Raw genomic sequence first — 135,269 nt, 5'->3', positions numbered from 1 at the left:
ACCTGTTTCTAATTTCGATTGGTTCAAACAAACGTACAGTAAACATTTAATAGTACTGCTCTACAATGTCGTTCCTTTTATTGGAAATACATTTCCTTGCCATAAGTCAACAGCACCAAAGAATATTTGCTTTAGCAGCAGAGCTTCCCAGCGATCCTGAGTACTGTCCATCTGTAGCATCGATTGTGTTCTCTTCTCGATTCGAAGTGATTGTGTTTCATCCAAGAAACTACGACACACAAAAAATAATACAAATCGTATTTCATATGCATGGAGGTTTTTCCTTTTTGCGCATAAAGAAATATTTGCTCTCGTTGTTCGGAAATATGGAAATGCATGACTTGAACGCAAATGTAACGAAAAAATATTGTAAACCAAACATGTGTTGTAGCCTCTGTCAAATCGAAATATCGTGAGTGTATCGAAGAACGTTATAACACAGACAACTGTTGTAAAATTTGTAAACATTACTCTCGTGTGTAGATTTTTTTTTTTTTCTAAAATCAATTTTCCAGATTGTATTGTTTTCATTGGCATTTTTGCATCAAAATCTTTAAGTGTAGGTGCATTACCATTATACCACTGGCTACTCCAAATAGCCACCGATCATTCTGCAATTAAACAGTGTCATTGCTTTCCATTGAAACACACCCCTTTAATGATTTCAAATCGTACGAAACACCATTTTAATAGTAGATTAGATTTAATTGAATCAAATTGAACGTTGTTGATGCATGAAATTAAACGCACCATCTTAACTGGTATGTCGCTTTCAGGCAAACCATGGCGCTGAAAATCGCATTGAAAAAGGAAAGCTAACGTACGCTAACGAGGGTCATTTGTATGGTTCACGTGTTATGATAGTGTTGCAATTCCACTTTGATCGGCTGTGCAAACAAATATTAATAGCTTTAGGGAACATGTTGGGAAAGGAGATTTAGTGGTGTTTTTTTTTTTTGTTTGTCACACAACTGGCAACACTAATCGTTGGCCGACATTTTCACGTTCAATGCATCCATCAATGCCTGGGGTCAGATGCAGGATTGAGAGAGATTCCAATTTTGTTGAAACCAAATATTTAAGGATATTTGCCAATGTTCTCTTTGTTCTAGTGCTGCATCAATTTACGAATAGTTTACATTTAAAATTAGCATTCAAATGAGGACGGCTGGGCGTCTCCATCTGTAGAACGATAACATTAACTAACATATGATTTTATTCAAAACCTTATTCAAATCTCGTATTAATGCTAATTAGCATCGAATTCCATATGAATACAGTAAGAAACATCCGGCATCGTGGAATAAATTGCATATCTACAAACGTTTTACTTATATTCATGAATGGTTGCATTAAATAGACCTATTTTGCGCTTTAATATTCCACTTAAAGACTTTAGCTGACGAATCCGAGTCGTTCGAGGTAGTAAAGTTTACAGCTTTAGATCAAAAGGAAGCAACCAACCCTATTGACTTTGCACTGTGCCGGAGTGGTGATATGCTCTATGTTTACTTTCCGACAGGCAAAGATACCACAAACCGATACCACCAAGTAAATAGCGAACCTCATCAGATTTTACCAATCGTATCAAATCCACCCACCGGTACGGTAGAAGGACAATTCGGCTTGAGCGATTGATTGCTTTAATTTTCATCAATCAATAAATGAATACATGTAACAGCGAGTATAGCATGTAGCACATCCTGTAAGTTTGTCCGTAATATTGGTTAGTGCCGTGACTAGGATTCAGAATTATTATTGTGCTGTAAAATGTTCCATACTAACAAATGACACATTTGAAATAATTTGCACATAAGGTACTGTAGCGGATTTGTCTCCGATGTCATCTCAGAAGGGAACTCAATGTATAGAGAATGTGTACAATTTTAGACTTCGTATTTTGTTATGAAAGGACTTGGGTTTTGAACTATGACTGACTTAAATTGAACTGCGAATAGCTTAATTTACTGTCCCTTTCTAACGCGTGTATTACGCGTACGTGATTTTTCACAGATGCGTTTTTACATATTTTAATGTTGGTAACAATTTCTATTGTCTTGCTGCGCAATTGGATGAACTCTCTCTAAATTTATTGTTTACATAAACGAATGTGTTATAAAAAATATTATCTTCTTGTGTCTAAAATTCCTGCCCATGTTTCGGTGGTATGTTGTATTGTAATAACTTCCGATATAAGCTTTAATTTGCTGAAAAAAAACTTTACATGTATGTACTGGGGACACCATTTCTCATGCTACCTCATTATCTATCTCGTTCAAATCCTAACTGCTTTAATTCACTTTGATGCTAAATGGTTCGTGTTCGTGTTATCTAAAATTCGTGTGGCTTATTGTAAGATGTTTTACTAATCAATGTGCCTTGGCTACTTTGACCTGATGAACTTACGTCTATACAAATATGAGCTAAATATGTACTAATAAGAATAAGATACCTTACTATTCTCTGATTTTTTTTCAGTAGAAGCTGGAAAAATTATATGCAACTTTAAATGCAACCGAAGCATAATTTTATGATCTCCTTTCAAACGAAGTTGAGCGATGCACTCTAAGCTATTAATCGTTTGATTTATCCTTTGATCTCTTTTACAAACTGCACTTCTGCGTTTTAATTGTAGTTATCCCAGAACAATGAGTACATTTAGCTCACGATGTTTCCTGAAAACGTGTTCATTATTGCATTATGTCATTCATTTGATGTTCCATTAGTTCTACTGCGCTGAAATATGACGGTACGGCGTACTTTACAGCTTCATCATTCGTCGCGAATCTATTGTACCATATTTCAAACGTTCCATTGAACATTGCAAATGCCAAACATTTCTCATAACGTTATCAATACGTTTTATGATAATCCTCCTCCCCCATTCCGGATGCACAACGGATTTCGAAATGCTAGTACTGGCTGGAAAATTACACAGCTTTAAGGGAAATGATATCGTCCACGGTGCCATTTAATCGTCCGTGCCTTAAACTCTTCACTTTCGGTCCACAGACACAGGGATCGAGAACATTCGCCCAGCCGGAAATAGACAAATGCCGGAAACAGCCTTGCCTGATATCAATGCCACACGAGCGTGACCGTGCCATAAAAAGAAACTGAAAACCCAAATAAATAAAAAAAAACATGGCGCGAACGTAGAACTCCAGCGGAACAGTCCGCTGCCTTCTTTCTTTCTGTTTCGAGCAACCGCAAAAGAAGCAAATAAAAGTGAATGACCCTTGAACACATGCTAAAGTTCTGATAACGGATATGCATGTTCGTTTAGCCATGTGAAAATGAAACACAATCTCACATGAAGTACAGAAACACACATTTTAAACACATCATAATGCACATTATGTTTTGTTATTATTGTTCGTTTCGTTCGTCCTGTGTGTCTGTGTTATTTGTAATTAAAACTACAAGAATTTTTCACCTCTCTCTCTCTCTCTCTCTTTCTCTCTCTCTTTATCACACTCTCTATTGTATGAGTTATGCAAGATATTTCTTTTTCATTGTATTCAATAATAAGCCCAACACAATCTAAACATTACAAAATAAATGTCAATTTACGTTAAACTTGATACACGACATAACAAATTGCTATTTTGTTGGTTCACTTAAAATTAAAAATGTAGAGCGTAATGAGGAAAACAATTTTGCTCCCAATTGTCGGTGTTAGTGAGAATTGAAATTACGCTTTCTGGCCCATGATACGGAGTGCGTTACCCATACATCGTACAGGACTCAACATAGCTTACCGTACCACGATAATGGCACATCGTTTTCTTATTTTCTCAAACTACTGCTGATAGCAAGATCCATACCACATTTCATTTCATCCCGACGACCTACACCTTTCACGTATGAAGAACAAAAGGCCTAAGGTTAGGTGCTCGAATAACGAACGAAATTAATCACACCTTAAGCTGTGGGCTTCAAAAGCCACACCATGCCACACCGTAACATCATCGGTGATTAATGACTTTGAAAGTACTGGAGACAAATTGGCTTTTAGATTCGTTTCTGCCGGATGAAAGAATTCCAGATGGGAAGCGGAAGAAAGAGACCGTTTGGGGCGGAATGTAAACATGCGTAGATGCAGAAGCGGAACAAATAGGTTTTCTTGCATTTTTTTTTTATTTTCGTTGTTGTCTTACGCTGCATCTTTAAAAATAATAAAGATTGATGTAAATATACAGGGTTACCCAAGCAAGATGCTATCATCCTGCGCAGAAATAGCAACACGTTCATGTCATCCATGCTGGCAAATTGGTTTTTAATGTGAAATAGTGCAGAAATACTGTCAGAAATTATTCCAAACTTAGGTTGGTTTTCAAAACCAGTAATACAAATCATAGGAACGTCTAAATTGTTATTTAGAAATCATGCTTTTATATTGTTTTACACAACACTTTGTTGTGTGTATGCAATAATCTGTTTAATTATTTAAAATACACCATCATAAATGTAAACCTGATATCCGCACAACTTAATTCACTTCAATTTTACCAAAATTTACTCTAAATGTGAAATAATAAAACTTTACTGAATATAAACTACTAATCAAACAAAATGAACAACTCTTATAGTGACAACATACAGACAGCAATTAGTGACTAAATTGTAACACTGATAAGAAAAAAAGGCAAAAAACCCGTAATACGGAGACATATTAGATTTCCTAATTGCTTCGATTAAATCCCGCAAAGAATGCCACCCAGTACGAAAGGAAAGTATCCGTTTATTGCCACTTCGCTTTACTGCCCGGAACGCTCGTAACCCATTTTCTGCCCACCTTGCATCTGGGTCAAGAACGAACCTTTAATATTACGCTTAAGAAAATCGTTCTAATCCCATAGGCAACGGAAGAAATGGGCAAAGGCTTTCGAGATAATCCTTGCAAACGAGTTCGGTGAATTGGCCGGCTGCTGGGGGAAGGGGGTCCTCAAATGACTTTCTTCTTCCCACTGGATGTGATACTTAAGCGAGGAGCGTTAAATTGTCTTTAAAAATTTAATTTCAACTTCCGGTTTGCTTTCGTTTCACATTTTTTGCCTTCATTTTAAGACTTTTTCATTTCATGTTTTAATTTGGAGAAGATTGTCCCATTTGTACTCTCAAGAACCGTAGAAACAGCGGATAAAAACTGAAAATAATAACTTGAAGCCCCCCTTTTCAACACAGGCCAATATCAACAGTTGAGAACATTTTCTTGCTGTGACAAAACGAGCTGTTAAGAGATCCTTCGTTTTCCTACTTGACGCTACCGAGCAGTTTAGCGGCATTTTTGATACCGGGTGTATATCGGTCTGCCACTAAAATTGTCCATTAAAATATGTGAAAACCGTGTCATTTTCAGTAAGCTTTGCGATCTTCATATAAGACTTTAGCATTTCTCATTCTACTTTACTTTATACGCGATTTTTCAGCAACTACATGATGTTTGCACAGAAGATATTCAACAAGTGTCACATCGAACACTGCAGGGGGATGAAAATGTGTCAATATAAAGATTGTTTCCAGCAAACCCAAAAAGCGTTTCACACATTGTGAATTAACTTTAAAGGAGGTTGAAAAAATATTTCCTATTGCAAAAGTTCCTGTAAATCAGTAGATGCCTTATGCTTCAAAGACGCCATGACTTTAGTGACTACGACTTTAAAGAGCTGGTAAATTTATTTTAAATGTATTATTTGTTTATGAAAATATTCTTTAAAATCAGAGTATAACACTTAAAATTACTTAAAATTACCCTTTTTTATGAGGTTCACTTCCATCACTGCCAGATCAATTTTAACCGACCAGTTCGATGCAAACGGAAAGCATTTTAGACCCGTACCCGTTCTCACATAATAAACGCCCTTTATCATCTCATCGCGTTAGGGCAAACTTCCCCGGCGAGAAATTAACAGCTATCACGGTACTCTTCTTCAAAACTTTCAACGCGAAAGGAAAGGAAAGTTTTCAACGTGATTTGCATTTTCACTTCGTAGTGAGTGGTATCACCACTTTCTATTGTTATTGTAAGAATAAACACTTTTAGTTGGACGGCTTAGAGCAAGATTCAAACGGATGCATTTCTTCTAATGACTTTTGAATGAGTGAAAGTGAGCAGGACTCGACAAAGATATAGTTTTAAACCAAGTGCAGCTATGCAGATCTAGCCGTTTTTTTTCTTTCATTGACGAGTAATTTCCATTTAAATGTTGTTTGCCTTGCTCAGTACATCAGTATTTCGTTACACTCAAACCGATACGAAAAACACTTACAACAGTTCATGCCAACCAGCGCTATTTGTTCGTTACACAGACTCCAGTTTAATCGATGGGTTTGCATTGATTGGCTGCAAAATGCAAACACAACATCACACATCAAGCGAGCAACCAGTTTAGCAAACCAGCTGCCAGCGGGAAAGCATGATCAATTATTTATTTTGCCATCATTTACTATGCAAATGAAAGTCCCCTTTTACCGTACCGAAGGATCCACAGTCACTCGATGGAGCTTGATGCTAGCCACCGGAAATGGATATTCAATGTTTGAACGTAATCACCGTAATTATTGCCAATGAGCTATGTGGTTCTCTTTCTCCTATCGGATCGGAACAGTCAAATTCATTCTAATAACAAGTGTTTAAATGCTAAATTGCCAGGAATATTGATTATCCTAGCACAAAATCGGCACTTCAATGGGAGCTACTAGGCGCCTCCATGAAATGGTGGAGATAAAATTATTTCGTTAAATATGAGTTTCTATTATTGTCACTAGGAAAAAAAAACCTTATCTGAACTTCCGAATCTGTACTGGTTAATGTTATTATTGTAAAAATTATTAATTTTATTATTAATTAATTTGTTAATCTCACCCTAGTGACTCAACATACAAACTTCCTTTTAACTTAAAATTAAGATTAGAACACGGTGAAGACGTTTGTGGAAGGTGCTAGTAATTAAAGAAAGAATCGTATTGAGGAACGGAATACAAGAAGTGAAACGGGAAAATTAAACAAATGAGACGAGGAATCAAACGAGCATGATGTACGCAGCAAAGTATCATTGCGATCAACTGAAGTACGGCTTAACGGGATAAATCAAGGGGCGATTACGAAGGGTTCGGTTGAGAACATTACATACGTATAGAAAATGTTATATTCTATACTTTATCCCAACCAGCTCCTAATCAAACATTAATGTAGGAATAATATGAGAAATCGCAATGCAGTTTTGCTTTCCAAACCCGACTGGCTTCGCGCACCTTGTAGGCGTTATTACCATTATACCGTTACCATTATACCTTTGTCGCTATTCTTGTTTTGCTATTGTATTAATTTTTATATTACCCTTTTACTAATATTCTTACGTACTCTAATCATATTCAACGTTTATACGCCGCCTTCACACAGGCCACGGCCTCCGTCTTACCGCGGAAAACGCGTATAACTTGTATGCCACCACGACGCGCTCGGCTGTCAAATCATCCGCGGAAAGCGCTGCCGCAGGACCACGGTCTTGTTCAAGATGGACAACTCTGTGTGCGGAAGATTTGACAGTCGACCCAAACCGAGCCGAAATTTTGATTGACAACACAAGTTATAGGTGTTCCGCTGCTCGCGTGGAAGCATTCTAACTGATTGCTTAAGGCTTGTAGATCAACAGAAATATCATTGTCAGTGTACCGTATAATTCATTCTCAATCGTAGGGGGCATTTTCAACGTCGTAGGATGATACAATCGCATCAACATCCTTCGGACTTCCCACCATAATGAGCAAAGTTCGCAAGAATAGTTCTTAAAGCACTTTAATTAACCCGATATTGATTACAATTTCTATGAACGTCTTGTCTCTTACCAATCAATATGCAAATTTCTCACATGGACAGTATTTGCCTGCTTACCACAAATTTTAACTTCATAATTTCATGTTCCCATAGTAAAGCAATTACAGTTTAATTTTAAAAACAGATTGTCATTTGAAAACAGACCTGTGCTTGCGGGCTCTGTTATGTGCCATTGCCATCATTTTAGTAAGGATCGTTCGTCGTTTGTTTCATTAACAACAATTCTTTCACGTGCATTTCTAGAATCATTGAAGTATGCCTTAAATCAATGCTAAAAACAACAATAAACACCAACCAACCATCCCAACAGAAACCGTGCTGTAAAGCCCAAACAATCGTAACCGATGACAATACTGTGATAAAAAAAAGCGCGAACATCATTGCTACAAACATGCTGGCATACACAACGGCACACAGCGCAGCCCACCAAAGGTAAGAAAAATGCGATTCTAAACTAAAAACTTACGATACCGCGCCTCATCACAATCTGCGCATAGCAGTCATGCACGATTAACACGAAAAGTTGGCGTTTCTCGCTTTCCCAGAACGGCGCTATAAACCTACCTTGTCGAAACGAAATCTTGAAAAAGAACAGCATATAAAGCACACTCTGGTGCTTTTTTTTTGGGGCAGCTCCACTCCAGCAAAGTCAAAATACGTTGGTTTTATTATTTTATTCTCGCTTCTGCAATATTCCACCAAACCCCGGAAGCTTGTGGATACGAGCGTGGCCACGTGAAAAAGCGCTCGAAATGGGGAGGAAATCAAGTTTCCCTGCCGCTAGTCGGCAAAGTTTTGCTTCGATGAAAATAAGTACCCAATAACGGAGGGAAACTTTTGCCGAAGAAAACGGTAGCCGTGAATCTTCCGCAACACATTCCCGTTCGCACACTCGGTAAGGAAGGAACGCTGTGGTCTACAGACGACCACGGTGAGTATGGGAAAGTTTTTTAGTCTCTACCGTGTTTCAGCATCCTTACCTGCGGGACCGTTCTGTTTGATTGAAGCTGTAGGATGTCCATCCAACCGGAGGGTTTCGTCTGATCTGATTCTTGAATAACAAAAAAAAAACACCTCCAACTGATAGATAGCACGTTCCCGTGAATGGCTGCTCTTTTATTTATAATTTTTAATGAGGTTGAAAAAAAAAATATGTCGCTGACATCTTCCTTTTTGCAATTGCAACCGATGGTAAAGTCTTACTCCATCGTCATTCCCAGTAAACATCAATTATCGTACGGTGCACTCTTGCATTACCTTCTTATCCACCGCAGCAACAAACAAAAAAACCTAAACGATGCCGTTGGTACATTCTTCTCGTTTTATCGTTTAACGAGAACCAGAAGGTTTAATTAAATGTTTCACGAAACTATTCGCTAACAACGATAAATCAGATAAATTGGTGAAAACTTTACCTCATCGCTTGAGCTAGAACCACTTAACGGTGAGCAAGACCGTCGTCCAGCGTCTTGTTACCGTACAGTTCACGATAAAAAATAAGAAGCCGTTTCTTCGATCCACAGTATTTGAGAGACAAATAACCTGAAGCTACCTTACCACCATCACACAGCTTGTAAAGGAAAAATGCAAATTAAAGTAAGTAGTAACATTGTAGTTGTGCAATGTTTAAACAAGACAAACTCTTTTGTAACATTGCATTTCCTTATAACACGATCAGAAGATGATCATCACCAATCGGACGAAGCAGACCTCTACAAGACGCAACCAATTTTTGCGCCGCAAAGCATTGAAACCTAACCTAACAAGTTAAGTATGAAAAATCCGATAAAAAACTTTTGACCCCCTGTGTCGATTAAAGTTTCCTTCCAGTTTCGCTTCTTTTTTTTTGCTTTGGAATGAAATCATACGAAAAGGAAAAATCAACCACACGTAAAAAATGTACGTGAGCGACCCATTTTCCCTAGGCGTTCGTACAAGGCGACGAACGTTTTCGGAGTCTTGCTTCCCATACCGAGCACGGTGAAACTTTCCCTTGAGGAGAACAAAATTATTCACTTGCACACACAAAAACGACAAAAATGAAGAAATTCAAAGTTTTGCGCCAAATGGAATGCTTCGGCAGTGTCAGTAAAATTGGCCCGAAGTGAACGCGGCTTCCATGGGACGCGTATGCTACGAGAGCGCGAGAGCCTACCAAGGAAGATAAGGTGCGAAACCATTACTTTGCCACTTCAATAACTAATAATGAGAGGCGGAAGAACTCTTCAAAGTAAAACTGTTTCTCCGTGAATGGTTAATTGAAATTTAAACGCTCAGCTACAACAGGTTCAAATACATCGTTCGAATGAACTTTCCACATGGGTTTGGTACATGTGTTGGGCGGGAGTGCTTAAAAGACGTTATTTCGCAGTAATAAAAAAAACCCTCCATTTAACTCAGCTTCTTTCTATTGAATGCGATGTGCAAGAGCAGACATGTTCCCAAGAACTCCGTCGAAATTTCCGGAAAGATATGCTTCGCCTAAATAGACTTCGCCGAGTCGGGCACGTATCACAATTATTGCGGAACAGAAATTAAAACCACATTGGCTGTTTGCACACGCGGTGGAGTACAGCATAATTTTCACACAACCGCACTTTTAGCTTTATATGTTGCCCAAGATGATCATTTTTTTCTATGCACAGTACAATTAATTATTATTGTTAAGCATTTTTTGTTTTCATTGACATTTCATTAACTTTGAATGTTGCGTGTAATTCCTTTCCTATAAGACGAGGATCTTAAATATTGCAGAGCATTCTTGGGATATGTTTGTCAAACTTGGAGTTTAACCGAATTTTGATGATATTTTGCTTATTGGTGAGCTGATTTCATCGTATATACTTCGACGTAATATTGAACGCTAACCACCCATAGTGCCGCTTAAATGCATTACCGAAAGGCCAAACCGTCCATACAGCACGTTCAACACGTAGTCACCACGCCCGGTAAATGCACCGTGAATGTTTTCATTTAATTTAAAGGTTTGCTTTTAATGAACCAACAATTTTGTAGATCCTTCGTTCTTGAGCACGTCCCACTGCTAATTACCTAATTTTCTAATTGCCGCGTATGTTTCTAATGTGTGTATTGTAGCTATGTTTCCACGAGTTGCTCCCAGTGTTGCCGACGTGCCAGCAACGGTAGAAAGGAAATGGTGCTCATTATACTTTGCAGCAAAGCGAACGAACCACCGGCACAGGTAGCCGGTTCGAGAATTATGCTTATGCATTCAAGCATTTGCTTTCTTATTCGCTTTCGAAGAAGCTTTTTCTCTGGTAAGCTGTTCTTCGTACGTTGTGCCTTGTGCTTCATTTGACTTGCTTTTCCTTCATTTCGTCTTTAATAAACAAGATTTTCCTTCTGCTTTGCCTTTTTTTGTTTTTGTTTGCCAATCATTTTCTTTGTCCACTAAGGGTGTCTTTCCGACGTTTCGCTTAAGATGATCAGTTTTCGTTTTTCACAACCAAAACAAGTCGGAGCTGCGATGTGACCATGGTTACTGAACTATTGACAACTTCATAAATTCGTTCGTGTCGTTATGGAAACACAGTACTTTCCCGACCAACCGTGTTTTCATTCCTTTTCCAGTCTTTTTATTCCACAGTAAACGAACAAACCCTTATGTGCCATTACGAAAAACAACTTTTTTTCCTACTCAAATAAGCGACTACTTTTTTTCAATAATAATATTTGTTTTAGACAGAAAATGTGATGTAAATTATTTCAGCAGCATTTCTGAAAGCAAAGCTTAAAATCATCTTCACAAAAGCTTCAAGACAACATGTTTAATTACACAAAATAGCCTTCAATACCTATTTCCAAATCACACTCCTTTATTGCTATTGTTCTAACAAACATAACACACATCAACACATCTTTCGGTTCGAACATTGTTCTATTCTGTGAACCAGAACGTGGGCAGCTTTAATGGAAAGCTGTTTCCCACAAATGTTACCTTTAATCGACTCATCTTCTTAACCCGTTCTGGATGTAACCCCCCTTTTCTGCGGCTTGAAACGCATTAAGCGGAAATGGAAAAATGCCGGAAACATCCCGCTAATACATATGCTACTACACCAGCCCGTGACCGTGCGATAAAAATAAACTGATTTCCTAGCCAGGGAAGACACACACACGAACAATTCGCTCCGAAAAACGGATTCGCCCCCCACACACACACACACAATCATCGGTCACGGATTCCACAAAAGCAGCTAATAAAAATGAATGACCCTTGAACAGATGCTAAAATTGTGATAACGGCGGCGGGATGAACGCGCTCGACCATTTTACGTAGAGCGCACACACAAAAAAAAATCCCAAAACGCATTCATCCTCCGTTGAAGCTCTGAGTGGAAGCGAAAATCGCGATTTCAGCTCAGTTCGTTGGTGGATGCTTTCCATTCTCGCTTGTTCGTTTCAGGACTTTCAGGTACTTTCTTAATTTCAATATCATTTTGTAAGAGCCATTTTCAAGCATTCGAACGCTTTCGTACTGTGCTGCAACCACAATGGAAATGTAGATTTTTCTGCCATTTCATTACGCCCGGTACGTTAAAGTATGATAGCTATATTTTTAATGTGGACACATTAAAGTTCTGTCCTTTACAACTATCTCATTACCTATTCAAGCCATATATTTTACGATTTACCAAAAACGCATTACGCAGTTACTTGTTATTTTTTTTACTTGTTCAGATCACCATAATATTTTTCCATTGCAGGAATATTTAATATTGGTGGCAATTCACATTATAATTTAGATTGCTCATGCGAAGCAGCATAGTTGGTTTACGTGTCAATATTCAAACCATTTGTATAGGTCAAAATAGCCTCTGAAATACACAATGAGTGGTATAACAACAAATCAAAGCGGAAGAAGTTCATAAGACGTCTACGGGATACCTTTGTTTTCATCATGTTTCCGGTTCCAGCTGGCTGTTCTCAGATTTTTTAAGCTTATTTTTATCCCGAACATCCTTTGGCAGATCCAGGTCAATCTATATCTTTTTTTACAGATGACTAGTGAATGGTTAGTTCGTACTGCACATGACAGACATTAAGAGGGCACGTTACAACAACCGTTTCGCGGGATTTTTCCTGCTATAGGAGCCCTCTACACTGCTCACGGTCGAGCGCCGTCGTCTAGCGACGCATCAACGCCATCACTCCATCTCAATTTGGGCCTACCTCTGTCCTCCTCTATCCATGTTTTTGGCCTGAAAGGACTTCACGGGTTGGGTCGTCCGGTGTCATTCTCATGACGTTATCAGAACACTGAAGAGCGGCGAGTCTAATCCGCTGTACGACAGCGAGTTCGCCGTATAGCTCATAGAGCTCGTCACTGTAGCGGCTCCTCCAATATCCTTCCAAACATTCCGGGCCAAAAATTCTTCCGAGCATCGAACGCGGCTAAGAGGATTTAGTCAGTTTTAGACATAGTCCGTGTCTCAGATGCGTGAGTGACTTATTCGTGGCGGGACATGTTACCGTCACCGATAACTGTCTCTATGGCCACAACTCATGTCTAATCAAATTCATTTGAATGAAAACCTTCACCGTATCGGTCTTAAAACGTCCTATGTATGTGATCGCGTAGTAGAATTCAACGAAGAATACCGTCTTCTGTAGTCCTGTGTGGTTTAATTTGAAACCTCTTCATTTCCTTAATGAGGCGCAATTTATCGAGAGGTTCCCGTTCACACCAATGCGGATCTTACTGGGATATAGAGACCTAAAGTTCATGAGTCTCATTTATTTATTGTTTAAAATTGTCTTCAAGAGGCATCCGATTATACAGCCTAAGCTTGGATACTTTGTGCTGCATTGTTGCAATGTGCTGACTCCAAGTTTTAGCTGAAAGGCACCAAAAAATACTTACGTTTTCTAAGCCTGACGGGGCAAGTCGCGGAATTCTTTGAAGTCTCTCAGAGCTTTTAGAATAAAAAAAAGTTTGGCATCAAAGCTGTAAAATTCTGCAACTTATTGATATCAAACACCAACTGACTATTGTCTACTAAGTACGTTCTGACACTGGAACTAACATATTCAAGTCCTTACAATACTTTAATTCTCTTCAACACAACCGAAAGATCATCCAGTCTCGTAGGGACATTTACATTCCAACGGTTAAAATATCCTCCACACATCATCACGGACCACCATTCGTCCTCAGTTAAACCACCCCAAACAATACATTCCAAATGAGAGCGTTGCTCCCAGTGCCAGTTGTTTCACCGCCGATCCGCGCCTACAACGCTGATGATTCACAAAACGCACGAATGCAGACATGCCGTTTTACATCCGGCTAGCTGCTTCTCTGGCTACATTTTCACCCAGCACTGCCCAAAAAGGCAACCACAAGGCACTAAATCAAACTGAGCTCAGCAAGAACGAAACAGCACCGCTTGATTTACGGTCGGTCACTGTCGCATTTTGATGAGCGATCCAGCACCATCGGTACGGTTCGTAGTTAAACTTGCTCAAATGTGCGTGTCAGAGCTGAAGTGTCTACTGTGCGTTAAATGTTTCGATACGTTTCACACAAAAAAAAAATGCTTTCGCTACAGTCAAAATTCTTCTATCCTCGTTGCCTAAAATCTCTCGGTAAGTTTTTGTTTGGACATACAAAAAAAAACACTTTTGCACATCTTAAAACCAGATTTCACGCACTTTGCCATAAGCTTTAGCATCATGCTTTACCGAAAGGTTGAATTTTGTGGTGTTACAAGTTACAAGTTACAATCCAAACCCTCCACATTGCACGAAAAACCAGAAGTAAAACACATAAAACAGTGACAAAAATCGGTAAACGAAACTTTCGCATCGTTTCGGTTAAATATAAGTCACGGAGGTTTCCTGCTTTTTGCAGGCGAGATTCAGTGCTTGAGATTTCCGACAAGTTTTCGCCGAACAAAAAGCAACCAAATTGAAGATAGCAATCGGTAAAAAAAGGGATTGTACCTTCGAACTGGTGTTTTACTACGCCATTGTGGCAACTGCCGGAAACAACCATTCGACCGGCAGAAGAGCAGAACCCGTGCTAAAAACTGTGTGTTGGTGCTGATTGGTATTTTGTAGTATTCCATCTGCAGTTGTCTGATTTTCTAGGTTCTTTTTTGTGGTTTGATTTAAATTGTGAACATAGTTTATTCAACTTTGTAGAAAGTTGTAGAAAAATGAAAATATAAGATTTTTAACATTTGTTAAACTTAAATTGAACAAATCACATTCTAGGCAAATACTATTTAATATTTTCCCTTCTTTAACTACACGAGCATCATCATATGAAGATCAAACAATCAACAACAGTTTACAATCTGAACAATACCTAAATGTATTTTTCGAAAATTTTAGTTCTCAACATTTCATTTATTCTCAATCGATATCAAGATTAAAGAGCCTTAAAGCAGTGTCTGGCCTGCTAATGAAGAATTGACTCGATCATTTCTCTATAAGTTGTCTTTGCCCAATAGTACTCACTAAATCCATTTATAACACTCTCAATCGAACTCTTCAGAAGATGCTTGCTTAACATTAATCGCAAAAGGAAGCGCCAAAGCGTTTGCAAAACTTCCAAGCTCCTGTCATTGCGTGCTATCTACAGCCTCACTTGCCTCATCCTACACCTACTTAATTAGCTGTATTATTCACCACTCAATAAGCGCACAAAAGAATCGAACGTTCATTATCAGCCTACTTCGGAAGCCGACCGAGTTCGCGGAACTGTTTGATTGGCATTTACATGTACGCCGCCAGAATGTGGCATGTCTTGCAGACGCTATGACGCAACCACACGAATCGGTTCCCAGAAAACTAAAGGAAAAACCGAGCTTCGAGGTATAGTTTGACTTGCAAACTAGCACCATTTAACATGGAACTCAATCGGATTGATGGATCGTACCAAATCGATGTTAAGCACATACGTCCCGATTGTTCAAATTGGACATTTGGTGCTTGGCCTTGTTGCGGAAAACGTCGAGATGTTTTCTGCAACTGGTTATCATTTACACAGCATAGCCTTGTACAACAACAAAATTATTCTACACGCAACGAAAGTTGCAAGGTTAAGGCGGGAAACCTCGCAATAAACGTATTCATCATCGCTCAGTTTTTAAAGGCATGTTTTAAACATGTTTGAGCAGATAACATTATAAAGACGCTCACCCTTCGCGATACCCGATCAATGACGGGAGTGAAGTCAATTTTACGTTAACAACACCAACGAGCATACGCACTGGTCGTTAATATTCCATTCGGGTTTTCAGTAGAACCGTATCTTTTTCGTAGCTTGTTCAACCAACCGAATCTATCGGAGGAATAGCAATAAAATTATAATATTTACCCTTTAAGGTTTTCCGGCGGGATCTTACTGATACATTTCTCCGAACATCAACAAAAGCAGCAGTAAGGGAACATTTTCAAAACACATGAGGTAAATAAGTTTCCACAGGCTTCTATTTATCGATCAACATAATAATCTTCCTAAAGGAACTCGCATTCAGGAAAGGATTTATTCACCATTAAAGAACTCATTCCTGACGTTATCAAACCAATCGCTTGATACGAAGAGTAATTCTGGCATCTGGCTATCAGTATCAGAAGTTAAACAACAAAAATGTTCATATTTCATATCAGCCCAACAAAGCTTTTGATTTGATGCAATCCATTTTCAACTTTCAGACTTTACACAAATAAGTCGATGACGACGTTTCGAATCCCAAATTCAATTTTCCACACTATTGATTCCACACTGCTACTAGGACAGAGCAAAACCGGCTTGAAATTGAAACCAAACTTATGTTTCGAAAAATTGCATCCATTCATTGTGAAGTTTGGGCGACCGAGGTCGACTAGCGATGAAGTTGGCGGATATTGCTGATGGCCAAAACTTCGACGTCATTGCCGAGCGGTGGACAATACACGTGTTTGTTCGATTTTGGGTAATTGAAATTTCAACTGAAATTTCTAGTAATTGTAAGAAAAGCTGATAAATTTGCTTTCTCAAAACCACTGCTCGAAGAGGCTACCGTGGTGCAGCATCAATCATCTTTCATATTACATCTCCTTTATAGGCTAACGATTTTACAATTTGAAAATCCTTAAGCTATTCACTATTTCAACCACTACAAGGAAAGGCAACATTACTGGAAATAGGACACTGAATTTATAGTTTACATAATTTGTGTGCCTTTCCATTTATTTCTCAACGTCGTAGCCCATTTTTACCAGCAACAATGCTTAAATCCCACGAGCTGAAAGTTCACCAGCTTCCGAAAGCAATCGATGAGGAATATATTTTTGTGCTGACCCTTCCAGTGCACTTACATTTGTTGTCTTCATTTTGTAACGAATGCAACCAGCGACTTTGAAACTCGGCTCAAGTCTGACCAAGCTTTCTCCGTTTTCTTTCAGCATTCTTTATGATTTTTTGTCGGAGAGGAAGTGGAAATTTATTAAAGTGCTCCTTTCGGCATTGATCGGCGATGGTCAGACATCCGAACCCTTTGGGAGAATCGATAGTATGAAATATGAATTTTAAATGTCCAAATGGTAAGGTAGGAATAAATTGCATACTCGTTAGATGCTTTTGACCTGTAAAAAAAAGGCACAACTACAGCGGCATTGGAATCGGATTTGATTTATAACACATTACTGGCTCCAGGTACGCAATGGCACATTCATATTTATGATTCATGATTGCATCCACGAACGAGACTAGTTGGTAGTGCTAAACTAATATGTCCGCTTTAAGACGCTCCTGAATTTCCCTTTTTTAACCGATGTCACCATTACTGTGGACATTTTTGTTTACGCTCAATTAAACAAATCGCAGTAAACAAAACACAAAAGGTACATATTTTTAAAATATATGTTTATATACGTATCAATGACCAGGCCATATTGGGTTTTTTATCTCCTCCGGCAATAATGATTTGTTGGTTTCCATTCACGCCACACTCATTCCATCGAGTCGTCCAATGTGGACAGTGCTCTTTTTCACGTTGGGTCTACAAACAATATTCTTTCATTTGTATATGCCATTTCGATGGACGTATGCAACAAAAATAGGTTGTTTTGGCTCTCATCACATACAACGTAATTTATATGAAATAAATCTATCTTACTATTCTTCACTAAAAAAATCCTTTACTGCTAATGTTTCTTTTCCTCGCAATCTTACCCTAAAGATGGTCATTTTATCATCTGCTAAGAAAAGAAGAAAATGACGTCAAAATCCTCATGTTCTATTGCAAGGCCCTTAAATGGACCAAAAATAAGTGGCATAAGGGTGGAAAAATCCATAACCACTGCTCCAACACGGCCGTGTACTGTCTAGGTCAAACGCCAACAATACACATTGTTACTATCGACCTTTGTTTCCGACCCAAAAGAAAGCAATTCAAGTGCTACTTTCACCGTCATTGGTGGCTTTCCACAACTTTTATTAGTTCGTTCAAGAGTCACTAATTGCAACACCTTCACCCAACCATGAAACATACCCTACAGATCGTAAATCACTTGGAAAAGACACCAGGAAATGCCAAGAGAGAGGCGCGATAAAGACCATCGAAATATTCGCCAAATACTGGGGAGATAAAAATATTTCTTTGACATCATCTGGCTGTTGAAAAGATAACATTACATACAAGTCTACTTCTAGATCGAATTCTGCCGTACGGTTGTTCAATATGCACACTGGTTATTGTTTAAATTAGAATACAAAATCGTTTCAATGCTGTAATGAACCAAACAATACAACCACAGCTGCTTCGTCTAATTAAATGGGTAATTCATCAAGATACATAAGGGCCATTAATTATTCATACATTGGTTAAAACAAAACGAAACATAATTAAATGTTTCTACCGAAATTTTCACTCACTATTATCATCTCCTATCACCAATACTATCCAAATTAAAGTACTCACGCAGGCTGGCTTACAAAAAATCGATTGTGTTTCCAGCCAATAAATAAACATTTCCTCGATGCTCTGTAACGCACTCGCACAAGACGAATGTCAAATCAATAAATCAATCGAGCTTTTCCATCCGGATGTTATTTGCAACAGAACAGCAAATCACAACCAATCTTCATCGATTTTCAATTCGAAGATTACCATACTTAAGTCTACGTAAACAGCTTTAGCAGCGCCGGTTCTTTGCCGGTTCCCACGGATGTAGCTAGCGATGTAGCTCATTCCGTATCGCCCGCTCGTGTTGGTTCATTTCCATTTCAGAACCTTTTGCTTTAGAAATAACGCTGCCCTAAACGGTAGGCAGAGAATAAATAAATTTTCCTCGAAACAATAAATAGAATGCATTGCCGTTAACAAATACGAATGGAAGTCGATCAAACAGGGAAGCATTTTCGGTGTTTGGCTAGTCAACACCGTCCGCTTTCACTTAGACAAACACTAATTTTCATGCGAATCAGCATCAATTGCTTTAAGACTTCGATGCTTCACTTCTGCATAAGTTTTATTGCGCTAAGGCTGCACACCTTCATCAGTTTAAATAATGCAGCTGAATTTAGTCTCCATATTTAACTTTCCATTTCAAATAACTGCAGATTGTTCTGTTTGTCGTTTCCACAGTCAAACCTCAAACATCCCACCATGCATTCAAAACTGTTGTGCCTTGAACAACAAATGGAAAATATGCTATGCTTCATTTCTCTTATACCAACCCAAAGCTTTGCGAAAGATTTCAAACGTTACCGATGTTGCCCAAAACAGCTCCACAACACAAACAAACCAAAAACCATCTGCGTGGTCGCTGATTCCACCGGTAGCAGCATGATAAAATTCATTATCACACTGTGTGTAGTTGAGTGTAAAAAATAAGAATAACAACAGTTTTATTATAACAAGAAACGTAAAGAAGAATCGTGTGCTAAAGTTGTCCTTTGCTACTAATACCACCTTTATACCACAAATAGTAACATATTTAAGTGGTTCAGTATACTAGCGTTCTCTTTGTGAAAATGACAAATGCAGATAAATGTACAGTTTCATGCCTGATTTATAATAAGTATACGAATCAGTTATTAAAACCGCGTCGCGTCAGACGATAAAATTACACTGACCACACCTGCATCTGACATTCTGCGACCGAAAAGGAAACTTTTTTTTTTGTTCGTTTCCAAGTGCCACTTTTTACGCGTTACACTTATTTTTTTCCCCGTCACTATGGTGACCATTGCCACACTTCGCTAAAGCTACCACGAGCTATTTCAATATTAAGCACACAGCAATGTTTCGTCTGCCGCTCGGTGGCTGCAGCGTGCGGGAAACACACAGAAAACACATTCAACTGCAAACATTCGTCATCGAGAGAAAGTCACCAGTGTGGCCATTTGAATGTAAATTTTAAAAAACTTTACACGTACCGTCAAAAAGCTACTTCTTGCCAGAACACACTAGTGCAAAAACTACAAAAAAAAAAGAAACAAAACCACATTCACACATTCGCACACAACTACGCTAAAATAAACAACTCGCCGGCGGTGTGGCTAATTTTCAGCCCAGACGGACGATGGAACCAACAAGCAAAAAAAAAAATCGCAGCATAAAGCTATAAAAATAATTTATCGTTTAATTAAATTTAGCTTTTCTCATACTCGGCTGGCTGATGTTACCGTCAGTGGCCTTTTCCGGTTTTACTCCATACTGTCTTTCACGCAAACGGTTACGTTGCTCAGAAGAAAAGAAAACGTATGGTTTGTTGGAGGCATTCCCGCATGAGTAGAGAAAATGCATCTAACTTTGCTGTGCACCTAAAATTTTTATTCGAGTCTTAAATTAAGCTTCAAAATAACGTTTCTTAACTTAAGTTTAGACAGACAACTTTTCAAGGAAAAGTAGTATAACCTGCCCCAAATAAATATACAACAACCATAAAAAATAATAAATAAGCTAAAACAAACCATAACAAACAATTTATATTCATAAACAATGTTGTGTAAAACACATTCTTTGCTGCGTCCATTGGTGGTACTGTCGCCGTACAATAAAACCTCGCAGCAAAAAATATACGGTCACTCAGGTATTTCATTTATTCTTTCATCATTTTCACACCAGATGACAGCAATGCTTTACCATCACGACACCATTTTATGACGCAAAATAGTTGCTTACATTTTTTACGCTACCCTCAACACATTAGGTAAAACCAAAATAATTTATTTTGAAGTTGTCTGTAGAGACAAAAAAAAGATGTGCCGTGAAACGTTGTAGGTTGAAAACCTCCTATTGAAAATGCTTAAGTTGCTGAAACTGACATTTGATGACTGTCATAATAGCAACAGTTTGATTCGTTTATTCTACTTTTGAATCATCATTTCATTTTTTTTTTGTGGCTGTCGCTTCGCTTTCAAGTCCGTTCTTCATTATCAAATCCCTTGGTCATAGAATATTTTTAATCGCTTATAGAGACAGATTATAGGAGCAATATCATTAATATCTATAATGATTATGTTGCCCTACAAGTCATCTTAGCGCCCCACAAGCAGTAAAACATACTGCCCTTTCTGAGTGCTACAGTTCCATTGCTAGTACAGACTCCTCGTTGCGTGAGGACGTCAAGATCATTTCACATGATCTTGGCCCAAGGATTGTACCCGGCATTTTTGTGAACAAGTACGGCCATAATGACAAAATTGATCGATATTACATTGAAGGATCATCCTCTGAGGAGGGCTTCGGTTTTGGTGCTTTTAGTGAGACCACCGAATACTTTTTCTAATTGCGGAAGCCATGTCCCGTATTCACGGCTGAGCTCGTAGCTAGATAGTCAGTTCGGCGTAAGAGACATTGATCCGGATTGGATTTCGTACCGGTCTTTTCGTGTGGAACCGGCGCCGCTCAACAAAATCGCACCGTAGACCCTCCGTTCGGTTTGTTCGTCTTTTCAAACAACGTTTCACGAAAGATTTTAATGCAGTTACCGGGCAAAAGAAAACTCATGATAGACATCCAGTAACGACCTATCGACCCATTTCAATCACGTCTAATCGTCCGTTACCAAAACGACTAGCATGACATCGTGGGGCGGCCAGAATTGATTCGTAAATTGACTTTCACCCGTGGTTGATGTTGCCATCAACCTTTATTTTATTAACTGTTTTGTACGACCACCAATAGCTCCTGTCCAGACGGTACGTTTAATTGGGATTCCGTAGCGGAATCTTGGCATTGCTCTAAGGCAATTGATTTATAGCAGCCGTTGTTGACATTGATATATTAATGATGATCCGCGCATAATGTGTTCATAATTGATTTATTATCTTCAAACCCTAGACAGTTTTATTGTGATGCGAAGAATAGAAAAAAGGCCTTGTTTTTTTGTCTACAACCTACGGTATATAATGTCAAGTATTCATTTAAGACCACATTAATGTACAACTGTTTATTATCGAACAGTTGTCTGAACGTAAACAATACTCATACTTCAATTTGTTTACGTATTTATGGTACGAATTCTGACCCAAGGAAATGGAGTAGAAGTTGTCCATAACATACTGAATTGTTTTTTTGTGACAAAAAGCTAACGCTTTTGTGACAAACGCGCGCGCTATTTCCTATTGAATTAATACAAGAATAAAAGGTTCTTAGTCAATAAAGATCAAAGGACATTACAGACAATGTTAGCATAATGATTATTCAAGTGGCAAACGCAATGGCAAAAGGGCATATTCTCCAGAACTAGAATGTCTCGTGTAGCTGAAGTAAACAACTGCGCTAGATGGAAACAGCATCGACGTACCTTAGATTTTCCGGTGAATAATTTAAATGTCCTACCAAACCTTTGACGTCAACACACGGAGCCTTTGTGGATGAACCAAAACCCGGACGAGCTCGTCACATCAATGGACTGGTTCCTATTGTACCTTGACCACCGTGCGTTTGTTTACTGTATCTACAGTTTGGAATAGTCTAAACTCCTGTTCTGAAAGGATTGGTCTTTTAGATCGAAACAATCCAATTTGCTCATCTCTGCCAAAAAAAACCTTTTGGGACGTGTTGTTATCTATAGCCCAAAACCGACTTCATCTGATTCTCTTCAGTGTGAAGCATTATTTTAAATAATACTAAGACATATATTCTCCAGTAAACTTATATTTTTGCATTCCGCAAAACAACAAAAATCCTACTGATATTAAATTAAACAAATAAAAATTCTCACTTACAATGTAAAAGTAAAAAGAAAATGATCAAGTGCTTGAACTGTTATAGAAAAAAAAACTTCTACGCTTTTTAACGAAAACCTACGCATCAATTAATTATTTGAATTTGTGACAGTGCATCAAAACCAAACGGTGTATCAAACCTCAAACTGTTTTCATGTGGTCAATCAAGCTCGTTCTCTTTCAACAGCAAATCGAAGTACAATTTACTGCTCCAATTGAACACAGAAGTCAGACAAATGCAACTAACCACCAGCACCACACAGCTTCACCGACAAGTCATAAGTAAGACACAACCAAAACGAAGCAGATAAATCGGATGCCACAGCAAACCCACAAATAAACCCTCATCCTTTGTGACCGAGGCGTAGAAAGACTTCTCTTTCTCCCACTTGACTACTTTCCCTCGAAGAATACTAACCCACGATGACTGCCAGCTTACACCGACAAACTGTTGCTACCATTGGGTGTGAGTTACAGGAAACGGGACAGTAGTTTGGAGAAAACTCATAATAACAAACTACCGCTTCCGCTCCAGTACAAAACTTTACCACTTTTGCTTGCCTTTCACCATTCCGGGTATTACGAATGTTTGTCCACATCATCTCACTCAACCCCTTACCCACCAACCATACGTGACCTTCTTTTGCAACGTTCCGAGATTACAGCTGTTTGACATTTGCTTCCCCGTACCCAGCGCCTTTCTTCCGTTCAGCTGCTGCATCGTTTGCGAAAGCAGGTTAATATGTTTGAACTTCAATCTGTCATCCTTCCTGTCCTAGCTGTTTTGTTGAGGATTTTACAGAGCTTATTACTCGCATCCTGATCTCTAGTTGGTGCTTAGTGGTTTAGAATTGAAAACCCGCTCGTATCATTAAGCCACGAGCTCGGACATTCATGTCATCGGAAATCCTATCGTAAACTTCAACATTTCCTGCACAACGGAAACTTTTGCTATCAAACCAAGTTTGATTTTGGTGCAGAGTTGTCAAAATCATCGAAGTAATATTCAAATGTCACATTCTCTGTGTATCTCTTCCAGTGAAATATGGGGCACGGTTCCACTTTCTTGAAGTTTTATATGAAGAATATTCCCAACGCAGCACTACATAACTCTTATTCCATCTAAAATAATGAACTTTTTCGGGTTTGCTTTCCAAATTATAGTTGTTTATCACAGTTTTATGCTATTCCCATGTGGTATTCTTGGCTGAACGTTTTTTTTTCTTGTTTCAACTCATACGGCGGGCCGGGTTTTCTGAGCTACTTGCCATAAGCATGCGACACATGTGCATTTCAAAGACCGCGTAACACGTCTTCAAAATACGATGCAGTTTTAATGAGTTTTTCTCCCGTGATAGATGCCTTGCGTACAAACTAATTAAGGAAACTTCTAATAACTTCCTGAAGATATTGCACTCGACAAATCTTTGCAAACCTGTCATATGTCTCTATCAACCAAGATACATGAAAATGCAGTTTTTGTAACGAATCTTTCACTGTAGTTGATTCACAACGAACCTATGTTTTAGTACTTTTTTGCCTATCGAATAATTAATTACAAATTCATAAGCAATTATATTTACATTCTTTTGACGGTGTTTTACACAATCAAGAATTTAACAAAATCAACTGATTTAAGCTATCGTATCGGGTTTTGCTACAACTGTGGTGCTTTAAACAAAAAGTTAATGTAGAAGCAACGCTAGATAATACGCCAAATAGTTTCTCAAACATAGGTAATGTACACTGTTTTGCTATGCACTCTGAATTTGAAGAAATTTCCCATTCGCTTTGTGAGAAAATCTCACTAAAATACTGGTTGTCATAAAGGGGTCTCCGATAACGAATGTAACCATGTAAGAAGAGTTGGTTTTGCATAGTTGCTTCTTGCTCTAGATCGATTGTCAATATTTAGCTCCATTCCCGTTTTGTACTTGAAATATTTCATGAAACGAAACCTATCAAGCTTCCCATTCCATGAATCTTTCCTGTATTCTTCGATTTATGGAAACAGTCTTTTTTAAATTTACTGAAACATACCAACTTAAGATAGACAACTTCCAATGCACAGTTCACGGCCGAACAACTCTTAAACTCTGGGATTGAATCCCTGAGCCCTATGACAAACACAACATCACGGAAAACCATCATTCGCTACGAAGCCTATAATGGAGACGCCCAGTAGCTTACACAAATTAAAGACTGTTTTTACAATAACAAAAGGAAATTCGCAAATTCGAGCAGCTTCGAGATTTCTTTCACAAAAGAGAGAAGAAAGATAAGACTATAACACCCTGAAAATGGCGGTTCGCAGTTTTGTGAAGCTTTCAAATTACATCATGTCAAGAACGGTACGATGCAAAATTAACAATTTTATACCTATGTAAAGAGACATCTTCGGAACAAATACATCTCTCTATTTCCCAGTAAAGCGAGAAACAAATTTATTTTATTAAAATGAATTCCGATGGAACAAATTGTTTATTTTTTCCTGTTAGGAACTAAAAATTGTTATACGCCTGAAAGGTATGCAATTCAATTGCATCACGACCTGGAATCGTTGACCCGATTACAAGAGTTCAAGTAATCGAGCGATGAAAAATGTCTTACTGTCCTGTACATTACATGGATCAGTAGTGAAAAGACGAATAAGAATAGAAAACAGCGAAACGTTATAAAATAACCTAACAAATGTATTAACCTTTAACCTCCCTCTTCTAGCAATGCCGTTTTGGTAGATATGCACGATGCAGCAAAACTAAGGTTTCCTGCTGAATGATCACTGATTCCGTATTACGTTTGACCTCCTGCTCCGAAAGTCAAGCATTTGTTTTTCAAGCGATCCGTTGCATTAAAATGTAACGGGTGAATTATTCTAAACACTAGTCGAATATCTCAAAAATGTTTATGAAGTTAATCAAAAAAAAAAATTACAAGTAATGGAAAGATTAGTTTAGCTGACAATCTGAGGGTCATTTGTCATGTTTGTCACATTTGTCATTCAATTCATCTGATCCTTATCAAATGATTCCATTTCCTATCACGAACCAACAATCTATCGTTCGTATTACTCATTTCAATTTGCCAAGACAGGGCCTTGAATACTATGTTGAATATTTATGTTATCAGCCAACTTCCGGAAACTTTCAAACATGAATCAAGCGGTACACCAGTGTACCCATGACACATAAACAAGCTGTTACCATGCCAGAGGGGAAAACCCAGATTGACATAAAAGTTCTCACACACGATCAATTCGAACACTAACCACACAGACAGGGCGGAACGATAATACAAATGACCCATGAACAAATGTTAAAATTGTGATAACGAGTGTGGTATGGGTTTTATGTATGGACGTGGTTTGTGCGTCCAAACGAATGGAAAAAAGTCGTTATCCAGAAGGGAAGATGAAACCAAAAGCAAATCGTGAGCAGAGCTGGGCTTTAAACATATTCTGCCTACCGATTTTCTCTTCATGCTTTAATAAGTGCTGCTAATTTCAGTGCGACTTGTTAATCTTAAACAAAATTGTATTTCTATTTCCATTTTGTTTCGGGTTCTGTTGAAATTATCTCGACGACTTTGTTGCTTTCAAGTGAACGTTATGATCGATACGGTCAAGATAGGCTTTTATATATATTTATTATTCACTTTTCTTTTAACATAACCTGCCTCCAATGCATTATTCAATGGTCATTTTTGCTTTTATTGAAATGATTTATCATCGCTCATAAATATTTTGAAACTTGATTCATAGATAAAGAGGCCATGTTTTCCTCTACAAGCATAGACGAAATCTCTGCATTGCTAAAAGTGATACATATCTGCCTCCCCTGGACGGATTGTCCCTTTTCCAAAGGTACGTGCAGTGGTGTTTATATTGAATAATGTACAGCAAACGGTTCAAATGTTCTATAAGGAACCTGCTTTTGTAAAACCGCCATCTGATGTCGACCTATCGCTCGTTCCACCTACACACAATTTCGTTACCCATATCGAGATCTTGCCACTTTCTTTCTCCCTTGAAAGCCTTTTCTTTTCTTTTTTTTTCCTTGCACAAATTCCAACATTTTATTTAGCCGGTATCGTTTCTCTTCCGCGTAGCATTCAGGCACATCTCTTCCTAAAAAACGCCCCGTCTGGATGTCGTATTGCGTTTCGTCAAAATCAAACATCTGCCATTTTTAGGCATGAACCAAAGTATCTTATCATGCTCACCAGGGTGCACACAAAACATGGAATATCAAATAGGAACACATCCACTCGCTGCGTCATTCACCAAGAATCAAGTCCACCAAAAATTTGCCCACAATCATGCCACTTAGCTCGATTGCCATCATCCGTCTTGTGCCCATCATGTGAATAGCACGTTTTTTTTTACTTCTAAATGAACTTGCCTTCTTTTCTCCCCCCTTTTTTTTTTGAATGGGTTTCTCACGTGTCGTGTCTGATCCCATAACCGATGACATTGAGGGCTTTTATGTATACTTTTTTCATATTCTCTCTCTCAAATGTAATACGTCTCACAACACTTCACACAAAGCAAGTACTCGAATTTCGATTCTACTTTCAAAAACTGACTCGCTTCGTTCCGATGCTATGTACAAATATACTTCCCATCTCTTTCTCCGCTGCCTCCTGAAATATTACTGAAACCTTTTTTTTCCCAATTCGCAAAAATAAAACATGATGATTTCAGACCAATCTCTTGGCATGTCTTCATTTTTTTCCTGCGGAGCACGAGTAACCGCAACTACGATCAAAGCAGATACAAGTCGTTAAAATGGAATGAGATGCAAAGATTTCATATGCAAATCGACTTCAACATCATTCAAAGACGCATTCCAATCATGATTTTGTCACAGGTAAATACGTAAACGCTGCAGGGTCATGTCGTCATAAAGTTGAAGACAGTGCTAGGGTTGAATTTCAAACGGCAAGGTTTATTTATTTTCTCATAAAAAGGCCACTATAAGTTTAAAGTTAAATTAAGAACACATTGTGCTAATTAGGTTTGAAAATCGCAAAATCACACACACGCAATGATGAATTTCATTTCCGATGGTATGTCTTAACCTTGTTACTCTTCTCTCTTAAGGCCGCGGCACCTGTAACAACCTGGTGAGGCGACGGGCTTGTAGATTACGATCACCACGGTTACTATGTTAGCTAATGAGGCTCATCTGCTCTGATAACTCTAGACTCCACTATTCCTTGCATAGCTACACTATATAGGAGTACATAGGAGTTGGCCAGCTTCAGTAGCGCTTCTTTCGACGTGACTGGGACACCATGATGGACTTGACCGTTTCACCAATACTTCACAAGTTTGTTACGACTGTAAAGCATCAGTTTCTTCTGCGTCAACCTACTCTAACATGTGCGTTGTTGTCTCTCGAACATCCCGACACCTGAACAGGTTCATGTCCGCGAAGTGACACTGGAAGAAGTAGCGTCTCCCGTCAACAGCAGCGTTGTGTAAAACTCGACCTTCTCGAAACTTTGTAAAGTCTACGCGAACTCACATTGTGTACCTTAAATAATTCTTTATGTTGCGACCTACATTATCGCTCCTTAATACCTTTAAGCAAACAATATGAAGTCTAAAGAATTTATATTTGCAATGGAACATTTATTTAAATTCGTGTTCATAAGCATTCGTGAAAGGTGTGGGTGCATGTAGAAAGCTTTGAGACTGTGTTGATATAAAACTAAGTAACGTTTTTTGTTTAATCACCTATACCATTTGTACCAGTTGTACATAGCTTTAATTGCCCTAAATGTCCTTCATTGCTTCTAGGGACAATAAATCTTACCCAATCCACGCCCCCAGTGTCCCGAAGGTGTCAAAGATGGGTACTAAATTATTCATCGCCCAAATATGATAAGCCTCCGGGAATGATCCGTTTCGACGCGCAACTAACCTACAGCAAGCAAAGCCCAGAAAAGGTTCTCGTACGCGAAAGATTACTTTCTGAAACATGCAAATTTTGCCACGCGATGGTGACCTTCCAGGAATGGACAGAGCAGGTGACGACTTTTTCGACCATCGGCAGATAAGCGAACCGCTGAGGGCAGTGGGGAAGGTTCTTATCACACTTAGTGCGCCGAACAATGGAACCTTCAACTGGAACACCTTCCTACCCGACTTTGCCATTTGTCGTCACGGATGTTTCATCTTGCAAATGTTTGCTTTGTTTTCATTCCATCCTTTCGAGCATGTTTTGAAAGGTCGGTTGCAACAATTCATCCTTTTCTTTATGAAGAATAAAGAATCCGTACTATACCTTTCTGTTGCTAAAAAACATGTGTTTTATTTTTTTTTATAAAAGTGTTGCCCCCATTTCATCATGTACTGGTAAAAATGGGTACATATTGGTCACATACAGAGCTTCCCGAATCTTGGCGGGATCACACGGTGCTAATGTAATGAAAATTTTAAAGCTTTTCTCCGACTTACCACAATCCATGAATCCTTTCCAAGCATTATTGAAGTAATAATTTGAAGTGCCATGAATCTTGCCCATCTGGATAGTAAAATTATGTTGGATAATCTGTTTTGATCAGATTGCATCGAAGATAATGTAATTGAAATTGTAGACCAGTCATAGCATCCCTCAAAACAACAAGTACTGAGCGAAAACTCTGCTTAGCACTAAAAGAATCTTGGTTGTTAAAATGCCTTCTACGGGGGTTAGTCAAAATGACTGGTCATGTTTGAATATGTTAAGCGTTATTTTTTAGATTTTCTTTACTCTCCTCACTGTTTACATTGTTTGCCATACATTTGAGGCTTTTAGAATACCGTACCACATCTGCAACTTTCGACGAATAACTTTATGGATCACGGTTAAAAACTTACCTTAGATACCAAAAAGAAAAACACCCTACACCATTCATGCGGCGCAAACGAAATAAAAACAGCAAAGAAACCAAAGTAAATATCCAACATCACCGTCAGACGTGCGAGTGAACATCCTCGCTTTCCCGTAGGCATGCAAACTGCATCCGCAACTAATACAACGGCTGCAGAAATGCAAAACGACCCTAACTAGATCGTTACCATCTCGTGCGTGTAAAATTCAATTACTCTCACACTTAACCGCACCGACAACGCTGACAACGGTACTTCACGGCAAACGCGATATTCACGAAAGCCTTCCGTATCTTACCGTATCAAGCGGATATAGCACCGCCCATCACCGGACGGAAGCTGTAAATATGGGGGGTGTGTGGTTTTTTTTTTTTGCGGGTTAAATTACAAATTAATACCTCAACAGGCATCGTCAGACGGGAACCGGATGTCTCCGGTACGGTGCTATGTTTGGTTTTGCCACACTGCAGCTCACGGTCGGAAAGTGGCAAACTTGACGGTCGGCAAAAATGTACCACCACCACCACCACCACCACCACCAAAAGCGGTAGTGGCGCGAAACGCCAACCAGACGGTACACAGTTTCATAAGTTTCGTAATTTAATCATCTTTGCACCAGCCACCGTATCATCTTCGCCTGCCATAGCTGTCTAGTTCGCGTCGGCACGTCGTAAGTGAGCAGACGTAAACGAAGCAGAAGCGCGGGTAAACAGTGTTGGTGTCATATTCACCGGTTTATTTATTGTGTTTTATTTCACCCTCGCATCTCGGGGATAAATATTTGCTATCTGCGTTTTTAAGCAACACCTCTCCGACAGCGCGTAACAGCGCGAGCTGGATGAAATAGTTTACTACAACTGTCTGTGCACTGTTCTGGTCGCGCTTCGTAGTGGATATCCTGCGGGAAACAGCCAAAGCCAACGGGACTAAGCACACATTAAACCATTTTATGTTTCGGCGAGATTTTGCCTCGAAAACTCGGAATTTATTTGTTTAAAACATAGTAACGCACAGAAGAGAACACGCCCTGTTCGGGGCTTGAGTAACCTTAGCAAGACGATTTTCCACTATCAACACGCAACTTTTGCTGATAAATTAATGCTGACTAAAGTGCTAAAAATAGTCCCAGAAAACCACATTTCCAGTTTTTGGTATTAATTTCAAAGTGGTAGTGCTTCGAACTACACGAGACATGAATTCTTAGCAAAGATGGTGAACGCGTTCGAATTACTGAGGAAAAGTGAAGAGTTCTGTGATTTTGAAGAATTTTCATCCTCTTTATTGCTGTTACACATCAACAATAATAGAGTGGAGGAAATATCAAGACAAAAACTCTTCATGAAATGCTCATAGTGCCTTAAAGACAACTCCAGACAATTAGAATTTGAACAATTCTACATCATTGAGAATCTTCTAAGATTAATCCGAAATTCTCCGATCTCTCCGATATTCTGATATTAATATTCTTATATTCTGATAAATTCTGATTGCAATTATGCAACCAAACAATAGACAAACAAGTTCATTACATCGAGTACTCCAAACCAGCCAAACGGACACCCGAACAGCTGTCATGGCAACACGACAAATGCTGTCAAAAATGTAAAATAAAACAACAAAAGCATTGTAGGAAGATGTGCAACTCGATATCGTTAAACAAATATATGGGTAGAGCGTGAAAATAGTCCACGTAGATAAAAATACTGTTTAAAATATTGATGTCCAGAAATGAGCTTTAAGGCACTGTAAAAGTGGAAAGCATGTAATGGTAAAGTCATAAGATATCAATACTCTGTACGATATCATGCTAATCACTCAACTTCAACAATAACAGAACATAACCCCCGAAGTTCAAGCAGCTTTTATGAAAATTTAATTCAAATCAATGCCACTTCCCCTGCACGCGTTGATCGATACCTCCATCATAAATCTATCCCGCTGCAAATCCTAGACGTTGTTTGTCGCAAGCTTGTGAATGAAATAAGCTGATTCTGTGTCTATGTAAATCTCCGATTACAACCCGAAAGCTTCCCACGATTGACTGTGCGCCCATGACAAACCAATGTTGTTTCGAGCTTAACATTCCAAGTCAAACGATATCGATCATCCAGTCACTTCCAGTAACCATGAGTCGAAGGATACGATGTCAACTCACCGTATGACGGTGCGGGTACGGATTCAGGCGTTGGAATTACGAACCTTTGATTTTCAGGAACCTGCCACGACACCTGCACGGAACCACACGTACAGGCAGACGAAAGGTACCAGGTGCGAAAATTCCCCTTTCCCCGGATTTCACTGGAATCACATAACGAGACCCACCTCCATCCATCCATTCAGTGGATCCATCCAATGACAAAATGGAGTAAAGCCGGATATGCTGAGTGTTGGGGATGTAAGGGTTTTGGGGGGGGGGGGGGGGGGCAAATGGAATGCCGAACGATGGATCCTCACATCCATCTGCCAAAAGCAAAAGGGAGACGAAACAGAAGCTAGGATATCATAGCTTGAGCGTGGAGCTTACCTCACGGGAACAAATGTCAAATTCTTCCCGTGAATTGCCTCAACAATCCGATACATTCGCCCCGTGCAAAGGAAAGGTAAGCAAAACTGAACAACCGTACAATTCTTCATGTTTTCCATTCTTCGCTCACCCTTTTCAGCGCCGGGGATATATCGTAAACCGTATTCAAGCACTTTCAATCTTTCTTCAAAAATTTAGCTTCCTTCAGGGTGCGCTTTGCCATGGCAGGTAACCAGCTTCCATCGTTGAGGCTCTTGGCCACATACAGGAGACATCTGTACGCTCCGGTATCTATCCCACCCAACCGATCTGACACTATCGCTTCCAGGCAGTACCAATCCATTTCCGGCTTGTTGTCTACCCCTACCCGTCTGACAGGGGCGTCTGTCCGCGGGTTGAATTCGATGCTATGAAACATCAATTCTCGATGCATATGCAACTTCCTGCCACGACGACATAAATCCCTTGTCACTCGGATCGTCGACAGTGGAAAGATCCTACGACGGAAAGGCATCTTGTCGACCAATAAAATGATGCATACGACGAATTGCACCCGGATTATGGGCTGCACACCCAGGCCGGTTCTGTGCGGAATTGACACTCTCATGGCTTGTCGCAAAATCGTACGAAGCCAGCTCCATCCGGACGCTGGTGCAGGGTGTGTATGGCTTTCTAGCATTCACCAGACACAACGTCAATGTCATGTGTCGAACCAAGGCGTTCCTTCACATCGGATGCATGTGTCTCGTCTTGTTTACGTTCAGCATCCCTACGCAACCCACCGACTGCTTCTGCCGGCCGGCATTAACGTCCTGCATCCTGCTGGACACGGAATATTTGTGCATTTATTTATCGAACATTTCGCCGCACGTTCCAAACCAAACCCATGGGACATTGAGAGACAAGGTTTGTTTTTTTTTTCGTTGTAGTATGCAACCGGATGATATTTCCAGCCAGCCTCAGTTGTCGACATTTTTCACATATTTTTGCTAGATTTATCGATGAATGTGATTTGATTTGGTTTTATTAAATTGTGTTTACTATTCTCGATTTAATTTACGAATCTAGCCATGTTTGTCTTGATTTGGTCTTTTTAATTACGTCGTCTAAAGCTTTTTCTCTTTACCGTTTTAATTACTGTTGGACTCATAGTTGTATAAACTTTTATGTTAAAAAAGAAACATAAAAGAGATGAAATTAACTCTAAAACGCTACATAAATTAGATTCTTAAACTAAAACATATATGTATCAATAAACAATAACAAACTGTAGATGGAAATGAATAAGAATATAGCGTTGATAACAATCCTAAAACCATGTATTTAACACATAAAAACTACAAAACCCAACATGATACCAACATTGATCGAAACTTTATACTCTAGAAAAAATGTATTTAAAACAATATTATAAATTGATAAATGTTCTAAACTTGTTTTTTGAAAACCATTTTAATCCCTTTGTTACCAAATAACACGATTATGTTGATGAAAAACAAAGAAAATTAAATAACAATATATGTGTGTGTGTGTTTTTTTTTTAATTAAATTGTTTAAAACGATATTTTTGCAATCGCATGCATTTTGCTTAGGTTTAACACTTATTTACGTCACACTTGTGGGCCTTTTCCATGCCTTGGCAACGTGTAACAAAATCAATTATTTATGTACCAAACCACCACTTTGTATAAAGGTGGTTACGCACGGTTGTTTCTTTTATCCTTCCATCCACAGCAGCGAGCGGCAAATATTCACTGTCCACCATTGAACCTTTGTTATTTCTAGGTTTTGCATATTTATAATTGAAATTTTTGTCCAAATTCTTCGCGTGACACCGGTACGTATACAAAAGTTTCAAAAAAAGAATTGCACCATCACCAGCATGGTGATACTGGCAGTATTTGGCATTTCGGCCCTACTGGCAGTATTTGGCATTTCGGCATATCTGATCGTTCCGTAAAATCCTAAATAAAAACAACTACAATCTGAAACCAACAGCACACAAAAACCGATCGCTGATATCGAATAGTTTGATCGAAAGAAAGAAAAACAACTCCACTTGATTTAACGCTCACCAGTGCAAATCCACAAATTGACTAGAGGTTCCATATTTTTTTTGTGTGTTTGCATCGTTCAATGACGCAGATTGTTGCCATCCTTTCAATATAGCTCAATTTACGCGCAACATACTTTACGCGGTTCGGTTTTGCCAGTGCGTTCCTTCATTAACTAACAAACAAACGAACTAAATCGGCAGTGTGCAACGTTGCGGTCGGTCATCGGTGTGTTGTCATGACTCATTTATCCTTTCCCATGTCTACTTTGTTTCAGTTTTTCATTGAACTGTGTGTTGATAGATTATTCATTCCTGTAAATCGAAGCAACGCACTGTCGAGCGCACCGGCAATAATTTAATACTTTTTGTGAGGTGCAATGCACTACGAAAAATAAAAACACCCATGAATTGTGTATTAAATTACATGTTGGGAAAAAGTCCCTGAACGGTTTGTGGTTTTAGAAAAAAAAAGTAATAACACTCTGGCACGCCAATTCGTTAATGTTCGGTGGAAAATAATGTATTCCACAACATTTGTTTTATGAATAGCAAAAAATTTAACTGTTATCTGTTTTCATCCAAATTTTTAATCGGAAATTGTTTGTACAATTTGCAATTGGTTACTGACGTGATGCCAATATCAGTAGCAGCAGGAGCAGGTATTTTTTTTAGCCAATACATAATAAAGTCTCCGTGGCACATCCGTGGTCTGATCATTCTATTCCTTCCATTTCTAGATTTGTTTACTATATTTGTAATAAAACATATAATAATAACCAGTGGTACTCAACCATCTCTTTATTCCTTGAAGATTCAGATCAGATCGGAAGATTCGGAGTTCCGTTTGGTAGAGCATTGCATTGCAAGCTCGATTTTTCTAACTAACTCTTGTCTTTCTGGCAGTTAAGCAGGGTTGTGTGGTACAGGTATAATTTAACACTACTTTACATGTAGTGTAATTGTACCTACCTTTAAACACATTATATTTTAACCATTAATTATATTTTTCGGTCCCGTGTGTGACGATCCGCTACAATGACCAGCTCTATGAGCTCCAAAATCCCATCCGGACCAATACCCGAATGCAGAACTGACTATCCGGCCTATGTCGTTCTTTGACTTTATTTACCCGTAGCTGGAGAGTCAGTACTGCGTACGGGTGATTGGTACGGATGCGATTTTCGACCAGTCCTGTCTTGTGAAGACCAACCCCGCTACCAAATACACCACCGGGTGATCTCTGAGTGTTGTAGTACCAACAGTAAAAGAGAAAAGAAAAAATCGTTGATAGCACAATAATATTTCTTCTAAAGATACTGTATTCTGTAAGATACAAGCTCAAATCAATCAATTTGCATCCCAAGTGTATTGATTTGTTATGCACTCTCAAAAATGATTGTGAGCGAATATTCCAGAGCGGTCCAGAAGTTTCAATAGTCATAAAATTTTGCAACTTGAAAAATGAAATACATTTGCCTTCCATATTTCTACTTTCTTTCCGTTGATGATAGGATGATTTTCGTTAGTATAGGATAAACGTCCATTATTAACCTTTAGTTTTTCTTACTTTCTTATATTTTGTTAAATAAACTTTCTGAGCAGTCCAATCGCTAAATCCCGGTATCTACGTGCAAAAATGGTTAGAACTTGGAAATTGGTCAACCGATTGGTATACCGATTTTTTACCGATTTTTTTACCGAACCTCCATTTCTTACAATCGGTTATTGAACACACAGGGACACATTTTGTGGAACTTTTGAACCCCAAGCACTAACTTCGGTAGCACATTTCCCACTACAAGCCTTGACTGCAACATTTATGCAAAACATGCGGATTTGATGAAGTGCGCACGCTACGATAAGCTGGTAATTGAATCAATCAATCCCATCCCACCGTGAGGCTGACTTTGTTTCTTCGCTGGTGTTATGAAGATGTACTTCCCGGAAACAGATGGCATTAGGCCAGCTGTTATCCCTGCGATGGTCCGGAATAATGATGATCCGTTCACCCATCTGAACGCAATCGTCTGACTCGGGGAAGGTTCTGCAAACTGATATTTAATTAGCATCATTCCATCACTTTAACTAGAATCGGGTAGCACGGCAGAAAAAAGTTCCTGCGTGCGTTCTGATAACATCCTCCCTGAGGGACCGAAGTTTAATTTCATTTCATTGACTTGGGAAATTAATCTAACCAATAATACAAATGATCCATCAATCGACCCGATCTCCGGTCAAGTTTCCCTTTCTAATCTACTCTTTAACGGGTAACTTCGGCCTAATAACGTGTTTGGATTAATCGATAGCCTACTGAGCAGAAAACGTGCGGAGAATTAAAGAGAGAAGCTTTTCCTTCCTGGCACTGCTTGCTACTCCTGCTATAATTTTTCGAATGTAAATCCACGATGAAGTGACGGACTATCGACAGTGGCACTGTACGCAAGTGAATCAATTTCCATATTATCGGGTTAACACGTTAGGGTTTTACGTTACCTTTTGTTTTGTTCTTCTTCAGTTTTATTTTATTCATCACGTGATGACAACTTTTGGCAATTAACGCTAATTGTTTCACAAAGCCTGCCCAAAGTAACGAACAAGATTGGAAAACATAATGCAAAGAAGATTAATGTGAGAATTTTGCTATTTTGAGAATTGCTGAAATTGCTAGATTTCATTACTTGAAGAATTTCTCGAATGTAATCGATTTTTAATACACCGGACAAGGCATTTCATTCCATTTCGTTGTCTGGTTGATTGAATTGTTAATTCAATTTCTTTTCCCATGGCCTAGTTCCAGGTTTTAAAATAACACGTTCGTTCAAACACCGAATGGAATGATTGTGCTTTCAACGTCCACACTAACAGGAGGAAGCGATATAAAAAAAATGCCTTTTCGACCCGAATGTTGCACAACATTTTTGTCCCCAATTTGTTCATCACTTTCCATTAGGAATCATACGGTAACTTAATTAAACCATTGTTCCACTTTAAGTAAAATTTTAGCTGACAGCTGACAATTAGTGCATAAAACACATTCAGCGCAGCTTCTGTTTGTGCATATTCGATACATTAGCATACTTTCCAGCCATAGAGCGTTTCTAGCACCAAGCAAAAAATAAAAGTAAACGTATTAGTATACTTTCTTTTAACACGCAACAGGTTAGTAAACACGTTTTATGAACAAAAGAATTTCAATCCGCAATCGTCTGCGTGTAAATATCAATTCTAGGTAAATGAACGTTCGCACAAAAATGAATGCTCGGCATGAACACGGATGAACTAACCTTTGCACCATGGTAAATTGCCTACGAAAAGTGGACCTTCACATGTTGGGAAGTTACACTTGAATTAAATTGGGAGTAGCATTTGATTACCGAGCAGATTGCTGAAGCTGAAATTGTTTAGCTAATTTAAGGTAAATCAAGCTCAGAAATAAACCAAAGTGTTCATAAGTTATCCATTAACCAATTACATCCCAGCATATGAAATTTCAAACAAAAACAATCTTTGCTAACAAGTTTTCGAACTAAAGTGTTTAGTTTGTTTCATTTTTTAATACCAGATGATAATTAACAGTTCTACAGTTCGACTTCTGAAGATGGCCTTATGAAAATAATGTCTTAGCTCCGCCATTTTGAATCATGCCTAGATGGATTACAAACTTTCATGCCATTTCGATTAAGATTTTGTCCCGCGGGGATGCAACCGGTTAAACTAAATGGATAAAAATACAGATACGAGTGCTTTCCTACTTTAATAACTGGTTGCTTTTCGTATAAAAGCTTATTTTTCACACCTCAAATTCAGGAGGTTTTATCGTGCATTTACGAGTGCTTTCTTAACATAGCCCGTATTGCATTCGGTAACCATGTCCGGAATCCCAGCAGACCGTCACTTTTGAAGATATCGCATAAATTAACTTCCCAAAATCGTCTATGTCCAACAAGCACTACCATTCAGCCAACCAAAATCAACCTTTCCGGTCGGTTAATTGATTCGTTACTTTTGTTGCAAATCAATTTCCCGCCAATTGAATGCACTCGGTGCTGCTTGAATACTGTGAAAATTGTGCCCTTTTTGCTACAGTTGTTATCCATTCATAACATTCCTCACCGCTCATCGGCTCATGAATGAAGCACTTGAATGCGATTGTTTTTTGTTTTTTTTTGACTGGCTGTGTAAACAAACGATTAGCGCACTCCAACCTACCATGAATGCATTCGCCCCGGCACACGTGAAAGTCCACGTGGGCACTTGCTGGGGGCACCGTTTTTCGGATTTTTTTTAACAGTAAACAATCGTTTTTTTTTTCTTCATTAAATATTTTCATGCCGTACGGTGGAGAATGATTTTATTTACTGTATTATTACATCACTTACGCTGAAAACTTATTCTTGTAACTAATATTCAATTCCACCTGTCACAGAGCAAATGATTGATGATTACACATTTAGATGTTAATTTTTAGCTGATTACTGCACACGAATCGTACACTAACGTAATGTCTATCCACGTGCTGCTTTAACCGCTGCCGCACATATATAATTAAGCGTTCCTCTCGTCAGACACACCTTCACGCTGGACGGCGTGAAACCATTATGTCCCCGGCCCAGCAGCTTACCGTACGCGCCCTTGTTGTGAAAAATGAGACAATCGCCAATCTCATGCTCGGGCAGGAAAATTTCCTCACGAATTACATCATGCTCGCACATGGTACGACCGTAGATCACCGATCGTACGCACGCCGCGCCACGTTTATCCTCCGGTACCACCGGCGTATTGGTATGCGCGTCACACCAATCGAACGAGTCGTACAGCCCATCGTCCACGTAGTATCTCACGCGCAGCAAACCTCCCGCGGTGTCCTTGTCGTACGATTTCGCCACCACATTCACCAGTGCAGTGACGGCAGACTCTACGTAATATCTGCCCGGTTCGGCTATTACTGTGATCGGTCCGGTTCGCGAGCGGACAAACTCGTCTAGCGCTTTGTTAATGTGGTGTGTGCACTGCAGAAAATGCTCCCCATCCGCACCGGGATAACCTCCACCAATGTCCAGCAGGTGCAGCTCCATCCCGATCGATCTGCCCATGTCGACGATTTCCATGGCCTTCCTTATGCCGCCGTAAAAACACTCAGCGTCCATGCTGCCCGACCCGACATGGAAGCTGACACCAACCACACGCAATCCCCGCGCTTTGGCATGGTGCAGCAATGATCGTGCGTCTCGATCGGGATCACAGCCAAACTTTCGTCCCAGCGACAGCTGTGCCACGCGTGCATCGTGCCGTATCCGTAGTATGAGCTCTGCTTCTGGGAAGTACTGCGCTATCTTGTCCAACTCATCAGCACCATCGAACGTCATCCGTTTCACGGCGGTCTGCTTTGCGTACAGGATGGAGCCGATGGATTTGTTGGGATTGGCGTACACGATACGATCCGGTGTAACACCCAACCCGAGAACGGTTTCCAGCTCCACCCTCGAGGCACAATCAAATCCACAACCGAGCGCCACAAGCAGTCGTAAGATGGCCGGATGGCTGTTACATTTTACCGCGTAGAACGGGGCTACGGTCGGTAGAAGTTGCTGCCAGTTGCGATGCTTGCTCACGATATCATCCAGGTTGAGCACGTTCAGCGGTTCGCTGGTCATTGCCCGTTTCGAGATGTGCCGGATCAGCTCCTCCACCGAGCTGTGTTCGTCGATTAGTACATAGCCGGGATCCATCACACTTACCGAACCGGCACGCAGGGTCGATCGACGCAAACTGTCGAACCGGCCGGCATTTCTGCCCACTCGACACCGTGCGGTGAGATTTCCGAGTATCTTACCCGCGGATTACGAAGACCAGATCGGACTTACCGTAGCTCAAAACACTTTCCCAACGTTTCACGTGAGAAAAGTGTAATATTTCTCACGGACGGGTCTCACAAGCGGCCTACTCGACCGACATACCGACAGCCGATTCCCATTAATTACCTCGGTTAACAACCTCGGACCTAGCTCCACTCTAGGCCCACACATGTTGCTAGGCGTTTTGGATGGAAACTTGAGCGTGTAACGTTTACACTCATCACTGCACGCATCTTATCGATCGATCTCATCTTCAACCGATCGATGTCTGATAGAAGGCTTGAGGTACGTGCAATGCAGCTGTTCTACCAACTCTCTACCTGTACCTGTATAAAACAGGCGAAGTAACTGTCTGAGGATTTAGTCTAATGTGCAGTGCTTGTCTCGATGGAGTCACCTCCAGAAATTTCCGGTGCGCTTGCCTCATCAACAACCGAATGGGTGCAACGTTTTGTCCGCTCAGGGGACGCCGAATCTCCCGTGAACATACTGGATCTAGACGAGATCGTTCACAGCTACGACCGATGGAAGGACAGCCATCCGTACGCGGGCGCTTACTATTTACCCAGTGTCAACAACCATCCCACCGTACTGACCCTGCTCGGTAAACTTGGGCTCGGTTTCAGCTGTGCCTCCGTAATAGAGATGCGCTCCGTCCTAAAGAATGGAGTCACTCCCGATCGCATTGTTCTAGCCCACCCTGCCAAAGCACCAGAAACGATACTGTACGCAAAGCAGAAAGATATTCGGCGAATCGTTTGTGACAGTGTGCAGGAGATCGGCAAAGTACACCGCCTATATCCCACCGCACACATTATTCTCCGCATCAGAGTGCTCGCTGGGCAAAAGTTTGGTTGCTGCCCAACCGATGGCGTTCGCGAAATATTCAACTACGCGGCATCTGCTGGAGTCACCATCGCAGGTATTCATGTTGCTGTACCACAAAACGGTGCGCTTGATGAGGTAGCAACACTGCGACGTGCTCTGCAGATTGTCAAAGATTCGATTGATCAAGCCAGCAAGGCTGGGTTAAGTGACATACGGCAATTAATACTCTCCGGCACAGAATCCGTGTCAGCGGAACAACTGCAGCACACACTAGCCGAGTTTGACGTTGCTGCCACCTTGCACATCATCATCGAAACGGAGCGACAGCTGGTCCAGTCCGCCGTTACGCTCATCACTTCCGTCCAGTCGAAACGGGTAATCCGTCAAGCCGGAACATCGGGACCGGTGCAAGAGATAATGTATTTCATCAATGACGGCCGATATGGGTCATTCGAGTGGTGGAACGCTGTTGATAAGCATCCAGTCATATTTCGCGCCAACAGTACAGTGTCAACTGCAGCTTCGACACACCCCTCGTCGCTGTGGGGCCCGTCCTGTGACTCAGCTGATATTGTTTGCGAGCGGCTTGAGCTGCCGGAGCTTGAGATCGGGGATTACTTGGTTTTCCCAGCGATGGGAGCTTACGGGGTAACGCTTGCTTCGTGCTTCAATGGGTTCCCAATCCCGAAAACCGTCGCCTGCGCAAGACTAGAAACAACAAGGGCACTTGTTGAAGGCTCGTTGAGCGATGTCTAATCTTACGTTCTTAACAGTACAATCTTATGAATGTGGAGCAAAAATGTTCGTACTGCAAACAAATCGTCTTAGTTCTTCATACCATGCAGTGCGGAATCCCATCACGCTGATAGAAATAATGCTCATTGAAAGAACTAACAATTTAAGGTATTTCTCATAGCATTTTCTTGGACTTACAAATAAAACCTTTTCTAATGATTCTCTTTAATTTTGTGCAAAATGTATATATTGATGTACAAAACAGCCTTCAAAATGTATGATCCTTGGAATACAAATGAATGCGATAGCAGGACCCACTGAGGAACGGATGTTGTTCATCAGTAGCTCGTTGTCTATCGTCTGCATCATCGGTTATGGATTTTACAGAACCACCCGACAAGGTTTGTAATTTTTTCCTGAAAAAATATTAAATATGAAGCCTTAACTTTATTTTGTTCTCATACGAATAAGTTCTAACGATCTTACCAAGTACCTTCTCGAAGATACCCAATGACCTTGGGAAGGGCGAATCCGTTGAACTCGTTTGCCAGCACCACTCCGTATGCTCCCACATTTTCGAACACCACACTGTCCCCAACGTCTAGCTCGGGCAATTTATCCTGCGCTATTTGATCCAATACATGGCACGTCGGTCCCCACAGTATCGATTCATACATCTGTACGTTCAACTTAACCTCCACTACCAGGGGGACTACCTTTTGACCTTCCAAAGCAGTACAGTAGAACGTACCGAACACACCGTCATTCAGATAGTAATACATTCTCGTTTTCTCCGTCCCGTCCTGCTGCTTCTCCTTCATCACACGCTTCGAATCTACGAACGAAACCAGCGTTACAGCGGACGCCACGTAATACCGTCCCGGTTCGGCAATGATGCGAATGTTCGACTCTGCCGGGAAGTAGTGATCAATTGCCACATTGACCGCTTTCGCGTAACGATCGATCGGTTTGTTATTGTCACCCGGGAATCCGCCTCCGATGTCCAGCAAACTGAACTCGTACCCGAGCGTCTTGGCGTAGTCAAACAGATCCTTTGCAATCTTCACCGCATCGTAGTACACCTGGTGCTCGTCACAGTCGGATCCCACGTGGAAGCTGATACCGATCACGTTCATGCGAAGCCTGGCCGCATAGCGCAACAGCTCCGGAGCCTCCGCAACCGGATCACATCCAAACTTCTTGCCCAACGAGCATCGGACCTTCTGTGAGTCGTGCCGCATACGCAACACCAACCGTGCCTCCGGATAGTACTGGTGAATCTTTTCCAGCTCGACCGCTCCATCGAACGTCATCACGGACACCTGTTTCGAGCGGGCATACAGCAGCGACGCTATCGATTTGGCCGGTTGCGCAAAGATAATGTTCTCCGGCTTCACACCGTACCCGATCATGCGTTCCATCTCACCCTTGGACGCGCAATCGAAGCCCGTCCCGAGCGTCATCAGCGTCTGCAGTATGCGCGGATCGTCATTGCACTTGACCGCGTAGAACGGCTTCACCCTGGGCATCTTCGCACACCAGCCGTAGTGCTTCCGGACCACATCGTCCAAGTCGAGCACATGGAGCGGATCTTCATGCGGACCCATCCGAACGATGTCCTGTATAACGTCTCCGATGGGCATTTCATCGCTGATGAGCGTCAGATCGAACGGCGAACTGAATATCTTCATCTGTACGGCCTTATGAGAGCACAAATACGGAGAACCACTCTAATGGAAAGAAACACTGCAATAAACTTTTGGAACTGCACATCATCCGATAGAATGACTACTGTTAGACTCTGGTACTTATTGTCTAAGCTTTAAACACGCTCAAAACGGAACAGTTTAAAAAGCGCAAAAAAGCAGTAATAAAACATAAAACAATGGAATTTGTTGACAGTGTGCCTCAGACATTCAGAGACTCTTTTTTTACAGAAAAATTTATAATACATCTTTTCTAATAAAACCTAAAATAATACAACCTACGACGACCTGATCTGTCATTGCTATCATTCATTCATTTTTATGGCTAAATAGTCACTCCAGCTTGATACGGATACAACATCAACCAGTTGTTGTGTGATACACTGTACATTCCGTTAAAAGTATTGCATAAATCTAATCTGTCAAGCAAGCCCTGACAAAGGTTGAATGGAATTCGAAAGTACTTAACTTTATTACACAAAATGACAGACCAACAAACACACCCATTTTGGCTATTTTTAGCCTAATGGAACAAATTGCAATAGATCTACAGCCAAGCTACACCATATTCCTGAACAAAACATCTTGAAACTTTCGTGGAAAACTTTCAAACCACAATGGAAAGAGACTTTAATTGATAAAATAAGTGATGGAAACATTAAAATTAGATTATAAAAATGTAACAGGTTAACCTAATTAAAAATACAGAAAACAGCTTCACTTACACGCAATTCACAATTAATTCGTGTTGCTTTATTTTCAATGTCTCGATAAGAAAGAAGACCTTCAATCTATTATTATCATCAGGGAGATTCCTGATTTTATTTCAACATACATCGACAATCTCTCATCCCACCGCTGATGCTTATCAAAGCTTGAATTGTAACAATCGTTTGTCGCTTTTGAATATAAATGTCATGCTGCACAGGTCAGCAAACTGAAATGACACATTAACTTATTTAGCCTTCAGTTGTATGACAATCTGCATCGTCCTTCGGATAAACAATGTAATTTAAAAATCGCGATTCTCCATTAAGATTTAAAGATAACAAAACCAGTTGTCAATTTAGACGAAACGCATGGCATCATATTTTCCTTTGAGCAGATATTCGTTCCAGTTTGAAGCAACCCGTTGATGATTCAGTCTCTCGGGACTGTCTCAAAATGCTGCTCATGATCATAACATTCGATATTTTATTATGTTATGTTAACATCCATTTAAAACTAATCTTGACTAATAAAATGGATCTCGATAAAAAGTCCAATTTAAAGGCATATTTAAAGTAACTTAATTACATTTAGAACTTATTAGTCCAAGCAATACTGGGCCAGCTTTATGTTTAAAATATGGCCTACTTTGATCGAGCACGTGAGATCGTAACATTCTATCCTATTTGGAACTATTTAAACTATTTAAAAAACTATTTGAACTCTGATCATATAATCTGCTATAAAAAACGCCTCATTTCGTAATCAACAACTTACTTAGTCAAAACATGAAATCGGAAGTTAAGTTTTAAACGCTGACTAGCTACAGCAATTTAAGTTCATGCGCACTATATCTATACCTTGAACTTATTATACCTAGTTCAATATTTGGTGGACCGTCGTGATCTCATAAATTGGTGGGTAAAAGTAGCTGATAGAACTGACTAATCGACTAGCATTGCGAAAATCAACTTCAATATATACATTCAGGTTTGGTAGACTCGCTGATTCAATGAGATAAAGATGTGATTGTTGGGGTATCTAACAATTTACATAAATGTTTTAATATTTCTCTTAGTTTTAACAAAATATCTGTTTGCAGAGCGTTGGGAGATCAAATGTTATCAATTTCCGATGTTATGGCGTGCCATTATTGTGTCAAGTTAATTGAAAATATCAGTGTTGCTTGAAGTTTCAAAAGCTCTTGAGATTAGATCAGATTATACCTTTTCAGTAGTAAAATCACGCCAAGTGGGATTAAGATGGGATTAAGTGTAGTTCATTTATAAGCTATTAATAAATAAGAAATTTTGCCATCCATATGTTATTTAGTTTGGCGCATGTCACATCGAAAATCTATGGTATTAATTACCCGTGGGTCACTAAACAGTTCTGTGTATGGCGAGTGCAAAATAGTGCATAAATTAGTATAATGAATATGAATTGAGAAAACTATTTTGAATCTACTTAAAAATACCTCAAATGTCTCGCAAATAGCTAAATATCTCTTCGGAAGACTTGTCTGAAATTACAATTCCTATCGTCCACTCGTGATGAAAAACTACACTAAAACAACAAAAAAAAAGACAATGTGCAGCTGCTTCGGTAGGGTAACATAACATAATATATATTTCATTGGTACATAATTTAAGCGCTCTAAAACTATCCTATCAAACCAAGTACGTCGCCTCAGCGATGGGTGTGTAGCTTTCATGAGTGACAAGCAGCTTGCCATCCGAACTATCGATGGAACGGGTCGAGATGGCGGTTGATGCAGCATTCAACTCTTGCAGTATTTTCCTATTGAATCGAGAGAAAACGGTACTATTAATATACTGATAAACTTTTTAGGCAAATCCAACAGATTCAACTACTCACCAGGTACCTTCGCGCAAGTATGCAACAACCTTGGGTAGGGCGAATCCATTGAAACGGCACGAAAGCACCTGCCCGTAGGCTCCTACATTTTCGAACACCACACTATCGCCAATGTCCAGCTCGGGCAGAACCACATCGGGTAAAATCAGATCCATCACATCACACGTTGGTCCCCAAACCGATGTGTTGTACTGCTTCGCTCCAACCTTTCGCTCCACGATCGGTATCGCTGGCTGTGCCTCATGTGCGGTGCAGTAGAACGTACCGAACACACCGTCATTCAGATAGTAATACATTCTCGTTTTCTCCGTCCCGTCCTGCTGCTTCTCCTTCATCACACGCTTCGAATCTACGAACGAAACCAGCGTTACAGCGGACGCCACGTAATACCGTCCCGGTTCGGCAATGATGCGAATGTTCGACTCTGCCGGGAAGTAGTGATCAATTGCCACATTGACCGCTTTCGCGTAACGATCGATCGGTTTGTTATTGTCACCCGGGAATCCGCCTCCGATGTCCAGCAAACTGAACTCGTACCCGAGCGTCTTGGCGTAGTCAAACAGATCCTTTGCAATCTTCACCGCATCGTAGTACACCTGGTGCTCGTCACAGTCGGATCCCACGTGGAAGCTGATACCGATCACGTTCATGCGAAGCCTGGCCGCATAGCGCAACAGCTCCGGAGCCTCCGCAACCGGATCACATCCAAACTTCTTGCCCAACGAGCATCGGACCTTCTGTGAGTCGTGCCGCATACGCAACACCAACCGTGCCTCCGGATAGTACTGGTGAATCTTTTCCAGCTCGACCGCTCCATCGAACGTCATCACGGACACCTGTTTCGAGCGGGCATACAGCAGCGACGCTATCGATTTGGCCGGTTGCGCAAAGATAATGTTCTCCGGCTTCACACCGTACCCGATCATGCGTTCCATCTCACCCTTGGACGCGCAATCGAAGCCCGTCCCGAGCGTCATCAGCGTCTGCAGTATGCGCGGATCGTCATTGCACTTGACCGCGTAGAACGGCTTCACCCTGGGCATCTTCGCACACCAGCCGTAGTGCTTCCGGACCACATCGTCCAAGTCCAGCACATGGAGCGGATCTTCATGCGGACCCATCCGAACGATGTCCTGTATAACGTCTCCGATGGGCATTTCATCGCTGATGAGCGTCAGATCGAACGGCGAACTGAATATCTTCATCTGTACGGCCTTATGAGAGCACAAATACGGAGAACCACTCTAATGGAAAGAAACACTGCAATAAACTTTTGGAACTGCACATCATCCGATAGAATGACTACTGTTAGACTCTGGTACTTATTGTCTAAGCTTTAAACACGCTCAAAACGGAACAGTTTAAAAAGAGCAAAAAAGCAGTAATAAAACATAAAACAATGGAATTTGTTGACAGTGTGCCTCAGACATTCAGAGACTCTTTTTTTACAGAAAAATTAATAATACATCTTTTCTAATAAAACCTAAAATAATACAACCTACGACGTCCTGATCTGCCATTGCTATCATTCATTCATTTTTATGGCTAAATAGTCACTCCAGCTTGATACGGATACAACATCAACCAGTTGTTGTGTGATAGACTGTACATTCCGTTAAAAGTATTCCATAAATCTGCTCTGTCAAGCAAGCCCTGACAAAGGTTGAATGGAATTCGAAAGTACTTAACTGTATTACAGAAAATGACAGACCAACAAACACACCCATTTTCGCTATTTTTAGCCTAAAGAACTAATGGAATAATATGCAATAGTTCTACAGCCAAGCTACACCTTATTCCAGAACAAAACATCTTGGAACTTTCGTGGAAAACTTTCAAACCACATGGAAAGAGACTTTCATTGATAAGAGAAGTGATGGAAACATTAAAATTAGATTATAAAAATGTAACAGATTAACCTAATAAAAAATATAGATAACAGCTCCACTTACACGCAATTCACAATTAATTCGTGTTGCTTTCAATTTTCAATGTCTCGATAAGAAAGAAGACCTTCAATCTATTATTATCCTCAGGGAGATTCCTGATTTTATTTCAACATACATCGACAATCTCTCATCCCACCGCTGATGCTTATCAAAGCTTGAATTGTAACAATCGTTTGTCGCTTTTGAATATAAATGTCATGCTGTACAGGTCAGCAAACTGAAATGACACATTAACTTATTTAGCCTTCAGTTGTATGACAATCTGCATCGTCCTTCGGATAAACAATGTAATTTAAAAATCGCGATTCTCCATTAAGATTTAAAGATAACAAAACCAGCTGTCAATTTAGACGAAACGCATGCACCATATTTTCCCTTGAGCAGATATTCGATCCAGTTTGAAGCAACCCGTTGATGATTCAGTCTCTCGGAGCTCATAACATTCGATATTTTATTATGTTATGTTAACATCCATTTAAAACTAATCTTGACCAATCAAATGGATCTCGATAAAAAGTCCAATTTAAAGGTATATTTAAAGTAACTTAATTACATTTAGAACTTGTTAGTCCAAGCGATACTGGGCCAGCTTTATGTTTAAAATATGGCCTACTTTGATCGAGCACGTGAGATCGTAACATTCTATCCTATTTGGAACTATTTAAACTATTTAAAAAAACTATTTGAACTCTGATTATATAATCTGCAATAAAAACGTTTCATTTCGTAATCAACAACTTACTTAGTCAAAAAAAGAACTCGAAAGTTAAGTTTTAAATGTAGACTAACTACAGCAATTTAAGTTCATGCGCACTATATCTATACCTTGAACTTATTATACCTAGTTCAAGATTTGGTGGACCGTCGTGATCTCATAAATTGATGGGTAAAAGTAGCTGATAGAACTGACTAATCGACTAGCATTGCGAAAATCAACTTCATTATATACATTCAGGTTTGGTAGACTCGCTGATTCAATGAGATAAAGATGTGATTGTTGGGGTATCTAACAATTTACATAAATGTTTTAATATTTCTCTTAGTTTTAACAAAATATCTGTTTGCAGAGCGTTGGGAGATCAAATGTTATCAATTTCTGATGTTATGGCGTGCCATTATTGTGTCAAGTTAATTGAAAATATCAGTGTTGCTTGAAGTTTCAAAAGCTCTTGAGATTAGATCAGATTATACCTTTTCAGTAGTAAAATCACGCCAAGTGTTATTATGGGATTAAGTGTAGTTCATTTATAAGCTATTTAAAAAATAAGAAATTTTCCCATCCATATGTTATTTAGTTTGGCGCATGTCACATCGAAAATCTATGGGGTTAATTACCCGTGGGTCACTAAACAGTTCTGTGTATGGCAAGCGCAAAATAGTGCATAAATTAGTATAATGAATATGAATTGAGAAAACTATTTTGAATCTACTTAAAAATACCTCAAATGTCTCGCAAATATCTAAATATCTCTTCGGAAGACTTGTCTGAAATTACAATTCCTATCGTCCACTCGTGATGAAAAACTACACTAAAACAACAAAAAAATAAGACAATGTGCAGCTGCTTCGGTAGGGTAACATAACATAATATATATTTCATTGGTACATAATTTAAGCGCTCTAAAACTATCCTATCAAACCAAGTACGTCGCCTCAGCGATGGGTGTGTAGCTTTCATGAGTGACAAGCAGCTTGCCATCCGAACTATCGATGGAACGGGTCGAGATGGCGGTTGATGCAGCATTCAACTCTTGCAGTATTTTCCTATTGAATCGAGAGAAAACGGTACTATTAATATACTGATAAACTTTTTAGGCAAATCCAACAGATTCAACTACTCACCAGGTACCTTCGCGCAAGTATGCAACAACCTTGGGTAGGGCGAATCCATTGAAACGGCACGAAAGCACCTGCCCGTAGGCTCCTACATTTTCGAACACCACACTATCGCCAATGTCCAGCTCGGGCAGAACCACATCGGGTAAAATCAGATCCATCACATCACACGTTGGTCCCCAAACCGATGTGTTGTACTGCTTCGCTCCAACCTTTCGCTCCACGATCGGTATCGCTGGCTGTGCCTCATGTGCGGTGCAGTAGAACGTACCGAACACACCGTCATTCAGATAGTAATACATTCTCGTTTTCTCCGTCCCGTCCTGCTGCTTCTCCTTCATCACACGCTTCGAATCTACGAACGAAACCAGCGTTACAGCGGACGCCACGTAATACCGTCCCGGTTCGGCAATGATGCGAATGTTCGACTCTGCCGGGAAGTAGTGATCAATTGCCACATTGACCGCTTTCGCGTAACGATCGATCGGTTTGTTATTGTCACCCGGGAATCCGCCTCCGATGTCCAGCAAACTGAACTCGTACCCGAGCGTCTTGGCGTAGTCAAACAGATCCTTTGCAATCTTCACCGCATCGTAGTACACCTGGTGCTCGTCACAGTCGGAACCCACGTGGAAGCTGATACCGATCACGTTCATGCGAAGCCTGGCCGCATAGCGCAACAGCTCCGGAGCCTCCGCAACCGGATCACATCCAAACTTCTTGCCCAACGAGCATCGGACCTTCTGTGAGTCGTGCCGCATACGCAACACCAACCGTGCCTCCGGATAGTACTGGTGAATCTTTTCCAGCTCGACCGCTCCATCGAACGTCATCACGGACACCTGTTTCGAGCGGGCATACAGCAGCGACGCTATCGATTTGGCCGGTTGCGCAAAGATAATGTTCTCCGGCTTCACACCGTACCCGATCATGCGTTCCATCTCACCCTTGGACGCGCAATCGAAGCCCGTCCCGAGCGTCATCAGCGTCTGCAGTATGCGCGGATCGTCATTGCACTTGACCGCGTAGAACGGCTTCACCCTGGGCATCTTCGCACACCAGCCGTAGTGCTTCCGGACCACATCGTCCAAGTCGAGCACATGGAGCGGATCTTCATGCGGACCCATCCGAACGATGTCCTGTATAACGTCTCCGATGGACATTTCATCGCTGATGAGCGTCAGATCGGACATGCACTCTAATACACTCATTTTTGATAACTTCCCGATGTATGAATGAAATGGAGACGAATTCTTGACGGAGTCTTGATTTACTACTGCTGTACTGCGTTCAATACACGGTCCACACAATGGCTACGTTCGCAATGAGTACGGTAAGGAGTGATGCTACTCGCTGATGCTGTCTGTACGACACTGATAAACGAGAATGTTTGAAAAAGGGTTCTTATACTCGCCACTCGTAATCGGCCGTACCATGCCCAATGGCTGTGCGGTTGCTATGATAGATTCCCCCCCACTCCACCGTACCGTGATGCCATCGATCGATCATGATACTGTCCACTCGGTGCCGCCGATGCTCATCATTCGCTCTTCACGTTTGGTATTTCAAACCCTCACGTTTAATTGTCCCACGATACTGAACCGGACACTTTCTCCGTCTTAATTTGCGTTCCGTGACCATTTCGGGGGAACTCAGAGAGCCACATAGGGGAAGATAATTGTGTGAGCACTGTATTGTTTGTTGCGTCCACCTGCTACCCCTAAATCTCTCCACTGATTTCATCCCCTTATCACTTTCAGAAGACACATCCAAACACCACTGGCGATAAATCTTACTACCTGCACTATCTACTTCGAGCGTCTTTCATACAGAACCGCCGCAGATAACGAACCTTTGCTAGCGATGCAGAGTCCTTGGAGGGGTCAGTTGCTTCCTCACCCGAAAATAATATGCCATTACGATAACATCTAATCTCGTTCACTGTAACGCCCCTGAACCTGAACTTATCTATTTTTCGTCAATTCGTTTATCAGCATCAGCAGCATTCGCGTTGGTGCATCGTTTCGGGTGAACTGAAGATGTGTGAACTTTCCCGGATCTGTACCAATCTACTCTTAGCGGCATTGATCGATACACTTTCAGCCCAATGGAGTCGCCCAGTCGGCCGTGTATTCCGGTTAGAAGAGGTTTTGATTTACTTTTTTTTGTTTGCTGCCCATGCCGGCTGATGTCAAACTTTTGAACGATCACTATTGTTGTACATGTCTCTAATTCGGGATGGTTCCACCAACATTCACGTTATATTCCAAGAAACAGATAGCATAATCAGCGATCAGGGATGCGTTGATCGGTGGTAGCATTTTCTTCTGGAATAGAAAATAAATTGGAAGGAATTAGAAATTTGACACGTGATGGATGAGTTGCATAGCAAGCTTATCTTCAAAAATAGGGGAGAAAATAACCAGCTTATCGTTTTTGTTGACCAGCGATCAAAGAGTATAATATTTATGAAAAAAAACATTAATTTTGTGAATGTTGCATTTGGATAATGTCAAGAAGTAACCATCAAACTATATTTCTTAAATTGAAAAAGCGAAAAATCTTGGAGCCTCGACAAACCTAGCAGACTAGTACGAATGACAATGACCAACATCACATAACAGGTGATGATGGATCGAAAACTTCCAGAACTCATAGCTACCACCAAGGGTCTTCGCAATAGAAATGGGCTAGCTTGTCTACTCTTCAGCCTAGCGCTAGAGAGGGCCATCCGCAACTCGGTAGTGGAAACTTTGGAGACCATCTTCTATAAGTCAATCCAGATCTTGGCATACGAGGAAGACATAGGCATCATGATCAGGTTTACGCCTCTCCTATATAGCGTAGGAGACCAAAGGATTGGAAAACCTTGGTTTGACGATTAACGAGGCAAAAACCAAGTTGATAGTGACACCACCAGCGGCCCTGCCAACGAATTCTTACTTACCCAAGAGGGCTTTGAGTCAAAGTTCAGCACCAACAACACTCATGTTGAGATACGCGCTAGGGTGCTGGCTGAAAGCAGTCTTTCAACAGTCTGAGGAAACTTCTCTACTCAAAATACCTGTCGCGACTAATGAACCTGGGACTATATAGAGGTTCTATAGCTCCAGTACTCATATACATCTCTGGGGAGTAAATCTTGTTCAAAACTGACGAAAATCTCCTACCTTAGAAGGAATTATGAGTCCGTCTGTGTGGAAGGACAATGGAACTACCGCTGCAATGAAGAGCTCTATGAACTGTACGGCGATCTTACGTCGTACAGCGGATTAGACTCGCCAGACTCCGGTAGATAGGTCATGTCATGAGAATGACACCGGACGACCCAGCCTATAACGTCCTCTTTAGGTCGCTCACATGGACAGAGGAGGCGTGGTAGGTCCAAATTACGATGGAGTGATGGCGTTGATGCATCCACCGTAAAGACCGGGATAATGGATTAGCAAACGATGGCACTCGACCGTGAGCGGTGTAGAGGACTTCTGCAGCAGGCCGCGAAGCGATTATAACACATGATGAGTAAGTAAGTAACACATGAATCATCATAGCAATGGGAATCCGCCTGGAGGTATGCAACCGGCACGACACCCCAATGGGCACTGAGATAATTTTACACATATTGCAACAAATGTAACGAAACTATACCTGCGACCCTTAACGGGCGAGAGAAAATTTATTCGTCATAAATCAATGAGTGCCATTTTTAGCATCATTAGCTACCGGGTAGCTTTCGCTTTAAGCTGCACCAGTGTACCCTTAACATTTCAAGTACCGCGCATGCATGGATGACACAGCTCATCGCATAGTACCAAATGGCGGGGGGGGGGGGGGGCGATGAAGACTTACAGTCGTCCATCTGCTCGTCCCCGAGTACTCACGCGCACTTGGGCGCGTGTGGTTTTTCCGCCGGATGTTTGTTACCATCAGCTTCAAATGCCTCTAGCAAAGCCGTATCGCCTGAACCGACATACGGCACGCTAGACACCAAATCCGACCCACTAAATAGCTGATGTAATCCCAGGCCCCCGCTGGTACGGGCCACTTCACCCAACGATACGGAGTACCGAGTGTCCCATGTTGTTGTCGTGAAGAGTAACCTTGCCTTACTGGAAGAGAGAGAAAAAATCAAATCATGTTTCCTCGTGATGACACCGTAACACTAGATAACTCCTTGCAGCGGAAGCGCGCCGGTTATCGCCACGGGTGCGTGCAACGGCTGGACAAAAAACGCTGACTAATGTAACGCATCTACCGCTTTCGTGATTGCTGTGTGACCGAGAACAACGATTCCAGCTGGAACATTCGGATGTTTCCTTCTGGTTTCTTCATTCTCAATTGTTCGTTAACGGCAGCATCACCGCACAACAACCATGTACGTCAACAATGTGGTACAGAACTTGACAACAGGAAACGATTTTATTTAGGCGAATAGTTGATTGTGTTGTTTAGGCTATCTGTTCGGCATCTGATCGATCGAATGGTTCGAAACTGCTGCAAATATCTGATCCAACCGTATCATGCCACCTTTCATGGTTGCGGACCGAACCATGAACCAACCGTGTGGACAAAAAATTAACAATCATCAACAACCCCCAGATATGGAAAGTCATATGGAAATGGAGCCGTATTGATAAGAAAATGTATGGTAACGCATCTAACAACAATGTTAACACGCAGTGGAAAGAAGCTCGGAATTTCCACGAACTTGCTATCTGTAGCTAAGGGCCGTTTTGCGTTTGCTTCACCGTGGTATGATTACTACAGGCCGGCAGTAACAACAAATAAACCGCAATAATGAAAACCGCTTATAAATATGACGTGTAAACGCTGCGTAACCTATTATAAACGTTTCTATGCCGACAAATGATTGCCCACTGGAAGATACACTTAGATACATAGTTATGTTTTGGATTTTTCTAGAAGAAACCCCTCGTCCAGGCTTTGGAACCTTACACTTAATGACAAAATGGAGCACGTTTAAAGGATAAAAAGAGTTTTTTGTAGGAAAAGTTGGTACTATTTTGCCCAAAACCCCAAGTTTAAACATTTGAAAATAATAACGTACGAAAAATACTTGTCTTTATAAAAATTATATGAAAAATATCTGAAAACTTCTCAATTCGATTTCACTATTTGTCACGGAAAATCAATCCTGGAACGCAGCGGAACGGCATCGCCTTACCCGAACCATTTGAGCCTACAAATTACAGGGTTTACGATTTTATCTGGCAAAGTCGAAGCATTTTTTAAAATTCGGTTCAAATAGACTTAGACTGAACCAAGGTAGATCCTTATGAAACCTTCCCAAAACGAAGCAAATACCGCAAGGAACCTTTTCGACCGACACAGTGAAAGTTTTGCATTCACGCACGCACATAACTTCCATTGCGTCAGTCGCGAAAGCTCCAACCCATAGAATTGAATCAGTATCTTTTTTAGAAGACTATAGAAACCGTGACTTACTCTAAATCCAGTTTAAGCTCCGAATTCACCACATACAATCCTGAAACCCCTGTGTTGGATCGGACCACAACTTTAGCGGTTGAATTGGATCATAACAACACTTCCACCATCATCTTCCCATCTCTAGGGTTTTGAAAAGTAGAACATCTACGTCTTTGCATGGCGACGCGTTTGTTCTTGGGCTTCGTTATTTGTCGGTAGTTTGCTAATTTGATTCGATGGTTTTATATTAGTTCATGGGGAGGATCTATTTAGAAGCGGCGTCGATCTTCACACGACGGCCAGTCCAAACGGGCAAATTCTATCCGGAACAATACTCCGGAACGTACTCAGGACTGACTATGCAGATACGAGTTAATGAAATCAAAGAAAGCCATAAATGTAAGGTCTAGACCCTTTTTAGGTTGCTGTGCCAATAAAGAAGAAGTCTTTAATCTTACCATCTAGATCTCCATGAGTGTCGATCAGTCGTTCAGTGTGTTGATCGAGAAAGCGTAAAATAGGATCAGCAGGTTGTTGTGCTGGGCTCAAAGAGTGCGAATGATCCCAAATAAACCTCGTCACAGTCTAATTCTTTTTGAACAAAAATACAGAAAAATCCAACTTTGCCCGATAAAATGGAAAACCCTGCAAAATTCAATGTTTCACGCTTTGCGTTAAACGCCTGTTCCATTTTGAGTTGAGAGCTTGATCGTATTACAAAGTTTTCGTGTTCAAGTATTAAAATAGAAACAATATTTAATTTTTTTCTTAGTTGCCTAGTAGAAATACAAGTATTTTACAAACCCCCGTGCGGAAAAAATGGAATAAAGATGTAGCAATGGTTTAAACCGTAGCATTTTGCCGTAAAATTCCTGCATGAAGGAATGCTCAGTATACCACAAATTTAATAATTTATTGCAATTAATAAAACTAAATTAGTAGCCGATTTACGCATACCAATATCAAATCCAATTCAGTATATAATTAAACTGTATTAATTTTGAACGTTTAATGAAATCAAATATCAAGTGATGTCCTTTTTGAATTGCAATTCATTTTCAAGAATCCTAAGCAGCTTTCACATTTGTATTTAACATACGTCAAGTATTCATATATTCAATGTAAAATATATTTAAAAACATAAATTCCTACACGCAGCCCATTGTACATGCACGGGTTAAAGGGTATTGGGACTTTGCCGCATCGTAAAGCCTTCGCGCACATTGGGCTCGGTACGGCAGGGCTGCGAGTCTTTACAGCTGGCTGTGTAACAAGTGGTTCCCGGAGCATAAGCACGCGCATAACATAAACAAACAGCCCAACCAACCAGCTCTGATCTGCAGTTTAAGCCGGTTTACCCGTACAAGAGCGCACCCAAAATGAGCGGCGGGAAACGCGCGCATAAGAAAAAAAAGAGCACACGTGTTGTTATGTTGGAGAGTCACGGCGGTTCGCTCTCGCTCTTACGTTGTTGGAGAGCTGTGGCAGCTCGTTCCTCCCACTGCGGTTATCGTACTACGCCACGTTTCTAGTTTGATCCTGTTTCATGGAAAGGCGAGCGAGAAATTAGCTGCCACCGAAATAACAACAATGCAACATCATGTCGTCAATCATGAGCCATCAATTTTACAATTATCTGGTGCATTCATCTTAGCGCGGGATTGTGATAAATCTGGAAACAATTCACGTTACAGTAGCGTGACTCTTGGACTTTAGCAAACGCTAGATCAAATTATTCGTTAATTATCCAAATTCGATCAATTATCAAATTAGTTTTCAAAATTTACCGAATCTTTTTATCTACACAAAGCGATCAAACCATCGATTGGTACTCAAATTTAAGCAAATATAAGGAAAAAAAACTTACATTGCTACAAGTCCTTGCAACAAAATCCGTTGGTTAAGTAGGTTAAATTTCAAACAATTTGACCCATGTACAAATTTTCCCCACCGTTCGCCCACTATTGGTGAAAGCGAGAGCGAAAAACATGCGCTCGTCACGCGCGCGCGTATTTTTACTCTCACGCTCTCGCAGTTTGCTGTTTCGCTCTCACCGCTTCGGGACGGTATATAAATCGATTGCCGTGCATTCTTTGCTCAGCCAAACTAGCCGAACCGTGCCGCGTGTGTCTGGTGTAGCGTCTGCCACCAAAGTGTCCTTTTTTTTCTTTAAATCCTATCCGGTGTGAGTGTGTGTTTGTGGCTTTGCGCGTTGTGACTCATCATCCACATCAAGGTTTTTCCCCCGGTTTCGGCCAGTTACGGCTGCTGCAAAGTGTGCATTACCCATAAGGCAATACGACGTCAGCATTTATTTGCTGATCGCTACAACGATTGGTTGTTTGAAGGCGAGAACGGAGCAGGTTCTCGGCTCCGTTGTGAAAACCAAACCCAACTGCATGTGCATCGTATAACAGGCAACGGTAGCCCAACCACATCCGTGCCCTTATTTTACACCTTTGCTGGAAAATTTCGAGAATTTCACAACAGGTAAGTGTGAACCGTGACGCACACCCTCTTGCAGTCGCCATTACAGCAGGTGCAAATCGAAAACTGTTACTGTGCGTTCTGCTGCATCATGTGTGTGGTAATAATTGTTCGACAATGGTGGAAGTTCGTCGACACCTACAAAACATTTGAAACGCGTGCCCTACAGTTAATTCTTCCCGCCGTGCCGTGCATGCAACTCCCAAGTAACACTAACCAGAGAGACGGCATAAAAATAGCCAAAATTCAGCATCGCAACACAAGCGCGGTTTTGTTATTTTGTCCCTGCCACGCTATCTTTTTTTTTTTTATCTCACCTCGGAAAGATGCCTTCTAGATGAAAGTGGAAACAAATATACCACACAATCGTTTTATTTTCTTCATAGCTGTGTCACAATATGTGCGCGGGTTCGAGTAGAACAGTAGTTGCTACACAACACCAAGAAGGAAAAATACAACATCAGCAGCTTTTGATCCAAGGTGCTCAATCGGTTTTGCTTAGGAAGCGGCTCCAAGCCTACTTTCTGGGGCGCATTGTGTAATCGTCGTGGGGCACTCCGAACCTACTTCTCCCCAACACACTGTCAAAAAAAGGTTACACACATGATCGATCGATCATGACGTCCGATTTGGTTCACATAGCATTGCACATCTTCCTCTATGCCACGCATACCGGGAACGAACGGACCGCGTGCCTAGAATGTGCCGCTCACAAATCTACTTGCACACATACTATCACCTCATCTGCTCTAATCAATACATTCGGGCTCGGCAACAGAGTGCCCGTGGGCCTTGAATATAAAATTTTAGGTCATTTCGCCTGTAATGCGGATGCACAAAACTCATCTGGAACAGTGCGGAACAGCCCAGCGGGTAGTTTATGGTGAAATTATGTCTTCACGAGCATTAGAACAGTATGCTTTCTTTCCGTTTCTTATCAAGACATAGATAAGGTTCCCAAAATTTGTTTTTTGCCCCTTACTGCCAGTTCCGGAACAGGGCAAAACACGCGGCAATTGGTACAGAGATTGGGGAAACAGTCAGTTCGATTGTCCGAATGTTCGCCGAGGCCGAGCGATAACCTTTTTGAAGTGGGAGGCGTGAAGAAAAAAAATAAATCTCACGGTCATTACTTTAATGAACAATTTGGTATAGGTTAGGATTCGAAGTTCCGCCTGATTAGAACCGCATCCATTAGTGACAAAATAGTGACTCACATCTGTTAAAACATTGATTCGCGTGCTCGTGGTCATTCCACCCGCTAGAAAGCCCACTCAAAACTTAATTAAGATGATCGATCGGGAGATCTTTTTTCGTGACCATTCGAGATGCCTTCACTGTTACGGCACCAGATGATGTGATAGTATTGTAAACATATTGAGCGATAGCGGGCTCAATTGAGTTCGGGAATTTGCTGGCCATGTTAGTTACCCTTTGTTCACGCTAAGCGTGTCTGTCGGTGAAGTATTAGACCATTAGTCATGTAATCTTTTCAAGCACTAGGCTAATCTTGGCCCCAATCACCACCACCACTCTTCAATATGGATGTCTTGAACTGTGTAATATACGTGGACGATCGAGTTTTTCATTAAAAAAAAGCTTAACATCCGTGTTCTTTATCCGTTTTTCCTTCACAGGACGTTACTAGCGGTCAGTTAGCCCAGCTGTCGGGCACTGACCATAACCATCGACACCTGCTGGTACTGACAGATACCAACGGCAAACCACCCTGGTGACATTTGCCTCGCGACGGCTTCCATCACCATTCTTACCCCCTTCTAAAGGCTGCCTCGTAAGTAATCATCAGCTAGAATTGCTGTACAGTCATTTAATAATTTGTCTTCTTTTGTTATTTTCTTATTTTAGTTTGTTTGAGTGAAGTTGCGATTCGCGAAAGCCTTCCTGCAGGTGTGGACAAATCACTCACTGACACATTCCAATCGGACGGTAGCGTGTCTTCATTAGCCAAACATCTAGAGCTACAAAAAACTATCCAAAATCCCATAAAAAAACGATGAAGTTCCTCGAGAATGAATCGGACAAGATTGAGATCGTGGACGGTACGGTGGATGTACCGGCGATCATCAACTCGATGGTCGAACAGTTGCCCACCGACAATCCGTTCTACGTGATGGACATTGGCGATATCGTGCGCAAGCACCAGCAATGGATCGAAAAGATGCCACGCGTGGTGCCGCACTACGCGGTCAAGTGTAACGATACGGACATCGTGTGCGCGACGCTGGCCGCACTCGGTGCATCGTTCGACTGTGCGTCGAAGGGTGAGATAGCGAAGGTGCTTTCGCTTGGCGTCGCCCCGGAACGTATCATCTTTGCGAACCCGATGAAACCGGCGTCACATCTGCGCTACGCCAACAGCAACGCGGTCAAAACGATGACCTACGATAGCGATACCGAGCTGCACAAGATCAAGCAGTACTGTCCGGATGCCAAGTGCGTACACTCGTATTTGTTACTCGAATTCATCGTTATATTAATGACGATTTTCTTCTCCTGTACTTCTCGCTCTATCTCTAGGCTTGTTATTCGCATCCGGTGCGAAGCGGAAAAAGCTCAATGTCCGCTGGGGAAGAAGTTCGGTTGCGATCCGGTAGAGGAAGCACCGCGTTTGATCAAGATCGCCCGCAGTCTTGGGCTGGAAGTGGTCGGTGTTAGCTTCCACGTTGGTTCCGGGTGTGCAGATTTCCCGATCTACTATAAGGCCATTTCGTATGCTCGCGATCTGTTTGACTATGCTGCCCAGCTCGGGTATACGTTCAATCTGCTGGACATTGGCGGTGGTTTCCCGGGCGATATCGGTACCTCCATCGATGAGGTGGCGATGATCGTTAATACCGCGCTCGATACGTTCTTCCCGGATAAGGCGGTGCGTGTCATTTCCGAACCGGGCCGGTACTACGTATCGTCGGCATTCACACTAGTCACCAACGTGCAGTCAAAGCGTATTTGTCTCAACGCCAAAACCGGTAGCATCGATCGGATGATGTACTATCTGAACGATGGTGTGTACGCTTCGTTCAACTGCGTGCTGTACGATCATCAGGTACCACGGCCGAAGCTTATCGGGGGCCAAACCGGCAAGCAGTACAAAAGCACGATCTGGGGCCCGACGTGCGATGCGCTCGATCAGCTGATCGAAACAATCGCACTGCCCGAGCTACAGATCGATGATTGGGTCGTGTTTGAGAACATGGGCGCTTACACCATTCCCGTCGCCAGTCCGTTCAATGGCTTCGAACTACCCAAAATCTACTGTTACATCAGCAAAAGTCATTGGTAGGTCACGCGTGCTTCGCATGAAGGTTTTGATTTGCAATTTTACTAATTATCGCCTCTCTTTTCGACCGTAGGGAAATGCTGGAAACACTGTTCCCGCTGCAGAACGAATGTTCCAGCTGCACCGAACGCTTGCCGAACAGCTACGAAACTGTTGCCTGCGCTTGAGGCTCCCGGAACTGGAAGCCACGTGGTACGGTCGTGCTCATCCCGACACCAGTCGCTTATTCCACCGGTCATGGGACCCGCTTTTATTATTTGATGATATTCAACGGAAAGTCTACAAATTTAACATTGCAAACGCTATTTACAACGTTGCCTTTCCTTTCATTGTTACTTCCAAGACATACTTCAATAAACGAAGAGGCAGCCTTTTTTATACAACCTAGCAAAAATGGAAACCAACACCAACGTGTTTGTCTATCATTTGTGCGGCTTTACTTATTTATTACACATTTAAACGGTTTGCTTACGTGTCGCCAAACTGGTTCACTGCACTCCGACCACCTTTTTAACCTTCTCGTACAGCAGCTCTAACCGGCCCTGCATTACCGGCTGTCCTTTGCGCGTTTTCTGCGTCATCATTTTGTGCTTCTGCTGGCGATCTTGCTTCTTTCGCTCGAACTGCTGCTCTCGTTCTTGCCGCTCGAAATGTTTTATCGCTCGTGATTGAGCTTCCACACGTTCCGGTGCCAGACAATAGTTTACCTTTTCCGGCTTGCTATCATACCGGATTTCAGTTGCGGCAGTCTGCTTTGCCGGTACGGATGGGCGTTGGTTTTTGTGTCGATCCTGCTGCTTGCCAGTTTGCGGTCGACCATTATTTTTGTGCCCACTCATCGGGTGTTTGCCTTCCTTTCCATGACGATTATTATGCTTTGGTTTGAATGCTACAGTTTTGTGCACTCCTTGGCCATGCTTTCCGGATGGTCGTCCACCACCACCAGATTGTTTGTGCTTACTGTGCCGTTGAGACGCGTTAGTTTCCGTCCTGGAAACTTCTCGAAAAAAGCTGTCCTTTCGTTTTCCTTGACCACGGTTATTTTTATCCCGTTGACCACCCGGTGTACCACCTTTGGTTGGATGAAAATGCGATTTATTATTCGTTTTCATTTTCTGTTTTCCAACTGTTATTCACACATTGACACAAAACAACAAACACTGGCTTTTGACAGTTGTTGGGATCAAATTGTGCGGGCTTGCATCACGAACATGTGTGTTTGTGGGCTTACTTCACGCTACTATTTATTTTCGAAAAGGTCGTTAACTTCCACTTTCTTTCATTATTTTCAAGCAATTCTGATTGCTACTGGTCCAACATTATTCATTTTATTATTTCGTGACACGTCCAGTACGATCCGGAAGATTATTTTACCTCTTTTAGACTTATTTTTTCTTTTTCTTTTTCTGTTCCTTGGCAAACTCCAATCCCGTTATGCAGGCTTTCGGAACCTGGTACGTGGTGGTGAGCAGCTCGAATACAAACTTTACATGATTGCCCTGTACCATCAGCTGCTCACCCTTCGATCCGGGCACTTCCGTCATTGTCGTACTGGCGGCTGCACCCAGCTTTACCGCTTTCGCAAAATCATTCACATTTATGCCATAATCCGCGAGGTTGCTAATTAAAGTCACCTTCTTGTTTCCGCTTCGTGTCGCGGTGGTCAAGTGTATGACGGCTCGTTTGCCTCCCTTCGTGACGGCCCCTTTCTGGCTGCGCATCTCGAACGTGCTGGTCATGGTGTTGAGCACCGTCTCGGTAAGATCCGGCAGGGCAACAAGCTGTTCACTGGCACCACATATTCCCTGCAACGTTTCATCCAGCGTGACCAATTTAGTGACGGGATTGATCAGTTTGTTCCGCCCCACGTAGTCTCGCATGTAATTGCGCACTTGCGTTAAGTCTAGCGCCGTACCGAGTGCCACATTGAAGCAACCGAACAGCTTCGCCGTCCGTTCATTTACCGCGTACATGGCGGTCATTTGAGTCAGTAGCAAGGGGTTCGATGTGGCACCAGTTGAAACCGTACCGCACGCATCCTGTTCGACCGAAGGCTTTGTCACCTTGTACGGATAAAACGATAATACGGCCGGATGTTCCAGGTTAATGGCTGTCACCTTCTCGATACCCTTTTTCTCTTCCTTTATCTCGATGATTCCTTCTTCGGCCATTCGCTTCAAAAAGGTGCCTACCTTCTTGAACGAGCTTTTCTTCATTTCGATTCCGTCCGGTATTTCCGGCTGAACGTACTGCGGGTAGAACGTACTCGTCAGCAGTGGAAGCGTTATTTTCTTGCCATGAAGTTTCAGAGCGTTCAAAAATGCGCCCTTTATTAGATCGTCCGGATTAGGAGGTTTTTCCTCCTCATCCGGTTCTTGGGTTTCTTCGTCCGTTTCGTCTCCTTCGCTGCCGGACTCTTCATTACCAGAGACAGCAGTTTTTGCCAGCGATTTTGTGACCTAAAATAAGTAGAGGAAATTGAAAGAAACAGCTTCCAAATAACTATCCAATCTCCGAAATCGTACTTCTTTCACACAATCTTCGGCCGGTTTCACTTTTTCGCTGCCAAGCGGCGGAAAATCGGAATCCGTCGGTACGGATACAACCGTTCCTTGCAGTGGGACCTGCTGACACACCGAAGGTTCCATACCCCACAGCTTATCACCGAACACGTGCATCATTCGCACGCAAACACCGTGGCCACCGCACATGTACAGATCGCTGCTAGAGTGTGCCAGCAACCCAACACCAACTGCGGCCCGATTGGACGTCAGGTTCACCGCCACAACGTCATCCTTCTGATGCCGGCCCCAGGACGCAAGATTAGTGCCCTGTTTCACCACACCCGGTATCATCAGATCGGCACCGTTTGCCAGTTTGGGCAGTACTGTGGCATGGGTAGTGAATGCTGGGACCAGATCCGGACAGCTCCACAACGTATAGACAGTCGGCAGAAGCTTCCCACTAAGCTCAAAAAATATGGGCCGTTTATCGCTGGTGTACACAGTGATCGGTTCCTCGTGGTAGGTAATAATCTTGACCGTGCAGACTTTAGCACGATTCCCGAACAGTTCAGCTAGCGGTGATGTTGCCGACTCTTCATCCACTCGATTAAACTGTGCCATTACGCGCTGCCTTAACCGTTTCTTCTCGGACCCCGTCACGAGAATGTTAGACTTGATCTTAAAAGGTTTGATAAACATATTGAATCGTTTTACGGGCAGACAGCAACAAATCCGTACAAAAACTTATGCACAAATGTGCGCACGTAGCGCGTAAATATTGCGATCGGAGGAGTAATTGTTTACAGAACAATTTTGACAGCTTTGCGAAAAGTCAGTACGCCGGATTCAACCGTCGAAAGTGTCCAAAATTTCAAAAACGGAAACAGAAATATTGGTGCGATTGTGGATTTTTTCCGTTTGCCTAATTTTCAAACAGCAAGTGTTCCCTTTAATTATGGAGTTAATTTGGCCATGAAATCCATTGTTCGTGAGCATCTTTTCTTAGTTCACTTGTTACATGTTCAGTCCCGAAAGCAGAATCTCAACTATTGTTCTCTCACCAACCACTGATCAGTTCGTCACTGAGCAGCAGACCCTGGAGATGATGGAGTAGCAACAGCTCCATTCTGTCCGCAAGCGATAGTATAGTCGACTTCAAGGTCGCATGCGATAGTATAGCTAGGATAAGCGACTTTACGACGCAATGAACTCCTTTGGAATCCTAGCCAAACTTACTTGACTAGTACGAATGTCAATCACCAACGTCACATGCCAGGTGTTGGTGGATGGGTAACTCTCAGGAGCTTTTGCTACCACCTAGGAGCCTGCATCAAGGAGACTGGCTAGCTTGTTCTATTCAACCTAATGCCAGAGAGACCCATTCGCGGCTCGGAGGTAATCAAGGAGTTACTTATCCTAAGTCAATCCAGATTCTGGCATACACTGACGACTTAAAATCATCAAAAGCTTGCGATAGGAATATTATGATAAAGATTTTTGGTCCCGTATGTGTGGAGCGATAGTTGAGGAGCCACTACATAGGCAAAACTATGAACTCACTAGCGTACAGCGAAATAACACTCTGCAGGCTACGGCAGGCTGGTCTTCAGAATGACATCAGAAGTCCCAATCCGTCATCCAAATGACTTTCAAAGTCGTCCGCATGAACTGCATTGATGTGCTAAGGTTCGAACTGAGCGATCGGCAGACAACGACGTTCGATCGTGAGCGCTTTAGATGACTCCTGCAGCCGGCCAACACCACAAAGTGGTTCTAGCGTCGGATAAGTAAGTATTCTTTCAATCATTTTGTGAACGTATCTGCTTAATTTGTTTCTATCCACTTTTATCAATACACTATACGTTACATTTGCGACCCGGTTTCAACACGGAATTAATTACGCTGCCGGACTTCTGGCGGAACGTAGTCCACATCAACAGTGCGTGGCTTCTTTTTCTTGCCAAACCACCGTTTCGGATAGTACACCCGTTTGCTGTCAATCTGAAGATCAATCTTGTCCTCGTTTTCAAAGAACCAAAGCTTTTGCTCTTCCTTCTCCATATCTATTGCCAACTGTTCCACATCCTTCAGTCGCTTCGCTCGCTGCATGCGGTTCAGTTCCTCGTCTAGCCGTTGCTGTCGAAGATTGCACCAGTCCGTGTATAGCTAAAAATATAACGCATTGTAAGCAACCGTTGGACCGGTGATGTATCGTATATTATGCTCACCTTCGCCTGTGCCTCTATTTGTTGTTTTTCCAGCGCTCCAACACTCTTGTTCACTTGCTCAAGAATCAATTTCTCGAAACTGACCTTGTTGAGCTTCATTCTAGCCTCTATTTTGTCAACCATCTCACAAAAGGCCGCATACTTTTCGTCCTCCTTGTTCGATTCCTTCTCCAGTGTATTTCGTATCGTTTGAAGGACTTCCTCGTTTAATTCTTTGCCTTCGTGCTGCTTTGCAAATGCCATCGCTTGGTCATACTTTTTGTACATAGTAAGACCCAACAGCTCACAACTCGAGCCAATTAAATCACCGGCACCACTGTAACTACGACCAAGCTCCACGAGCGTTTTACCAAGCAACAACTGGCTATCGGTAAGGTCAAAATGATCGTCGAAAAATTCATTTCGCAAGAACTTTACCCTCACTTTGATCTCTTCTTTCTTTTTCTTCTTTTGTCCTTCCACCTCAGTTGCCTGCGGTTCCACTGGGGTAAGGTCTTCGAAATGTTCCGCATCCGGTGCTTTAGCGTATCGATAGCAACTGTACAGGGCAAGTGCTCTGGTGATGGGATTTGAAAAGTCCTCCTGCAACGCTAGCAGGGTGGCGACACGTGCCGCGTACCGGAACTCTTTCTCCTTGATCAATTGATCGAGCGTTAGATTGGCGCTGTAATCATCCAAATAAACACCGTACCCGATACGATTGTTCAGCACTTCGATTAGCTGTCCATAGCACTTGCTGTCGAGATAGTTTCGCACCAGGGCATGGTGCGTTGAGTCCAGCATGTTGGATGTTTCCTCCGTGAGCCGAAATTTGTACAGAAAATCGGCCACCTCCTCGATGTGCGTATCGTCCTCAAGCTTGTTGGCGTAGATATCGATATCGATGGCCGAAACCTTCTGTTTCTGCTGGAACCGCTGCTCCAAATCGTAGTACAGCGTGTCTAGATTGATCCTCTCCAGGATTGGAGTGGCCAAACGTGCATTCCAAGCATCCCGACACTGGTACGCGTCGGACAGGAACGTTCGCCTAGCCAACGAAAGTCCACTCGCAACGTACCGGTTATGGTGTGTGAAAATTTTCCACATTTTGCTGGCAAATTACTCAACCAGCGCCGCTATCCGCACAACACCGGGAGAATGAAAAATGCAAACAAATCCTTTATTATGACATCATTGCATGACAGCCGTGACAGGCATGCGTTTCTTGGCAAACGCAAATTTAGTTGTGCGTTTATAGCGAAGAGTCGAACCTGCGGTCGTTCGCTTCCGACAAGCTGACGGTCTCTTTTCCGTCATTGGTCTCGAAGTAGACACACTTGATCGAAATGGTAAGTTGTAATTTTACTGAAAATAGCGCAAAAACGATTCAAAGCTCCATAAAACCGACGAATAATCAACCCTATCTCATTCTTTTCGTTTACAGGCGTCTCATAAAACGTTCCGCATCAAGCAAAAGCTTGCCAAGAAGCTGAAGCAAAATAGACCCATCCCGCAATGGATTCGTATGCGCACGGGTAACACCATCAGGTAAGTGCCGGCATGAACTATTCTCCCAAACACTGCAAAGATGCAATTCGCATGCTGCGAAAGTGAGCGACTAACAAACTGGTATAAATCTCTCGTCGTACTTTTAGGTACAACGCCAAGCGCCGTCACTGGAGACGCACCAAGCTGAAGCTGTAAGCGGCTCGCATATCCCGGTATTGTTTACCTTCGAGTTCTGGTGCGGGCCTGTTTATTGTGAAGTTACACTGCTATGCCGTTTCAACTTCTTGTGACCGCGTTAGAGTTTGATGGCTTTTTCAATATTACCACGAATGGTGGATGTTGAGTGTAAGAATGAATAAATAATTCATTTCAAGCAAAACACCTCCACCAAAAACCTGCCGTAAAGTGTGATTTAGTGCCACGGGTACAACGAATGGTCGAAGTGTAACCAACACAACACATTACAGTGTTAATCCTGCTTGAGGAATATATCACATTTTATTTTCCCTAGGTTCGTACAATCGCCTTTAGTCGAAACGACACACGGTGCGTTTGAACCTTACTTCGTCCCGTTCGATGCCGTGGACATTTCCAGCTGGAGTATGGCTTCCTCCAGCCGACGGCTTTCCTGTTGCATTTCCTCCAAATCTTGCTCGATCTGAGACAAATTCGCTGCTACGTTTCGATCCTTTTCGTGCTCGATCTGATCTTCTAGCTCGCGTACTTCCCGCTTCACGGTGCCGGTGTCCTGTACCAGTGCGATCAGTTCGCTACACTCGGTATGCAGAGCAACGAGTAAAATGTAGGCACGCTTGCAGTACTCATCCCGCTTTGCATTCCGAAAGATCAGATCATCCGTTACGGTAAACTGACGGTCGAGTTGTCCAGTGATTGAGTTGATTTCCTTCTGCAGACTGCGCGTATCGTGTAGAATTTTGTCAATGTCCGTCTTCTGCTTACGAATATTGCCGACAATCTCCAGAATACGGCTCGTGTATGCGGTGCGACTGACGGTTTTACCCATCCGCTCATACTCTTGCACCAGTCGCGCGTGTAGAGCGCTCTTCGTTTGCAGATCCACGATAACTTCCTCCGATTTGTGCCGCGCGGATTCAATCTGATCAACTACTTTTTGAGATTTACTCTACAAAAGAGAACAGAATCGAAAACGGTTAAATCAAAACACACGCACACAAGGGCTTATTCCTGCACGTACGACTTGATCCGAATTTTTGGCTTGATGTTCCTGCAACGTGGCCATTAACGGTGCACGATGCGATTCCCATTGGCTTTGCAACTTTTTCATCTTCTCACCGGCGGCGGAAATAATTAACTCCAGCTTGGCCACATTCACCTCCGGATTCTCCAACAGAATGTGCGTTCGTTCTTTAATCTTTTTTTCCTCTTTCAACTTTTCGGTTAGCGTTTCCAAGGCTTTTCCGCTCTCACCGGCAACCGCGCATTTCGACTGGAGTTCTCGCTGTTCGCGCTTAGTCTCTTCAATGGCCGTTTTAATTTTAGCGATTTCTCGCTGGAGAGTATCAAGCTGATCGAAACTGCTGGGCGATTCTTGTTGTTCCAGCTCTTCCGTCAACGGAGATTTCGATTTATGTTCCGCGTAGTAGGCTTGTAACTTTAAAATAGATTCCTCTGAACTTATGGCAGCTTCAGGTAGCTGTCGATCTACTTCATTTTTGTCCTCCTCCCAAAATCCACTGCGACGTAACCAGTATTCCTTAATTTCTGTAAGAAGACCAACATAAAACTGTAATGGACATCTATACCAACTACCTTATCACAACTTACCGGCCGTAACGTCGCTTTGCGTTACGAAGGGAATGTTAGTACGGCTACGGCTTGGCCAACCCAGTGACGAATTTCGGAGATCTAATGGGGACGGATCGGTACGCCAACAACCCCGCAACTGCTGGCGCATGTTTTCCAAGATACGATTTTCCAAATCCGTTACCCGATCGAAGGGTGCCTCCGGATCCGCCGCGTCGGTTGTGTCTTTGGGCAGTTGTTCGATGAGAAACATGAACACACGGCGCACTTCGGCCACATTCGGGTACAGGAACGTTTGGTAGCCAATATCTCGCCGATATCCCACGGTCTGCAAGGAGAATGGAGAATGGGACCACTAGTGGAACACGCTCGGGTAGGCAAATACATACCGAGCAAGCTTCCGCTAGCTGTGCAGTAACGGTGAACCTTTGTGCCATTCCGGGCGGAAGTGTATGCGGCAGATCCAGGGAAGGATCGATTAGCAGCAAACATTTTGACACGGTTCGAACTAAAATAGAAGGCGTAAACTGTTCCAATCCCTGTATTTCTTCGTCGAGATCACTGTAAAACAATTAATATTCGTTAATCGCCTCTTTTAACACACAGTTTTTTTTTTATTAACAGACACTTACCAATCGATCTGACGCAATGAGTGCAGAATAATATTGTCGATGTCATCCATAGCGGTCCGGGAAACACCTCAAAGCGATCGTTAGTTCCGATGCAATGCACAAGAAATGTTGAGAATAGGCCCTTAATTCTTCTTATCAAAATGTACCAATTCCTCCCCACACTCTTCTCCCGGACAATCAGCACCAATTCGGATGATTGTTCAGCGATGACGACGACGGCAGTGATAATGTACGGTTGACCGTCCAGTGCAGTCTCATTTCACCAGGAATACATCTTTCACGCAAACGGATCAAACTAAACGACTACGGCACGGTGCATGGACCACTTTTGAGTTACCGCACGCAAAACACCAGATGTCCCGTATCAGTACACCCCCATAAATTAATTTCCCCGTCGCGAAGTCCTACAAAAGCCCAGCAACCTTTCGTTTTGACGGCTTACGTTTGTAAACATTCACACCAACACACCGACAGCCGACTTTTGACAGCTATGCACGCAATTGCAATCGCGACTGGCGGAAAAGTATGAATTTTGAATTTTTTTGGAGATTGAATTAATTCCACATTTTTTTTCATTTTTATTCCCGTCAAAAAGTACACGATTATTTGTGGGATTCATTTTATTTGTTCCTTTTATCTCACTCTACCTTCTGGGGAAAAGCATGTAAATTTATGCTGTGTTCATTCTCATTCGAGGGCTTGTTCGCCTTCACCTGTCCGTTCAACCATCGTCCCTTCCAGCTTTATTCTATCTTTGCGTAAATACTTCAAACTGCGACACTGGACACTTCCCACACAAACACACGTACACGAAAGTACGAGCAGTATTTTATGCTATTACCATTCTTATCGCTTGTGCTGGTTGAAGTTGTGTTGTGATTGTAGGGTGTATTGTTCCACAAAATTATCATCAGTACCTCCTCCGTTTGGCACCATTTTGTAGACAGTTCCTGTGGGAGATCTCAGCAGATTCAGTGAAGCTGCACGCTTCGCGTCACCGTCCAGAAACCTCTGTAAAAGATTTGATGGAGACACTCGCTCTTAACGTTCATGTTGGGTATGTTATATGTAAAACCATTAACTCCTTTCATCAGTTCATCTGCTTGTTAGAATTTCTTCTTAATTCAGAGATCCTCAGTGTCTGAACGTTTAATTTTATTGGACTACGCCACAGTTGTCTGGTCGTGAGACTCATTGGCAGTGAACGAATTGGGGAGTGTGTTAGGCTCTATAGAAGCTCTACTTTCCCACCTTTCCAACAGTTTGGATGTTCTTTTTCTTATATCGGTTATCCCTCTTTATATGAAATCCCGTCGTCCACGCGATAAGCTGGAGCGCTAACTCTTGGGTGGATTAGATAGCGCAAAATGCAAGTGTGTGCGATTCCATGGCTTGCACAGTAAAAAAAAAAGTAACCTTTCAGGCTCGTCATCGGCGACACGCTTCACCGGCCTTTCATTGCCGAAAGCGAACGGAAGGAACCGTACTTACTTCGGACGTATCGTTACGCGACCCACCAACCTTCGCCCCCTCGCACCAACCCTTGCGGCCCGGTACATCGTACGCAATCAAGCGCCTTCAGCTTCCAGTTGTTTGCCCGATTTCGTGTCTAACCACGCCAGTAGACAATGAGCAGTGCTGAGCCGCAGACGAAGAAAACGAAAATGGCTTCAAGTTTGGAACAACTGAAACAGCTCACCACGATCGTGGCCGACACCGGTGACTTCGAGGGTACGTAGCGTAGTGTTAAAAGCACATGAGCGGAAAGCATTTTGGAACACATCAGCTACCAGAAATGTCGTTCGATATACGGTGAAAAATGTGTTTCTTCAATTAAAAGCAATGGCAGCTTGATGATGTGCGTTTTTTTTTGCATTGTTCTTTGCCATGAGAGACGATCAAGGTGACCGCTTAAAGGTGATACTCTCCAGTTTCAGGGCTTGCTTAGAGCCTTACGTACACAATCGCGCTACTGCTGGAGTCGCCTGTCTCCTCAAACAACAAGCATTTGAAACGACCAACGATGAGTTGTCATTGCATTATCTCTAGCGTGGTCAACAAATGCAACAACGACAAAAAAATAAACTGCTTGATAATTGGTTCCGCACTGCACAACATGGTTGTCCCGATAGTTGTTATTTGGAGAAAGCTTCAAACATCAAAAGGCAGTGTGATTTAGTTGCTCCATTTAGCCAGTGGGTCACATGAGCATAGCCACGATCCCTCCGCTCGAACTGTGGCGATCGCGCTGTAGAGGTCAAACGGTTATTTCCTTTCACCCGCGTGCGCGAGCTTTTAGCGTGAACCACACGGCGAGGGCAATGAAACGCGAACCCTCGAAGGACGTGATTCGATTTGGAGGACGGTTGTGTTTTGCTCTCATTATTTATTTATTACGGATCGATTTAACATTCCCAATTCCATTTTCAGCGATGAAAACGTACAAGCCCACCGATGCGACGACGAATCCGTCGCTGATTTTGTCCGCGGCCGGCATGGAACAGTATCAGCATCTGATCGATAAAGCCATCAAGCATGGACAAAAGGCGGGAACGTGAGTTGATAAAGCCACCACGATAAATTGGAACCCACACTTAACGATAAATAGATTGGCATTTCTTTGCAGCTCAATGGAGGAGAAGGTTTCCGAAGCTGCGGACATGCTGTTCGTGCTGTTTGGCTGCGAAATTCTGAAGCTGGTACCGGGTCGTGTATCGACCGAGATTGATGCACGGCTTTCCTTCAACAAGGAAGCCTCCATTGCAAAGGCACTGAAGCTGATCGCACTGTACGAAGAGCTCGGTGTAAAGCGTGATCGGGTGCTGATCAAGTTGGCCTCCACCTGGGAGGGTATACAGGCGGCGAGCGTACTGGAGAAGGAGCACAACATTCACTGCAACCTGACACTGCTGTTCTCGTTTGCCCAGGCCGTTGCCTGTGCGGAAGCGGGCGTCACATTGATTTCTCCGTTCGTGGGCCGCATACTGGACTGGTACGTGTCCAACACCGACCAGAAAGCGTTTGAGCCCGAGCAGGACCCGGGCGTCGTCTCGGTGACAAAGATCTACAATTACTACAAGAAGTTCGGATACAAAACCGTCGTGATGGGTGCTTCGTTCCGGAATGTGGGCGAAATTATGGCACTGGCTGGGTGCGATCTGCTCACGATTAGCCCGAAACTGCTGGGCGATCTGGAGAAGAGTGCCGAACCAGTCAAACCCTATCTCGACGCGGACAAAGCCAAATCGGTGGCGCTGGAAAAGATCCACATGGATGAGGCAACGTTCCGTTGGATGTTGAATGAGGATCAAATGTCTACCGATAAGCTGTCGGACGGTATTCGTAAGTTTGCTGCCGATGGTCGCAAGCTGGAAACGATGCTGCGCGGCTTATTGCAGGCTGCTGAGTGAGAAAAGACGGCTAGCGTACGGTGGTGAAAAAAACCACAAAAAGGGGAAATTTGTTAAAATTAAACATACATGTGTGCTTCTTTGTAAAGTCTAACGGTTTCTTTATTTTGCGTGTTGTTCTTTTTTTGGAATAAATTCAAGTTGTTCAAATATTTTCATAAATAACATGTATTACATTTAAAATTGTATTACCTTTTCACTATCGCGCTAACGTATCGTGCGAAACTGTGAAAATTCTAACGTGCTAAACTTTCCGTGATGTTCCAGCGGGTACTGTGAGCCTTCGGTTGGCGAGTGGATCCGTATCTGGCGCATATGCGTATCCCTACCGTTCTGATGATTGCTAATCACCGCTATCTGTATCATGAATGTGCACATAGGCATGTCCTCATACTCCTTGATCGGTATGCAAACCCAACCGGATGGTTCGCAGAGATCAACCACCTCCACTTCCTGCAGATCGTTAAAGTGCATACCACAGCGGATCGATATCCGGCTCGGTGTGTAACTTTCGTCCAGTTTGTAATCGGAGTAGATGTAAATCTGGCTAACCGTTGTTTTTCGGTGAAATTGAATGTTAACCAGATGCGGTAACTGTCCGTCCGATTGCCAGTACGTTTCCATCGAATTGTCCCGCAGCTGATCGACGCCAAATCCTGTGCGTGGAAACAAACGTGAGTGCGTGAGTGTCGAAAAAAAATCGTGACTAACCGTGGGTGCGAAATACCTGGTTTACACGAGGAAAGGCTCCAGACGGCTTGACCACCAACTTCGCGCACTGTGCCCGACCGTTCCTCGGTAATCGGGCACACATTAGCTCCCATTTTAACACTCATTATGGCTTCTGGCGAAATAATTGAGCAAACCGATACTATTCCACAAAACCGGCCAGCGCACAAAACGGCGCTCTCGCTTTGTTTACGCTGTTTGTTGTTGTAACCGGCAAGTTGCGTCCGAATCATCAGCTGTCACTGCACGCAGCCCATTGTCAGCTGTCAGTTGCAGTCGCAGCCTAAAATCATCGATTGAGAAGCACTGCCCAATAATTGATCGTGGGTGAAGATCGTACAAATTTGCAAAGTGAAAATTAATTTTTAGCAAAACGATTAAAACTAAGGCGATTGCAGTTTGAGTGAACGGTACGGTAACGGCGAGGGAGACCAGATGTAGCTGCTGTTAAAGTTGTCTTAATTATTGGTAGTTCGAAAAGAAATCAAAGGGAAACACGTATGTTTTCGATCATATGTTTTTTGTTTGCGAAAAGTGCACTTCCGAAGATGCACCGAAAGTCTTGTTTATGTGATAGAAAGTGCAACCGTTTCTAGGCAACGGCATTTATCTTCATTAAAGTTCATTTATCTTTGGTGCATTTGTGGTACCAAAACGGAACGGTGCAATAAAAGTGCGTGGCTCGCGGAGGTGCAAAGTCCCGTCGCCACGGTCTATTATCTGATAAGGCAGGGTATGTTGGGGTTAAAGCGGAAAGAGATAGCATACTTCACGAACCACCGATTGCCCTATTAGGAGGGGGGCCTGGTTCGCATAAACCAGTCGCGCAATTTTTAGTTTACGGAAGAACGTCAACCAACGTGGACGCGTATCGGTCAACCGGTCTCCGAACGCGTTTTATTCATACGCCCTATCACGCAGGGTCATTGGCATACGTTAACGCGATCAAGTGTTGCATCGAGCAGGGTGCGTACGCTTAAGCGTATGTAATTATTCTTTGCGCGTCTCCGTGGTTCTAGAAGTAAATTAACACCAACCGTTTGCAAAGATGCCGGCATCCACGGTGAACAAGGATCTAGCGGCCGAACGGGATAAGGGTAGCTTCGACAAGGACGAATTCACCCTCTGGTGGGTTGGTGGCAAGGAAAAGCTGAAGGAAAAGCAAGATCTAGGTAAATATGCAACCAGTCGCCAGCACTTGGGACGGTTCAATTACTATTAGGCACATGAAGCAGAATTAATCCTCCAAAAACACAATGCGCAGCAGGACCCGTGCGTTTTCAAGATTGTTCGAACGCTTGGGACGTTGTTTTGCTTATCTTGTCAGGCCCCAAAGTACGATTGCTGGTGGAGATAGGCCCGCTCAAATAATGTTATCGGTTTCTTGAGCCTAGCCTCCAGTTGAGTTATGGTAACCCGAAGACAGTGTAAATTTCATCTCAAAATTTGACGACTCATTACGTAGATAAAGCGAACAAAAAAAATATTCGCATATACCTTTGTGAAGGTCATCCAAATTCAAGGTTCTGGAAGCAGCAACAAGGTGACCGATCATTATGTATCTCGCATTTGGATCAAAATTTTCAAGATTTAAATCAACTTTAATATTTGGTTGGGGAAATAGATATCCATTATTTTTGCGAGAAATGCGTCTGACTTTCTCATAGAAGTCTTGGTAATTCTGACCTCAGGAATGTAATGTTTCCTGTAAGGAAAACACCTGGATTATTAAACTCCCTGAGTTTCTAGCGAGTCACTAAAGACGTGCCTGCCCTGAAACACAATATTGGGGAATTCTATGCATTTTTGCAATTCTTATTAATCGCTATCTTAAACCGGACCCACTAGATGACAGTAGAGGTCTGAATTTAGTGTTCGATATAGTAAGCATCTCGTAACGAACGACTTTTTTCCAGTCCAACTAAATCTTTGGACTGGACCAAGTCCACCTTTGGTCCTGCTTTACCCATACTTATTACCTAATATATATCTTCATTCGCCTTTCCAGAAACGTTTCTCGCGAACGATCCGGACTTTCATAACGAAACACCGATCCACTTCCTTTCCCATAAGGAGCTGTACGAGGAAACGATAAGACAAGCAACGGCCATTTTCCGCAAGGTGCGCAAATTCCATGAAGATCGTGGAAATGGTGATCCATCCAACTACATGTAAGGGGATGCAAGTTACGACTCGGTTGGCAGTAACCATTATTTGAACTAATGAAACCCTTCTTTTTTTATTTTAAGGCAAAATCTCAGTGGACTGCTGGGCAATGGAATCATTCGGCAGGGCAATCCGTTGGGCATTCATTTTGCAATGTTTATCCCAGCTTTGCTCGGTCACGGTTCACCGGAACAGCAAGCCGAATGGTTACCCCGTGCCCTGCGATGCCAAATGCTGGGAACGTACGCACAAACCGAGCTCGGCCACGGTACGTTTTTGCGAGGGCTAGAAACGACTGCTACGTACGACGAGCGTACGCAAGAATATGTCCTGGAAAGTCCAACGCTGAGCTCGTACAAATGGTGGCCAGGAGGATGTGAGTAAAAGAAACATGCAGCTATGTTGGGCTACGTTTATAGTTGAATTTCACCTATCTTTCAGTGGCACACACGGTCAACTACTGCGTGGTGATGGCGCAACTCTTCTCCCAAGGGAAATGTCACGGCATTCAACCGTTCATCGTGCAACTGCGCGATGAGGAAACGCACATGCCAATGAAAGGCATCATAATCGGTGAAATCGGCAACAAGCTTGGCATGAACGGCGTTAACAATGGTTATTTGGGATTTGAAAAGGTACGCATCCCGCGCAAGAACATGCTGATGAAGAACGCCAAGTTGCTGGCGGACGGTACGTTCGTGAAGCCACCGTCGCAGGCACTCACCTACGGCACGATGATGTTCGTGCGTGTAATAATTGTGCGCGATACTGCCTTCCATCTGGCGAAGGTGGCCACAATAGCCGTACGGTATTCGTGCGTCCGTCGCCAAAGTCACATTAACCCGGAGTACGTAAGCGTTGATACAGCCAGTTGGGGGGACGTTTGTCGCTAAATTATGTTCTACTGAATTGATCACTTTCAGCCAACCGGAAGTGCAGGTGATCGATCACTTGACGCAACAGTACAAGCTGTTCCCGGCCGTTGCTAGAAGTATTGTATTTAAGCTCACCTCCGATAACCTGTGGGACATGTACAATCAGGTGACGTCCGAGTTGGATCAGGGTAACCTTGAGCGTCTTCCGGAATTGCATGCAATCGCCTGCTGTTTGAAGGCGGTCACCACGGCCGATGCAGCCAAAGCCGTAGAAACGCTTCGTATGGCCTGCGGTGGTCATGGATACATGACTTGTGCCAACTTCTACAATACGTACGGATTTGTAACAGCGGCATGTACGTATGAGGGCGAAAATACGGTTCTGTTGTTACAGACTGCCAGGTAAACTGTACAGATTCGCTTATTCTAGATGGTACAGTAAAGCTATATGACTTTGTCTTATATTGCAGATATCTTATCAAGGTCTGGAACCAGGCGCTCAAAGGACAACCGCTTGGACCAACGGTGCAATATTTAAACAGCTTCATCCAAAACCGAAACAATCGCCATCCCTGGCTAGACACTGTTCCCGGCATTGTGAAGGCATTACAAACCGTGGCAGCTGGGTGAATATTGCGAACTTTATTGCTAAACTACTAATAATAACTGTCCTTGATTGTTTATTTTGTAAAGCAAACTTCGCCTCGCAAACGAGCATATTGAGCAGCGCAAAAAGGCTGGCTACACGCATGAGGAAGCGGTCAATCTTACATCTCTCGAGCTGGCACACGCCGCCGAAGCACACTGCCGTGCCTTTTTGGTACAGTCCGGGTACGAGATGATCGAAAAGCTCTGCCAAAAGGTTTCACCTGCACTAGCAAAGGTGATGCGCACGATCGGCGAACTGTACGCGTACAACGAGGCACTTGATTCGATTGGTAGTCTTGTCCGGGTAGGTCTATTTCCCCATATTGTTATCCCATTTCAGCAATCTTATATTTTATTCTTTCGACACGAATCGTTTTAGTTCACGTCGATCAGCGAGAGTGACATTAACCGGCTGCAGGCAAAGCTGGAAACGGCACTATTGGCCATCCGACCGAATGCGGTCAACCTTGTTGATGGATTTGCTATACCGGACGTTTTGCTCGGTTCGCCACTTGGCGCTTACGATGGTAACGTTTACGAGCGTCTCTACGAAGAGGCACAAAAAAGTCCGCTGAATAAGGTAAGTAAAGCCGAACGAAGTTCATTGCGAAATTATTAACCGCCCTGTACCGTTTCAGGAACCGGTAAATAAATCGTTTCATCTGTACCTGAAACCATTCATGCGCTCGAGCTTGTAAGAAGCGATCTAAAGAGACGACAGTGTCTTTATGGTGCTATGAATTATAATTTTACGCTGGGGTTATGGGAATTGTTATTCAGTTTGGTACAATAAACAAGTTTATTTAAAATTGAAGTAGTTGCCCCATTACTGCTCACATTTATGCAATAAACCGTATTTTAACACCATTGTTAACACCAAAATGGAAAGAAGAGTTTTTTGTTTGTCTTCGAAACCATCCGGAGTGCAATATGATCTTGAGTGACTCTATAAAATTGAATGAAATTGCAAAATATAAAAACCGGAACGCCACGTGCTGCTATTCTAACTCGAGTACACAGCGCATCAGTATAAACGATGCACCACATCGATTTTGACGTTTACTGACGAATGGAGCCAATATTGTAAATAAACAACAAGGGGTGAAACAAAAACACGCAATGCTGCAAACTGATTACGCATTACTTAACGGCCAGAAAGCTGCGCTGGGGGGAGGGATGCTCAGTCCGTTGTGTTTGTGAAGCATAAGCGCTCGGAAAGCTGTGAGCATCATCGATAGGTTAAGCTCCCCACCAGAGAATGATTAGTTAGTTTTCCTAGCTAGGTGCTAGCGAATGTTCGGACGTGGCTTTCGGTTCGCGGGAGAGCTTGCGAAGAGTATCGAGATAACGGGCTTATCTGTATCCTTTACCCTGAAAACATTCATCCAGTACCGATAAATACGTCCGTTGGTAAGCTGATAACTCGTGGATTGCGATCGAACGTAAGGGTGTGAAAAGGTAAAAGAAGTGCGCTACCTTCATCGGTCCGAGTTTCGGTCGTCTTTTTTCTCGCGATGAATTAGCGCTCCAAAAGCAGGACGTGATACGTTGCAGGACATCAAAGTAACTACGATCCAAAGGTCAGTCAACGATTCAAACGTAACGCTATCTCGTTGAACGCGTACGCGCGCAAGCCCTAATCGCAAGAAGGCACGAGACACCACCCATCGGAACACGTTCCCACTCGGTCTGTGTGGCGCAGTTTCAGTTCATCGATAGCACTCACTGAACTCGGCCATCCGTTTCATTAAACGAACGCTCTAAACGAATCTTTGCAGCCCTTTTGTGCGGAAGGAACCTCAGCTTCGTACGCAAGTGAAGTAGAAAGTGCTCGCCACATACACGGCTACATTACGCCACAACGGTTTGAACTTTCGGCATCGCGCTAACGAAAAGGCCCCCCCAAAATGCCTTCGAACGGTGGAACCATCAACAAAGACTTACGGGCGGAGCGGGACAAGTGTACGTTCAACAATGAAGAGTTTACCCTGTGGTGGGTCGGTGGAGAAACAAAGCTGAAAGAGAAGCGATTCCGAGGTAAGACGTAGGTAAGGGGATGCGTGGCATTGTGCGGGGTGGAGGGGCATCCAAGAGAGGGAGGCACATCGCTCCTTTATGAAGGCCATCATCGGAAAGTGGAACAAGAGGGCAATTTTGCAGCTTCGACACATAAGCATAGGCACTGTTGGACTGCTGTATGTTGATGTTTTCTTCGCGCATCTCGCGGAACCGGTCTCGGATGATGCAAGTACATGGCGTGCAAGGTACACTGCTATGACGCACTGTAAACTAAAGCGTGTAAATGGACGGTTCTCGAGAGAAATTAATTAAGGAGTAGTACACGTTCCAACCTGGAACAACGATAGCTTGTTGGCCTCTCGAGATTACACCAAATCCACAATTAAACTGCAAAGACTACAATCGAGATTGTAGTCAAAACATTCAAGCGTACAAACTTTTTGTCACTGCTCATGAATAAGATATAAGATAGAAGCTTAAAAATTTGTTAGATAAAGTCGGTCAATAGCTTTTACTTCCGCGTGCGCTTTTAAGCAGCACTAAATCAGTGTAGAATGATTGGTGTAAACCACAAATATCATCCTTATAATCTAAATTTCAATCAAAAAATATTGTACTTGTCGAAATGCACATCTACGCCGATTTGTTTTGTATCTTTCCAAATCAGCCATGAAGCACCATTGAGGGTTTAATACGATACTTAATAAGCAATGAAGTTCCACCAAACTTTGTGGTTACTCATATAATTGAACAATGTAGAACTTTCATGGCATTGTTTTATCATTTTAATTGTTGAGTTACAATTAACGTCTGAATACAATTAAACCTGATTTAGCTGCAAATGAAAACTCTTTCGTCCCTTAAACAAAAAAGGGATTGATGACCACTTCATAACTCTAACGCCTTTTTTTTCTCCCACCCATCCACTAGCGGTCAAGGGCTGAAGTTTAACTTTGCCCTCAGCCGTTATCGTACGCGCTAAATCAGCTTAGCAGGTACCTTTAATTGCGCTAATCGCTTGCCCCACAATTGATGTGTTGCTGTGTTGTTTACTGCAAGTCATCGTTATTTTGCACTTAAGTCATCGAGCAAGTACAGATTGTTGTCCCGAGCAAGATAATCTTTGCTGAAGTGGCCTGAATCGATTGTAGTTGATTTTGGGCGGTGGCGTAACCCGATGTAACGAAGGGAAATGTAACGCAACATCTCCGCTGAATAATGGCTGGAGGAGGCTTATCAGTGCGGCCCGGGGGAATTTCTTTTTTTTAATTTAATAAGCACAAGTAATTACTTCTATGTTTTTTTTTTCCTAAACAGAGGACTTCTTTCTCAATGATCCCGAGCTGCAGGAGAAAGTACCACTGCACTTCCTTTCCCACAAGGAGCTGTACGAGGAGTCGGTACGCAAGGCAACGGTTGCGTTCCGCAAGGTACGCAAGCTACAGGAAATGGGACAGGACGGAGTGGACAACTACTCGTAAGTATACGCAATCGTTCCGGACGTATGCAATGATTAAACGGTTTTTTTCTTGCAGTGCCTTGTTAGGCGGACTGCTTGGTACGGGAATCCTGAAACAGGGTAACCCACTAACGGTTCACTATGTGATGTTTCTGCCGGCTATCCTCGGCCATGGAACTCCGGAACAGCAGGCCGAGTGGTTTGGACGTGCCTGGAACTGTGAAGTGATTGGAACGTATGCGCAAACCGAACTCGGTCACGGTACGTTCCTGCGCGGACTGGAAACGACGGCTACGTACGACGAGCGTACGAAGGAGTTCGTGCTGCACAGCCCAACACTAACGGCGTACAAATGGTGGCCGGGAGGATGTAAGCACTGCAGTGATCATCGATCGGGGAAAATACTCCGTTACTAATATTTCCATGCACATTCCAGTGGCACATACGGCTAACTATTGCGTGGTAATGGCGCAACTGTATTCCAAAGGAAACTGTCACGGCATACAACCGTTCATCGTGCAACTCCGCGACGAAGAGACACATATGCCGCTGAAAGGCATCACGATCGGTGAGATCGGCAACAAGCTCGGCATGAACGGTGTTAACAATGGCTTCCTTGGGTTCGATCATGTGCGCATCCCGCGCAAGAACATGCTGATGAAGAACGCCAAACTGCTCGAGGACGGTACGTTCGTGAAGCCACCGTCGCAGGCACTCACCTACGGCACGATGATGTTCGTGCGCGTCGTGATATGTCGCGATATGGCGGCCTACCTATCGAAGGCGGTAACGATCGCGGTTCGCTATTCGGCCGTGCGCCGTCAGAGTCACATCAATCCGGAGTAAGCGCATTGATGCTTGTGTACAGCATTTAGCTCATTTACTAATTACTTCCATTTTAAACGTTTTGTTTGATTCCAGTCAACCGGAGGTGCAGGTGATCGATCACTTAACGCAACAGTACAAACTGTTCCCGGCCATTGCTAAGAGTATTATCTTCAAGCTAACCTCGGACAACCTGTGGGAGATGTACAATCAGGTGACGTCCGAGCTGGATAAGGGTGATCTTGAGCGTCTTCCGGAGTTGCATGCGATCGCCTGTTGTCTCAAGGCTGTAACGACGGCGGATGCCGCCACCGGCGTAGAAATTTGCCGTCTGGCATGCGGTGGCCATGGCTACATGACGTGCTCAAACTTTTACGGAACGTACGGCATGGTTACGGCCGCTTGTACGTACGAGGGTGAAAATACCGTCCTGCTGCTCCAGACCGCACGGTAGGGAAACTTTGTCACCCAATGGAGTGATTATTATTATTAATACTTCTTTGTTCTTTCTTCTTCTTTAACGTTCCATACAGATATTTGATGAAGGCTTGGCAACAGGCCCTTCGTGGACAGGAATTGGTACCAACCGTACAGTATCTGGGTCGGTTTCTGAGCAGCAAAAACCGGCGCATCGAATGGGACGACTCAATCGGTGGTATCATACGCGCCCTGCAAACTGTGGCCGCCGGGTAAGAGATTACAAAACTTGTGTTGAAGTGGAACTTTAAACCTTTATATGCATCCTTTGCTTGCAGCAAGTTGCGCCTAGCCGCAGAACATATTGAGCAGCGTCAGAAGAGCGGTGCCACGCTGGAGGAAGCAACTAATCAAACCTCGATCGAGCTGGCACGCACGGCCGACGCACACTGCCGTGCGTTCTTGGTGCAGTCCGGGTACGAGATGATCGAAAAGGGTTGCGAAACGGTCTCGCCCGAGGTGGCCAAGGTGCTGCGTGCAATTTACCATCTGTACGCGTACGACGAAGCACTTAAAGCGCTCGGAGACTTGTTACGGGTGAGTTTCCATTTTTAATACCGCTGTTCGTCTATCTCACCCTTATTTGTTTCTGGTCGTGCGTCTGTACAGTTCACCACGATTTCCGAGAGCGACATTAACCGGCTGCAGGTTAAGCTGGAGGCGGCCCTTGCCGAGCTACGCCCGAATGCGGTCGGCATTGTCGATTCGTTCGACATCCCGGACGATGTGCTGGGATCGCCGCTCGGTGCCTACGATGGCAACGTTTACGAGCGGCTGTACGAGGAAGCTAAAAAGAGCCCTCTGAATCAGGTAAATGACGCACAGCTGATGATTCTTAAAATTTGCATTGATTTATAATAACTTACCATCGTCATGTTTGTTGGCTTTTTTGTAGGAACCCGTCAATCAATCATTCCACATGTATTTGAAACCGTTCATGAAGTCAAGCCTGTAGCTCTTTCTACAACAAAACAACCGGTGATAGATGCAAATTTTAAATGCTACTGCTGCGGAAGCAGAAATCCTGCTTTTATATAGATTTTTATATATTTACCACAATACCAAGGGGGACCGCAAACGGTGCGTTTGCATACATTATAATGCAATTGTTAAATATAATTATGTAAAAAAAAGCTATTATGTGATATGGGAGCGAAGTGAATCGATTTCTCAACCGAAACAATACCATCCGCAACAAGTTTCTGCTTGCGTTAGTATATATGATATAGATTATTTATTATTCGAATACAATTTTACACCCATCGGTTCACAAACATACACGCCACGACCGCGAAAGAGGATTAAACTGTGCCCTAAATATGCCCGTTCACAGGAATGCTTTAATGGCAATTAATTATTGGGTAGCAGCACAGTTGATCGACCCGGCATGTGACGCGTTAAACGTCGATTTGTTTGCAGCAGCAAGAGAAAAACGGCGATAAAATCTAAACAGTGACAAAACAAATTATACAACCCTTACCACACACGCGCACACCATCTCTCATTCTCGCTTTCCCGACCACTCTAATGCTTGTGGGAGTTGTGCTGGGATTTATGTGTAACACCAGCGGGGATAGTGCTTTATAGCATAAGGCAAACAAAACAATACACGTTCCTTCATTGTTCCTTCTTGTTGAGCGAGCTGTAGCTTGGCGGTGGTTCCTGAAACATGAAACATGCATTAATTTAGGCAGTAGCGATGGATTTGCGTTTTGAACTGGGCTGGACGCATTTCTTGCAGTTGTGAAACTTACGTAGTATGCCGGAGGTGGAACGTACGCCGTTTGTGGTCTGTTCGGATCGTAGTATGCACTTTGGGCTGCTTCCGCTTCCTTCGAGTCTGCACATAGTGGGAGAGAGTTAAATAGAAATGTATGAATCATCTTGTAATTGTTCAAAAACTACTAATTTTGCTTTGTTGGCCAGCGATTACTGCTGGATCCCATGGCCTATAATAATGTACCTAAATCCAACAAGACCGTTTATTGAAACGAATCTACTTTGAAAACCCCTCAAGTACCACGCGCTCTAAGCTGGCACTTTGTCAAATTAGACATGGCAGGGTGAGAGGCTGGCCAAGTATAAGTTTTTTTTGTGTTATTGCCGATTTTCAACTTCTTTGTTTTGATCCAACTGTGTCCACCGTGGGTTAGCGAACATAGGTTTTTTTTTCAATAGTGTGGCATTTCTCTATATAGAAAAGGTAATAAATTTTCCCGATCATTCATCTGGTGGACACGCAGTGGCTCACCATGTATAACATCTTCGTTCATGTGTGACGCCTGCCGTTAGGACAAAGCTTCGAAGTAAGATACTTTGCTATTTTCATAATGAGTGTTACTAATTAACTGATAACGTAATCAAATATTGTCTTTGCACTATAAAACAGCTACAATACAACGAAACAATACTGGATACAGCACAAGGTGGTAAGTAACACAATATACAACATGCTTTAACCGTTTACTTACTTGGCGGTGGTTGCGGAGGTGCCGTAAAGCCCATTGCACCGCTCGACGGTCCCGGTTGCGGATAACCACCTTGTGCGACGTTCCCATTCGGGTACCCTGCACCCGGTCCGGTAGCAAACCCGGCCTGCACCGGATAACCGCCCATAGCCGGTGGATGCGGATAGCCGCCGCCAAACTGCTGTTGCTGCTGCGGCGGTGGGTAACTGTAACCGGGTGGACCCTGCATCCCACCACCACCCGGTACGATCCCCGGGTACGGCGGTGGGCTGTCGTGCATGTAGATCGAGTTGGGTTGCGGCTGTTCGGGGAAAACGGCCGCACCCGGCACCCACCCGTAACCGTACGGGTTCGGGGTGTATGCGGGCGGTGGGGCCGCATACCATTCACCGCCGGGCGGGGTGTACGGTGGTGGCGGAGCGTTGCCCGCGTTCCGTTGTGCGATGGAGGCGGCCCTCAGCATCGCCTGTCCAAAATCGATCGCACCACCGTGCTTGAACACGATCTTGAACTTCGCCTCACCCTCCCAGTTGCCGTGCTGCTGTGCCTGCACCTTGCCCTTGATGTAGTTCGCCCCGAAGACGGGTTGTTCCACCTCGACCTCACGCATCGATACGAACGGCATGCTGAAGGAACGGAGCGCATCGGTTTCGCTCTTGCTGTTGTAGATGACCCGGTGCGTCGTTAGGTACACACGGCCCTGCTTGCCACCCTTCATCGCACCATTGTTGTGGCCCGTGAACTCAATCGTCACATGATCGCTGAAGATAAGTATTCTGCAAAAAAGAAAGCAGCAAAAATAAAAGTCGTAATGAAGATTTTTCGCAAGTGCCAAGCGGTCAGTGTATTAGCGTGAAAGGAGTGGAAAACTGCGGAAAATTCGCCCGAAATACCGAATCGTGTGTTGTGTTTACATTTCGGAGAGAATGAGTAGAAAGAAATAGAAAACATCGTGGCACAACTTACCCTTCAGCGGCGTGTATCAGTACGCCGTTATTGGCGTGTGCCGTGTTTAGCGACATTGTTGCTTTTCACACACTGCTCCCAATCAAAACAGACTCGAAATCCTAATATTGTGTGCCCTGTAAAACAACGCAAACGAATATGTCGTCAGCTGCTAATTTTCTCGCTTATCGCGCTACTGTTGATCGGGCTGGGCGATGAGTCACTCGTTTGCAGTATCTACAATCTGTTTTATTCTTGATGACGACGGTGCTTTTGTTTGTTTGTATTTCTTCTGCGCACTGGATCTTACCCGCGCACACAGTGCCAGTACTCTATTTCGTTCCTTACTACTGTTCAATTTAACAGAGAACGGGTACTTTACGTGGAATTTGTAGATAGTACGAAATTCGGGGTAGTTGTACCACTAAAATATAACTTTTACTTCTCTCAGCACGATCGACGAGAGGAATGCGACGAGGCTATGAGCAAACCCAAATAAACGACAAAAACACGTCAGTTGCACACAGGGAAAGCCATTGGTAGGAACAATTGACAAAGGTGTGATTTTCCTACATTCTTTTTAAACATATTGTTTAAAGCAATAAACTAGCAATAGTTAAATGTTGCTAAAACAATTTAACTCACCTTGTTTCATTTGATCGCCACAAACAAAATATATGCGGTTGCCTAATTTGACCAATAGCACACCCAGTGTGATTAAAATACCAGAACAGCAATTAGCTGTCAAACGGAGGCGGCCAATTTTAAATGCACAGCAGACGTGGCGGCTCACCAACAAATTGCTCGAAGGTGGAAGAATTCTTGTTTTATTGTACGTTTGTATTAAGTTGACCCTCAAATTAAGCATTGCTAAACAATGTTGTCATATTTTAAATGTACCCCATATTTCATTAGTGGGGTGATAATGCAGTAACATTTTGGTTCATTGGAAAATTAAATAAAATATATTTTACTCATCATTGTAACAACCATCGCATTGAAGGTTCTATTTTGCTCATCGCTTACATTGCTTCGATAAGTTACATTTATCCTATTTTCATGTTGTTCGAATCGCTCACGCTGTTGCAAATGGAGCAGCATGGTTGTTTTCAAACTGACAATTTAGCATTTTCCGGCCGCTGCTTTCACTCGCTTTATAACGGAGCGCTTGTGTCTACGAAGGACAGAGACAAACGATCATTTTCCCGTGAAAAACATTCCGATTCTGGAGTAGATTGAACGGGCCCGAAAGGGAAACACGATGTGTGCAACCGCTCGCCGTCAACGCTGCGCGTTCAATGCGCAGGACGCATTTCGCGAGCTGCTGCGTGTGTGCTGGGGAAAACAGAAACATAAATATATCTTGTCATAGCACTTTTTTCCCAGCACCTCGGACGGTGTGCGCTGGAGGAATGCCGTGATTCGCATCCCAATCTCAATTTTGTCATCCGTAGGTGAAATAAAAGAAGGGATTTGCTAAACACATTCCTTCGCTAATCGATCAGCTGCGTTTGCTGGTTGGTAATACCAACGCCTCCGGTGTGTTTTGGGTGGTGAGAAGGCGAAAAGTTTTGAAGCGTGTGTGTGCAAACCAGCCCCAAAATGTGCAGTGCAAAGGATTCTTCGACCATAATGTTTCGTGTTCGGTATTGCTGTGGTTTTCCACTGCTAAACGATCGTTCAATGTTCGGCGCTGCTGAAAATTTGTCCCATTCGCGTGCCAAACAGTGATTGACCAAAACACTCGCACACACACCGTGGGTGTAAGAAAATGCGATCGATTGCGTGCGGTGGTGACCTTTACGGTGGCGGTGTGTTGCGTACGGGATAAACAGTTTCGCTTCTTGTTCACACACTCGGTGTGCAAACTATCACACACAGTAGGCCACGCCGTCGTCGGAGAAAAAAAAGATGAACGTGAAAAATCGAAACGTACGAAACGATTTGAGTGTGTGCGACAGCCCAGTGCAAGGGTACGAACCCCTGCCGGGTATCCGGCATAGCCGACGCGGTACACCATCGAGAGCTATTTGAATTCATACCCAACAAACTCCCGTTCCGCTCCGTAGCGTGTACAAAACACTTGACTAGTACCCACTGCTGGAGTTATCCCCGTGTGTTTGTTTGTGTGTGTGTGTGAGGGGGAGGATTAACCTCTCCGAAACAGCTGCAGGCGGCCTTCACCTGCTTGTAGGGCGATTGTCGGGAGGCAAGGAAAAAGTCATACGCTGCGGAGCCACACTTGGAACGATGATGGAAGCGACGGAAAATGGGAGCAGCACCAGCGGTGGTGGTGGTGGTGGTGGAAGTAATGGAGGCGGACACACCTCATCCTACGAACCGCTGGAAGGGCGCCGTACCTTCGACACTTCCGACAGTCCCGAGCTGGACGGTGGCGGTCCACCGAAGGATCGACGGCGACTTGTCTTTTTTGCCCTAATGACGGCCGGTGTCGGTTTTGTGCTTCCTTATAACAGGTGCGTACGAATCCCTCGATGTGCCCTGCGCGCGCGTGTGTGTGTGTGCGTGCTTGAGTAAGAATATAAAATGTATAGATGTGTTTGTGTACAGCAGTAGAATCCCTTAGTACATCTGCACTCGTTACCCGATTACGGCATCGGATTCAGGCTGAGTGCAGACGTACTAACGTCCACCAGCAGTCGTACCATATTCTTGATGTTGCATGCTTTCTCGTCCCGACTATCCTAGCTTTATAATCGCCGCCGACTACTGGCAGTCACGGTTTCCCGGCCAATCGGTTGCACTGGACATGTCGATGACTTACATCATTGTCGCGCTGGCGACAGTGCTGCTGAACAACGTGTTTCTCACACTGGCACCCTTCCGGGTACGGGTAGCATTCGGTAGGTAGCGGGTCCTTCACAATCCAAACTCGAACGTAACCAATCGTCTTCCACCTTCACGCCTCCCCCAACAGGTTACGCCGTTTCCTTCACAACGCTAGTGTTTGTCGCGCTGTGCGAGGTGGCTTGGCACATGTTCACCGCCAAAACGGCCTACTCAGTCAATCTGGCTGCCGTTTCGCTCGTCGCTATGGGATGCACTATCCAGCAGTCCAGCTTCTATGGGTTTGCGAGCATGCTGCCGAAACAGTACACCCAAGCGGTGATGGCTGGCGAAAGTAAGTGCTCGAATGTATTCTCCACTGTTTTTCCTCGAGATTTTACACGCTGTACATCCTTTTAATGTGGGCTTTAGGTTTGGCTGGATTTCTGGTATCTTCCAACCGGGTGGTTACGAAGCTGTTGATCAAGAGTGATCGTGCCTCGACCGCTATCTTCTTTCTCACCTCGACCGTGTACATTGCGTTCAGCTACGTGCTGCACTCGATCACGACACACTCACCGTTCGTCCGGTACTACATGAAGGCCTGTGCCAAAATCGTCCTGCGTCCGGACGATGATCACACACTGGTAAGGAAACCACCGTGTAGTGCTCGCTCCATATCTCTCGTAATGGCGTCTTTTTTCTCTTATCCGCAGAGTGAAACGCTTGATGGAGACATATCGAGCACGCGGTACGGTGTGCTCACACTAGACTCAAGCCCACCCGTACATATGCCACCAGGATCCACGGCGTTAAGCTTTAGGTACGTTTTATCCTCTACCGCACAGGAACATGAGCGTCATCTAACTACCGCTGGAACTTTACTCCTCTCATTCCAGCAATCCGGTGTATGATCTATCGAATCCCACCGCCGGCGAGACGGTGCTTGAAACGAACATGACCAACCTGTCGTCGACCGGCGATGTAACGACGCGGTCCATCACGGCAACAACCGCACCGGACGTACCGAACGTCGCGTTCAAGGTGGAACACGTGATGACACCGGACATCTGCAGCTCCGGGCGACTGGGCAGTTTTCGGAGCGGGCTCGAATCACGCTGGAAAGTGGCACGGGCTATCTACCCGTACATGGCCTGCATTGCGATGGCGTACTGTGTAACGTTGTCGCTCTATCCCGGCATTGAATCGGAGATAATTTCGTGCAATCTCGGCACCTGGATGCCGGTACTGCTGATGTTTACGTTTAACGCTTCCGATGTGGCTGGGAAGCTGCTCGCCGCCGTACCGTACAGTTGGTCCCGCCGGCAGCTGATACTCATGTCCGGTTTGCGGGCACTGCTCGTTCCACTGATTCTGCTCTGCTGTTCACCGCGTGAACAACCGGTCATTGCGGGTGAAGCGGCTGCATTTATATTTACCGCGGCGCTAGGCATCACGAACGGGCTGGCGGGCAGTTTGCCAATGATGCTCGCACCGGACAAGGTGTCCGCGACGTTGCGTGAGGTGACCGGCAACATGATGACGCTGTCGTATAATATCGGTTTAACGGCCGGTTCGCTCGTTGGGTATGTGTTCGATGCCATGCTTGGACCGCAGCTTCCTAACCCCTGTCCGCAGTACCCATTCGTACCACCGAAACCAAATCAACCACCGGGCGGGATCGGTATTAACGGCAGCCATCCGCTGGCCGGTAGCGGAGGGGTTAGCAGCACCGGCACCAGCACCACCGTAGCAACGCTACTCACCACGCTGACGGTGGCCGTACTGCGCAGTACGGCTAGCAATCCGCTGGAGACGAGCACCATATCATCGATGCCCTCTACCGTTGCCGCCACTACCGCCAGCTTAACGACGCTCCGGAGCGGCGTGGACGTGGCCGGTACGACAGCATCCTCCCTGCCCGCTACGTCCACAGCATCTCCAACATTTGACAGTGCGCAGCTTGCAACGGTCGCTGCAACATTCCTCTACAACGCAACCAGCGCTCTGCTTGATCCCAGCTCAGCCCTAGACTAGAGAAACAACTGAAGCCTAGTTTCCAAACAAACCGTCGGCTTCGTGTAGAACCATCCACTCAAGAGATGTGCAGTCCTCCATGCAGTAGACTCAACACAAGTGCGTGTGTGTGTTTGGGGAGCGATCTCCTTACTCTTCTATTGATATTGTTTCGCATTCTCGATCTCAACAGGAACTCTTAAATCTAGCTATTTGAGTAACAGTGGACTACACAGTAGTTGAATGCGAGCTTTGGAACCGGTACGCGCGCGCGTTTGTATATGACAAATAATTCTTATTGAAAACAATGCTGTTAGGTGGCATTCCGAACCCTTTTGTGTAAGGATCTGTGTGCGGTAAAAGTTGTACAGTGTGTGTTTACAGGGTGAATAATATAATCGGACATCACACGGTTCATTGGAAGGGGGATCGCATATACGAAGAGGTCGGTTATTTGTTGTCAGGATGGATGGTGATACATGTGCTAAGCAGGATGGTGGTCGGCATAACACGCAGCGCTAATGATCCATTCGATACTAGCGAATATAAGAGGAAGATGAATGTGACTAGATACCAAAGACACTTGTTGCTACACGGTTACCGGCGCGATGTATAAACGGAAAAAAGGAAAATTCTCTCACACACACACGCACTCACATTCAATAACAACTTGTGACCGTTAAAACACGATGTAAAATAAATGATAATAATTAATGTACTAGATCACGATATCGACCGTTCATTGTCCCGTGTGTCGGTTTTGGGATGGTAAGAGGGGTGGGTGTTGAAGGTAAGCAAAAACCATAAGGACAACCATACCCTACAGCGTCTCATCATGGTGCCGAATGCAGAACAAGCTGGCCAGCTTTTGCTTACGCGATTTACGCTTCTTTTTCCTTCGCCTACAGTCGTGACACGTTGGGCTGGTTAGGAGATCCTGTGCCAGACCCGATTCGGACCGCCGGCCAGTCGGTGAACGGATCGACGGCGTGCGTCGTATATCGCGACGACGGGTTTCGGCCCCAAATGTGGACGAATTAGCACTGCGACCGAGCATTGGCAAAAGCTGTTCGTAGTCGGGTGAAAATTCGCACCCGACCGATTCGGGCTCGATGGTGGTGGAGAATGTTTGTGGTGGTAATGCCGGACGGGAAAACGTTTGCGGACTGGCCAGTAGAAACTCAAACTGCAACTCATGATCCCCGGTAATGGATGGGCTCGTCTGTGTGCCAACCGTACTGGTGCTTCCGACCGATGCCTTACAGAGCGACGACTGGCTACCGTAGCAGGAGCCTGCCGTTTGCTGTTCGCGTAGCAGCTGCCGGCGCTGCTCGCGTGCTCGCTCCTGTTCGAGTAGATGATCGTTCTCGATGCGCAACGCACTGTTCTTGCACTTCAGCGTCGCCAGCTCGTTGAACACGTTCGTACGGCAAATGCTAAGCTGTTGTTCCAGGCTGCTCATGTGTAGTCGCAATTCGCGCACAACAGACCGGAGCGTTTCGACATCATTTTCCTGCTCGAGCGTTTCATCCTCCTAAAAGTAGCACAAACACACATCAGCACTCATCATTCAGACTGGGAACACGGCACCTTCGCACACATACCTCGTCTTTCAATTCGACATCGTGAGACGTTTCGGGCATCGATTTGTGGCGTACGAGCGTCTTCCGGTCCCGGTTGGCCGGTGGTTTCATTTCATCTATCATCTGCTTAACCTTGCTCTGAACATGCCCATACTTTGACCGGTGACGATGGTAGTGTTGTTGCTGCTGTGCGGTTGCACCAATACTACTCGCACTAACATTACCAGTACTTCCACCCCCGAAACCCTTGCCACCCATTGCCAAACCGGTTCCGGCATGCAAAGGGGACGCCGTCTTTATTCGGCCCGCCTGTCCTTGGTTCTGGAGCAAACTCTCCATGGACCGTGGTTGACGCAGTTTTCGCGACTTTAGTGTCGATTTGTCTGTGCGTTGATCGCCAAGGAGCAGCAACGCGCCGGCACCTACGGCCAACGGTTGCCGTTTGCTTATATCGCGGCTCGTATCGCGATCACTCGACGCACTTCGGTTTTCTCCTTCAGTCGACAGTGACGAATGACCGCTGGAGGTGTTTGATGAACCCGATATCACCATGCGCGACCCGTTGCGATCATCTGCTGCACGAAGCGGAAAGAGAAAAAAAATAGTTACGATAACGAAACACTTTGGTCAGATCGGTCCAACCGGTCGGCTTACCGGTGATCTTATCGGTTGCGATCCCTTTGCCACCGGATAGCGCTGTTCGTTCCCGCAGCAAGCTTTCCGGTTGATGACGTTTCGGAAGTTCCGGACTGATGGGAATTTCATCGTCCAGCTCGTCAAACTCGATCAGCAAGCTGGCGGGGAAGGTTTCGTCGCACAGATTGCGACTCATGGTTGCGGGTTTCAACTGTTCGCTTCCGTAGATTTTTAGCCCAATTTTCTTTTTCTAGCTCCAAACGAAAACGGTAAATACACGCTACACACTGATCCACCTGTTCCGTCGCATAGTGATCTGTCAAGGAGGACGATCTTTCATTGCTTATGTGTGCATCGGTGTGTGTACTTATCGGATACACATTGTCAAACACTGGCACCATTCCCAATGGCGACTAGTTTGTTATTGTTGTTAAGTTGTGATAAGTAGGATACATGGCCACTAGTTGCCGGTGCTATAGCAAATAGAGACAGTTGAGCACTTGGTGTTCAATCTAGCGGAGTAACTGAGCTGGATTCCCTAGTCATACCAGAGTTATAAAAGTAGCAACTTCACCAAGGTACAAACCAGAAATAAAAGAGGTAACTGATGAAGGTGATATACCAATCTGTTGTGAAAAAGGTGAGATCTCTTGGTATGTTATTTTTTTTTTTTAATCGGCACAACAATCTCAGGAGGTCTAGGCCTGCTATTTCTGGCTTTCTTTGACTTTATTTACCCATAACCGGATAGTCAAGTCCTGCGTACAGAGAAATGGTCCGGATGGAATTTTAGACCGGCCCTGTCGTGTGAAGATCGGGGCCAATACCAATACACCAGGAACCGCCGCTGGTATGTTTCTTATCCCGGTCCAAATTTTAGAACGGAAGCATATAAATATTTTGCAATGATAGAAAGATACAGGTTACGAACATCTTCATTAAATACGTAGAACACGTGTGGTTTTCCCCAAATCACTAACCTTGAGTTTCCATGCATTTGCACAAAATTTGTGCTGTGGGAGAGTGTGTTTCTGCATACGATAGAAACAGTTCCATCCGAATCGTTCTGGCTAACGGGTCTTTAACTCGATCCGTCCCAGTAAGCTAATTTGTTAATTTCCGTTCATGTGGTATTGTGCTAGTTCTAGCGGATGTTTTCGAAACAGAAATTCGATTTGCTGTACTCTTCCTCCTGAGCAAGGTGTACAGATTTTAGCCCAGCCGTTAAGTGGTGTTGAAATCAAAGCCGGTTTCGAATGACAAAGGGAAGCTCCGAATTAACAAAACACTAAACCGGACCTGAAATTATGCCGTTTGTTTGATAAACAACGTCGTAGTTCAGTGTGATCGTGTGTTTTCATTCACCTATGTTCTATTTCGTTAATAGAAACCATCACTCCGAAAATGATGGTGTGGCGTATCGGATTGATTGTAGCGTTGTGTCTGGTCCTTGCAGAATGTGAGGAGGACGAAGTTTTGGTAAGTAGTACGAATGTTTTATTAAGAAATATTTCCCAACGGTAATGCACTACCGTCAGCTATTACCTACCAAGCATTAATCGTATTAATATTTATGTTTTATTATTCCGCAGACGTGCGAGGGTGGAGAGTGTGTGAAGCTGAACGCATGTCCCAACGGGGAATTGGACGGCAATGGTACGGATGTTATCGACATTCGTTTCAATGTAGAAAATGAATGCGAGCACTATTTGCTGAAATGTTGCCCCTATCCTAAAGATGAAGATGATGGAGATAACGTGATGGACAATGAAGCTTTTGCTGTTGAAGCTGCCCAGCTGGTTACAACACCATCAATAGCTACTGTATCGGAACGAATGTCTGCCGAAGCTCCGAAAATAGTACCTTCGCTCGTTGGTAAATTCTAGTAGCATAATCCGTGTTTAAAAGCCAGCTGGGGTCTGAAGTATAATGTTTGGTAGTGACGCAAATCAATCTGGACCTTACCGCAAATACGCCAGACTGACTCCATTTAAAAAAAGCGGTAAAAAAAGAGTCAAATGGTAATCCAACAGTTATTGGGGTCGTAGTGCCACAAAACAAAATTGTGAAGTGAAAAGGAGGTTTAGTGAGAGTAGCAAACAGTGTGCACTATTTCGTACAAGTAAAAAATATTTCACGGATCACTCACCAATCTTTGTATGGTTGTAATGTATAGTTTAAATATTATTGTATACATTGTGATAAATAATGCACTATCCTATTGCTACAGAAAACGTCGAAAATGGATCGCAAAAACCATTAGGCGAAACATCCAGTGCCTTTCAACGATGTGGTTGGCGCAATGCAGGTGGCGTTGACTTTCGAATCACCGGTAATAGCGATGGAGTGTCGGATTACGGCGAGTTTCCTTGGATGGCAGCTATTTTCAAAGAACAACAGGCGCTTGATCGAACAATCATCGTGTATGTTTGCGGAGGCTCACTGATCCATCCATCAGTCGTCCTGACCACGGCACACTACGTTCGGAAAGAAATAGCAAGGGATATGAAAGTACGTCTGGGTGAGTGGGATACACAGACTACCAATGAAAATTATCCATCCCAGGTATGTGTGATAGCACAGGAGCATCACATCATTTAGATTAACAATCATGTTTTTGTCTCTTTTATGATCGTATAGGATCGTATAGTCGTAGAGGTCGTGTCCCACGCTGACTTCAGCAGTGGATCGCTTGCCAATGATGTGGCACTGCTATTTCTGGATAATCCTGTCGAACTAATGAAGACAGTCAACACGATCTGTCTGCCGCCGGCAAACCATAACTTTGACCTGTCGCGCTGCTTTGCCTCCGGCTGGGGTAAGGACGTGTTTGGGAAAAATGGTCTGTACAGTGTTATTCTCAAAAAGATCGAACTACCGATCGTGCCACGCGGTCAGTGTCAGAGAGCGTTGCGCACGACACGTCTTGGACGACGGTTTAAGCTGCACAAGAGCCTTATCTGCGCCGGTGGCGAGAAGGGACGAGACACGTGCAAGGGTGACGGTGGCTCACCACTGGTTTGTCCGATCCCGGGTACTTTAAACCGTTACTATCAGGCCGGCATGGTTGCGTGGGGCATTGGATGTGGCGAGGATGGAATTCCCGGTGTGTATGTGAACGTGTCAATGTTTCGCGGATGGATCGACGATCATCTGCGGCAGAGAAATATTTCCAGCAACTACTATCAGTACGCATAGCGCGATAAAGTACCTACATATATGATAAGCTGGGAAAAAAATCAATAGTTATGTTACTCGTATTTCTCTTATATCAATTCACGTGTATTCTGACGATTTTTGAATGGAACAACGAATCAGTGTTAATAGAAAAGCAAATGAAAATATGATCTGGAGTCGAAGAAATTTAACGAAACAAAGGGGTTTTGATGTTTTATGTGTGAAAATTAATTGATAAAGATTGTACCGAAACCAGTTATATACACGTTTTACACTCACGGTAAAACACAGACATTTGATTTGAAATAGTAACAACTTCTCATATGAATTCGTATTTTTCTAGTATTGAGTGGATAAGATGATGTGTATTATGTCGCAAGCGTTTTGTTAATTTAAAATTTTGTCAACCAGCGCAATGGCATAATTGGCTTTTTTATTATATAATTAGAGTTCTGGTCTTTTGTTTTTCTTAATTTAAATAACTACTGCTAATGAAAAAAGCCTGTCAGCCTAATTTACCCATAGCTTCATTGGCAGTGTTGAATATTATTCAACGGGCGATTCGAATGCGACAGCGAGCTTCGACCGTTTGGCCGTAGAGGGCGCCAATTCGAGCGCTGAAACCGATCGAGCCGATCATGCACGAACTAAGAGGATCCACGCCCGGGAAAAAGGGACTTAAAAATGCTAACCCGGCCAACGAGGACGTGAGTTTTTAACTCCTCTGAATAAAGATAGCTAAAAGAAGGCCTTTTTGTGTGTGTTTTATTATGTTTATGCAGTTAGTGTTTATGTAATAGAAAGAACGAAAGAAAGAACAAGTTGCAACGTTACGATAGTCATTGAAATCCTCAGACAAGGATACTGGTTGGGTCTGCGTTATGCTATGCGGAATTAATCTGTCCACATTTACACTCTTCGCACTAGGTGCAGCTTCCTTTATTGGTGCAGCGTCTGCAGTTGGGCGTCAAGAACTATCCTTTGAAAGCGCTAGTGCATTGGCAGTTTTATGACCACCACGTGATATTATAAGGAAACATAATGTGAATATAGCGACATGGCTGGATTTTATTAATACAACAAAACAGCCGTATGATTGGAAGGTTCCAGTGTACATGGAATTTCCAACAATACGGGATTTCCTATCGCAGCATAGGTCATTACTTATCAACAGCGGCCGCTTCGGGTAAATAAGCATTGTATGCCATCACTTGAAGCATGGCAGTGTGCGGGTCCGCGGTGTATTCAATGAGCGCTACCAGCAAGTCGATGTAAAATGACTGCAAATTTCAGCTGCTTCAGGTAGCCAGCTATCCAATTATCAATAAAATGTCATTTGTCTATAATATTGCTCATGGATTCCCATTGCTTACGAGCAGCAAAGTTGCAAACAGACAAAACGTCCGTGTATTCCCCGGGTGCAAAAGTACTTTAATATTGAAAGTCAACGTAGTTTCTCGCTGTAGGGGATGAACATGCTGAGCAGTGTTGTGTATTCTGCTTCAAGAAAAGACAATCTATTCGGTAGCTAACGCACCACCACCAAGCGTGGAGTGTTGTAATATGCTTTAATAGTTATTCATTCTTCTTTCCTTCAAAAGTAAACTCGAAGAAAGCCCAGCAAACGGCCTTATAGACCTCTTGAGGTGGTGACAAAGAAGAGGTGCATTATTCTTTCTTTTTGTTCTGTTCCATCGCCATTTGTAGACCACCTGGGATTGATTGCATATGAAAAAAAAAATCATTCTAATAGCAATCCAAGCGATCAACGATCCGCTATAGAGGATATATTAACGATGTTGACATTTTTAGGGAAAAACCATGTACAGATTTTAAGCACAGAGAACATTGCAAGAAACAGATTGGTAGAGCCGGAACCAGTTGATAAGGACGTGCCGGTGGGAAAGTACAAACCGTCATCATTGTTCATGTGATCGTTCCAATGTTGCTAAGTTGATGACATTTCCTCCCAATCCATTTCCCGCCTGGCGTTTTTACCCAAATATTGACCAGCGAAAATACACACTGATTGCTACAAACGCCATTTTGAAGCATTCTCCATGTGCAAGTGTCCCAGTACCGCTGTTTAGCTACGTTCAATTACGCTCGCATTATTATCAACGTACAAACGGACCTACCGGGTGGGATCATCGGCGAAGGTCAGCGGTATGAAAACAAACGAAGAAATTACTTGGAGAACTCCACAAACCTAGCGATTAGCATTTGTTTCACGCGATTACCGTTCATCTATCCCAATTCTACCAGTCGCCATAGAATGACTGGTGGCAAGGGTATTGAAAAGATTAGTTGGAAAAAAAAATGCCTTTCTTTATTTAAAAATTAAACTGTTTTGATTGCTTTAAAATTTTCTTTCGTCCGTATATACACACACCTTCTTAATCGGCCCAACAACCTCAAGAGGTCTTGGTCGTGCAAGGAACGCTCTAACGCTGATCAATGAACTCTCTTCGTCCTAATCGCCAAATTGCTTTGCTTTGTATACTTATTGTATCGTATACACACCTACATTTCATTTCCGTGCACCAAAGATACATCTCCTGCATCACGCAGCATGTTCGTTCGGCAGGCCGCTAAACCGCTACACACCAAACGAATCGAAGTCCGAACGATGCGCTCGACGCCACGCTTAACGCCGCAAAACGCCCTCCGGGGGCTGTGCGCATGTATGCGAAGGCTAATTATCTACACGGGTACGAAACGAACTGGTCCCGCGAATGGGTGGGGATACCCGCGATAGGCCCGTACGCGCTTCGTACGTTGAATTTTCTTTGCCTACCACGCGATTTCGCGTCGGTTTCGTGGAAGTGGCCCAACCTACGGTAGAATCAGTTCGAGCCGAACCGCACTAGGAAGCGGTTTGGACAGTCAATCCACCACCCAATCCAGCCGCGCCGTACTACGGCGAAGTGAGCGCTTGTGTGCGTGTGGCAAAATATTTGCTGCGATCAGTTACTTCCCATCGAAAGGGTGCCAGTTCAGTTTTCGTTGATCATTATTACCGTTTATTATTTTTTCCCGATTTAGGTAAGTAAAGCTTGTTCTGAACGGTTTGTGCTTATGTGTGTGTGGTGCGCGAATCGTTGTTTAAAGCGATAATTCGCATTAGCAACGCGCTTCCGATGAATAAATCTAGCGATCGTGCGTGTTTTCGGGTGAATGTGTGTTTAATTAGTGCGATTTTCGCCTTTCCTGCCTGGTAGATCTGCTGGTGCACGATGCTGTGGCGACTTGGGCTGCTGTTGGGTCTTTGCCTAGTGCTGACGCGATGTGCAGATGACGAGGTTATCGTAAGTAGCACAGCTTTCGCTAGTGACACCAACCTACATCCTGGAAACAACAAGCACAGTTTGTAACCGTTTGCTTATGTTTTCTCTGCGCGGTTCCTCTTCTACAGAAATGTACCGGCGGGGAGTGCGTGAAGCTTCACCTTTGTCCTAACGGTGAACATAACACCGATGGTGCAAACATCATCGACATTCGCTTCAATCCCGACAACGAGTGCGAGGACTATCTGCTAAAGTGTTGCCCCACTCCCGAAGATGAAGATGAAATCGTGGTTCCTCCGGGGACGGTACCGGTGACGGTTCCCGGAACGAATGCAGGTCCAGTGACGGTACCTGGTGCGGGTCCGGGTACAGGATCGGTTCCTCCCAATCAAGGAACAGGCCCGGTACAGCCGATCCCTGGCGGTGAAGGACAGCTGGGAACTGGTAATAAGCCAACGGCAGGCGTTGGTGTCGGTGGTGGTAAACCTCATGGGCATGGTCAGGGCTATGGGCAAGGGCAAGGACATGGCGCTGGAGGCTGTCAGGGTGATAGATCCTGCTCGCGGCCTGACTCATCTTCTGCAAGCGACGAGCAAACGGTGTTGGTTGGTGCGAATCAGATTGCTGGCGGTGGTGGAGGTACTACTGCTAATCAGGTAAAGGACCCGCCACAAATACCGCAGGTACAGGGTGGCGGACCACCTGTGGGGGGAAGCGGCACCAAGCCAGGCTCGCCGGGATCTACTGGTGTTAATCAACCGGCTACGGGTGGTTCACAACCGGGCAGTGGGGCAGCTAAACCGCCTACGGGCCAAGGTACTGGTACGCCAGGAATCGGAGCAGGAAGTGGACAGCAACCAGGTGGAGCAGGTGGATCGCCTGGTCAAAAACCAACTCAACAAGGAGCTGGAGGAGTGGGCAGTGGGGCAGCTAAACCGCCTACGGGCCAAGGTACTGGTACGCCAGGCATCGGAGCAGGAACTGGACAGCAACCAGGTGGAGCAGGTGGATCGCCTGGTCAAAAACCAACTCAACAAGGAACTGGAGGAACTGGTGGTCCTACTTCTGGAGGATCCGGCGGACCCGGAGTAGGTGGAGGTGCTCCAACGCCCAGCCAACAAGGTGGCAGTACATCGCCTTCCCAATCTGGAGTAACCGGTCTCAATGCTCCTGGCTCGGGAGCAACACAGGAAAAACAACCTGTGGGCGCTGGACCTGACCAACATCCTTCGGGCCCGGGAGGTGTTAAGAATCCTGGTGCTGGTGGTGGCTATAACGGTGGCGTGATCGGTACTAAACCAGGTAGCTTTGCGTACTAACCTCACACTAACAGTTAATGCTTCAGGAGCTGGTTTTGTTTGTTGCTATCGGATCTACAATTACTACCAACTATGGTTTTTTTATCATCTGATCCGTACAGATAAAGTAGGCACCGCTACGCAGAATCCTTTCGATAAAACAGTCGACAGACCACACACATGTGGTCTGCGCAATGCGGACGGTGTGGGATTCCGCATTACCGGTGACAACGATGGCGAGTCAGAGTACGGAGAGTTCCCATGGATGGTGGCGATTCTTAAGGAGGAGAAAGCCCTCGAGCAGGTGATCAACGTCTACCAGTGCGGTGGATCTCTGATCCATCCGTCGGTCGTCCTGACGGCGGCACACTGCGTCCAGAACCGAAAAACGGAGGAGGTGAAAGTACGACTCGGCGAGTGGGATACGCAAACCAAGAACGAGATGTTTGACTACCAGGTAACGAAAGACGCAATGTCGCAAAATGGTCCATCGCTAACGAAACGATTTCCTTTGCCCGCTGATCGTAGGATCGTAACGTTGTGGAGATCGTGTCCCATGCCGAATTCTACAAGGGAGGTCTATTCAACGATGTGGCACTGTTGTTCCTGGACAAACCGGCGGACCTAATGGAGACGGTCAACACGATCTGTCTGCCGCCGGCAAACCACAACTTTGACCTGTCGCGCTGCTTTGCCTCCGGCTGGGGTAAGGACGTGTTCGGCAAGCAGGGCACTTATCAGGTGATTCTGAAGAAGATCGAACTACCGATCATGCCCAACGAGCAGTGCCAGACGGCGCTGCGCACGACACGTCTTGGCAAGCGGTTTAAGCTGCACAAGAGCTTCATCTGCGCCGGTGGCGAGAAGGGTCGGGACACGTGCAAGGGTGACGGTGGCTCCCCGTTGGTTTGTCCGATCCCGGGTGCGGTTAACCACTACTACCAGGCCGGTATGGTTGCGTGGGGCATTGGATGTGGCGAGGATGGCATCCCCGGTGTGTATGTGAACGTGCCAATGTTCCGCGGATGGATCGACGATCATTTGCGGCAGCGAAATATTACTGACAGCTTCTACCTCTATTCGTAAACTGCTGCGTACCTCTTCACGCACGCTGTATACAGTTGGCCTGTATTTTGCAATACTGATATGAATGATATGAAATGTGGGAGTGATCATAGAAGAGACAATAAATTAACTAGAACAAAAACACTCGAACATTCCATGAGTTAATGGGATGGTACAGGCAGTCCCCGAGATACGCTCTCATGGCGGACCGCTTTAATCCGGGAAAGATTCGCGTAACTCGAATTACCGCGTATGTCGAATCCGGATGTAAAATCGTCTATACTTCATTGTTACATAGTTCACGTTTTCTTTGTATTATCCAGCTTGTTTTATTTATTCAGCAGTTAGGCGACTTTTCGAAAGAAAACTTCATCATACATTTAAAACAAATGACAAAATTGTATATGACAAAAGAAGTTAATTTCGACCAAATTTTCACATTTTTGCTTCGATTTTGTGCAGAACTTATCCCGCGTTACGCGAATAGTGCGTGCCAGAGAAAATCGAGAAATAATTTGAATTCTCTTTATAATATCATATATATTTAGTATTCGGTGATCGATTTCTTCTTTTCACGTAATGAAGCCCCATAATAATCGATATTTTTACGTTTATTTCGACAATTAGAGTAAATTTTTCTCAAAATTTATGTTTATAATAACAAAAAGTAACGTATTTTTTTGGAAAACATTAAATTTGCGGTGGTGTAAAATTGGTCTAAAATATCTTCCTTTGTCATGTAAAACATTTGTTTTTAGTTTATTTTAATGTATTCTAACGAAAAGCAGCCTGGTTTGCTGAATAAATTAAGTGCAGACAAGGAAGTCAACTATCTAACTTTGAAGTGTAAACGATTTTACTCCCGGACCTACGCGGAAATTCGAGATACGCAGATTTTTCCCGGGTGATAGCGGTCCGCTATAATAGCGCATCTCGGGGACTGTCTGTATGTCCATTGCGACGTGAAACCATATCATAAAGGATCGATCAAGGTTGATCAATTGTGCAATTCATTGTCTTGTGTTTTATTGTTAACCATACTGCACTTTAGCAAGCGTTACGTGTATTCGACGCTTGGATTGGGTTGATAGAAACTCGGGTGACGGCTTTGGTTCACTACGTGCCAATCGATCCACTCAATGTAGTCGAGTATTTTCAAAAATACGTCGTGCACCTGGTATTGGTTACAGTTTCGTATGGAATACGATGCGATGCCCGCCAAAAAGTATTGATTCCCTTCGCCGAGACTAGACTTACAAACCAGCCCCGATCCAGGCGCTCGTTCACAGGGTACTTCAAGGTCTAGGTACGATAGGCAGATATTTTCTTTGGGCAACTGAAATCCGAAGGCACGGGACGCACGCCGCACGGACTCCGCGCATTCCTGCGCGGAAGCAAACGACGAGCTTAGCTTCAGCTGCCTGTTATGTGTGTTGTCCGCCGGCGTATTACTCCAGCCTACCACGTAGCACTGGGAATAGTCCTCAATTTGCATGGTACGGTACGGCGGATCATGCCGTGGTACGGTGAGACATACGCGATTTGCCGCTCGTCCAAGGTTTGCTCCCACTTTTAGCATGAGCAGCGCTATATTGTTGACTTGGCTGGATGGCACATACTCCAGGTGAACAAACAGATGTTCCACGGCCACGTCCTAAAGCGGATAAGTGCGAGAAACAAGACGCCATTTAGTGGTGAAGCCAGTCACTCGCCTACAAAGTTACAAATCACCTGCGAGGGGGACTCAAATTCATCGTTCAAATCCCATCTGCCCAGCTCGACCCTTAGAACTGTTCGATCCTTCTGGTAAACGCATCGGGCCGCCGTTACCACAGTGTAATCGTCTATCAAAATGCCACCGCAAAGGAACTCTTTGATACGCCTGCCACCATGCTCTATTTCGCCAAACAGGGCCACACTCCACGGGAACTCGTACCGGTTCGTTTCGTTCTCCCGGTCGGTCCGTTCAGAAACGTTGGTATTCTGGCCACACTGACGGCTCCAGTCCGGGTCATCCGTTTCCTCGTCACTATCGGGTTCGTAAGTCGAAAGACTGCAGCAAACCTCACCGAACTTGTCACAATCACCGGAACCAATTCTAATTCCGATCTGGGATGCACCGTCGGTTGCAATTTTCCCATCTTTACACTTTTCCTGCTCGATGCAGATTCCACTGTTGTTTCCACTGTTACAGGGCCTGTACTTGGCAAGGATGTCCCCGGTCGCTGGTAAGCAAACGAGGATCGTCAATATCACTACCAACACTAATCGTCGCCCGTTGACAAGAGTCATTTGTTGGTAACAATCCATCAAAAAATGACCGATTATATATAATCGGATTCACTATTTTTTCCGTTCGCTTTGCACAAATTCAATCCCCGAAGTAATGCGGTTTCCTTCAGGCTGCCTCGTTTGGCATCGAGCGCAAAGAGTCCCTGCTTCGAAGGCGATAATGCATGGTCAGGTTGGACGACCACACAACGTAACATTGGTTGAAAATTAACGTCTATGTGACTGACAGATGCCAGTGTGCATGCAAATACTAACGAAGCGGGTATTTCCTATCTCAGCACAGGTCAATACTTATCAACAACCTTTGTACCATCCACGACAACGTCTCGATGAGCGAGCAGACGCAGAAAGGCCTTATAATACCCATTTTAAGTGCTTACTCGCTTTTAAGGCAAGTTAATAAATAAATGGCAAACATTTCGCAAATCAGTTTTGCGTTAATATTTTTTTTGTTATTTAATTTTTTCAAGCATTTATTATATAGAAATAGTACGAAATACTGCATTGGTTAGAGTTGCCGTTTTTGCTGAATACACAAACACACAGTGATAAGCGGGGATTCCCAACTCCTTTATCTATCAGATGTTGCGTCGCCTGTCAGAGGTCGTCACATACAGGTCAAAATGTACGATAGTGAAATTCATGCACCGTTAGCAGTGTTTCAAATGCTGCAGCAGCGGCAACCAATCATCATTCGTGCCATTTGTGCCACACGAAACGGAGGCTGCAGAACCTTGGTGAGAAGCAATATGGCGTCCATCGAGTGGTGGACAATTTGTTTGGGAGTACTCTGCACCGGAATTGTAGCGCAAAATAGCGTCGTCAACTACTACGAAAAGGAGGTAAGAGTCGTTTATAAGCAGGTTTTAGTTAGCATTCATTTGTTCTATGCTATTGTAGATCTGTACAACTTCATCCGGTGAACAAGGCACCTGTGTATACCAATACCAATGCACGGACGGAGTGATAACTTCTTCTGGGGAAAATGTAATTGATATCAGACAACCGGGGGATGGATGTATAGATTATCTGATGGAGTGTTGTGTGGAACGATCTGAGCCAAGTACCAATGTACCAACGGTAAACGTACCGCCCTACACGATCGAAGGATGTGGTCATCGCAATCCACACGGAGTGATCTTCACCATCGAAAACAACCAGCTGAGTGAGACCGAGTATGGCGAATATCCTTGGACGGTGGCAATTTTTGTGCGCGAGAAAAATAACTCCCTCAAGTATCTGTGCGGTGGCGCTCTAATCGATCAGGCTGCAGTTCTCACCACGGCCACCTGTTTGCACCCGTACCGGTTTAATGTGCCGTCCCTGGTGGTCAGACTGGGCGAATGGGACATGAGTACAAATCGCGAACCCATACCGCATATTGACAGTGAGATGGAAAAGATTTTTCTCCACCCGGAGTACAGCATGACAAGCAAGATAAATGACATCGCGATCATAATATTGCGCGACACGATCGAGCTAAATCACACGGTCGGGGTGGTTTGTCTACCACCGGCCAGTAGTAATCCTGGTGGTGCAGAAGTGGTTGGTGTCGGATGGGGCGATGTACCGAATTTCGTCGAACCCCGAAAGTTACGCCAGACGATACTGAAGAAGACACACTTGCGCCATGTCCTGCATGATCTGTGCGAAAAGGCGTTGCGGAATCTAATGGACCGTAGATACCAATTAGACCGCAGTTTTATCTGCGCCGAGGCGCAGCACACGGAGATGCTACCCTGCAGGGGAGACACTGGTTCACCATACATGATGGAGATCGCACATGGTATCGATCGGTACTACTTGGTGGGTCTCAGCTCGTGGGGTTTTGACTGCAATAGGCAAAATGCTCCCACTGTCTTGACCAATGTGGCGTACCATCGCGATTGGATCGATGCGGTGATAAAGCAGGAGAATCTCAACATCTGGAGTTACACGTACGCAGAACCGATAAGCAGTGATGAAGAATAAATGGTCTCAACATTAAGTATTTTATTTCATTTTCACAAAAATAGATTAGCAAAGATTAGATCATTCGCAATAATAGAATTCTTATGAACATTAGCAGGTGATTTTCTCTGGGGGATCACTTTGGGATCTAGATGGGAGTACCATTATTGGTTAGCTTATTTATTGCCCCTTGAATTTCCCTTTCTATTTTTTTTTACCATGGACTGAAGAATGCCGTCGATCCAATTTCGAAAATGGCCCACGTGCGTTAGTACGATGTACGTAATCCGGCTCTGATTACATCCATAACCCCACGATACCAAGCCGTGCAGGTAGTAGCGATCAACCATACCTGGAATCTCGACCACAACTGGAGATCCAGCGTCTCCTATACATGGTCTTTCCTTTTCCTTATGATTGATATCAGCACATACGAAGCTATGGTGCAAATCAAACGCTCGCCTCTCTTCCGTTTTCAGTTCCTTCTTGCAGATACTCGTTTCCACGCTTTGTAGATCAAGTCTTTTCAGTGTTTGGTTGAGTGTAGCGTTCGCTTCAACCATGGCACCCCATCCGGTAGCGATCATGTTCTCACGGCTCCTCAATTTGTACTCCGCCGATGGCAAGCAAACTGGCTGTACAGTGGCTTGGTATTGTACCGATTCGTTCAGCACCAGCAAGGCAATGTTGTTGATCAGTGAGGACTTCACGTAGTCGCCATGCAAGTGTACTCTTTTAACGCCAATGTCCAGTCGTGGAAGCACCTGTTCGGCGGTTGACCTCATGTCCCATTCACCAACTCGCACCACTATCTCCGACGCCCATCCCCCACAGTTTGTTATGCAGTGGGCTGTTGTTAGGATGGCATTTTTCTCAATGAGGGCACCGTTACAGCAGTAGCGTTTATCAGGTAACTGCAATAGTGCGACCATCCAAGGAATTTCTCCATACTCGGCACGTGAATCTTGGTCGATCGTGCTCTCTACAACACCGTGCGGGTTTCTTTGGCCGCAGTGTTGGTAGGTAAAGTTTTCCGGCCTGAACTGCTGCAATAAGTTGGATATGGTATCTGACTTTTCAGTGGTCGGGGCTGTAACGGAGCTAGGCCAATCTGAAGTTGGATTCATTGTCGAAAAAACGGATTCGGTTGCCGTCCCTGTTATGCTCTGCGAATCAGACGATGTTGCGGTTGTGGATAATGGTGGTTCCATTGCCTCACATTCAATGCAATCCTCATAAGGACGAGTGGAGATAGGTGTCGTGGATGGAGAAGAATCCATTTTAATGGTAGTCATTGAGGAAGTGACCAGTTCCGGATTTGTAATGTCCATAATAGTACCTGCTGGAGTAGTAGCAGTGGTAGTTACATCGGAAGTAGCAACAGTAGTTGTAGTAGTAGTAGTAGTTGTGGAAGAAGCAGTAGTAATAACGATTTGAGTTGAAATAGACTCTTCCTGGAAAGCACCCTTAGGACAGCAAATTTCCTCGAACGATGGACATCTGTTCGAGCGAAATCGGTACGTAGGAACACTGCACATGCCATTTTTCACGCAATATCCTCTATTACTGTCACATTCGGTATATTGTGCTTTTGTTCTCCATGCTGGATTATTATCCACTATTGGGCAACAGTACCGAGAGTCACCAGTGCAAGACGCACTTGTCCGCAGATCAACAATTTCCTGCTCAGGGCAACTCGGCATGCAATAACCAGCTTTATTGCTGCTTGTAGTACACGGCTGTGGAGAAAGAGTAGTGACATCGTGCAATACAATAAGTACGATAGAACCTTTTAAACGCTGCAAGTAGTTGCGACTGTCCCGTACCTGTTGTTGATTTCCGATCACTGCTGTCTGTATCGTCGGGAAATGTCCGACTAGTAGCATTACCACAACGGCTCGATTAACAACGAAACGCCACCTTCCACTCATTGTGGTTAACGAAACACTGAAACGGCAGTGTAGCGAATTGTACCCTTCATGTGTGGGGTTTTACCAACACGTCATTGATAACAGTATCTACGCGTTATTCTCACACAGTCTACATGTACCGTCAGTGGGGAACTTTTTTCATTAATCTTTCGTTCATTTCCCTTGAGGACTCGCAGATCAAGTACACGTCACTTTGCCGGGTGATTTTCTCACAGCTGAATACTAAAACTTAGGAATCGGACACTAGAACACTTCTTTTTCATTATCGGCACAACAACCTCAAGAGGTTCCAGGCCTGCCATTTCTGGCTTGCAATGACTCCTGCGTACGGAGGATTGGTCCGAATGGGATTTTGGACCGGTCCTGTCGTGTGGACCAATATCTTATTACTATATCTTATATGGTAACTACATAATTGAGAAACTTTGCCTACACTTATTAGAACCATCCAACGGTGGAACAGTGCTTTAGCATTTCATTATATGCACTAATTTTTAATTTCTCCTTCCAAGGCCTCCAAGGAGCTAGATGCGCCACTGGTTTGCGGATAAAAAGAATCTTTCGAGAGTCGATTCCTGTTTTGGATGACTCCTTACTAAGGATTCATATGAATGATTCTTCTCAAAAGATTAATTGAGCACAACACTATGTTCGTACCCTTGGGATGGAATGAGATAATGAAGATTAGGATCGTAGTTAGGATCGAGCCCCGGAGTCTGACAGGCTTCGCCGACATGATTGTTTTGGCCAAAACAAAAAAAAAGATGTCCGACACGGGATGTTGCATGATACGCATGCTCGGAATTGCATGACAACATTGCACACATATCATGTTCCTCTATGTTACCTGCATGATACGTGCATATTGTAGACAAAATTACTATTTTGATAGTGAACTTTGGCGTCTATCAACCTAATAGATGACTCATCACAATGGCTACAAATTAATAACACATCATAAATCTATAGCAGGACGGAATTGATGGAAATCATGATTGCAAACCGTTGCCGGTCGACCTTTGGTAAAGTAATAAAGAACACAGATCTGTAATGGAAATTGGTATAATGAACATGAGTAAATGCGTAAATTATTCAACAAATAATTGTGAGGGCTGTTTTGCATGAGGATTTTATAAGCGTGCTAATTGGATGAATACATTAAAATTCCGAAAATGAAATAGCGTGCACGCTTCGGATAAAGTTCAAGTTCAACACACGGATCTCGTACTGGTGGTGTGATGGTATGAACATTTTCAAATAGAAAACCCATCTAGAGACTACAGTGACCATTAATAATATAAAATACAATCTCAATACCTTTCCACGCCTTCAAATAATTGTGCCGGTGTGCAACGTACATTTTATATTTATTCTGAATAACATTATCACTTGAACATTCCGAACGGAATAAATCTGCTCATTACTCTCTGTTCTCCAGCCTCCCAAATACACGTTCACAATCCGACGAATGCTCTCGCACATCTCCTATGCTAATGCCCACCACGATAGTTTACTATACTGGCGTTGGTTGGTGTGCGTTATCGGATCGGCGATGGCGACAAGCTCCTCCGGGGTTCGTTGCTTTTATTATAGCACCCGGAGGTGACAACTGTTATCCATTAATCAAATACATCTTTTGATGGGCTGGAAGCTGTGAACTTACCCCTTACAAAGGAACACCTTCAAGGCAGATATGCATTCGAAAGGATACAACTGCAGGAAACATGCGCCTTCATCCCAACAACTGGTGGTGATGCACGACGCAAAGCAAAGCGGTAGTTGTTCGAACCTGTTTACACAGCCGCTTCTGTTGTTCCGCCGACTGCAGCCGCCAGTAAAATGTTGGGGTTTTTTCAAAATTCAATTCAAACCAGTTCTCCGCCACCGTGCCGGTCCTAAATTACCCGGTTTGGTTCTCCACCGTCCCCTTTGCAGCCGATGACATTGAACGTTTTATCGACTCGCGATCAATGTGAGCCGATCGATACACTGTATAATGAGCCGGACATGATCGTACGCGTGTGTGTCATTGGACCTCCAATCCATTTGTTCTGGTGAAAGCCATCTTGCTTTAATAAATCCCCATAAGAGCTACCACACATTTGTGTTTTGGTTCCGTGGATTAGTTTCGCACTTCGTCATGCCGGAGCAATTCGAATATTTGGCAATAACAAACCAAACACACCTATTGCCCCGCTTGCCTGTGTGTGTGTGTTGGTGTGTATTTGCGTCTAGCAGGTTTTTGGTCATTCGAGCAGCAAAAATTGGAGTTGACAGTGGATGCCCTTCCGCTTCGGTGCGTCTCCAAAAACCGGTTTAATTTTGGGTACGTCGAGAGCATCCCTCCCATCTCTATCGCTCGCAGCCATTTATTTGCAGGATGAGAGTATGCATCCACAATCCGCCAGAGGGGTTTTTTTTTCGTTGTTTGTTTAACCCTCGCTACCACCGTTGCCTCGCAGCCCTCTGTGTCGCAGCACGTTCGCCGATCCGGTTCGGTAGGTGTGCGTGGCGTCGATGTTCTAACCCCGCCTGGTGCGACACGACGACTATCGCACGGTCGGCCCAATCGGTTGCTGTGCTGTGCTGGAGTCCGGCACCGTTAAAACATACTAACGCATCTGCGGACTACTTCATTCTCCTCAGAGCCAAGCGGTCGCGAGCACAACTACCTCACCGAGACTTTATCATTTTATAGTCGTCGCCATGCAGCGGTACCGTGCGGCATTGGCGTTGCTGGCGCTAGTTGCCGTTTCCGTCCGGCCAACAGTGGCTGACGATCTTAGCCTGGACGATCTGATCAATTCCGTATTCACGACAGCCTCACCGGGTAAGGATGCACCACCGCCAACAACCGGCCCACCGCCACCACCGACTCCAGCAATTGGCGTAAAGGTAAGCGTACTGCGGTGCTCAGGTGCACAGTGAAGGCAGCTGCTAAACGTTATTTCGTCTTCGACCGTTCCAGGGTGGACCGTGTGGCAATGAAGCTGTCTGCATCCAGAAGTATCTCTGCTCCAACAGCAGTACGTCCGGCGAAGGACTGATCGATATTCGCTTCTCGGATGACAACCCGTGCGTCGACTATCTGCTGCAGTGCTGTTTCGACGAGGACATCGTAAGTGTAGAGCGGGGTTCCGTTTCGTAACTTCGCCTCGTGGTGGTGTAAGTGTGTGCGCTAGCTTTTGTGATCGTTTCTGTTTTCTCTTCGGTAAGATTCAACCACCACCGCCGGTACCACCGGGTCCGGGCCCAGTGCCGAATCCGAACCCAAATCCTGGACAGAACCCTGGTCAGAATCCTGGTCCGAATCCTGGCCCGGTCGCTGCCGCACGATGCGGACGCCGCAACGAGGATGGTGTTGGGTTCCGTATCACCGGCTCGAAGAACAACGAGGCCGAGTACGGTGAGTTCCCGTGGATGGTGGCGATCTTGAAGACGGAGGAGGTACTTGGCCAGCTGCGCGAGAACGTGTATACGTGCGGCGGGTCGCTTATTCACAAACAGGTTGTGCTGACCGGTGCCCACTGCGTCCAGAACAAGCAACCGTCCCAGCTGAAGGTACGTGCCGGCGAATGGGATACGCAGACGAAGAACGAAATCTATCCCCACCAGGACCGCTCGGTGGTCGAAATCGTCGTCCATCCGGACTACTACAAGGGTGGACTGCATAACGATGTCGCGCTCCTGTTCCTCGACTCACCGGTCGAGCCAAACGAGAGCATTCAGACGGTGTGCCTGCCACCGCAGGACATGGCGTTCAACCATGAAACCTGCTTCGCCAGCGGTTGGGGTAAGGACGTGTTTGGCAAGGCGGGCACCTACCAGGTGATACTGAAGAAGATCGATCTGCCGGTGGTACCGAACGACCAGTGTCAGACGGCATTGCGCACTACCAGACTCGGGGCCAAATTCAATTTGCACAAGAGCTTCATCTGTGCCGGCGGTGTGCCCGGTAAGGATACGTGCAAGGGTGACGGTGGGTCACCGCTCGTTTGTCCCATTCCCAACAAACCGCACCACTTCTACCAGACTGGACTGGTCGCGTGGGGTATCGGGTGCGGTGAGAACGGCATCCCGGGCGTTTACGCCAACGTGGCCAAGTTCCGTGGCTGGATCGATCAAAACATGGTCCAGCGTAACTTCGGTACCGACAGCTACACTCCCTAGTTGCTCGGAAGAGTGATTGGCATTCTCCCCACCCCACACGCACACAGGGAGAGATATGGGTGGATTGTTGCCGAACTTCAAGCGAAATACAAAACAGCCCTGACGTGCTGCTGAACCTGCTGGTATGCTTATCAACAGCAAACGAGTATCGACGACAGTGACCCAGAGACACCTTATGACCTTATGCAGTACCGAAGTTCCCGAAATCCCCCCTTAAAGTGATTATGCTAATTTTTAAACAATGTGTAAACAATAAAACTTCTTTACAATAGAACGAAATTCACGACGAATTACATATTTGTCCGTTTGTTTTCTTATTTGCGCTTGAACGACTCCAAACTTCATACAACCAACACAACATGTCTCAAGCGATCGAGAATGACAGAAACTTTTAAATTATTCATTCGCCTCTACTCGTTTATTGCCGGTTGTTTCGTCTCCGGTTTCAACTTTAGTGGAAACCAAACCAACCAATAAAAGGCGAAGACCAAAAAAATATCAATAAAACAAAACGTGTTTAGCTGCTTTACACCACCGGTCAAGGTGAGTTCGCATTCTTCAGGGTCAGGGTGTTCTTCCTTACTGGTGCATCTTCCGCAAACGCACACCACTTGGAAAGCGGGTATCGATACGTAGGTGCAGCAGCAGGCCTTTGGAGAATCTTTTTCACCCATTAGCGCCTTATACGTTTCAGTGGGAAGGTGTCAATGTCACCCTCGTGTTGTTTGGACTGGAGTCGCCAAAGCTGGCGACCAACGATTGTTATTCCACAATTTATCCATCCGGGATGTTTAGAGTCGTTTGGTTTGCCCGTCGCTTGTCGCACACAAACACCAGCTCCTAAGGATAAGTAATCCGATATGTGCCATTAAATATGATAGACGTAAAATTGACGCGTATGAGAGCCTGTCTGAGGTTGCCAGCAAGCGACACAAACCAAGTAAAGCTGTTTTGATCAAAACAAAATCGATCGTTTACGATCGGAACTTATTTTCCAAGTTGTTGTAAGGATTTTCCGGGTATTTATAGAGCCCACAATAACAAATCCTTTCGCTGTTTTGCCAAGGTTTTGCGACTTGTCCCAGCATAATGCGAGGAATTTCCACAGCGTCGAAGGTTGCATGTTTTTTTTTGTTGCGATTGTTGGATAGCGACTCGAAAATGTTTGTCCATTTTGCGCTACAGAATGGTTGTTGTTCACACTCCGTCATGTTTAGTTAACAAAACGGAGTTGGTTGTGAAAGTTTCCAAGATTTCGAATCTGGGTCGTGCGGTTCGATCACGGGGGTTATCGGCATCGGTTGAGTTGTTTTGTTTCTAAGTCTTCAAATTCGTAAAGCGAGATTAAATTAATGAAAAGTTTTTTCCTGCTGTGCGCTTCTGTTGCTTCTTCCATGGAACCGGTCGCACCGGAATTGCACCGGCAGGGAACACAGGTCACGAGTGTGGTGATGGGTGGGTGAAGGTTGAAGGCAACGGAACGCTACACACTGTGCATGAGGTAGGTTCAACCGTGTGGCGGCGGGATTCACCGCGAGAACAGCATCAATCTCGGAAGGGGGCAGGGCAGTAAGGCGACGTGTTATCTCAATCCGGTTCTCAAGCCGCAGTGGAGCACCGCCGTCACCCGACACCGCTCACTTCTAGTCCGGCTTGACCGTACGCACACCACGATCGGTCCGGTTTGTTCGGTGCCTTAAATCCATACGATCGCGCGGCCGCGTAGCTCAATCTTCTCCTGACCGCGAACGGTGTCGCACGCGCGCGGCCGAACAATTGTCTATTTGCCAAAACTTTGCTACCAACACAGTCCGGTTTCGGGACAAGTCACCGGGTTTTGGTAGCCGGGTGCCATTGAACGTGATCGCGTTGTTTGTGCGGTGTTTTTTTTTTAATTGCGAGGTGAGTATTGGTGCTGAACAGAGAAGTAAAGAACCGATTTGGGGAACACGTGAAAGAGAACGAACGAATGTTGCCTGCTAGAGCAAGCTATCTCTCCCACTCGTGTACTATCATCTCTGAATGCGTGCGTACTCCTGTGGACGTATCAGCAAAGGTTATCATACCATCACCTGCTGTGGTTTTTGTTGTTGTTCATTTTTGTGTGGCAGTTTCCCAACTGATTTGTGAAGCAATCAATACAAACAACTGCCGCAATATCCCCGTCAGGCAAGTGTTAATAACATAAATCCACATCAGCTTTGCTTTCGACTAAGACGAGATTTGTACTTTGCAAGCAAGTTGGATTGTTTCACATCTTGTTGCTTGAATACGCATCGTACGTGGTACGGTTTAAGTTGAGGTAAAGTGTTAAACCTCATTAAATATTCTACGTTCGTGCGTCTACTCGCTGCAGTGCTTCACACTCATTTCGTTTCGTTTGTAAACGAACACATCGCACACCCGTACCAACGCACAAGATCGAGCTGTCATACACGAACGTACAAATTAACGCTCTTCGCTATCATCCTGTATTTCTCCTTTAGCTAGTACCTAGTTCGAGATCAGCATGGTGTCACGAACCATCGCGCTACTCGCCGCAGTAGCCCTAATGGGAGGTTTGGTTGCCGCCCAGGATACGCTCGACGACTTGTATCTGTCGCTGTACAATCTGACCGAAAACAAAAACACGGTGGCGGAACCGTCTACTGCAGCACCTCCAGTGGCTGCAGTCACACAGGCTCCAATACCTCCACAGCAACGCTATGTAAGCGAAAGACCCACATCCTGATCTTGCGAGTAGCGAAACTGATCATGCCCATTTCACTGCCTCTTTTCAGACCTGTACCGGCGAATGCGTACAGTACTATCTGTGCAGTGACAACAAGATCATTACTGACGGAGCCGGCATTATCGACATCCGAGTCGGAGAAGACCCATCGGAGGAGTCCGAGTGTCCCCACTTCCTGAACACCTGTTGCGAAAAGGATTCAGTGGTGCTTGAGCCCCCACCAAGCGCAACCAAGGCTCCACCAACCACTGACCCTGGTACGGGAGTACGCCGACCGACCTGTGGTTTTCGTAACGCCGATGGATTGGGTTTCCGCATTACCGGAAACAAGAACGGTGAGTCGGAATACGGTGAGTTCCCTTGGATGTTGGCTGTGTTGCGCGAGGAACGCGTTGCTGACAACAATCTCAATGTGTACGAGTGTGGTGGTTCGCTGATCGCACCGAACGTCGTACTGACCGCGGCTCACTGCGTGTTCAACAAGCAAAAGGAGCAGCTGTTGATTCGTGCCGGCGAATGGGATACACAGACACGCGATGAGCTGTACCAACATCAAGACAGACGTGTGGCGGAAGTCATCACACACGAAGCCTTCAACAAGGGTTCGTTGGCGAACGATGTGGCTCTGCTTATACTGAAGGAACCCTTCCTAGCAGCGGAGAACGTACAACCGATCTGTCTTCCACCGAAGGGAACCTCGTTCGATCGAAGCAAATGTTTCGCTTCGGGCTGGGGCAAGAACGTGTTCGGCAAGGAGGGCAAATATCAGGTGATTCTGAAGAAGGTGGAGCTTCCGGTTGTACCACAGAGCGAGTGCCAACAGTCACTGCGCACGACTCGACTTGGCAAGCGGTTCGTGCTTCACCAGAGCTTCCTGTGTGCTGGAGGTGTTGCCGGACAGGATACGTGTCGCGGTGACGGTGGATCTCCGCTCGTCTGCCCGATTCCAGGCTCTTCGACGCACTACTATCAGGCCGGTATCGTTGCGTGGGGTATCGGATGCGGTGAAAACGGAATTCCCGGTGTGTACGGCAATGTGGCCTTCTTCCGCGACTGGATCGACAAACAATTGGTGGACCGTAGTATCCTAGCTCGGGACTACGTGTACACACCATAAGCTCACATGACTAGCCCGACTGTAACACATCAGAGACAAACGTTTGATTAATGTGCAGCAAGTACGAATGTATTAGGGTTATAATAAAAAGTTATAGTACATACAATCTATTGCATTATGTGTTCTTATTTTTTAGGTGTTTCAATTCTATTGAGAATGCCTCTGAATGGAGAGAACGAATAAAACTGTGTAAAATCTGTAAAAAAGATCTGTGAACCGTACACTGTGCACTTCTATGTTCTCTGTGAAGTATACACTATGCATTTGTTGTTGCTTTTATTTTATAAAGAGAATTTGGATCTCTCGGGCCACTTTCATTTGTACACTATGCATTTGTAAGTAAACGACACTGCCTGACGGCAACCATAGAACCATAGACTTCTTTCCATACACTCCTATTAAATACTTCAAAGAAACGTACAAACCCAATCATTCAAAAACACAGTCCTACATTGATCGAAACAAAAGTATGCAGCACATAGACCTTGTTCAGGATAAATTTGACATTTGGCCATTTCGTTTATAGTTCGTGATTGAGTTGTAGTATCAAAACAAGCCATTCTTCATTCGAAAGCCACAGGTGTATGCAAAAAGTAAGGATCGAAAATAACTCAGGAGTCAGGAATTCCTTACCGTGTCTGGTGTTCCACAGGGCAGTAATCTAGGATCACTATTGCTCATTTTATTCATTAACGATTTAATTTAAACGTGTTTAATGTACACCGATGATGTTAAATTTTTAGTCAGTCCTTCCTACAGGGGATTGGTCTGGATGGAATTTTGGTCCGGTCCGTTCGTGTGAAGCCGCTACCATCATGCCTCCGGGCCTTGTTGAATAACTTGACGGATTTCTTGGCGGTGTTGAATACCGCGTAGAAAAAAAACTCCCTTATACTACAATATCGTCTTGTCCCATTCGGTAGTTGGAAACTATCAGAGGCGATTCCGAAACGGAAAATCAACCACTGATCAGATCTTCAACATGCGGCATATCTTGGAGAAGATGGCGAAGCAGTAGCTACACTCCTTCCATCTCTTCATCGGCTTTAAGGCCGCATACGACAGCATAGTCAGAGTAAAACTTTACGATAATCTCTTTTGGAATCCCGGCCAAAGTTACAATGACAACGACCGACGTCACATGTCAGGTGATGGTGGATGGAAAACTTCCAGGGCCCTTTGCTACCACCAAGGGTCTTCGCTAAAGAGATGGGCTACTCTTCAACCTAGCGTTAGAAAGGGCCACCCGCGACTCGAAGGTGGAAACTTCGGAGACCATCTTCTATAAGTCCAGATACTGGCATTCGCTGGTGACATAGACGTCATTGGTTTACGGTTCTCCTACGTAGCGAATGCTTACCAAATGTTTGGAAAACCTTGGTTTGACGATTAACGAGGTAAAAACCAAGTTGACAGTGGCACCACTAGCGGCCCTGCTAACAAATTCTAACTTACGCAGGGGTGACGTACAAATAGGTGAGCGCACTTTTGAAGTCGTCCATAATTTCACCTACCTTGGGTCAAAAGTCAGCAACGACAATAAGATTGATGTTGAAATACGCGGGTTAACCACCGCACCAACGTTCACAACTGGGTCAACAAATCGTCGATCTAGCATTGGACGCCGGCAACGTCCAGTCAGCAAAACTCCCTACCTTCCACTCCGATCCAAACCATTTTGTTAAATAAAATTTACTTTTGTTCCAGCAATCGGTCTGACTAGTCTTTACGTTCGGAAATAAAACTTTAACTCGCGCTAGGGTGCTAGCTGCCAACCGGTCATACTACAGTCTGAGGATACTTCTCCACTCAAAACACCTGTCGCGACGAACGAAGCTGCGAACGAAGAAGTTCCAGTACTCACATACGCCTCTGAGACATGGGTTTTGTCCAAAACTGACGAACCCTCGTAGCCGCGTTCGATAGGAAGATGCTCAGAAGGATTTTTGGCCCCGTCTGTGTGGAAGGACAATGGAGGAGCCGCTACAACGACGAGCTCTATGAGCTGAACGGCGAACTTACTGTCGTACCGCGGATTTGACTCGCCAGTGATTTGCATGTCCTGCTCATTGTGTACCCTTTTCTATGTGCAGCGATGATCTAGTGATCACGGATTTTGTAGGTAGGATAAACATGACAGTAGATATTTCGGCAGGAGGTGCTGTGTCCAGATATGCAAATACGCTGTAAGACGGAAGAATCCTGGGTTGGAATTTTTACAGTGGAATCGGTATCATCGGAATCATACGGATAAATGGCATTGGAGGCCTTATTCAGTTACAACTGATGCATCTGAGCTTAAAATAAAATGTCAATTTAGGCTCTTTGAAACCAACGGGCTAATTGAAATAAACAACGCAAACAAATCGAAAATTAAGAGAAAAAAGTACTGTTTCAATTGGACTGCAAATGTTAATTATACGCTAAATCTTTTGGGCTTTTAAATTGAAAGATTATTTTTTTTCACCAAAAAAGAGAAAGGATAATTCACACGATTATCTAAAACACAAGCTAACCTCGCGTGGTCAAACTCCATGAAGTGTATCTTCGACGTTTTTCGGTACAACAGGACTAAAACATCACGTTTTATCATCTAATTTGAATTTTTTCCTACTTTTGGAATAATAAAAAGCCATGGATAAAATTCAAAACTCGTTGGTAGTATGGGAAACGACTTTGGTAGTTTGGTTATGTGACTATTTTGGGAAAACCTGAACCGAAGCTCAGTTCCGAACTTTGCATTTGCAGAACGAGTTAAAGGTTTTCTAAACTAAACGATTGCCCTGATCACTCTTGTCCGGAACGTGGACGACGTTGTACGTGCCGTTGATCACTGGTTCCATCGGTGTACCGCTAGACATCATCCAGATGGGAATTAGTGTTCGTGTACTCGCAATTGTTGCAACCGTTTGGTTTGCAAGCGCGCAAATTCCTTCTTCGGGTCAAGCCGACGTAGGTGGTGAAAGAATTTTCATAAATTGTACAATTTAAATATTCGCTTCAACACTTTCAATTGCAGTCCTGCACCGGGGAATGTGTGCCTTACTATCTCTGCACTGACAATAGGATCAACATGGACGGTGCGGGCATTATTGATATCCGTGTTGGAGAAGAGTCAGAGTGCTCACACTACTTGCAAGTCTGTTGCGAAGCAGATTCAGTGGCAGATCCATCGGAACTCTCTGTGAGTAAAACCTTGGCCGATGATGGATTCGAATACCGGCAAACGTGTGGAATGCGTAACCCCAGTGGTATAGACTTCCAAATGATTGGTAATATGAATGGTGAGTCGGAATACGGTGAGTTCCCGTGGATGTTGGCAGTACTTGTCGAAAAACCTACCATCGGTAGTAACCTGAACGTGTACCAGTGTGGTGGTTCGCTGATCGCACCGAACGTCGCCTTGACCGCGGCTCACTGCGTGTTCAACAAGCAAAAGGAGCAGCTGTTGATTCGTGCCGGCGAATGGGATACACAGACACGCGATGAGCTGTACCAACATCAAGACAGACGTGTGGCGGAAGTCATCACACACGAAGCCTTCAACAAGGGTTCGTTGGCGAACGATGTGGCTCTGCTTATACTGAAGGAACCCTTCCTAGCAGCGGAGAACGTACAACCGATCTGTCTTCCACCGAAGGGAACCTCGTTCGATCGAAGCAAATGTTTCGCTTCGGGCTGGGGCAAGAACGTGTTCGGCAAGGAGGGCAAATATCAGGTGATTCTGAAGAAGGTGGAGCTTCCGGTTGTACCACAGAGCGAGTGCCAACAGTCACTGCGCACGACTCGACTTGGCAAGCGGTTCGTGCTTCACCAGAGCTTCCTGTGTGCTGGAGGCGTTGCCGGACAGGATACGTGTCGCGGTGACGGTGGATCTCCGCTCGTCTGCCCGATTCCAGGCTCTTCGACGCACTACTATCAGGCCGGTATCGTCGCGTGGGGTATCGGATGCGGTGAAAACGGAATTCCCGGTGTGTACGGCAATGTGGCCTTCTTCCGCGACTGGATCGATAACCAGCTGTTGGATTACAGCATTCTTTCAAGGGACTACGTGTATACGCCGTAAGAAGAAACTCTGTTCTCCTATTCCCTACTGCTATTGAATAAAAGCTTACTTTCTGACGAACCGAACAGCGTTACGTAGAAACCATTTTTATTTAGTTTCATAACAACAATAAACAATATATAAGCGGAAAGGGTTGTGGAATTCAGCTTTTGACACGGTCATAGCACAGGCAAGTACTGGCGGGACGGGTCGGCTGGTTTCGGTTGCTGTACGAAGGCAGGATTCCGCTGGTGGTTAAACCACGCGCCAACACTCTCGATCGCCACACCGGTACAGTTGCTAACCAGCAATCCTCTCAGCTTCCAGTCACCTTGCGACCCTCCTTCCTCACAGACAATAGCCGATCCATCTAGAGAATCATCATTACAGTGCTCTCCATCATTACCGAGACAGAGCGTTCCGGGAGCGCAAAACAGATCGTCCTGGAAGGTGGTCACTTGTACCGGGTACCGTTTGGGATGTCCGAAACCCTTGCCAAGCAGCGTACGGTTCCAGCCGATCGTGTAGCAGCTGCTGTCTGACTGCCTTGCAGATGAGGCAGCAAGCGCAGCAACGCACCGTCCGTTGCGAACCGTGTCTGTAAGGCGCAACAGCGCAACATCGTTGTGCACTGCATCGGATGGACTGTAGTCTTCGTGGACGATCTTTTCTTCGAGGGTGTAGATCTACGGAGGTAAAAAGCAATTCTTGAGGCTGTCTTTCTGATACATTCGTTGATGCAATCAAAATTATATTCGTTTAACCATAATGCTGTGCTTAATTGCTGTGTTACTTCTTTAGCCCCATACATTCAAATGTTCTAGAGTTAGAAGGGAAGGAATGGAACGATTAGTACGATGGGGATACGGGTAATCTTCAAAATACAGGGTTTAGAGTCATACAAAAGAACATTGCAACCGTTGCAATTCTTTGAGGTATATTTTCAGTAGACGAAGAGCAATTTACATTTATACAGGGGAAATGTGTAAACACACAAGGGAATAAAGATGATCAGCTTTTGGAAAGTAAGTTTGAAGCTTTTTCCCGTTGAGATGATGTTTTTTGCTTAAGGTTTGCTGTGGAGAAGTGCAGGATCTACTAATCTGCGTACTTTACATAAAAAAAAAGTAAAGTTCTCTTCATCGACTGGAAATCGATCGATGTTCTCCAAAACGGAGATGTTCCCTTATATGAATCGAAACCCTGTAACGGCGTCATCTACATTCGTCCTATGCTAATTTCGTCTAGTTCCCCAAAAGACCGCACTGCTAATCTGGGTATTGGTGATGTAAAAGTAACATTAGGTTTAATAAGGACGCAGCAGCCCTTGACAGACAACGGTTGCTGAGCCATTTCTGAACGAAGATGTTTAAAGATGTCAAAATATGACCCTTTTTCCCTCTACTCAACAACTGATCAACTGATCATTTTGCAAGCCGTATTGTGTTTCAGTAATATTGTTCTGGTATTTGTTTTCCCAAAATTATACGATTGCGATAGTTTGCGCAAGAAATGCAAATTTGATGTGATTTTTTGGTGAATTTCTTACATGATGGACACACGATACCCTCTGCCCGAGGGAACTAACCATAATGTCTGACACATATTTGTACAGATTGTTTCGTTAGCTATGTATCATTGAGCAACCAATTACCATCGTTTATTTGCTGTGCTGCAAAATTATCCACACCTCCCTTGACTAACGATTTGTCCAACGATTTTGTCATCCTCATTGATTTCGTGGACAGTATTGATCTTGATCTACCTTGCCTTGGTTTGCGTAGGTAGATTTGGGTAACTTGTAAATTTGTGCCTTAATCAGTTGTGGAATGTGAGGAGCTCAATAAGCTTTTGATACTTTCTTTCAGCAGCTATAGGCATTTCAGAGGTCTTCCCACTTCTCTGTTTCGTTATTGTAAAACAAATCAGTGCCCACAAAACCGGGCTTTTTAGTTCGATTTTGGGCGACGACTGTCCACAATACAATAGCACAACAACAAAAGGTTGGCAAATGATGATGCTGGCGTTTAGCTTTGGAACCCAGTTACATCCATTGCCACAAAAGGACCCCAAATATCTTAGCTAATGTCCTTAAGCAGCTGCAAAAAGTGTACTAAACGTGGCACTAATTTTGGAACGAATTCGGGAATGTCTAAATATTGTACAAAATTAAGAGCATTTTGCTTTAATATATTTGTGAGCTTTCACATACAACTTCAATTTTTAATTCTTCAAACATCATAATGAACGTATGATGGCAAATAGCAAAGAGTAATTGCTTTTGCTGGCTTCTATTGATGACGTGGTTGTAGCAGAAAAGTTCCTGGTGCAAAATAACGCCATGATGGTCAAAGAGCTGCTAATCGGTTGTGTCCTTTTTACCACAATTACCAAATTCCAGGCGTTTTAATGATGCAATTAGTATCATTCATCAAACCATTAATCAAATATAATTAGTTAATTACGCTTCCCTCCTTCACACGCAAAAGCTAATACTTGTTCAAGACATGATCATTATATTAAACATTTAATAAAACGTTAGCAACCTACAAATCTACAGCCTAATGACGATCTACATAGCAGGGTCCATCCAGTCCATCAATTCCAACACCCATAAAATGCCGCATAAAACTCACATTTGCCATCCGTAGCGCAGAACGGCTAGATATATCGTAATCGCCAACATTCACAAACAGTTCCTCCTTGGGCAGATGCTTCACGTGACTGGCAGTCGTAAGTACCAGCGTTTGGTCCACAAGTACACCACCACAAATGAACTGATCGGTTCGCAGACCGGGTATGATTTCAACCCTTGCCCAAACCGATACCAACCACGGTGGAACGCGGGTACCATCTGCTTGCAGTGCACTCCACTCGCACGGACGCGGTCGTTCGTCGACGGAGTCCGGTCCCGCCATGCCATTGATATCGTTGATCATATCCACCCACGATGTACGTTCCATACGGCAGCAAACCTTCCCCGAGCCACAATCTACACCAGGTTCGAACACTGTACAGAGCGATCGCGGTAGACACGTTCCATCGCAAGATGCGGGTTTATCCGGCGTTGTCGTACAACAATACTGGCCGCCGGGACAACGTTTGCCATCGTTCGACCGTATGTCGATTGCATCCGCACCGTACTCATCGTACTCCTCACGGGCATCGCATTCTGATCGATCCGATACACACACTCCATCGCAGAACGGTTCGCCGTCCAGTTTGTCCGACAGTCGGGTAGGTTTATCATTCACCGGCACATCGCAACACAGCATGCCCACCGGACATTCCTCGTCCGCAGCCACTAGCCGCAAATCCACATCCGGCGCTGGACAAAGGCTTTCCGGCACGCAATTACAGCTAAGCGATGTACCGGCATTGTTGAAACATATCACAGCGAAGAATAATACCCGTGCGAAGGTAAATTCTTTCCACCGTAAATGCCTCATTACACCAAGTGCACGTCGCTGCCCTAAACTAACGTTTGAATATCACCTAACGCAACGTTTGTGCTGTACGACTTTTCAGCTGAGGAACGAGTTGTACTAGCTGCTAGTACCCAACTGAAGCGGCACGGCTGATGAGAATTCCATTGCTAACCGCAAAAGAAGCGCCACGGTTCCATACCGGTGGGGAGCATTGCTTACGTAACGGTTGGGGATCCCGAATGGATGATGCGCAACCCCAAACGATCGCGAGATCTTTACGATCTCTGCTTCGTGCACCGTCGAAAGACTAGCATTAAAGTACCGGAGATTGTTCAACGAACGCAGGGGTTATCATTAGCCGCGATGGTACAAAAATTGTGCCTCAGTTCGAAACGCCTAATCAATGTACGTCTCGACTAGAGATTAACTATTAAAAATGGCATGGCGGGTTGTATCATGCAGTGTAGAAATCGTCCCTCAAGGGGTGACAGGTAGGCAGGTGCAATTCACTTTTGTTACACGAAAGGACACGGTGACACATGCGAATCGCGAATAGTGTCGACCAAAACTTGTTTTTTTTTGGGTAGCCCCAAATTTCGCATGGACGACGGTTCATCGGTGATTACAACACGGCAAATTAGGACAGTTTTTGCCACGATACGCAGTATGGACAAAGGATTTTTTTTATCAGCACAAATAGTCTAAATCCTGCGTTCGGGGGGTCCGCATGGGATTTTGTACCGATCCTGTCGTATGAAGATCGACGCCTCTACAAAAAAAACACCAATACGCCAGGAATACTTCTGGTAATTAAAACATCTTCTTTTGTAACATTTGTACAAGTGAACAATGAAACGATCAACGAAACAGAATAAAGAGATCTGTTTCGTATTTTCAACACTTCGCACGCGAATATTTATTTTCGCGAATAGAATATTTTCCATAAACTTGCTTTCCTTGGTAGTTTGCTCTTACCACGATGTGCAATAGCTTACCCATTGCAGGGTTTGCGCAACAGGAACAGAGTGCAGCGAGCACATCTTACTGAATGGCACAAACGAATAAGATAAAAAAGCAAAACACTTTATGGAACCCAAAAACACTGGATATGGAATCGAGTGCACAATTTAGTGAATGCTAAATCGGACAGTCTGTGTGAAGATTTATTTATTTATAGACGATAGAATTTTATGAAAATGAATCATAGTTATAGCTCACATTGTTAAACATATTAAACATACATATTCTAATTCCTGGTCTGTCCAAACATTTTGTGCTGGGTTTGACAATAGAAAATCAAAATAAAAAAAATTGACAATAGAAAAGAAAGCTGGGAGTACAACTTGCTGAATCGTGCAAGATAATTAGATAAACGAGATGAATGATAGTGAATCACAAAGCACTTAAGGGAGTCATAAAAACCAAATGAAATATTCATGATTATTTGTGTAGAACACTAAACATAAGTATTATTACTATTATTTAACAGAATTCCTGTTAGGTTCATCATTTGTTCAATACTTCGTAAAAAAAATTTATGTTATATCGCTTGATTTCGTCGGTATGTTTGGCTGCTGACATCTATATTTAATGCTGACGAGTTTGGCACTAAATTGTGCCCGCGATTCCAAATCCACTGTTTTTTGCGATTCAGTAAAGTGTTTCGTGTTTCACTATCGATATCCCCGTTTATCTTCCGTCAGTTCAGTTTTATTCAGTAAGTTGGGATCGCCATATCCAATATATTGTATCATCCTGATTAGTTCCCCAATAGGAGTTGAATAAAAATATAAAAGTTGATGCGATACACAGTGAAATCGAATCAACGGAATGCTTTTTTTTTTTCTTAAAACACTTCAAACAATAAAACAAAATAAATAAATATAAAAGTTGGTACGTTAGGAAGTGAAATCGAATCAACGGAATGATTTTTTTTCTTAAAACACTCCCAAAAACTTCGGAGCACCTCCAATAATGCTGCGGTTTAAAATTTTAATTCAAACACTCTTCCGCAAATGGTTTGATACAGAGGACATCTACAAACCATCTCGTGCGTCGGCGATCGTAGCTTCTGCGAGGTGACAAGGTAAATGTCCAACCGTAAAACGGATGACAAGAAACCGGTCTTTTGATACCCACATTGACGAACCAAACAGAAAAAAACCCGATGAGACTATGGTAGGAATATTCAATAAAAAGGGAAATCATTAACATACGCAGCAAATACGGAATAAAATTCATGCGATATGCAGATGCCATGAAGTTTTACTGTGGTGCTAATTTTCGCTTCTTTCACCTTCCAGAAGGATCAACCGGTGAAGCCATCTGCGTGCGTTTCGCTTCTTTCCTTTTCTGTTTCGTTAACCTTCTAGAAGGATTCGCGGGAGAACGGCTGCTACGTGTGCTCGTCATAAACTACTTTGCTGTAACGCTTGCTCTACTACTTCTATTGTTTGTTTGTAGAATATTTTTACAGAACTCGCGATCTTCACCCTGGCGATGGCGTGTGTTGACGTGGATGAATATTCTTTACGGCCATCCTGTCTGTTTGCTAGCAGAGGCACTTTCTAACCTCATTTGTGCTCAAAGTTTTACAAAATTTGTACAACTCTTTAAGCCTTCCAACGAAATTCCAGCAAGCAGCTAGAAGAACCGCTCGTTACAGCGACATCCGATCGTGTTCGTTAGCGATCGGTGTATGGGGGAAAAAAAACCAGTTCCAAGCGGTACCGACCATGCTTGCTAACTACAGGAAAGTTTCACCGTCACCACTTCGTCGAACACACAGTGGATGTCGTGTTGGGCCCCAGCGCTCGTAGTCGTCGGGTCATCGCCGTCTCCGATGGGTCATCGTTGCCACCGGTCCTGTACAACGCACGCTTGTAGTGGAACAGAATTTGTTGTGATACTGTAACGCGAGCAGCGGTACAGACGCATCGAGCTGAGAGGCAACATTGCTTGACCCGCCTTGCTCGAACGTGCACACAAAGCAGCGAACCACAGGGAAGCATCTGCTCGGCCACGTGCACGATGAATCTGCTGGCAACACTCACGGTGGCTTGCTTGGTAGTGTTGGTAGCCGAACTACCGGCCACCGACGGACAGGTAAATGCAGCGACACCGGTGTGTAGGCAATAAACTTCAACTCCACCCATCTTTCCGTTCGTTGGTTTACAGTCTTGCGAAGCCAAATGTTTGCCCCTCAACAAATGTCAACGACAGCTGTCAGATGAAGACGATGCAGAACTGGACGTGGACCTGCGTATAGGGCAGGAAAATTCGGACGTTGTCGGCAAATGTCCACACTATCTCGATGTGTGCTGTCCACCGGGCGACGAAATTGAGGAACCGATAGCACATGAACCAACCAGCTTCCTGCCGTGCGGACAGCGGAACAGCAACGGTGTCGGGTTTCGTATCGGTGCCGGCAAGGTGGAAGAGGCCGAGTTCGGTGAGTAGGGTTTAGGGAAGCGTTTTTGCAACAGTTGGAACTTCAATCTTACGCGAATCTCACAGGCGAATTCCCATGGACGCTGCTGGTGCTAGAGCTGCAACGGCTGTTCGATACCGAGGAGAAGGAAGTGTACGCCTGTGTCGGCTCACTGCTCGCACCGAATGTTGCCCTCACGGTGGCACATTGTGTTAACAAAAAGCCGCCCAGCAGTTTGTTGGTTCGGGCCGGCGAATGGGATACGCGGACCGAGGCCGAGGTGCTCCCCTATCAGGTAACTTTCGCCTCCAAACGTTCTCATCCCGTGTGTGCGCGTTCGTCACCCTCTCGAAACGCTTTCTTCCGACACAGGACACCAAAGTGAAGCAGGTGTTGATACACGACCGTTACAACAAGCAGCACCACTACGACGTGGCACTGCTGGTGCTGGAGAAACCGTTCGAGGCGGCAGAAAACATTCAGCTCATCTGTTTACCACCGCCCAGCGTGCGGCCCCCGGTCGGTACGGAGTGTTTGACCGGTGGTTGGGGTAAGGATAAGTTCGGACAGGCCGGTGTTTACCAGCAGATACTGAAGCGGGTCACGCTGCCGATCGTCGATTCGGCCCAATGCCAGCAGGCCCTGCGGAAAACACGGCTCGGGGCGAGCTTCAAGCTGCACAGTTCGTTCCTGTGCGCTGGAGGGAAGAAGGACGCGGACGTATGTTCCGGCGATGGTGGTGGCGCTCTGGTGTGCCTACTGCCTGGTTCGCAAACCGCATACTACCAGGCGGGTGTCGTTGCCTGGGGTATCGGATGTGGCGACGAGAACATACCCGGAGTGTATGCGGACGTGGAAACCACACGATCGTGGATCGTGGACAATCTGAACGCGTTGCACGTCGATCCGGCGTACTACACGGCTGCGTGAGTAAGCGAAGCTCCACTATTGAACAAAAAAATCCCTTAATTTATAACCCATCCCTGTACTAAAACAGGAAAATAAAAGATCATTGTTGCATAAACACCAAACAGGGGTTTTCTTATATGCTACAAACCAACCGACGGCACCCATTTTCATCACCAAACATATCAAACGAAGGAACAAAAAAACCTTGAAAATTATCTCGTGAAACCCTCCATAACCTTTGGCATTTGAATGCGGCCACGGACACAAGACACACTTTCAAGAATCAACTCTAGTTTTCGAACATGCAAAGCCAATCTTCGCCCAAAGTAATCAGAAAACAACCCGTAGCGGGAAGGTTATCAAGACCACAGAAGTTCGGTGGTTTTTTTTTCTTGTGTGTGTTACTTTTACAATTTCCCATCATGCGATGGTTTTCAGTGTGTCATGGCCATCTGTGACAATGAACCGCATGTACGGAGGTAGCACTATGCTGCAATGTTGTAAAAACACTATTTGTTTATTTACTTATGTTATTACTGAGAATAACCGCTCTTCGCCGCACATGGACTGAACAGTATAAACAGTAATCACAAGGCATTTCCTTCGTGTCATGTGCCTTAGCCTGGCAATACTCGGTTTATTATGACAGTTACATGATCCTAAAACAGCAGCGCATCTGCAACGCAATCTCAAACAAACATCTGTTATTGCCTGTGTTCAATTCTGATCATACAATTCCACGCAGATTTAGTTGGGTGGATTGGTCTTCCTAAGTGGAGCTATCAAAGAGGACGAAACGCGGTTCCTGTTTGGGGCAGGTAACTGACACAAAACCGGTCGCATTAAGCTAGAATTATGTCGAAGAATATTCATGACTCACACGCGCTAAATAGCCAGCGAGTTGCCTACTTCGCACAACAGGCTCAATGTAAAACAATAATACAAATTAAACTGCTGTCTTTGACTTTGTCCGCGGGGGGGTTTTTTTACACCCAGCTCAAAAACCCGTTCGACTAGCAAAGCACTAGCCGGGAAAAGCCCCAATGCCAGTGTCCGGATGCGTTCCCATCGGTTTGTAAACAAAGGCAAAACATTCACGTAAAACCCAGACACCTCTACTCGATTTGTTTGGCTGATTGAATCGATCACTATCACACTTATCACGTCGAAATGCTCCATTTACTACTGTAAGGTTCTCCTTCCTTCGCGCAGATTTAACACACGCTAGCGCTACCTTAGCGTGAAGAATGCGGTCGTGTTGGTTTTTTTGTCGGGGATTTCCCCTGTCAATTTGCTAGATGAAAATACGTCTTATATTGCGTTAAGAGCAAATTTAATCGTGATTAAATTTTTTTTTTTCATATATGCAACAATTTCCGAGTGGATATTCGACAAAGTTCCTCTAAGTTATTTTCAATTTACAATCGTAAATTGCTTGGCATTTCTTTTATTTAAATTTAAGTTATTTATTTTTTTATAAATTTAATTTATTATAAATTTATTTACCTCTTCATTGTGCTACATTTTTGTTTAAAATGTTTGTAAAACCCTGGAAACCGAATACAACGCTCAGCCCGACGCTTTTGGAGCATTCAGCACTCACACAGCAAGCCACGCTGGGTCGCACACACAATGGCGCCGGTCGTTTCGGGGCGTGCAGTCAAAAAAAAAAACAACGAGCGATCTTCCGCTCGATCATGCACGTACTCCACCGGCCCGAGATTGGTTTTGATCGGTGGCCATCCCCCACCTTTGCTTTCCAAAACATGCGCCACACGCACACGAACGCTCGCATACTACCGCCACCGTAACGCTGTATTGGGCCTGATGATTCGAACGATCTCGCGGCCAGTTTCTTACCGGCAGCGTAACGACTCAGTCGCGTGTGTTTTTCCAGCTTCATTCCGGAGGCGTACAGCAACAACAACGCACCGCTGGATCCCGACTGCCTCGGCCTGATCGTGATCCTCTGCGTGTGTTTGTGAGTGTGCGCGCACGTTTATTATTTACCCAATCTTACAATCCGGTTCGGTGTTACGCTTGACCGAACGTGTACGTATCAAGGTGCCGCGCAGTGCGAAAATTACTGTACCATTTTTCGGCTTGTTTGCTTCAGTTTTGCCGGAGGTAAGTTTGCTTTGTTCGATTTATGATCCTTTAACGTTCGTTAAACTAGTAGCCTCTGTTACAGTGGGCCCAAGTGGGCACATGGTGCCATTGCGACATCCCGACCCACCCCGTCTAACGTTTTTGCTAGGTTTTCGATTGCCTTTTTTTTTGCAACAAAGTTAAATAACCTTTAAAGCACCAAGCGCTACTGAAGCGAAACCGCAGCGAACCACGTTGAAGGACAATCCGTCCTCAAAGGTTTGTGCGTGATTTGTTCTTCTCCCAACGCTCAATTTCACCGTTGGGAACATTCTGGCAAAGAAATTGGAGAAGTGCTTTAGATGAAAAAAAAAAACTGGTTCGTATGAACTGCCTCGAAAGCCAAGGGTGACCACCAAACACAGAGGTCGATTCAGTTCAAGTCGTCCGCGGAGCAGCATAACATCTTATCGCAAGGTCATGCGCATGCCGGTACGTTCCACTGGTCTGATGTTTGGTTGTTTGGTCGTTTGCGAAATGTAGGAAGAGGAGGAATACACAAAACGAACATAGCATAAAGAGCTGCCTCCCCGACATCTTGGGTAACTGTTACGCAATCTCTCATTCCATGCTAGGCCATCCGGGCCACCATCCAAACATACAACTGAATCGCATTAGAAGTGGAACAAAATGGCAATGGAAGATATCAATCACCTTCTACCAGGAGCTGATTTTAATTGTCCCACAAACAACAAGAAAATTTTGGGACGAATGTCACATTTCTTGGGACATTATCGCTATAATGGTGTTGGTGATTTTGAATCACGTTAATCTGGCCACGTGCTTGAGGCCTTTCTCTGAGACTAGAAGATCCCATTGTTGAATAGTCGAGTCTTGCATGTGGCAGTCATTCGAAGTGACAGTTGATGAATCTTTAGCGAAGAGCCATTCATATGAACCATCAGTGGGGAGTCATTCAAGTCCGGAATCGGCACTCAAAAGATTGAAGAATCCTCAAAGCAGTGGTGGATCAAACCCCTTGAAGGTCCTGAGCATAGTTGGGGCCATTTATTTTAAAAACTTGGAGGGCGAGAAATGCTCACGACAATACTTTACACCTCTTGAACCATATGGATCCATGGCAGACAAGCTCCTTGGAGATCCTCAGTGGAATGGTAGTTGAGGACCAACAGAGCCCGGGAGTTGTAGCAAGTGAATCAGATATTATTCGGGCTCGAGATCCCTTGTAGTTGGAGGTCCCCAGCGGCCGCTACGTTCGCGTAGTGAATTATCCACCCGAGCCTCAGGGAGATGAATCTTGGATGATCTTTGGTCTGGCAACACTAGCACATACGGATTCAAAGTTGCAATAAGAAATAGTCCAAATGATCATCTTCAGGAATTTCAAAATGAACTTTGGTTTAAAAGCTTTAATCTACCTAACTTATGCCCTTTAATCTTAAACTTTAATCTACCTACCTTATGCCTTATACTTTAATAAACAACCTCATTTCTATGGTACATTCCTTGAAAAGCTTACCGATCCCTGTCGTAAGAGCGATTGGGTTAGTTTTATGACGATGTATAATTCTCAAGAGAAGTACTCTTAACTCTGCTATCAGCAAGCAAACGTTAGCGGAGAGACAGATTTACATTTTCTATTGCATCAGTACTGTTAATTCCGTTGGTACCGGATCGACTGATGGCCATGGATGCCATTAACAGTGCAAATATTTGCTTTCCCAGAAAGATGTGTTGGAACGAAATCGTTGTTCCTCTTTTCGTTTACTGACTGAATGATCTTCTAGGTCATGCCTGTTTTGAATTAGCATTGCATGTATTTTTTAAAAATAAAGCCGATTTGCTTGTTGTTATGGAGGACCCTGATGAGCATCAGACAATATGTTGAGACTTACGAGCTGAATAAATGAAATGATCGTCAACTTACCATATTCGGCCCAATCTTATTTCAGCAAACAAAATGACACCTTTCGGTAAAGCACTGGTCGCAATTGCGATCGTTGGCCTCGCCCACGCCCAACAGCCGATCGATAAGATCTTCTTCCCCGAGAATGATACGATCCTAAATTTTGCGAATCGTGTTGGCGAGGGCGATACCAGTGGCTTCCAGGCAGGCCAAGCAGATCCACTGGACGCTATTACGCCGACCGTGCGGCCCCAAACGCTACTGACGGCGCAAGGTGAACGATGCACTTGCGTACCTTACTTCACCTGCCAACCGCAGCCCGAATTTGCCGAGCAGAACAAGTTCAACGAGATCAATGTCAAGTAAGCTGGCCGGGGGTTCTTGCAGGGGAGTATGACAATAAAATTTCCTTTTGGTATTGTAGCTACAATCCCGAAAGCTGCCAGGATGTGCTGGATGTTTGCTGCCGGGATGTGGATTCGTTGGTGGTACCGATGAACAATACGCCCGGTGAGCCGCCGGTCGGACGTCCCCGTGGTTGCGGGCTTCGCAACATCGGTGGAATCGATTTCACGCTGACTGGCAACTTTGTGAGTGCAAAACACCTTCAAAAGGAACAACCTTCCAAAAGGCACTGACAGTGATCGTCTGTTTGTTTGCAGAACAATGAAGCCGGGTTTGGTGAGTTCCCGTGGACGGTGGCCATCGTTAAGGTGCAGGATGGAAGCAGCAGCTGTGGCGGTTCCCTGATTCACCCGAACCTCGTCCTCACCGGTGCGCACTGTGTGCAGGGTTTCCGACAGGGTCAGCTGAAGGTACGGGCCGGCGAGTGGGACACGCAGACGACCAAGGAACGTTTGCCGTACCAGGAGCGAATGGTGACGCGTGTCAACAGCCATCCCGACTTTAATCCACGCAGTCTTGCCAACGATATCGCCGTTCTCGAGCTTGAACAGCCTATCCAGCTGGCGGAACACATTAACGTGGTCTGTCTACCGCCAGTTAACTTCGATACGCGTCGTACGGATTGCTTCGCCAGCGGCTGGGGCAAACATCAGTTTGGCAAGGCGGGCCGCTACAGTGTGATCATGAAGAAGGTACCACTGCCACTGGTACCTTCCTCGACCTGTGAACGGCAGCTGCAAGCAACGCGACTCACGTCACGCTTCCGGCTGCACCAAACATTCATCTGTGCTGGCGGTGAGCGTGGTGTCGATACGTGCGAAGGCGATGGTGGTGCACCGCTCGTGTGTCCGATCGGTGCGGCCAGCGAAAACCGGTACGCACAGGTCGGCAGTGTTGCTTGGGGCATTGGCTGTCACGATGCCGTACCAGGGGTCTACACAAACATCATTCTCTTCCGTTCCTGGATCGATAACGTGGTACGGACGCTAGGTTTCGACACGACCGTGTACGATGCAACGCAGTCTGTGTTTTCGAGCCTGTTCGCCTAATTTTCATCCTTCTTTTTCTCGCATTAATCAACGGCCACCGTCGTTACAGAGGGTTTATAAGAAACTAGCAATAAACATTAGGTGCGTCGAAATGCTTCGTACGTAAGCGTTTGTGTTTTTTTTTTCTTTCTTTCTTTCTTTGGCTTTATTCTTTCACATGGAAAATTATGACTTTCGTAGCACCGGTGCAAGGAAGACAGTTGTAGAACTCTATTCTTCAATGTTAAAAAGCGCCAACTTGCGATTACGGGCCGTCAGTCATATGGTAACAAATAGTGTACGACGCAGAAGCGTCCTTTCCAATCCCTTCCTAGAAACATAAACTGCATTTTTTTCTTCTTCACTCTGCTTGCCGACAAAACTTTTTTTGTTTACGAACTTAGCGTTTGACTGAGCATATGTCCTTCCTCTTAATACGTATCAACTGTTACTAAACACGGTATAGCGCACACGGCTACACCACGGGTCGGGTTGCTTTTCTGTACAACAATTGCTGCATGCGCAATACACACTCCCGAATATCGAGATTCAGTCTGACTTTGTTTGCCCCCCAAAGGCGTGGTGCAACGTGCCGCTAGCGAAGACTAGGTCCGCATGCGCGTTTCCAATATGGTGCACCATCGTGTCTTGGCGTCTGTTATTGTTGTGTGTAAGTCGTGTGTTGGTTTATCTGTCTATTTCTCTCCATTTCCGGTAGCGCGGCGATCGGTGGATCCAGAAGCCTTGCTGACGGTAACTACGATACGATCCACGAATGAATAATCTCTGAAAGCAAGGGAACAGTGTTAGTGAACTCATAGTTTGGCGGTGGGTAGCATTGGTGGTGGTAACCTACTATTCTGTCCCGGCGACAGATAGATCAGTATATCCTGACCCGATGCTACGACTGCAATGAGAAAATGTGACAGAATAAACGCGATCGATTATTAAACGGTTCGCTATCGAAAGAATTTAATTTCAAACGACGCTAATGAATGAGTTGTGACCGATATGAGTGCGGCTGCTCGAGGACATCTGTTAAGTAACGTACAGAAACACATCACACTCGTTGCCATTCACAAGGCTAACTTAAAATGGAATTGCATTAGTATAATCACACACAAGCTATCAAAACCAATCAAAGCGACATATTAGCATCTTGTTCGGACATTAAACATTAAATTTAAACAAACAAACAACTATAAACACATTTGCAGTTATGCAATGCATTTCTATTTAACATCAATATAATTTATATTCATACATATTTATAGAAGCGTCGATCTGCACGTCTTCCTTTTACGTTTACGAAGGCAATCTCCAGGAATGGTTTGTGTGAAAATATTGTCCTTTTCTTGTAGACCCTCTTCTCACAGCGGGAAAGTAAACGTGCAAGGCAAATGCATTTCAATTGTCCTTATTTTCTCACTGTATTTTAACCGTGTCTTCACACCCGCCGGCAACGCCTGCGAGGTGGATGCATGATGTGGTCCTTTGGCAGAGAAAAATGACACTGAAGAAAATCAAACAAACAACAGTTGTAAAAACCGACCCTTTGACGGTGCGGTGCACAATAGTTGCCGGGGGGGAGGAGAACAAGAGAGAAGAGGAAACTTCTAAACCGATGCCGGCACAAGGTGTAAGAAATTGGTATCACACTTTGCGCGCTCTTGATGTGCCAGCGGCATCAAAGCGCCAGACACCGCGCGATACAAATGCATTCGCTGCACATAACAGCTCGGTGGCGTCTATGATGGGCCACAAACGCATTGCATAGTGTACCGGTAGCACAAAAAAAGGCGATCGGTATGCTTAATGAAACGCGCGAAGCGCACAAATCACGCGTCACAGCATCGTCGACTGTCACCTTTCGAGAGGATTTCGTTACGCGGCGTAATTCGTAAGGGTACGTGCGCTTCAAACGCAACTCCGGTCCACCGATCCAAGCGGTGATAATCTATTTTTAATCGTGGCGCGCTGTGATAACGCACCTTTTTGCGACTAAAATGCTCATCATGCGCGTACCAGAGGAGGATTGGTGACGTTTCGTCTTTTCGTCGTTAAATGTTAGATGTACGTACAACCGTGCTTCC

At 44.1% G+C, this 135,269-nt stretch overlaps 29 protein-coding genes across 29 annotated transcripts; 15 read left to right on the top strand and 14 right to left on the bottom strand.

Annotated features, from left to right (window-relative positions):
• Positions 1-38,995: 38,995 nt before the first annotated feature.
• LOC128718719 (ornithine decarboxylase 1-like) lies at positions 38,996-40,516 on the bottom strand. The gene is made up of 2 exons (XM_053812340.1): positions 40,472-40,516; positions 38,996-40,318 (listed from the first exon to the last, which is right to left on the bottom strand). The coding sequence occupies exons 1-2, from the start codon at positions 40,514-40,516 to the stop codon at positions 38,996-38,998; spliced, it is 1,368 nt and encodes a 455-aa protein (XP_053668315.1).
• Positions 40,517-40,732: 216 nt separating this feature from the next.
• Positions 40,733-41,929, top strand: LOC128707578 (uncharacterized). Its single transcript, XM_053802534.1, has one exon. The coding sequence runs from the start codon at positions 40,733-40,735 to the stop codon at positions 41,927-41,929; it is 1,197 nt and encodes a 398-aa protein (XP_053658509.1).
• Positions 41,930-42,176: 247 nt separating this feature from the next.
• Positions 42,177-43,599, bottom strand: LOC128708562 (ornithine decarboxylase 1-like). The gene is made up of 2 exons (XM_053803539.1): positions 42,395-43,599; positions 42,177-42,324 (listed from the first exon to the last, which is right to left on the bottom strand). The coding sequence occupies exons 1-2, from the start codon at positions 43,597-43,599 to the stop codon at positions 42,177-42,179; spliced, it is 1,353 nt and encodes a 450-aa protein (XP_053659514.1).
• A 2,393-nt stretch (positions 43,600-45,992) lies between these two features.
• LOC128708580 (ornithine decarboxylase 1-like) lies at positions 45,993-47,405 on the bottom strand. The gene is made up of 2 exons (XM_053803559.1): positions 46,201-47,405; positions 45,993-46,122 (listed from the first exon to the last, which is right to left on the bottom strand). The coding sequence occupies exons 1-2, from the start codon at positions 47,403-47,405 to the stop codon at positions 45,993-45,995; spliced, it is 1,335 nt and encodes a 444-aa protein (XP_053659534.1).
• A 2,378-nt stretch (positions 47,406-49,783) lies between these two features.
• Positions 49,784-51,196, bottom strand: LOC128708587 (ornithine decarboxylase 1-like). Its single transcript, XM_053803566.1, has 2 exons — positions 49,992-51,196; positions 49,784-49,913 (listed from the first exon to the last, which is right to left on the bottom strand). Exons 1-2 carry the CDS (start codon positions 51,194-51,196, stop codon positions 49,784-49,786), a joined length of 1,335 nt encoding a protein of 444 aa, XP_053659541.1.
• Positions 51,197-59,934: 8,738 nt separating this feature from the next.
• LOC128719008 (ornithine decarboxylase 1-like) lies at positions 59,935-61,385 on the top strand. Its single transcript, XM_053812628.1, has 3 exons — positions 59,935-60,374; positions 60,459-61,217; positions 61,292-61,385. The coding sequence occupies exons 1-3, from the start codon at positions 59,935-59,937 to the stop codon at positions 61,383-61,385; spliced, it is 1,293 nt and encodes a 430-aa protein (XP_053668603.1).
• Positions 61,386-61,706: 321 nt separating this feature from the next.
• Positions 61,707-62,330, bottom strand: LOC128708558 (uncharacterized). Its single transcript, XM_053803536.1, has one exon. The coding sequence runs from the start codon at positions 62,328-62,330 to the stop codon at positions 61,707-61,709; it is 624 nt and encodes a 207-aa protein (XP_053659511.1).
• A 273-nt stretch (positions 62,331-62,603) lies between these two features.
• LOC128708690 (eukaryotic translation initiation factor 2D) lies at positions 62,604-64,421 on the bottom strand. The gene is made up of 2 exons (XM_053803670.1): positions 63,744-64,421; positions 62,604-63,677 (listed from the first exon to the last, which is right to left on the bottom strand). The coding sequence occupies exons 1-2, from the start codon at positions 64,419-64,421 to the stop codon at positions 62,604-62,606; spliced, it is 1,752 nt and encodes a 583-aa protein (XP_053659645.1).
• A 1,194-nt stretch (positions 64,422-65,615) lies between these two features.
• LOC128708735 (uncharacterized) lies at positions 65,616-67,036 on the bottom strand. Its single transcript, XM_053803716.1, has 2 exons — positions 65,951-67,036; positions 65,616-65,888 (listed from the first exon to the last, which is right to left on the bottom strand). The coding sequence occupies exons 1-2, from the start codon at positions 67,034-67,036 to the stop codon at positions 65,616-65,618; spliced, it is 1,359 nt and encodes a 452-aa protein (XP_053659691.1).
• Positions 67,037-67,087: 51 nt separating this feature from the next.
• Positions 67,088-67,633, top strand: LOC128718718 (60S ribosomal protein L39). Its single transcript, XM_053812338.1, is given in 4 exon segments — positions 67,088-67,096; positions 67,174-67,278; positions 67,374-67,477; positions 67,585-67,633. Coding segments are annotated over 4 exon segments (267 nt in total).
• A 364-nt stretch (positions 67,634-67,997) lies between these two features.
• LOC128708379 (coiled-coil domain-containing protein 22 homolog) lies at positions 67,998-69,905 on the bottom strand. Its single transcript, XM_053803355.1, has 5 exons — positions 69,856-69,905; positions 69,613-69,784; positions 69,245-69,551; positions 68,655-69,181; positions 67,998-68,582 (listed from the first exon to the last, which is right to left on the bottom strand). Exons 1-5 carry the CDS (start codon positions 69,903-69,905, stop codon positions 67,998-68,000), a joined length of 1,641 nt encoding a protein of 546 aa, XP_053659330.1.
• A 1,578-nt stretch (positions 69,906-71,483) lies between these two features.
• Positions 71,484-73,265, top strand: LOC128710155 (probable transaldolase). The gene is made up of 3 exons (XM_053805196.1): positions 71,484-71,586; positions 72,286-72,409; positions 72,482-73,265. Exons 1-3 carry the CDS (start codon positions 71,484-71,486, stop codon positions 73,263-73,265), a joined length of 1,011 nt encoding a protein of 336 aa, XP_053661171.1.
• Positions 73,266-73,472: 207 nt separating this feature from the next.
• LOC128706904 (anaphase-promoting complex subunit 10) lies at positions 73,473-74,101 on the bottom strand. Its single transcript, XM_053801847.1, has 2 exons — positions 73,993-74,101; positions 73,473-73,921 (listed from the first exon to the last, which is right to left on the bottom strand). The coding sequence occupies exons 1-2, from the start codon at positions 74,099-74,101 to the stop codon at positions 73,473-73,475; spliced, it is 558 nt and encodes a 185-aa protein (XP_053657822.1).
• A 941-nt stretch (positions 74,102-75,042) lies between these two features.
• LOC128710021 (probable peroxisomal acyl-coenzyme A oxidase 1) lies at positions 75,043-78,381 on the top strand. The gene is made up of 9 exons (XM_053805063.1): positions 75,043-75,166; positions 76,003-76,165; positions 76,244-76,536; positions 76,602-77,007; positions 77,084-77,437; positions 77,506-77,661; positions 77,729-77,987; positions 78,063-78,263; positions 78,322-78,381. Exons 1-9 carry the CDS (start codon positions 75,043-75,045, stop codon positions 78,379-78,381), a joined length of 2,016 nt encoding a protein of 671 aa, XP_053661038.1.
• Positions 78,382-79,590: 1,209 nt separating this feature from the next.
• On the top strand, positions 79,591-83,418 carry LOC128709406 (probable peroxisomal acyl-coenzyme A oxidase 1). The gene is made up of 9 exons (XM_053804402.1): positions 79,591-79,720; positions 81,020-81,179; positions 81,238-81,530; positions 81,598-82,003; positions 82,083-82,436; positions 82,520-82,675; positions 82,742-83,000; positions 83,073-83,273; positions 83,359-83,418. The coding sequence occupies exons 1-9, from the start codon at positions 79,591-79,593 to the stop codon at positions 83,416-83,418; spliced, it is 2,019 nt and encodes a 672-aa protein (XP_053660377.1).
• A 662-nt stretch (positions 83,419-84,080) lies between these two features.
• LOC128719872 (WW domain-binding protein 2) lies at positions 84,081-85,953 on the bottom strand. The gene is made up of 4 exons (XM_053813512.1): positions 85,898-85,953; positions 84,935-85,707; positions 84,218-84,303; positions 84,081-84,125 (listed from the first exon to the last, which is right to left on the bottom strand). Exons 1-4 carry the CDS (start codon positions 85,951-85,953, stop codon positions 84,081-84,083), a joined length of 960 nt encoding a protein of 319 aa, XP_053669487.1.
• Positions 85,954-88,126: 2,173 nt separating this feature from the next.
• On the top strand, positions 88,127-90,700 carry LOC128719981 (equilibrative nucleoside transporter 4). Its single transcript, XM_053813626.1, has 6 exons — positions 88,127-88,353; positions 88,586-88,740; positions 88,815-89,018; positions 89,096-89,310; positions 89,380-89,486; positions 89,563-90,700. Exons 1-6 carry the CDS (start codon positions 88,127-88,129, stop codon positions 90,698-90,700), a joined length of 2,046 nt encoding a protein of 681 aa, XP_053669601.1.
• Positions 90,701-91,499: 799 nt separating this feature from the next.
• On the bottom strand, positions 91,500-93,094 carry LOC128708933 (uncharacterized). Its single transcript, XM_053803914.1, has 3 exons — positions 92,917-93,094; positions 92,284-92,834; positions 91,500-92,213 (listed from the first exon to the last, which is right to left on the bottom strand). The coding sequence occupies exons 1-3, from the start codon at positions 93,092-93,094 to the stop codon at positions 91,500-91,502; spliced, it is 1,443 nt and encodes a 480-aa protein (XP_053659889.1).
• Positions 93,095-94,302: 1,208 nt separating this feature from the next.
• Positions 94,303-96,096, top strand: LOC128708142 (phenoloxidase-activating factor 2-like). The gene is given in 4 exon segments (XM_053803103.1): positions 94,303-94,377; positions 94,491-94,527; positions 95,129-95,463; positions 95,539-96,096. Coding segments are annotated over 4 exon segments (1,005 nt in total).
• Positions 96,097-99,311: 3,215 nt separating this feature from the next.
• On the top strand, positions 99,312-101,746 carry LOC128718932 (uncharacterized PE-PGRS family protein PE_PGRS54-like). Its single transcript, XM_053812549.1, has 4 exons — positions 99,312-99,383; positions 99,491-100,664; positions 100,783-101,117; positions 101,189-101,746. The coding sequence occupies exons 1-4, from the start codon at positions 99,312-99,314 to the stop codon at positions 101,744-101,746; spliced, it is 2,139 nt and encodes a 712-aa protein (XP_053668524.1).
• Positions 101,747-102,782: 1,036 nt separating this feature from the next.
• On the bottom strand, positions 102,783-104,035 carry LOC128718937 (inactive CLIP domain-containing serine protease A30-like). Its single transcript, XM_053812554.1, has 2 exons — positions 103,457-104,035; positions 102,783-103,379 (listed from the first exon to the last, which is right to left on the bottom strand). The coding sequence occupies exons 1-2, from the start codon at positions 104,033-104,035 to the stop codon at positions 102,783-102,785; spliced, it is 1,176 nt and encodes a 391-aa protein (XP_053668529.1).
• A 731-nt stretch (positions 104,036-104,766) lies between these two features.
• LOC128718938 (phenoloxidase-activating factor 2-like) lies at positions 104,767-105,988 on the top strand. The gene is made up of 2 exons (XM_053812555.1): positions 104,767-104,859; positions 104,918-105,988. Exons 1-2 carry the CDS (start codon positions 104,767-104,769, stop codon positions 105,986-105,988), a joined length of 1,164 nt encoding a protein of 387 aa, XP_053668530.1.
• A 155-nt stretch (positions 105,989-106,143) lies between these two features.
• Positions 106,144-107,916, bottom strand: LOC128718717 (serine proteinase stubble-like). Its single transcript, XM_053812337.1, has 2 exons — positions 107,794-107,916; positions 106,144-107,706 (listed from the first exon to the last, which is right to left on the bottom strand). Exons 1-2 carry the CDS (start codon positions 107,896-107,898, stop codon positions 106,144-106,146), a joined length of 1,668 nt encoding a protein of 555 aa, XP_053668312.1. The 5' UTR covers positions 107,899-107,916.
• Positions 107,917-110,604: 2,688 nt separating this feature from the next.
• Positions 110,605-112,068, top strand: LOC128718933 (phenoloxidase-activating factor 2-like). Its single transcript, XM_053812550.1, has 3 exons — positions 110,605-110,793; positions 110,867-111,016; positions 111,115-112,068. The coding sequence occupies exons 1-3, from the start codon at positions 110,605-110,607 to the stop codon at positions 112,066-112,068; spliced, it is 1,293 nt and encodes a 430-aa protein (XP_053668525.1).
• Positions 112,069-114,577: 2,509 nt separating this feature from the next.
• On the top strand, positions 114,578-115,916 carry LOC128718934 (phenoloxidase-activating factor 2-like). Its single transcript, XM_053812551.1, has 2 exons — positions 114,578-114,775; positions 114,849-115,916. The coding sequence occupies exons 1-2, from the start codon at positions 114,578-114,580 to the stop codon at positions 115,914-115,916; spliced, it is 1,266 nt and encodes a 421-aa protein (XP_053668526.1).
• Positions 115,917-117,889: 1,973 nt separating this feature from the next.
• Positions 117,890-119,982, top strand: LOC128718940 (phenoloxidase-activating factor 2-like; the record flags this gene model as incomplete). Its single annotated transcript, XM_053812558.1, has 2 exons — positions 117,890-117,906; positions 118,926-119,982. Coding segments are annotated over 2 exons (1,074 nt in total), but the record flags the coding sequence as incomplete, so codon positions are not given.
• A 158-nt stretch (positions 119,983-120,140) lies between these two features.
• LOC128718716 (inactive serine protease scarface-like) lies at positions 120,141-123,410 on the bottom strand. Its single transcript, XM_053812336.1, has 2 exons — positions 122,598-123,410; positions 120,141-120,647 (listed from the first exon to the last, which is right to left on the bottom strand). Exons 1-2 carry the CDS (start codon positions 123,408-123,410, stop codon positions 120,141-120,143), a joined length of 1,320 nt encoding a protein of 439 aa, XP_053668311.1.
• A 3,009-nt stretch (positions 123,411-126,419) lies between these two features.
• On the top strand, positions 126,420-127,749 carry LOC128718939 (phenoloxidase-activating factor 2-like). The gene is made up of 4 exons (XM_053812556.1): positions 126,420-126,494; positions 126,567-126,840; positions 126,906-127,114; positions 127,192-127,749. The coding sequence occupies exons 1-4, from the start codon at positions 126,420-126,422 to the stop codon at positions 127,747-127,749; spliced, it is 1,116 nt and encodes a 371-aa protein (XP_053668531.1).
• A 4,048-nt stretch (positions 127,750-131,797) lies between these two features.
• Positions 131,798-133,197, top strand: LOC128718935 (phenoloxidase-activating factor 2-like). The gene is made up of 3 exons (XM_053812553.1): positions 131,798-132,105; positions 132,168-132,333; positions 132,406-133,197. Exons 1-3 carry the CDS (start codon positions 131,798-131,800, stop codon positions 133,195-133,197), a joined length of 1,266 nt encoding a protein of 421 aa, XP_053668528.1.
• Positions 133,198-135,269: the final 2,072 nt, after the last annotated feature.

The sequence above is a fragment of the Anopheles marshallii genome, chromosome 2 (assembly GCF_943734725.1).
Source record: "Anopheles marshallii chromosome 2, idAnoMarsDA_429_01, whole genome shotgun sequence".
NCBI classification, from domain to species: Eukaryota; Metazoa; Arthropoda; class Insecta; order Diptera; family Culicidae; genus Anopheles; species Anopheles marshallii.
Note: the sequence above shows the minus strand (reverse complement) of the source record. Positions and strands in the feature narration are given on the sequence as shown.

What these genes read in the sequence shown, in the direction of transcription:
- LOC128718719 (XM_053812340.1), bottom strand. Translation starts at nt 40,516, where the DNA reads ATGTGTGGGCCTAGAGTGGAGCTAGGTCCGAGGTTGTTAACCGAG. An exon ending in GTCCGAGGTTGTTAACCGAG is followed by an intron (nt 40,319 to 40,471) that starts GTAATTAATGGG and finishes TCCGCGGGTAAG; the next exon opens with ATACTCGGAAATCTCACCGC.
- LOC128707578 (XM_053802534.1), top strand. Translation starts at nt 40,733, where the DNA reads ATGGAGTCACCTCCAGAAATTTCCGGTGCGCTTGCCTCATCAACAACC.
- LOC128708562 (XM_053803539.1), bottom strand. Translation starts at nt 43,599, where the DNA reads ATGAAGATATTCAGTTCGCCGTTCGATCTGACGCTCATCAGCGATGAA. An exon ending in TATCTTCGAGAAGGTACTTG is followed by an intron (nt 42,325 to 42,394) that starts GTAAGATCGTTA and finishes ATATTTTTTCAG; the next exon opens with GAAAAAATTACAAACCTTGT.
- LOC128708580 (XM_053803559.1), bottom strand. Translation starts at nt 47,405, where the DNA reads ATGAAGATATTCAGTTCGCCGTTCGATCTGACGCTCATCAGCGATGAA. An exon ending in TACTTGCGCGAAGGTACCTG is followed by an intron (nt 46,123 to 46,200) that starts GTGAGTAGTTGA and finishes TCGATTCAATAG; the next exon opens with GAAAATACTGCAAGAGTTGA.
- LOC128708587 (XM_053803566.1), bottom strand. Translation starts at nt 51,196, where the DNA reads ATGAGTGTATTAGAGTGCATGTCCGATCTGACGCTCATCAGCGATGAA. An exon ending in TACTTGCGCGAAGGTACCTG is followed by an intron (nt 49,914 to 49,991) that starts GTGAGTAGTTGA and finishes TCGATTCAATAG; the next exon opens with GAAAATACTGCAAGAGTTGA.
- LOC128719008 (XM_053812628.1), top strand. Translation starts at nt 59,935, where the DNA reads ATGAAGTTCCTCGAGAATGAATCGGACAAGATTGAGATCGTGGACGGT. An exon ending in CAGTACTGTCCGGATGCCAA is followed by an intron (nt 60,375 to 60,458) that starts GTGCGTACACTC and finishes CTCTATCTCTAG; the next exon opens with GCTTGTTATTCGCATCCGGT. An exon ending in TACATCAGCAAAAGTCATTG is followed by an intron (nt 61,218 to 61,291) that starts GTAGGTCACGCG and finishes TTTCGACCGTAG; the next exon opens with GGAAATGCTGGAAACACTGT.
- LOC128708558 (XM_053803536.1), bottom strand. Translation starts at nt 62,330, where the DNA reads ATGAAAACGAATAATAAATCGCATTTTCATCCAACCAAAGGTGGTACA.
- LOC128708690 (XM_053803670.1), bottom strand. Translation starts at nt 64,421, where the DNA reads ATGTTTATCAAACCTTTTAAGATCAAGTCTAACATTCTCGTGACGGGG. An exon ending in CCGAAGATTGTGTGAAAGAA is followed by an intron (nt 63,678 to 63,743) that starts GTACGATTTCGG and finishes TACTTATTTTAG; the next exon opens with GTCACAAAATCGCTGGCAAA.
- LOC128708735 (XM_053803716.1), bottom strand. Translation starts at nt 67,036, where the DNA reads ATGTGGAAAATTTTCACACACCATAACCGGTACGTTGCGAGTGGACTT. An exon ending in AAATAGAGGCACAGGCGAAG is followed by an intron (nt 65,889 to 65,950) that starts GTGAGCATAATA and finishes TTATATTTTTAG; the next exon opens with CTATACACGGACTGGTGCAA.
- LOC128708379 (XM_053803355.1), bottom strand. Translation starts at nt 69,905, where the DNA reads ATGGATGACATCGACAATATTATTCTGCACTCATTGCGTCAGATCGAT. An exon ending in AGCTAGCGGAAGCTTGCTCG is followed by an intron (nt 69,552 to 69,612) that starts GTATGTATTTGC and finishes TTCTCCTTGCAG; the next exon opens with ACCGTGGGATATCGGCGAGA. An exon ending in CCAAAAATTCGGATCAAGTC is followed by an intron (nt 68,583 to 68,654) that starts GTACGTGCAGGA and finishes TCTCTTTTGTAG; the next exon opens with AGTAAATCTCAAAAAGTAGT.
- LOC128710155 (XM_053805196.1), top strand. Translation starts at nt 71,484, where the DNA reads ATGAGCAGTGCTGAGCCGCAGACGAAGAAAACGAAAATGGCTTCAAGT. An exon ending in CGACACCGGTGACTTCGAGG is followed by an intron (nt 71,587 to 72,285) that starts GTACGTAGCGTA and finishes TTCCATTTTCAG; the next exon opens with CGATGAAAACGTACAAGCCC. An exon ending in CATGGACAAAAGGCGGGAAC is followed by an intron (nt 72,410 to 72,481) that starts GTGAGTTGATAA and finishes ATTTCTTTGCAG; the next exon opens with CTCAATGGAGGAGAAGGTTT.
- LOC128706904 (XM_053801847.1), bottom strand. Translation starts at nt 74,101, where the DNA reads ATGAGTGTTAAAATGGGAGCTAATGTGTGCCCGATTACCGAGGAACGG. An exon ending in CCTTTCCTCGTGTAAACCAG is followed by an intron (nt 73,922 to 73,992) that starts GTATTTCGCACC and finishes TTCCACGCACAG; the next exon opens with GATTTGGCGTCGATCAGCTG.
- LOC128710021 (XM_053805063.1), top strand. Translation starts at nt 75,043, where the DNA reads ATGCCGGCATCCACGGTGAACAAGGATCTAGCGGCCGAACGGGATAAG. An exon ending in GAAGGAAAAGCAAGATCTAG is followed by an intron (nt 75,167 to 76,002) that starts GTAAATATGCAA and finishes TCGCCTTTCCAG; the next exon opens with AAACGTTTCTCGCGAACGAT. An exon ending in CTGTTGTTACAGACTGCCAG is followed by an intron (nt 77,438 to 77,505) that starts GTAAACTGTACA and finishes CTTATATTGCAG; the next exon opens with ATATCTTATCAAGGTCTGGA.
- LOC128709406 (XM_053804402.1), top strand. Translation starts at nt 79,591, where the DNA reads ATGCCTTCGAACGGTGGAACCATCAACAAAGACTTACGGGCGGAGCGG. An exon ending in GAAAGAGAAGCGATTCCGAG is followed by an intron (nt 79,721 to 81,019) that starts GTAAGACGTAGG and finishes TTTCCTAAACAG; the next exon opens with AGGACTTCTTTCTCAATGAT. An exon ending in CGCTCGGAGACTTGTTACGG is followed by an intron (nt 83,001 to 83,072) that starts GTGAGTTTCCAT and finishes GCGTCTGTACAG; the next exon opens with TTCACCACGATTTCCGAGAG.
- LOC128719872 (XM_053813512.1), bottom strand. Translation starts at nt 85,953, where the DNA reads ATGTCGCTAAACACGGCACACGCCAATAACGGCGTACTGATACACGCC. An exon ending in ACCTCCGCAACCACCGCCAA is followed by an intron (nt 84,304 to 84,934) that starts GTAAGTAAACGG and finishes CACTATGTGCAG; the next exon opens with ACTCGAAGGAAGCGGAAGCA. An exon ending in TTCCACCTCCGGCATACTAC is followed by an intron (nt 84,126 to 84,217) that starts GTAAGTTTCACA and finishes TTCATGTTTCAG; the next exon opens with GAACCACCGCCAAGCTACAG.
- LOC128719981 (XM_053813626.1), top strand. Translation starts at nt 88,127, where the DNA reads ATGATGGAAGCGACGGAAAATGGGAGCAGCACCAGCGGTGGTGGTGGT. An exon ending in CCGGGTACGGGTAGCATTCG is followed by an intron (nt 88,741 to 88,814) that starts GTAGGTAGCGGG and finishes CTCCCCCAACAG; the next exon opens with GTTACGCCGTTTCCTTCACA. An exon ending in TCCACGGCGTTAAGCTTTAG is followed by an intron (nt 89,487 to 89,562) that starts GTACGTTTTATC and finishes CTCTCATTCCAG; the next exon opens with CAATCCGGTGTATGATCTAT.
- LOC128708933 (XM_053803914.1), bottom strand. Translation starts at nt 93,094, where the DNA reads ATGAGTCGCAATCTGTGCGACGAAACCTTCCCCGCCAGCTTGCTGATC. An exon ending in CGCAACCGATAAGATCACCG is followed by an intron (nt 92,835 to 92,916) that starts GTAAGCCGACCG and finishes TTCGTGCAGCAG; the next exon opens with ATGATCGCAACGGGTCGCGC. An exon ending in ATGTCGAATTGAAAGACGAG is followed by an intron (nt 92,214 to 92,283) that starts GTATGTGTGCGA and finishes TGCTACTTTTAG; the next exon opens with GAGGATGAAACGCTCGAGCA.
- LOC128718932 (XM_053812549.1), top strand. Translation starts at nt 99,312, where the DNA reads ATGCTGTGGCGACTTGGGCTGCTGTTGGGTCTTTGCCTAGTGCTGACG. An exon ending in GTGCAGATGACGAGGTTATC is followed by an intron (nt 99,384 to 99,490) that starts GTAAGTAGCACA and finishes CCTCTTCTACAG; the next exon opens with AAATGTACCGGCGGGGAGTG. An exon ending in ACGAGATGTTTGACTACCAG is followed by an intron (nt 101,118 to 101,188) that starts GTAACGAAAGAC and finishes CGCTGATCGTAG; the next exon opens with GATCGTAACGTTGTGGAGAT.
- LOC128718937 (XM_053812554.1), bottom strand. Translation starts at nt 104,035, where the DNA reads ATGGATTGTTACCAACAAATGACTCTTGTCAACGGGCGACGATTAGTG. An exon ending in AATTTGAGTCCCCCTCGCAG is followed by an intron (nt 103,380 to 103,456) that starts GTGATTTGTAAC and finishes TATCCGCTTTAG; the next exon opens with GACGTGGCCGTGGAACATCT.
- LOC128718938 (XM_053812555.1), top strand. Translation starts at nt 104,767, where the DNA reads ATGGCGTCCATCGAGTGGTGGACAATTTGTTTGGGAGTACTCTGCACC. An exon ending in TCAACTACTACGAAAAGGAG is followed by an intron (nt 104,860 to 104,917) that starts GTAAGAGTCGTT and finishes ATGCTATTGTAG; the next exon opens with ATCTGTACAACTTCATCCGG.
- LOC128718717 (XM_053812337.1), bottom strand. Translation starts at nt 107,898, where the DNA reads ATGAGTGGAAGGTGGCGTTTCGTTGTTAATCGAGCCGTTGTGGTAATG. An exon ending in TGATCGGAAATCAACAACAG is followed by an intron (nt 107,707 to 107,793) that starts GTACGGGACAGT and finishes CTTTCTCCACAG; the next exon opens with CCGTGTACTACAAGCAGCAA.
- LOC128718933 (XM_053812550.1), top strand. Translation starts at nt 110,605, where the DNA reads ATGCAGCGGTACCGTGCGGCATTGGCGTTGCTGGCGCTAGTTGCCGTT. An exon ending in CTCCAGCAATTGGCGTAAAG is followed by an intron (nt 110,794 to 110,866) that starts GTAAGCGTACTG and finishes CGACCGTTCCAG; the next exon opens with GGTGGACCGTGTGGCAATGA. An exon ending in GCTGTTTCGACGAGGACATC is followed by an intron (nt 111,017 to 111,114) that starts GTAAGTGTAGAG and finishes CTCTTCGGTAAG; the next exon opens with ATTCAACCACCACCGCCGGT.
- LOC128718934 (XM_053812551.1), top strand. Translation starts at nt 114,578, where the DNA reads ATGGTGTCACGAACCATCGCGCTACTCGCCGCAGTAGCCCTAATGGGA. An exon ending in TACCTCCACAGCAACGCTAT is followed by an intron (nt 114,776 to 114,848) that starts GTAAGCGAAAGA and finishes GCCTCTTTTCAG; the next exon opens with ACCTGTACCGGCGAATGCGT.
- LOC128718716 (XM_053812336.1), bottom strand. Translation starts at nt 123,410, where the DNA reads ATGAGGCATTTACGGTGGAAAGAATTTACCTTCGCACGGGTATTATTC. An exon ending in CTGCGCTACGGATGGCAAAT is followed by an intron (nt 120,648 to 122,597) that starts GTGAGTTTTATG and finishes TTACCTCCGTAG; the next exon opens with ATCTACACCCTCGAAGAAAA.
- LOC128718939 (XM_053812556.1), top strand. Translation starts at nt 126,420, where the DNA reads ATGAATCTGCTGGCAACACTCACGGTGGCTTGCTTGGTAGTGTTGGTA. An exon ending in TACCGGCCACCGACGGACAG is followed by an intron (nt 126,495 to 126,566) that starts GTAAATGCAGCG and finishes GTTGGTTTACAG; the next exon opens with TCTTGCGAAGCCAAATGTTT. An exon ending in CCGAGGTGCTCCCCTATCAG is followed by an intron (nt 127,115 to 127,191) that starts GTAACTTTCGCC and finishes CTTCCGACACAG; the next exon opens with GACACCAAAGTGAAGCAGGT.
- LOC128718935 (XM_053812553.1), top strand. Translation starts at nt 131,798, where the DNA reads ATGACACCTTTCGGTAAAGCACTGGTCGCAATTGCGATCGTTGGCCTC. An exon ending in TTCAACGAGATCAATGTCAA is followed by an intron (nt 132,106 to 132,167) that starts GTAAGCTGGCCG and finishes TTGGTATTGTAG; the next exon opens with CTACAATCCCGAAAGCTGCC. An exon ending in TCACGCTGACTGGCAACTTT is followed by an intron (nt 132,334 to 132,405) that starts GTGAGTGCAAAA and finishes GTTTGTTTGCAG; the next exon opens with AACAATGAAGCCGGGTTTGG.